Source organism: Aulonocara stuartgranti (assembly GCF_965226115.1).
Source record: "Aulonocara stuartgranti genome assembly, chromosome: 4".
Classification (NCBI taxonomy): Eukaryota; Metazoa; Chordata; class Actinopteri; order Cichliformes; family Cichlidae; genus Aulonocara; species Aulonocara stuartgranti.
This window is the reverse complement of record NC_138942.1, coordinates 28,604,410-28,737,542: the sequence shown is the minus strand read 5'-3', so window position 1 is coordinate 28,737,542 and position 133,133 is coordinate 28,604,410. Positions and strand designations below refer to the sequence as shown.

General features: G+C 40.8%; 9 protein-coding genes and 1 long non-coding RNA gene across 12 annotated transcripts in view; 3 read left to right on the top strand and 7 right to left on the bottom strand.

The window, feature by feature from the left end:
- Positions 1-15,329: 15,329 nt before the first annotated feature.
- Positions 15,330-22,019, top strand: LOC309704852. The gene is made up of 2 exons (XR_014276386.1): positions 15,330-17,579; positions 17,881-22,019. It is a non-coding gene; the product is annotated as an uncharacterized lncRNA (long non-coding RNA).
- Positions 22,020-33,179: 11,160 nt separating this feature from the next.
- On the bottom strand, positions 33,180-39,152 carry tspan34b (tetraspanin 34b). The gene is made up of 8 exons (XM_082531298.1): positions 38,945-39,152; positions 37,087-37,164; positions 36,460-36,675; positions 34,457-34,531; positions 34,258-34,365; positions 34,050-34,169; positions 33,862-33,954; positions 33,180-33,753 (listed from the first exon to the last, which is right to left on the bottom strand). Exons 2-8 carry the CDS (start codon positions 37,141-37,143, stop codon positions 33,694-33,696), a joined length of 729 nt encoding a protein of 242 aa, XP_082387424.1. The 5' UTR covers positions 37,144-37,164; positions 38,945-39,152; the 3' UTR covers positions 33,180-33,693.
- A 6,183-nt stretch (positions 39,153-45,335) lies between these two features.
- Positions 45,336-52,998, bottom strand: znf653 (zinc finger protein 653). 2 transcript variants are annotated; one of them, XR_014276596.1, is made up of 11 exons: positions 52,670-52,998; positions 52,199-52,239; positions 50,563-50,880; positions 49,929-50,455; positions 49,665-49,842; positions 48,572-48,656; positions 48,332-48,443; positions 48,139-48,253; positions 47,956-48,055; positions 47,358-47,742; positions 45,336-47,251 (listed from the first exon to the last, which is right to left on the bottom strand). XR_014276596.1 is itself a non-coding variant. In XM_082531691.1 (10 exons), exons 1-10 carry the CDS (start codon positions 52,972-52,974, stop codon positions 47,565-47,567), a joined length of 1,959 nt encoding a protein of 652 aa, XP_082387817.1. In that variant the 5' UTR covers positions 52,975-52,998; the 3' UTR covers positions 45,336-47,564. The 2 variants fall into 2 exon arrangements, 1 of the variants encoding a protein (XP_082387817.1); XM_082531691.1 differs by having other exon boundaries at positions 45,336-47,742.
- Positions 52,999-53,310: 312 nt separating this feature from the next.
- On the top strand, positions 53,311-55,493 carry swsap1 (SWIM-type zinc finger 7 associated protein 1). The gene is made up of 2 exons (XM_082531693.1): positions 53,311-53,586; positions 54,593-55,493. The coding sequence occupies exons 1-2, from the start codon at positions 53,317-53,319 to the stop codon at positions 55,151-55,153; spliced, it is 831 nt and encodes a 276-aa protein (XP_082387819.1). The 5' UTR covers positions 53,311-53,316; the 3' UTR covers positions 55,154-55,493.
- Positions 55,494-55,599: 106 nt separating this feature from the next.
- Positions 55,600-61,552, bottom strand: epor (erythropoietin receptor). The gene is made up of 8 exons (XM_082531692.1): positions 60,382-61,552; positions 60,133-60,268; positions 59,703-59,869; positions 59,208-59,359; positions 58,963-59,119; positions 58,722-58,809; positions 58,502-58,589; positions 55,600-58,379 (listed from the first exon to the last, which is right to left on the bottom strand). The coding sequence occupies exons 1-8, from the start codon at positions 60,485-60,487 to the stop codon at positions 57,636-57,638; spliced, it is 1,638 nt and encodes a 545-aa protein (XP_082387818.1). The 5' UTR covers positions 60,488-61,552; the 3' UTR covers positions 55,600-57,635.
- Positions 61,553-62,977: 1,425 nt separating this feature from the next.
- rab3db (RAB3D, member RAS oncogene family, b) lies at positions 62,978-75,882 on the bottom strand. 2 transcript variants are annotated; one of them, XM_082531694.1, is made up of 5 exons: positions 75,490-75,882; positions 72,903-73,165; positions 67,746-67,864; positions 64,108-64,232; positions 62,978-63,950 (listed from the first exon to the last, which is right to left on the bottom strand). In XM_082531694.1, the coding sequence occupies exons 2-5, from the start codon at positions 73,146-73,148 to the stop codon at positions 63,763-63,765; spliced, it is 678 nt and encodes a 225-aa protein (XP_082387820.1). In that variant the 5' UTR covers positions 73,149-73,165; positions 75,490-75,882; the 3' UTR covers positions 62,978-63,762. The 2 variants fall into 2 exon arrangements, with proteins under 2 accessions (XP_082387820.1, XP_082387821.1); XM_082531695.1 differs by having other exon boundaries at positions 72,903-73,139; positions 75,490-75,877.
- Positions 75,883-78,092: 2,210 nt separating this feature from the next.
- On the bottom strand, positions 78,093-81,725 carry tmem205 (transmembrane protein 205). Its single transcript, XM_082531989.1, has 4 exons — positions 81,602-81,725; positions 79,482-79,589; positions 79,230-79,393; positions 78,093-79,104 (listed from the first exon to the last, which is right to left on the bottom strand). The coding sequence occupies exons 2-4, from the start codon at positions 79,579-79,581 to the stop codon at positions 78,802-78,804; spliced, it is 567 nt and encodes a 188-aa protein (XP_082388115.1). The 5' UTR covers positions 79,582-79,589; positions 81,602-81,725; the 3' UTR covers positions 78,093-78,801.
- A 2,061-nt stretch (positions 81,726-83,786) lies between these two features.
- elof1 (elongation factor 1) lies at positions 83,787-86,378 on the top strand. Its single transcript, XM_082531964.1, has 4 exons — positions 83,787-83,892; positions 84,953-85,075; positions 85,147-85,217; positions 85,664-86,378. The coding sequence occupies exons 2-4, from the start codon at positions 84,960-84,962 to the stop codon at positions 85,726-85,728; spliced, it is 252 nt and encodes an 83-aa protein (XP_082388090.1). The 5' UTR covers positions 83,787-83,892; positions 84,953-84,959; the 3' UTR covers positions 85,729-86,378.
- cnn1b (calponin 1, basic, smooth muscle, b) lies at positions 86,376-99,940 on the bottom strand. The gene is made up of 7 exons (XM_082531963.1): positions 99,599-99,940; positions 91,722-91,843; positions 91,571-91,637; positions 90,519-90,656; positions 90,188-90,304; positions 89,730-89,873; positions 86,376-89,033 (listed from the first exon to the last, which is right to left on the bottom strand). Exons 1-7 carry the CDS (start codon positions 99,656-99,658, stop codon positions 88,788-88,790), a joined length of 894 nt encoding a protein of 297 aa, XP_082388089.1. The 5' UTR covers positions 99,659-99,940; the 3' UTR covers positions 86,376-88,787.
- Positions 99,941-111,792: 11,852 nt separating this feature from the next.
- tlcd4b (TLC domain containing 4b) overlaps positions 111,793-133,133 on the bottom strand; it is a 22,974-nt gene continuing 1,633 nt past the window's right edge. Inside the window, exons 2-7 of the mRNA XM_082531959.1 lie at positions 129,610-129,762; positions 126,189-126,278; positions 119,786-119,844; positions 116,460-116,554; positions 116,291-116,364; positions 111,793-116,184 (exon numbers count right to left, since the gene is read on the bottom strand). Coding sequence (XP_082388085.1) covers positions 115,836-116,184; positions 116,291-116,364; positions 116,460-116,554; positions 119,786-119,844; positions 126,189-126,278; positions 129,610-129,755 — 813 coding nt within the window. The 5' untranslated portion in view covers positions 129,756-129,762 and the 3' untranslated portion in view covers positions 111,793-115,835. The remainder of the gene's footprint in view (positions 116,185-116,290; positions 116,365-116,459; positions 116,555-119,785; positions 119,845-126,188; positions 126,279-129,609; positions 129,763-133,133) is intronic.

The following is a 133,133-nucleotide window of genomic DNA, read 5'->3' as shown; positions in this document are numbered from 1 at the left end:
CAACAAGAGCCTGTGTTGCAGCAGCTGTGCTGTTGGATAAGGCCATCTCCATCACACCAGGACCTGTGCTGCTGGCTGAGGCCATCTACATTACACTAGGGCCTGTGGTGCTGGCTTAGGCCATCTAAGATAAGATAAGATAAGATAAGACTTTATTGATCCCACAACAGGGAAATGTTTGCGTCACCTCAGCTCAGGTACAGATATCAGAAGGAAATACAAAAATACAAATAAGTACAATCAATGAAAAAAGTAAGATAATACATTATATACAATGGTAGCATACACAGTATGTGATTATGGATATGGTTGGAAATATGGAAGACATAAACTATATAGCTTAGCATAACTATTGTACCACTACTATTCCTGTTTATAGACATGTACACACACATGTACACACTAAATATACATACGTATACATATACATACATATATACCTGCACATGTCCATACACATGGAAGGTCCATTATGCATGAAGTGGTGACCGTGGATGTTCACAGTGTCCAGTGACTTATGACATCGTGATTGAGGAGTTATAGAGTCTAACTGCTGTTGGGATGAATGATCTGCGAAAGCGCTCCTTCCTGCAGCGAGGGTGTTTCAGTCTCTGACTAAAGGAGCTGCTCAGCCCACTCACATACTCATGCAGTGGGTGATGTGGGTTGTTCATGATGGATGTCAGCTTTACTAACATCCTCCCCTCACCAACCACCTCCACAGACTCCAGGGGACATCCCAGCACGGAGCTAGACCTCCGCACCAGTTTGTCAATCCTGCTCCTGTCCCTGTCCATGCATCCACTCCCCCAGCAGGCCACTGCATAGAAAAGAGCAGATGCTACCACAGTGTCATAGAATAACAGAGTCCTGCAGACTCCGAAGGACCTCAGTCTCCTCAGCAGGTGGAGTCAACTCTGGCCCTTCTTATACAGGACGTCTGTATTTGTAGTCCAGTCCAGTTTATTGTTGAGGTGAACACCCAGGTACTTATAAGAGTCCACTATCCCAATGTCTTTCCCTTGGATGTTCACTGGTGTTGTAGGGGGTGACTTCCTCCTGAAGTCTATGATCATCTCCTTTGTCTTGCCGGCGTTGATTTGGAGTACGTTGGTCTCACACCAGCCAACAAAGTCACTGATGACCCCCCTGTATTCCTGATCATTCCTGTCTGATACGCATCCAATGATGGCTGTATCATCTGAGAACTTCTGTATATGGCAATCGTCCGAATTATAACAGAAGTCTGAAGTGTAAAGGGTGAACAGGAAAGGTGAGAGAACTGTGCCCTGTGGTGCCCCCGTGCTGCAGATTACCACCTCGGACACACAGTCATGGAGCCTCACATACTGTGGTCTGTTGGTAAGGTAGTCGATGGTCCATGCAGTCAGCTGTTTGCCTACTCCGGCTCCCTCCAGCTTCCCTCTCAGTAGAGCAGGTTGGATGGTGTTGAAAGCACTGGAGAAGTCAAAAAACATGATCCTCACAGTGCTCCCCGCCTGCTCTAAGTGAGAGAGGGATCGGTGTACCAGGTAGATTCAATTCAATTCAATTCAATTTTACTTATATAGCGCCAAATCACAACAAAAGTCGCCTCAAGGTGCTTCATAGATACAGAGAAAAACCCAACAATCATATGACCCCTTATGAGCAAGCACTTTGGCAACAGTGGGAAGGAAAAACTCAGTTTTAACAGGAAGAAACCTCTGGCAGAACCAGGCTCAGGGAGGGGCGGCCATCTGCTGCGACCGGTTGGGGTGAGAGAAGGAAGACAGGATAAAAGACATGCTGTGGAAGAGAGACAGAGTGTCATGGTCTCCGCTCCTCGTCAGCTGACAGCCGTCAGGTGCTTTGTTTTTGTTTCCCTTTCTCTCTCGCCCTCTTCCATTCTCTCTTTCTCCTGCCGGGGTGGAGCTCAGTATGGGCTCCTGCCCCTGGCCCACGCACCTGGAGGTGATCAGCACATCTGTCGCTGATCATGAGAGATTGGAACCCTTCTTAAGAGGGCGAGTCTGCTCTACTCGTCGCTGGATCGTTGAGCCATCAGCGTCAGTCGTCCTGTATTTTGTAAAGTGAGTTTGTGAGCCTGTCTGAACCAGGAAACTAATGGTTTTTTTCTGCCTGTGTATAGATTGCCTCTGGACCTATTCTTTCCCTGTGCATGGCGACTGAACAGAAGCAAGAGAGATAGAGGAAAGGAGAGGAGATGTGCGAGGGCTGAATGGAAACCTTCCCTTCCTGGACTCCTGCCTCTTTCACTCCTGGACCCTGGAACCCCGGCCCCTTTTCCCTTGACACCATTATGTGTATATATGAATTCCACTGTAGAGGAACACTGTAAATCAGTTGTTCTTAACCTTTTTGGTGGTACCGAACCCCACCAGCTTTATATGCGCATTCACTGAACCCCTCTTTAGTGAAAAATAAAATGTGATTTTTTTTACTGGTGCACAAAATGAGCCATGCATGTCATGGCGGAGGCTCTGCCGAACCCCTGAGACTGACTCACCGAACCCCTAGGGTTCGATCGAACCCAGGTTAAGAACCACTGCTGTAAATAAATGCACCTTTTGAAGACACTAGTGGTCTGCGCGTGAGTCCGATCTACGAAACACAGAGGTTAATAACAGATATGATTCAATGCAGAGAGGTCTATTAACACATAGTGAGTGAGAAAGGTGACTGGAAAGGAAAAACTCAATGCATCATGGGAATCCCCCGGCAGCCTACGTCTATTGCAGCATAACTAAGGGAGGATTCAGGGTCACCCGGTCCAGCCCTAACTATATGCTTTAGCAAAAAAGGAAAGTTTTAAGCCTAATCTTAAAAGTAGAGATAGTGTCTGTCTCCCGAATCCAAACTGGAAGCTCCTCTGTCCTCTCTGTCCAAAATGTGAACATTGGCATCCTCGAAAGAGTGTCCTTTGTCCTTAAGATGCAGATGGACTGCTGAGTCTTGTCCTGTGGAGGTGGCTCTTCTGTGTTGTGCCATGCGCTTGTGAAGTGGCTGTTTGGTCTCTCCAATGTAGAGGTCTGGGCATTCCTCGCTGCACTGTACAGCATACACCACATTGTTAAGTTTGTGTTTTGGAGTTTTGTCTTTCGGGTGAACCAGTTTTTGTCTGAGCGTGTTGCTGGGTCTGAAATGCACCGGGATGTCATGCTTGGAGAAAACTCTCCAGAGTTTTTCTGATACACCGGCTACATAGGGGATGACAATGTTGTTGCGTCTGTCTTTCTTATCCTCCCTCGCTGGTGTCTGGTCTTCTTTTCTGTGCCTCTTTGCTGACTTTAAGAACGCCCATTTAGGATAGCCGCACGTTTTGAGTGCTTCCTTTACATGTGTGTGTTCCTTCTTTTTTTCCTTCAGGCTTAGAGGGAACATGTTCTGCCCGGTGGTGTAGGGTCCTAATTACTCCAAGTTTGTGTTCCAGAGGGTGATGGGAGTCAAAGAGGAGGTACTGGTCTGTGTTTCTGGGCTTCCGGTAAACTTCGATGTTGAGGTTGCCATTCTCTTCAATGTGCACGGCGCAGTCTGTTGTAACTTTATGCAGCGTTGTACCAACTGCTGGTTTGACGTGGGTTGCGGTCAAAGTCAACTTTAGATCAAGCACAGAGGACTGAGACGAGGCTATGGTGGAGGTCAGGTCTTTTTCTCAGCTCCCTTTCAATCACATACAATACCACAGTACCACCTACTGGTGGGAGGTAGTAATAGCTGCTGCTTATTACAATATACCACATCCCTCTTTTCCGAGATAAAGATACTACCTCTTAACTCCAATATTTTGTAACATAAATGCACCTTTTAAATCGTAGGAACATTAACAATATTATATTCTTGAGACATTAAGTAAAGCACACCTTAGATTGCCTATCACTTGAACAATGCAAATACATATCAGTGCAGTGTTTTGAAACAGATGAACACATGACAAATTGGATGAGACATGTCAAAATGAACATATGAAACATGACATATTTTCTCTCTTTTCCAACAAGACAGTTATCTAACTTGTACAGAACAACTCAGGTACAGGATAGAGTGACTTTAAGTTTCCCAATCACTTAGTCTCTATATCTGGCAGGGGGTATTATTGCTCGGCCACTGCGTGTGTAGCATGTGGGTGTATTGTCCATACTTGCAGGAAGAGAGTGTTGTGGGGTGTCACTTTCTGGTGGCACAACTGGCTCTTGGGCGTGAACAGACAGTTCATCTGGGTCCATGGATGTGTCCTTGAACAGACTTGGGTGTATTTTCCTCAGATGTCTCCTGTTCCTCCTGAGCACCTCACCCTCTGGTGTTTGCACAGTGTAGGAGCGTGGTTCCTCTCGCCGATGAGCTACAACAGCTCGCTCCCAACCGCGCCGTGTTTGCATGTGCACAGTATCGCCTGAGGTCAAAACAGGCAGTGGTCTTGCATGCTGATCAAAGTGGTATTTCCGCTTTGACTGCAGTCCACGCACTTTATTGTGAATGTTCTGTGGGGTTGACTGTCTCAACACAGCACTGGCGCATGGCAGCGTGCTGCGGAGAACCCTTCCCATCAACATTTGTGCAGGTGACACATTCAGTCCTGTGACTGGAGTGTTCCTCAGAGATAACAGCACTAGATGTGGATCTGTTCCAGTTCGTATTGCTTTTTTAAGTGCATGCTTAACAGTCTTTATGGCTCGCTCCGCCATTCCATTTGAAGAAGGAAAACCGGGACTGGAAAAAGTTAGCTTTATCTCCCAAGATGCTGCAAACGATCTCATCTCGTAGCTGGCAAATGGAACATGATCGCTCACCATCTCTTTGGGAATCCCGTGTCTTGCAAAGACTGATTTCATCTTCTGAATCACAGAGTGTGCCGTTTTGTCAGGTAAGTTAAGAACTTCTGGGTATTTGGATAAATAGTCAACTAACAAAAGATATGGCTGACCGTTCAGTTCGAAGATGTCTGCTCCGATTTTCATCCATGGCAGCTCTGGAATCTGATGTGGAATAAGTGGCTCAGCCTGGTTCTTTGGCTGCATTTGCTGGCATTGTTCACACTTTTCAAGCATAGTCTCTATATCGTGTGACATGCCAGGCCAGTACAGTACTCTTCTTGCTCTGGCTTTTGTGCGCTGTACACCTTGGTGAGCGAAATGCAACTTCTCCAGGATCACTTGTCTGAAGCTTTGGGGTATTACAATCTTGTCCCCTATCATAATAATGTCATCGTGGATACCGATATTGTGTCTCATAGGCCAGTAGCTGTGGAGTGTTCTGTCTAAACTCTTCCTTTTAGCTGGCCATCCGTTGAAGTGTCTTCCACGCACAGCTTGTAGCACGCTGTCTGCTGCAACTGCCGTTCTCAGGTCACTCAGTGTTTTCTCACTCAATGCTGCTGTGGCCTCCAGAGCATACACAACTCTTTCATCATTTGTGTTTTCACTCACATTTTCATTGTCACTGGTGGTTGTGGCACGTGAAAGTGCATCGGCTATGAACATGTCTCTGCCGGGGGTGTATGTGACGGTGAGATCATATCTCTGTAGTTGCAGCAGCATTCCTTGTAACCTTGCTGGTGCCTTGCATAGCGGCTTACGCATTATCGCCTCCAGGGATTTATGATCAGACTGCACGGTCACTGGTCTTCCATAGACATACTGGTGGAATCGTTTAGTGGCAAACACAATGGCTAGCAACTCTTTTTCTATTTGTGCATACCTTTTTTCTGTGTCTGTGAGTGCTCGTGACGCATAGCACACAGGTTGCCCTTCTTGTAATAGGCATGCACCCAGCCCATCTTTTGAAGAATCAGCCTGCAATGTTAATGGTTTCTTGTGGTCATAAAATCTCAACACTGGTGCTTGTGTGAGCGTCGCCTTGAGCATCTGCAACGCTGCTGTGTGGTGTGGCTGCCACTGCCACGCTGTGTCCTTTTTGAGTAGCTGTCTTAAAGGTGCTGTGAGTGATGCTTCATTTTGAATGTACTGTGCCAAAAACTTCGTCATTCCCAGCAGACGCTGAAGGCTTTGTTTGTCTTCTGGAGTCGGCATGTCGACAATAGCTTTGATCTTTGAAACATCTGCTTTCTGCCCTGCTGCTGTGATAATATGGCCCATGTATTTCACTGTGTCAACTTTGAACTGAATTTTGTCCTTGTTAAACTTCACGTTAGCTGCTCTTGCTTTCTCCATGACCTTCTGCAGGATTTCATCGTGTTCGTGCTCTGATGTAGCTGCAATTATCATATCATCTGCAATGATAAATACACCAGGAATGTTGCCAAAAGTCTCACAATTCTTTTGTTGAAAAACCTCGCTGGCGGATTTGATCCCGAATGGGAGCCGGAGGAAGCGATACCGGCCCCAAGGTGTGTTAAAGGTACAAAGCTTTGATGACGGCTCGTCCAGCTTGATCTGCCAGTATCCATCTTTTTCATCCAATATGGTGAAGATGGATTTTCCTGCTAGCTTGCTGCGAACGTCCTCGTGTGTGGGGATGGAGTAGTGCTGGCGTTTAACTGCTTGGTTCAGATCACAAGGGTCCAAACACACCCTTAGTGTTCCGTTCTTCTTCTGTGTGGCGACAAGACTGTTGACCCAATCTGTAGGCTCATTGACAGGTGTTATGACATCTCTGTTTTGTAAGTCCTGTAGCGTCTTCTTCAGCGGGTCCATTATGGAGAGAGGCACGTTCCTGCATGCATGAATCACAGGTGTTGCGTTTGGGTCAGTGTGTATGTGGTGAACTCCAGGGAACTCACCTAAGCCTGTGAACACATCAGCATACATCTCCACAAGCTCTTCCTTGGTAGAAGGTGGTTTGGCTAGTTTCGTTTTAGTGGATGTTATGGCAAGGGTCTCAACTCGTTTCACCAGATGCAGCTCTTCACAAGCTTGTCCACCTAGGATCGGTTTATCAGCATGGCCTGATGCAAGAAAGTCAAACACAGCCTTGTGGTTCCGTGCTTCACACTCAAGAGACACCACACCATCTGCACGTATGCGGGCTCCACCAAAAGCTATGAGTACAGTCTTTGTGAGCTGTAACCGAGGCATCCCTGGTAACTTGTTGTAAACTGATCTGGGGAGCACATTTGCGTCCGCACCTGTGTCTAGCTTGAAGGTGACTGATACGTCTCCGATTGTTACACTTTCATGCCAACTTTCAGTTTTGTGCTTGTCACTGCACACCACGCCAATGTACAGTGAATCCCCATCAGTCTCAATGTTATTAATAGTTTTTGTTTTCTTGTAGTTTCTACTTTTCTCTGAGACTGAGGAGGTAAGTGACGGAAGTGACGGGCAAGGTAAGCGACTCATGTTGTAACTGACGTCAGACGCCGGAGATTTTGGCGGAAAATTAAAGCGAATGGTAGTTTAGATTTGAACAAATTCATTTAAGCTTCAGCATTACCAAATACACTTATCAATTGTCTTATAATCATCACTATTTGTCTAAATAATCTCCAACACCCTGGAGAACAACGAGGAGAGTTTAGAGACTCTCCAAGATTATATTGATCAGTGCTTTCAGGATCTCGTGATGAAGAAGACCCTGTGTGCAGCTTCCCCGGCCAAACCTGAGACGCCGTCGTCGAAAAGACAACGCCCGGCAGATTCCCCCGGCTCAACATCGCCAGCCGGCAAAGATATTGCCGACATATTGGAGTCAATCGACAAGCGATTGTCCAGTTTCGACGCAAGGCTGTCCTTGGTGGAGATTCTTCACCGAGAATTTAAATGCTTGCGAGAATCCCTGGAGTACAGCCAGCAGCAGGTGGAAACGCTTGCTGCTGAAAATGCCACGCTAAGGGAGTCGGTGAAATGTCTCACAGATAATGTTACCCAGCTCAATAGAGAAAATAAAAAAATAAAAGAAACAGTTATCGATCTACAAGCTCGTAGCATGCGTGATAATCTGGTATTTTCTGGTATTCCAGAAGCCGCTGGAGAGGACGCGGAGACCACGGTAAAAAGCTTCATCAAAACCCACCTGAAGCTGCCGGAGGACACTGTGAAGAACATCGTCTTCGATCGGGTACATCGCCTCGGCCCCATTCGGGCTACGGCCGGGAGACCACGTCCTATCGTGGCCAAATTCAGCCACTTCAAACAAAAGCAACATGTGAAAAGCCGCGGCAGGGAATTAAAAGGAACGGACTTCAGCGTGAACGACCAGTTCCCCAAAGAGATCTTGGAACGACGCAGGGTCCTCTTCCCAATCCGACGCGGCTTCATCCAGAAGGGCTCCCGCGCTGTCATCACTGTGGACTGGCTGTACGTGGACGGACAGCTCCACCGCGTCCCCAACATCACTCCGTGGCTGTATTAACCTCACACCAGATAAGAATCAGCTGCACCATTTCCCTATCCACTCACACTAACTTGCATTAACATCTGTTTAACTTACCAGCATCAAATCGCATCTTAAAGTGTGATTTCATAGCAGAATTAACACCGTCACTCTCCGTCAGTGATTTAATTGGAATGTTTACGTTTTGTTTTGTTTTTTTTCTTCTCGTTTTTTTTCCCCCTCTCTTTCCCCCCCTCTTGGTTTTATGCTGCTCACCCCTGTCCTTGGTTTCTTTCTTTATTCCTTTCACTGCCTCGATCACCTGCTTCGACACTCATCCACAAACATCCTTTATTTCGACACATATGCACCATGCGCTCACCGGCAGCACATTTACATCAGTCAGACAGCGCACACAGTCGTTTAGGATACACACACTTAAGCCAAGCCTACTCATATTAGTAACTATGCATACACAAAGTCAGACTCAGGGAGCATCTCGCCACACATTTTTTCTCTCTCTCCTTCTCTTTATTTATGAACAAGTGACGTATTCTCTCCACCAATATTTAGGTATTAATGTTTCTCCCAAGCTTGCAGATCTAACTAAATTAAACCATATCCCACTTTTAAAGAAGGTAGAAGATGATCTGGCTAGATGGAAATGTCTACCCATATCATTCATGGGAAGGGTTGCCGCTATAAAAATGATGGTCTTACCAAAAATAAATTATTTATTCTCAATGATCCCAAACCGCCACAAGATTGGTTCAGATCTCTAGATTCATGTATGTCCAAATTCCTTTGGAAAAATAAACCCCACGTATAAGCTTAAAAACACTACAAAAGACCAAGGATAAAGGAGGACTAGAACTGCCTAACTTTCAGCACTACTTCTTAGCCAACAGGCTTCAGTTTATCTCAGGATGGCTAAAACATACCCTCTTAGATGAACCTTGGCTAGATGTAGAACAAGCACTTTGCAATAATCTAGAGATCTCAGACCTACCATTTATCAGCTCAAACATCCAACGACATGAATGCTTTAAAAGCATCAACATCAGCGCTTCTCTGACAGCATGGTGGGAGTTTCTAAAATTGACAGCGTCTTCATTAATCCCATGCAAACGTACACCTATCTGGAACAACCCTGACATATTACAAAACAATAATATGATAAACTTTTCAGATTGGAGTGGTAAAGGAATCAAATATTTAGAACATATACTAGAAGGAACAGAATTTATTTCATTTGACAGACTAGTTACACAATATGGGATCAACAAGAAAAGATTTTTAGAATATCAACAAATTAAATCCATAGTAAAAAAGAAATTTAAACCGGGTCAAGTTGAACTACAAACACCACCAAGTGTGGTTCAATTTCTTACTCTTAAAACCCCCAAATTACTATCCAAAATATACAGAATGCTTTCTAAAACAGATGAATCAATATCACTTCCTATTGCAAAATGGGAAGCGGATTTATCAGTTAACTTAGACCTAAACTTCTGGTCTCAGATTTGCTTAAAAACCTTTCATCTAATTAGAAATCCCAGTCTTCAATTAATTCAATACAAAATATTACATAGAGTGCACTATACAGGTCATCGGATGTTCAAGATGGGCTTTACGTCTACCAAAAACTGCTCACACTGCCAAACCAATTCACCGGACAATTATATCCACGCTCTTTGGTTCTGTCCACCAGTTCAGAAGTTTTGGCGCGAGATATGTGAAGACTTATCGAAGTGTCTGAAATGTAACATTCCAACTTCCCCCTTAGTGTGTTTGTTGGGCAGCTTAGATAATGTCACTTCAGAAAAGAATATCGCCCATATGGTTTTCACTGCCCTATGCATAGCATAGTCCTCATGAACTGGAAAAATAAAAATAATCTTAATTCTAACCAATATAGAAATTATCTATTAGATTACATTAGTCTTGATACAGCCTCTGCCACCACATCAGATCAATTGCTCTGGGCTCCTTTGATCAGCTCCATCACCTGGTGGGGGGTCATAGTTTGGTCCCGCCTTCACTGTTGTGATTGGTGTGGGGGTAGGGACAGGCTTAGGGCGTCGGGGGGTTCCCCGGAGGCATTTTCCTGGGGGGGCTCAACCCGGGGTAGCGGTCATGTCCGGTTAGGGGCTCTGTTGGCTCTCAGGTGACTGTTTCCTCGCGGCTGCGTGCAGCGGGACTAGGGGAGGGTCTGTGCTGACGGACGTGGGTTACTGACCTGGTAGCCTGGCTGCCCCTGGGTGGGTCTGGGATGGGCGTGAGGTTCTGGGGGCGCTCCGTCTCTGGGCTGGGGCCAGGGCCGGGCCTCGGGGCTTGGGTCCTGGTTGGTGTGTTGCCGGGGTTGTGGGCGGGTGGGTGCATGGGGGCCCAGCCCTGGAGCAGGGTGCCGCCGGTGCATCGAGCCACCTGGGGGGCTCTTCAACTGGTGGGGAAGATTGTCACATCTTGCAGGAGCTTTCCTCTCCTCAGGGGCTCTCTCTACAGGAGGGGGAGATACAGGAGAGGTGGAGGTAGATCTCAGCCTGGGTGTTTATTGTCTTATGTAGTCTGGAAGAAGAGTGGATGGTGGGGTGGGTGCAGTTTTCTCTGTGGTGGGGTTGGGTGGACTGTCCTGGGCTCTGTGGGGCCGGGAGGCGCTGCTGCGCTGGGCCCCGGTCTGGATGGGCCTGGGCCCCCTTTCCCTGGTGGGTCGCGGAGTATGGGGTGCTACTGGGGTCAGCGGGGGAGCTGGCCCCAGGGAGGGGTCACTTGCCCCTCCCTTCCTTCCCTCCCCATCTCCAGCTGCCTCCCTCTTCCCGCTCCACCACAACCACCCACACATACAGGACCTTGGAGTAGGGGTATGTCACCAGGGTGCAGAGGAGGCCACCCCCCCCCGTCCCCTTCTGGCTGCCTCTGCCTCAATTTTATCCCACAACTTAGACATTCACATTACTCACATTCTCATTACACATACATATAGGATCTTGGGGGTGGGCACGATACACGGAATCCAAATTACCATCAGGGTGTACACCCCACCCCTGGCGTCGTTGCCCACCTCTCAATGTTAAATACACGTAGACATTGAGGGCCAGCAGGAGGGACCATGCGCTTAACCTGCTGCTCTCTGGCAGGTAGCTCCATGCCCTCCTGGGTTTTAAATGCACCTTAGAACACACATGCATCAACACTACAATGAGCGGGTGGAGGGAGGTTTGGAGTCTTCTCCCACCCCCATTCTCTGCGACCTGCTGGAGCGGGGGGGCTAGGAGGAGGAGTTGGCCGTCCGACTGCGGTCTGGAGTGTGGGGCCTCCCTGCTGCTGCGGAGTCGGGGCGGTCTGCCTCCCCCCACCGCAGGGAAAAGGGTAACACCACCTGGGTCTGGGTGCAGTTCCCCCCCTCCAGGGGCAAGGGTACCTAGACCTGGGGCTTAGAGTACGCTTGGGGAGTGTGATCGTGTGTACAGCGTCTCTTTATGTCTGTCTCCACGTTGGTTGAGTGTGGAGTAAGTGTATATGAGAGCATGAGGGTGGGAATGGATGTTTGTATATGTGTGTGCCTGTATTTCTGTGTCTATATGTCAGGTTGGGTGTCAGGCGCCACCTCTCTGGGGACATCTTAGGCCCTCCAAGGTATGGAGGCCTATCTCCCCCTACCACCACTTCCCCTGCCAGTGGCGGACTCCCTCAGACATCGGTGCGTTGGTGGTTCTTTGTGTCCAGGGGATGGTATTTACTGTCATATTCCCATATATCATTGTGATGTTGTTTATTCTATTACTCTTGTTCTCTTCTGCTTGTTTTCTTTTTTCTTTCTCAGCAGGTGACCCAGGTGATTGATATATGCATTTTTTTTCTTTTTTTCTTTTTTTTTTCTTTTTCTGCTCATTCTGTTGGTTTTTGGTTTTTGCCCTTCTCCCCCGTCCCTCTTCTCAGTTGTTTCTCTTTCTCCCTTTCTTTCCCCCAGTCAAGTCTGTCCCATATTCAGTAAGTGAAAATAAAATAAACAATAAAAGGTGAATCAAATGGACCATTATGGCAAGGCTGGGATGGTCAATTTGGTAAAGTAAATCCGTTGGGCATCTTTCTTTGCCTTTAGACAACAATTCTGATGGCAAAAGAGCCAAACGGGACAGGCGCAAGGGAAAAAAAAAAGAAAAAAAAAAGAAAAGAAAAAAAGACTGTTGACCCAATCTGTAGGCTCATTGACAGGTGTTATGACATCTCTGTTTTGTAAGTCCTGTAGCGTCTTCTTCAGCGGGTCCATTATGGAGAGAGGCACGTTCCTGCATGCATGAATCACAGGTGTTGCGTTTGGGTCAGTGTGTATGTGGTGAACTCCAGGGAACTCACCTAAGCCTGTGAACACATCAGAATACATCTCCACAAGCTCTTCCTTGGTAGAAGGTGGTTTGGCTAGTTTCGTTTTAGTGGATGTTATGGCAAGGGTCTCAACTCGTTTCACCAGATGCAGCTCTTCACAAGCTTGTCCACCTAGGATCGGTTTATCAGCATGGCCTGATACAAGAAAGTCAAACACAGCCTTGTGGTTCCGTGCTTCACACTCAAGAGACACCACACCATCTGCACGTATGCGGGCTCCACCAAAAGCTATGAGTACAGTCTTTGTGGGCTGTAACCGAGGCATCCCTGGTAACTTGTTGTAAACTGATCTGGGGAGCACATTTGCATCCGCACCTGTGTCTAGCTTGAAGGTGACTGATACGTCTCCGATTGTTACACTTTCATGCCAACTTTCAGTTTTGTGCTTGTCACTGCACACCACGCCAATGTACAGTGAATCCCCATCAGTCTCAATGTTATTAATAGTTTTTGTTTTCTTGTAGTTTCTACTTTTCTCTGCGCCTGCTCTGCATACTTTTGAGAAGTGGTAATTTTTCCCACACTTGTGGCATGTTGCCCCATAGGCTGGACACTGTCGGAGCGCGTGTTTGTTGCCGCATTTGTAACAAACCATTTGCTTGTCGTTGCTTGTTTTGTTTTTACTGTGTCCTGATTTAATGTGTCCTGTTATCTTTCTTAATGCGTCCACTGACGTATCTTGGGCTGCAGTTGTTGACTGCATAGCCTGAATCTGTGACTTGGCCACTTCTGCTGATCTGCATATTTCTATCGTTTTGCGCAGTGTGAGGTCGTTGTCACGAAGTAATCTCTCTTTTAGTCTTGTGTCATTTATGCTGAACACCAATTTGTCCCTGATCATGTCGTCCTCATTGACCCCAAACTCACAACTTTTACTTTTCTGACGGAGTTCTGTGATATATCTGTCCACTGTTACACCTGTTGACATTGGGTATGACCAGAACTTATGGCGCTCAAAAACAACGTTCTTTTGTGGACTACAGTAGTCCTTAAACGCTTTCAGAATGTCCTCCATTGCTAGCGCGTCTCCGGCCGGGGTTACAGTGAGTGTGTTGTACACTTCAAGCGCCTCCTCGCCGATAGCGTGGAGAAGAATGGCTGTTTTAACCTTTTCATCTTTCTCCAGCGCACCCGTAGCAGTCATATATAGTCTGAATCTTTGTTCCCACCTGCGCCAGGTCTCAGATAAATTGCCGGTGAGCAGTAGCGGCGATGGTGGCCTGAATTGCTCCATGCCGTTAGCAACGTCTACCGTTAGCTAATCTACGGCTAGCTTACTCACGTCGCGGTCCCCGTTCACACGGTCTCGCCAACTTCTGACACCTGTGGAGCAGGGAAATTATTTTACTGCTATTGTTAAATAATTGTCATCATTACCATTGCATTAATAATAAAATCTGGAGTTTATATTGCATTCAGGGGTTAAACAGTGTCTCTTTCAGAAAGACTGAGTTGCAGGCTGACAGGAAGTTGTATGCAGAAGTGAAAGCAGATAGTTATTTTGAGCCGCAGGCTAAGACGAGGCTTTAACAATGTAACAGATAGCTTTAAGAAGGCCTTAAGCAGCTATGACTATTTTATACACAATGCATATCTGTGCTTATTAAAGAGTTGGAGCTCGGTCAATTAATTGGGGGTCGGAAGCTTTGTTCGGCGCGATGTTCGGACAATCTATTGTGCAAGTGACTTGGAGCCATAGAAGGAATTGCAATACATGCTTACAAAACACTTATATATCAGATCATTTTATATTAAGGTTTTAGTAGAGGTTCTTGGTTAAAACATTTATTTAGTAGAAGACACACACATAGTCTCAGTGAGCTTCTGGTCTGGTAAAAGGTCAGAAGTGCAACAGGTGAATTGAGAAAGAGCATTTGAGGACGAGACACAGACAGTAGGTGAAGAGGTGACACAAAGAGCATGTGAGGTCGTGACACACACACATAGAGTTAAATTTATTTAGAGGAACCGTCCTTGTTGTCTCGGCAAGAAAGAGGAACAATTCATTTTAAGATAAGAACGGAAAGTACCAAGCCATGAAAATAGAAGATGATTTTCTGGGTGAAAAGTCATGATGATGTTGATCTGATCTATGTATAAAATGTACCGGTGACGCATGAAGGGGCGTCAGTAAATAAACCCTGATGCTATAAAATATCTGTTCATGCTTTGATTAAGTCGAAGACTACTTCCTGTCTGCGTACAGAGTTGTCTTCCCACACGTGTGTTCATTAAAATCATTGTTTGACCAAAGACCTACTGGACCATGGGTGGTGTGTACTCTCCTTCCTCAACTTTGAATCTTAACATTTGGGGGCTTCGTCCGGTGGTTGAGGAGGGAGAATTGGAGGTTTAGATGGAGAAATTTGGTGGTCTCTGAGGTGGTCTGACGGGCAGACATGAATTCCAGTGGTCGAAGTGAGTGGGCATAAGCCGGCTTATCCAAAAGGTAAGGCACTACCTGTTGAATTATTTCCAAAGTGTGCCAAATTGGACATGATAAAATTTAAGTCTACTCACTGAAGTTACTGGTGGATGTCTGTTTTGATTTTGATGAAAAATCTCATGAGTTGAAGCAGTTAGAGTTCTGCTAAGAAGAAAGAAGAAATGAAAGCAGTGAAGTCTGCTAAAGCAGTTGGAGTCTGCCAGGAAAAGTTTAAATACTGGGTTGAAGTCCCAAAGAAATTGAGTTCGAGTCTCAAGTAGTTTGGTAGGGAATTGGTTATTGTGTTGGTTAGAGTCCAAATTTGGTCATAAGAGTGGACCTGAGCGGTCATTTTGTGAGTTGGAGTCTCCATTGACCACTAGGTTGCACCTGCCTCAGTTATACACTTGTTTCGGGTGTTGATTGTTGTTTCAAAGTATTATAAATTATTCTAGAACGGCAGTTCGAGTCTGCTAGGAAGCGCAGAGCCCGGAGGTTACGCTCCCTCCTTGTCGTGGACGCGCGACATTGACCTCTCGGCGAAGAGGGATAGTTCAGTGTGGCTTAGCTGTGGGGTACAGGGCATCCTGGAATTAAGCTAGGAGTTAGAGTCTCCTTACCGTTTGGAACGGTACCTGCGCTTTTTTGGTCAGAAGAAGTTGGACTTCGGGCGTGTAACTTTACCTAAAACTTCAAAGTTTGGGTTGGTTGACGCTTTTAAATTGAGTTAGGGATTTTAGAAATGAGGCCAGAAACAGTTAAAGTCTTGATACTGGTTAATTGGTCGCAAAAAACTCAGGGAGTTTATCCGCTGGGCGGTTATTTTAAATTTGTCTAAATTGTGTAGGCGCTAAAGCTGACAGATCTGACAGTGGTTGTAAATATAAGATGTCTTTGTAATATAAAATAAGAGATCTCTGTGTGAAAGGAGTCTGAGGCAATGCTGGAGCTATTTTTAGACGGTGTGTGTGTGAGTGAAAATGCAAATTAGTAAGCAGTGAACTGTTTAAGCCACAGTTGGTTTTACAAATACTGCTGCAAACATTGTTGAGTGTGTGTTTAAAATGCCATTCATGTTTATTAGAGGACTATAAATAAAGTTTTGAGTTGCCGTAGTGGATGTATAGTAATTGACTGAAGTTGGATGTAGATATATAAATATATTGAGTGCACTGTGTATACTTAAGATTAACATATTACTTTCAGTAGTAACTTCTCTCCAGCAATAGTTGCTGGTGTGTTTTATTTTTTCAATTTCTTGTGTGAATGCGGTGACTAGAAGGTTTTGAATGATGAATAAAGGTGTGAGAGGTATTTCTTTGGTGATGTAAAGTAGGATGTTTTAAAGTTTGAAAGTGTTTTTAATTTAAGAGATGCATGAGTGATGTTATAAGAGTTTAGTTTATTTAAAAGGTGTGTGTGAGAGGATTATGAAATCATTGTGTGAATGATGCTACATTTTAGGTCAAAAGTTAGTAGAATTACAGAGGGTTTGTAGATTGTAAATACAAAATAAGTTTGATTAGCCTGGAGAAACAGCAAAGCAGCTTGAGCTGCTCTGAGCAGCTGCGTGCTGTGTGTGTGTAACAGGAAATGGTGTGGGTGACAGGAAGTTTGCATGCCCATATAAGGTGACGAGTGAGCACCCAGAGAGAGAAACAGATGAGCTAAACTCTAGGCAGATTAAGAATGGAGGTTTTGAAAAAGAAATGAAAAGGATAGTAATCGTATGCTTTAGTGTGTTAATACAGGTTCCAGATAAATGAAGGTGGACTTCTCTCAACCTGGAATTTTGAGTACGGCGCCAAAACCACTAGAGTAGCATAATTGGGAGAAAACAGGCCAGATTTTGGCTTAAAATTTTACAGCTTGACCTCGCACTTGTCCCCATCCTGAGAAGAAGCTCAAAGGACAGTTAATCTCCTGATGAAGACCGACAGAACATCGTGGACTTGAGAAGAATTAATAGCAGGCAAAAGACAGTGCAACGGAAACCACACTGACGACACCAGCAGCAGCATGAAAGGAACCACGAGGTGGAAACATGTACTGTAAATTACAGGCTGGGCAGTTGAACAGTGGGATAATGAACGGTGGTAAAGCACTGGACACTGATTGTCAGATTTGCCATGCTTGGAGTAATCTTGAAAGAGATGACTGAGAGGATCAACAGAAAAGAAGAAACCACGTGATGAAACATGCACGGTGGACAGCAGGCTGGTAAGAACAGTGTGACATGACTGTTTAAAGGCACTGAATGTGGTATTTTGCCAGGCTGGGACTTGATCCAAAAGGAAAATACTGAAGAGAAACAGAGAAGAAACAGACTGTGTTTGCTGGAATTCAAGACAACAAAAGGACACTGAGAGAAGAGGACAGTGACCAGTGAGAGGTGAAGCAGGACGAGTTCGACTGTGAGAATACAGGGTGTAATTGGACTGAAAGTGAAGCTTGAACTCATGATGGTTTAGAGATGTCCACCGTCACAAACAAAGAGGTAAACAAGAATAGAAAACACACATAGACAAAGTGTTACATGTGAAATTATTTCTGGAAAGGATCAGAAGTGAGATAGTTTTGAATTAAGAAATCAGAGAAAAGATGCATGAATTAAACCTGACTATAACATATAGAGGCAATGAAGAAAGCAGCTTACACTTACTGAACATTAACAAAATACATAGGAAAAGCAATGAAGACCTGCTTACACGTATATACATAACATAAGTTGGGACCTCTGACCAGAGAGAGGGAAAAGGGTAGTTTAAGTACATATGATAATAATGAAAATGTCTCAGTTGTGTTTCTATAGGGGCGAAACAGATCTGGATCAATTTTCCACGTGCAGCGGTCGGAAGAGACCTGTAGGTTAACTTGACTGGACATGCCAAGGCAAGTTTCTGGTTGAATTGTTTACAGCGCCATGTCTCCATAAACCTGACAAGTGGGCCCTAGCTTCTGGCTGAGGAGCAGGAATAAGGTGGGAACTTAAAATTTGGGTTAGCAAATTTGGGAAAGAAACTGACGGCTTAAGTGGAGAATTGTGCAGGAGTCTGACACACTGCAAAAGCACCATATGCAAATTCACACACACAAACAGAAAATGCATTAAACTTATAAAGACAAGACAAGCTCATGGAGTTTAATGCATAGACACTGATTAAACCTGGCTAAGAACACAAACATAGGCAATGAAGAACAGCTTGCTATTTTGTATGAATGATACAATGGTGTGAATGTTTAATAAAATATATTTGAGTTTGTAATTGAGGAATAGAAGAAGCCATATGACTGAGGAAGTGACTTTCAGGAGAGGAAGCACGGCAGACAAGAGGAGTGCAGATTTGGGTAGGAAATTTATAGTTTAGTGATATGTTGTTGTAAGGGGGTTTTATGCTGAATTGAAGTATGTTATAGAGCATAAGGGGGTGATTTTTGTTTGCAAATTGTGTGGTTTTAATGAGACTTTCGGTGTATTGAGGAGGTGAAATTAGGTGGTGGCAAAACTTTTGTGCGTTTAAGGTTGTTGAGGTTGTTGTGGTGATGGGTTGATTTTGTCAGTTAGGTTTGGGTTGGTGTTTTTGTTTTTAATAGAGGGAGTTTTAGGAAACATGGACATGTCTGGGAGGGGCCCATTATTTTGTAACAGTGCACTTAAAGAAAACCTGTCAGGTGATTTTGTTTTGTTTTTATGAGCTAACAATCAGCTCTATTTTTCATTTCTGTTTTAAGCAGGCCTGCAACAGTGAATAACGGCGCTGAAAATTCTCGGGAAGAGCAAATATAAGGCGGCTTTCCAGATTACAATTGGCTGAGGAGAGCTACCTGTGGGGACTATTCAGGTCGTAAGTCCCTGTAAAAAGGATTTTATGCGAGTCAATCCAGTCCAAAAGCATAAAGAAATATTTTCCTATGGAAAATAAAAATGACTGAGCTCATTTTGCTGAGGGTGGAGTATCTGATCGTGCGGGAAGCTCCACTATCAGCAAATACATGGTGTGACTGCATGTGAGTGAATGTGTGACTGAATGTGAGTGAGGATGAATTAATGTGGACAAACAATTTGTTTTTACCAGAGAAAATTTCTGTTTTGTTTTGTTGACTGGGGTTAGATTATGGGATTATAGTATATTGTTGGGAGAATGCCAAATGCTAAAGGGGAAATATTTTTGATGAAACTCAGTTATCATTAATTGAAGTAACACATGACTGATAACTGTTCTGTTTTAAGTTTATTTTTATGACATAGATTGGATCATGAGGGGGGAAAACTGAGCATTTTTAAGTTTTGTATAGTATCTTGACACATGAAATGTATCAAGATAAAGGGGGGTTTAGGGTTTAATAATTTAATTGTTTAATAATTTAGGATCATTTTAGGACCTTTTGGGTTTTTGATCATTTGGATATGGTAAAACTGAAACTGTTATTTTTAAGTTAAGGTTAAAGGATTAAAAGTGAACTTGTCACGGTTTGCGAGGCAAGCCGTGTGGAGTTGTAGAAAAGGACCCAAAAGGCGGCAGCTCTGGTGCAGGTGAATATTTATTTACAACGGTGGGCACAAAACAGCACTGGTGGAAAAACAAGAAACCGGAAACCTAAACTGGGTAAGCTAATAACACAAACCAGAAACGAGGATGCAGGGAGGTCCGGGGAAATACACAAGAGACGCAGGGAGACCGAGGGGAAACAACACAGACAAACCAGCAACTACCATAACAGAAGACACAACTTAAATACACCCAGAGAACACAGGGAGATTACACACAGGTGGGGAACACAGGTGACACTGATAAACATAACGAGACAGGGCAGGAGTGAACACAATATTACGCATACTGACGAGAGACTGTCAAAGTAAAACAGGAAGTACACAGAGGTTCAGACAGGAGGAGAGAGAGCACGGGGAGAACACAGACATAACAGGCTGGGGAAAACATGGAATAAACACAAAGAGAGACGAGAGCTCATAAATACACAGAGGGGCACAAGGGGGTAAGAGTCACAAAGGGAAAAAACACTTAGGGAACACCACAACAGGACACCTCAGAAAACCTGGCCTAAATAAGGAGCGAAAATACAAGGAACCAAGAATACTGGGCCAACATGGCCCAGGACCAAGACAGAACTGAATCCTGTTTAGAAGATACAATGCCGGTTTTTCAAAGCTGTGAATAAGTCTTAGAGGGAAAATTAGTGAGGGTTGAAGGAGTAGAACAGGTTTGATTTCTTTTTGATTTCTAGAAGTAGTGGTTATAATGTAGGCTTATACATACAGATATTACATAGGAGGTATTTTTAGGATAAAGGGGGAGCTTATAAATAGAAATGATTTTTATACATATTGCATTTTTTGATATGAGTTATTGAAGTTATTGAAGGATTGCACGCTTACAGACACAGAGTTAAGAAACACACATGACAGTATTGATTCCAGGCAAAAGGCCCTAAATTCATTTAGCTTTTTGACTGAACTTAAAGAAGGACTAAAGAGTAAGGAAAGCATATATTTTGGTTAAGTCTGATAAATTAGAATTAGAAGGTATTGTTACATTAAAGGGAGCAAATGAAATAAAAAAGGCTATACCAAAAACAGGTGATAACATAGGAAATGTGAGGTTTTAAAATGAAGTTAGTGTTAACACACAGGAGTTGTTTCAAGGCAGCATTTAGCTATGATGAAATGTATACAGGATGTTGATGATCAGATAGGGAAAAATAGAGCGAGCAACCGGACGTGAAACCAGCGCTTAAAGAATTTTAAAGTGGTGAGTAACGTTGAAGAATATACATAAATACAAGTCAATAAGTTAAGAACATAATTAGGATCAGGCTTTTGATTAAAGAGTCCCAGATAGGATAAGTTAGGGAGATGCAGGAAAAGGTGTTTTGTTTCCTTTGCAGAAGATCTCGGCGACCACAGGAGGGGCGAGGATCCTGGAGATCTCGAGGCCTGCTGAACCACAATGTATTGCGACCTCTGGTGTTCCAGAGGTCGTGAGAGGGAGTGTGGAGCAGGGAAATTATTTTACTGCTATTGTTAAATAATTGTCATCATTACCATTGCATTAATAATAAAATCTGGAGTTTATATTGCATTCAGGGGTTAAACAGTGTCTCTTTCAGAAAGACTGAGTTGCAGGCTGACAGGAAGTTGTATGCAGAAGTGAAAGCAGATAGTTATTTTGAGCCGCAGGCTAAGACGAGGCTTTAACAATGTAACAGATAGCTTTAAGAAGGCCTTAAGCAGCTATGACTATTTTATACACAATGCATATCTGTGCTTATTAAAGAGTTGGAGCTCGGTCAATTAATTGGGGGTCGGAAGCTTTGTTCGGCGCGATGTTCGGACAATCTATTGTGCAAGTGACTTGGAGCCATAGAAGGAATTGCAATACATGCTTACAAAACACTTATATATCAGATCATTTTATATTAAGGTTTTAGTAGAGGTTCTTGGTTAAAACATTTATTTAGTAGAAGACACACACATAGTCTCAGTGAGCTTCTGGTCTGGTAAAAGGTCAGAAGTGCAACAGGTGAATTGAGAAAGAGCATTTGAGGACGAGACACAGACAGTAGGTGAAGAGGTGACACAAAGAGCATGTGAGGTCGTGACACACACACATAGAGTTAAATTTATTTAGAGGAACCGTCCTTGTTGTCTCGGCAAGAAAGAGGAACAATTCATTTTAAGATAAGAACGGAAAGTACCAAGCCATGAAAATAGAAGATGATTTTCTGGGTGAAAAGTCATGATGATGTTGATCTGATCTATGTATAAAATGTACCGGTGACGCATGAAGGGGCGTCAGTAAATAAACCCTGATGCTATAAAATATCTGTTCATGCTTTGATTAAGTCGAAGACTACTTCCTGTCTGCGTACAGAGTTGTCTTCCCACACGTGTGTTCATTAAAATCATTGTTTGACCAAAGACCTACTGGACCATGGGTGGTGTGTACTCTCCTTCCTCAACTTTGAACCTTAACACACCATGTTGTAACTTTATGCAGCGTTGTACCAACTGCTGGTTTGACGTGGGTTGCGGTCAAAGTCAACTTTAGATCAAGCACAGAGGACTGAGACGAGGCTATGGTGGAGGTCAGGTCTTTTACTCAGCTCCCTTTCAATCACATACAATACCACAGTACCACCTACTGGTGGGAGGTAGTAATAGCTGCTGCTTATTACAATATACCACACAGTCCAGGAAAGGCAAACAGTTATCCTTTGTGTCTTCCCTGGTGAACTTGATGTTTTTATCCACAGCGTTAATGTGCGCAGTGAAGGATTCCACTTCTTGTGTCTTGATTTTGACCCAGGTGTCGTCTACATATCTGTACCAGTGGCTGGGTACTCTTCCACTGTACCAGCCAAACTAATACTAAAGTAATACTTTCCATTTACTTTCCAGTTAATCAAATGGCTGCAGACATACCTACATCAACTATACCCTTTAAAATGGCTAATTTGGGGTTTAAATATCTCAGGATTGCAATTTCACGATCTCTGAGATTAGTGCGGGAACAAAATATTACTTTACTTACAATGAAAGTTAAGTCTGATCTTCAAAGATGGAACTACCTACCGCTGTCTTTAGCTGGTAGGATTCAAGTTATTAAAATGAATGTATTACCTAGATACAGTATCTATATGTATTTCAAAGTTTGCCCATTTATCTGCCTAAACAATTTTTCAGAACTATAAATGACGCTATTTCATCATTTATTTGGGCCGGTAAACGTCCGAGGGCTAGTCGCTCACTTCTTTATAGGGATAGATCAGCTGGAGGATTAAGACTGCCTAATTTAATTGGGTATTATTGGGCATCTAATATGTATAATATATTATTGTGGTGTACGTCTCCCTATACTAATTGGTGCCAGAGTGAAGAGGCCTCCTGTTCCTCGTCAGTGCTTTAGCATGTGATACCTCACAATCATCCCTATCAATCCAGTTGTCACGGAAACATTAAAAATTTAGTCACAAATAAGACTCCACTTTGGTTGGCTCACCCTCCCTCTTGCAACCCCGATCTGCAACGATCACTTATTTGTTCCAGAAAAGACGGACTTAAGATTCTCTGTTTTAGACGATAAAGGACTTGGTACTCTAGGTGATCTATACATTAATGAGGTTTTTGCAAGTTTTAACAAACTAGTTATTCGCTTTAATTTCAATAAATCCGATTTTTTTTGGTACTTCCAGTTGCAAAGAAATGTTCAACTTTATTCCCACAAATCCCAACTTCCAGAGGAAGTGGCTCAAGAGTTGGGAGTTCGCCTTGTAATCGGAAGGTTGCCGGTTCGAGCCCCGGCTCGGACAGTCTCAGTCGTTGTGTCCTTGGGCAAGACACTTCACCCGTTGCCTACTGGTGGTGGTCAGAGGGCCCGGTGGCGCCAGTGTCCGGCAGCCTCGCCTCTGTCAGTGCGCCCCAGGGTGGCTGTAGCTACAATGTAGCTTGCCATCACCAGTGTGTGAATGTGTGGATGACTGGATATGTAAAGCGCTTTGGGGTCCTTAGAGACTAGTAAAAAGCGCTATATAAATACAGGCCATTTACCATATATTTGGTTCTCAGAGCCAAAACTTTGGTAAAGGGTCATATTTCTTACCTTTATAAACTAGCTTCTCCACCTAGTGAAGCTCTTTCATACAGGACCAAGATGAAATGGGAGTCAGAACTCCATATGAGTTTCTCTGAGTCGTTCTGGGAGGGAGCGGTAAGGGCCATTAATTCCTCTTGTAGTTGTGCCAGACTTTCATTAATACAATTTAAAGTTTTCCACAGATTACACTACAGTAAAGAAAAAATGTCAAAATTATACCCAGATAAATTTGATGATAAATGTAACAGATGCTCACAGATACCTTGCAATCTTACTCATATGTTCTGGGCGTGCCCTAGGTTGTCTGTATTTGGCATCAGTTCTTCAAAATAATTTCGGATATATTGGGTATAAAATTCACTCCGATATCGATATATTTGGCAAACCACCAAATAACCTTCATATTCAAAATAACCTTATTGCCTTTGCTTCTCTCATTGCTAGAAAAAGAATTTTGTTGTTGTGGAAATCGTCTCAGCCACCATTAATTAAAGTCTGGCTACAGGATATCTTAAGACTCTTAAAGCTGGAGAAGATAAAATTCTCCATCAGAGGCTCATCGGATAGATTTTTTACTCACTGGAAACCATTACCGGTACTTAAATACTTAGAAAAGTTACCAGCACGAGAAATCTCTCTGTAGTCCACCATATGACAGTGTACAATTTTTTCTGCTATTCCTGGCAGTGGCTGTTCTACCTTAGTAGTAATCATTAATATTAATATTAATATTGTTACTATTGTTAATATTGGTTAAGATTTATATCAATACTGATTAATGTTAAGACCTTGTTTTTTGAGGCTAGATGTTAATGTTAATATTAAATTATAAGGATACGTACTACTAACTTATTGTTGGATTTTTTTTTTTTTTGGTTTGTTTTGTCTTTTTCTTTTTTTGTTGTATGGGTTTTGTATTTTTTGTATGGCTCTATTCATTTTCTCTGTAACATATTCATTTTTACATTATTGGGAGGGAGTGGGGGGTATTCAGGTACACAGCAAATCCAGCATGTCCAAATTAACACTGTCAGATTTGATTTCAACACTATTTCACAAATATTTGTCCGTTATTTGAAAGATTGAACTGTTAAATTCAAATGTAATACTATGGAAAAATATATAATATATATTTCATATATCTGGAGAACTGGTGCCAGAGGAACAACCTAAACGTCAGTAAGACAAAGGAGCTGATAGTGGACTTCAGCACTAAGCAGGAGAGGAACTACCAGACCCCCGTCATCAACGAGTGCCCAGCGGAGAGAGTGGACAGCTTCAAATACCTCGGAGTTCACATCACGCAGGACCTGTCATGGTCCTGTCACATCAACACCGTGGTGAAAAAGGCCCGTCAGCGTCTCTACCACCTCAGACGCTTGAGAGACTTCCAACTGCCCTGCAAGGTGCTCAGGAACGTTCACTCGTGCACCATAGAGAGCATCCTGACGGGAAACATCTTAACCTGGTTCGGGAACAGCACCATGCAGGACAGACGAGCTCTACAGAGGGTTGTGCGGTCAGCTGAGCGCACCATCCGCTCCGAGCTCCCTGACCTGCACTCAATCTACAGCAGGCGGTGCTGGACCAAGGCCAGGAAGATCGTGAAGGACCTCAGCCATCCCAACAACAGACTGTTCTCTCTGTTGAGGTCAGGAAAGCGATTCCGCTCCCTGAAGACCAACACAGAGAGACTGAGGAGGAGCTTCTTCCCGCAGGCGATACGGTCTCTCAATCACACCACCACACAGTACTGACCCACACATATAGTTCTTACACACACACTGGACATTCTGGACATTGTTTTCACTTCATCACTTGTACAACTGCTGTTATTGTGTATATATATATTTATATTTCTTCATACATTCTTATATATTTCTATACTGTGTATTGTGTATTTTGTTGTACAGTTATTTTATTTTCAACTTTAATTTATATATTTTATCTTATTCTTTCCCAGTTATAATTACCCTTCATTTTAATTTGTGTTGTACAGTTATTTCATTTTTAACTTTAATTTTTATATTTTATTTTATTCCTTCCTAGTTAAATTTACCCTTTTTAATTTTAATATTTATTTCATATCTTATTCATAGCCCTTTCTTTTTTTCTTTAGGTCACGAGCAGTTGTCTAAGCGTTTCACTGCATATCGTACTGTGTATGACTGTGTATGTGACAAATAAAATTTGAATTTGAAATAAAATGATTCTTATAAACTTTTTTTTTTTTTTTACATCAAATAATGTTATTTAGGGAGATCGTGGCTCAAGAAATGGCAGTTTGTCTTGTAATCAGAAGGTTGCCGGTTCCAGCCCCAGCTCGGACAGTCTTGGTCGTTGTGTTCTTGGGCTAGACACGTCACCTATCACCTACTGGTGTTGGCCAGAGGGGCCGATGGCGCGATATGCAGCCTCGCTTCTGTCAGTCTGCCCCAGCTGTGGCTGCCTCCACCAGTGTGTGAATGTGAGAGTGAATGAATAGAGAAATTGTAAAGTGCTTTGAGTGGCTAGAAAAGCGCTATATAAATGCAATCCATTATTATTATTATTTAAACCAACTGTTAACTGCATATTTCTGTACATTTAAGCATTATTATTCATATTGCCGCATTCATTGACCTTGTTTATAGGTAATTTCATTGTTTATTCACATTAAAATGTTCCTAATGTTTATACTTGAAAAAGGCAAAATCCCATGTAAAATTAGGGCAACAAACTGTATTGTCATTACTGAAAATAACCGTATTTTTATGAGAAAGTTATTTTCCTGTTATTTTCTGCTATTATTTTGGCGCTCCAGCTGCCGGAATATTACTGTTTTTTTAGGATTCTTTTTTTTTTTTTTTTTACAGTGTAGTGTACCGTGAGAATACCCTTAACAAGAGTACATGAGACTTTTCATGGACTGCGAGGGAGCAGATGTCTCTCATGAAGTGTGTTAAGCTAAACGTTTACTAAAAGAAAAGGCAACACAAGGACTAAGGACTTCTTTTCAGGACAAGCAGTCAATGATGTATTTGTCGTTTGAGAAATGTTTTTATTTGTGTTTGGACTTAACATGCGTACTGTAAAGTTATTAATTGGTTTGTAAGTTCACTCGTGACCAGTTCTAACGGCGTCTTGGCGTACTGGCGATGGTGAAGCTAAGGAGGAGAGAAAGCCCAAATAATAAACGCCCATTTCAAAGAACCGACCTGTGTCTGTGTTGTCGTGAAGAGAGCTACACTTAACAAAGTAATTAAAAAAGAAACAATTATAAATAAACAGTTTCTGTTTCTCGCTTTCTACTTCCGAAAATTCTGTTTTTAGCTTTGTTTGTTTTTATGAGTAGAGTTTAAAACAACAACAACAACAAACAAACAAAACAAAAACTGGACAGTCTGAGCTACCAGAACTTTTACTGTAATTTTACATGTTTATTTCTTACAGTTTAAGCCCAAAGAGTTGTGCTGACAGATGTCTTTCTTTGTCACAGCAGCTTTTTCTTCGTCCTGTGGAAAAACAGTTAAACGTGTAACTTCTTTATACTGACTGACTGGTGCGGCCCACTTAAAGTCAATGTAAAAGTTTGACAAACCGCAGCTAAACTGTAGCTTTTAATTTATTGTCACATGCTACGGTGTACCTAGGAAATAACCCAACAACGGAAACTAACGGGTGTCATCTTTTTCTTTTCAATCCATTAACTTACACATTTTGTAGACTGAGCAAGAAAGAAAGTAAGCGCTTCATGGTGACCCCAGAAAATTTCTTGTATGACTTTCTAGCATACAGCTGACACTGTTGGACGTCTTACACTGCAGTATAAGAGTCCCGCCACTAAGAGGCACTACAGGCTTTCAAACCAACTGTTTGCATCACATTACAGGGGTTGAAAAAAAAAACCCTTTGCACTGACTATAGAAGTACTACAACCCGGCCTTTAAAAAAAATAAAATAAATTGCAGTCCTCTATTTTACAAATGTTGGTCGTTATCTGCTAGAATAAGGGTTCGGGTAAACACTTGTGATTGTGTGTTTTTAATCAAATATGTTTTATTATTGATATTGAAATGGGTGTTAATCAGGTTGGTACAGTTCTTGTTGTTGGATTTTCCCACACATATACCTCTGGGATTTACAGAGAATGGTCAAGATGAGGGGCCCCATTTTGTGGCCAGTCCCCTTAATATCAAAGGACAGTCTTATATCCTTTATATTGGAAGCCCTTGTTAATGTTTTGTGTGTTCGCTGTTCAGCGAGTTCTGGTTGCAATGTTTTGAGGTCTGGGTTGATTATGTTGTATTCCACATGTCCAATTGATGGTTTATAATTTCTATAAAATGCTGTCACTAAATGTAAATGGCCTGAATAGTCCCATTAAAAGAAGCAAACTAATTGCCAAATTGAAAAAGGAGACAGTAGATAAAGCATATTGGCAAGAAACCCATCTAGGCAATGCAGAACATGAGAAATTTAAAAAAAATGGGTTTCAGACACACATTTTATTCATCGTATAGGGCGAGGAAAAAACGAGGAGTGGCTATCCTTATCTCAAACAAAATAAAATTTGAACATATATCTAACATAAGCGATAAGGAAGGTAGGTTTGTCTTAGTAAAAGGCAAGATAGATCACAAGGCTGTCACACTATTAAATGTCTACGCACCCCCAGGAAGCAACACAAGTTTCTTCAAAAAGATATTTGATTTGATCTCTAAGGAAACTCTGAGAACTCTCATTCGTGCAGGAGATTTTAATTTACTGTTAAACCCCCAATTAGACTCAAATAATAGTGGCAGGAAAAGCACGTCTGGAGAGAAACAAGTTAAAGGAATGTTAACGGAATTAGGGTTTATTGATGTGTCTATTCATGGGTCAGCATCAGGGTTTACCTTTTACTCTGCTCGACACCAAGTGTACTCAAGGATAGATTACTGTTTTATGTTTAATAGGGATTAAATAGATGTTTACATCAATGCTGTAACTGCAATAAGTTAATTAACCGATTCGCACTACAACCTGCTTTGCCTCTTATCTGTAGTTATTTTTATTGAATTGAATAACTGTACAGTACTCTCTGTATATAGTAACCACTGTGCTTGATGTAAATATGTAAAAATTGTGTAAGTTCCTGTTCTGTGTCCTGTGTACTGTTTGTTTGTATATGTGTCTCTTTGGCTGCTGTTACAACCAAATTTCCCCTTGTGGGACAATTACAGGATTATTCTATTCTATTCTATTCTATTCTATTCTATTCTATTCTATTCTATTCTATTCTATTCTATTAAACAGGATAAAAGACTACAGAATAGGTCCAAGAGATTTCTCTGACCACAGTGGAATTTATATAACATTACATTTGGATGGGAAACGGAGGACAACCTTGTGGAGACTAAATACTGGTATGTTAAATGATCCCGCTTTTGTGAAACAAATGATAGCTGATCTTAACTTGTACCTGCAGGACAACGATAATGGAGAGACAAACCCCAGTATCGTGTGGGATGCAGCTAAAGCTGTCCTCAGAGGAAAAATAATTGCATGGTCAACCATGCTTAAAAAGAAAAAGTCACAAGAACTGTTACAACTGCAGGATAGATTAAAGGTCTTGGAACAGTCAGGTCTGAAGGATAAAAATACAAGAGTAACCCACCAGATCAGACAGATCAAGCAGGAAATAGATAAGATATTAGGTGAAGAAGTAGAGGAAAACACAAGATTTATGAAACAGAGATATTATGAGGCGGGACCTAAAGCTGCGAAGCGGCTAGCATGGCGGATTAGAAAACAGCAAGCTGAAAATACTATTTATAAGATTAGAGACCCAGTTGGTAATAAAGTTGTAACTGACTTGGACAAAATTCAAAGAGCATTTGAAACGTATTACAAATCGTTATATAGCCAGTCTATCCAGGGTGACATAAATAAGATAACTGACTTTTTGAACTCTTTAGACCTGCCTACAATTGGTCGGGAAGCAAATAATAGGTTAACGTCTTTAATATCTCAGGAGGAAATAATTAAAGCTATTTCTAGCCTTAATTCCAATTAGTCACCAGGTACCGACGGGTTCCCTGCCGAATGGTACAAAACCATGAGTTCCTTCTACCCTTGTTGGAAACCAGTTTTAATTATATCTTGAAAGGAAGACTGGTACCTCCCTCCTGGAAGGAGGCCTTCATATCTGTTTTGTGAAAGGGGGGACAGGATAGAATAAATTCCAAATCTCATAGGCCAATAAGTGTTCTGAACTCAGATTACAAACTATACACAACTATTCTGGTAAAAAGAATGGATGCTGTAATGCCTTCATTAATTGATGAAGACCAAACGGGTTTCTTGAAAAATAGACAAACCCATGATAATATTAGGAGAGCTTTACATATCATCGAACACATTAATAATAGGAAAAATAGCTCAATTATTCTTAGCTTAGATGCTGAAAAAGCTTATGATTCAGTGAATTGGGACTTTCTCTTTCTAGTGATGAAAAGATTTGGTTTCTGTAGTGAAATTATAAAATGTTTCCAAGCTCTTTATTCTCTCCCTACTGCCAGAATAAAAATTAACGGTAGTCTCTCCAATACCATATTTTTAGAACGCGGATGCAGGCAGGGGTGCCCAGCAAGTCCCTATCTCTTCAATTTGTTTATCGAACCCCTAGCCCAGGCTATACGTCAGGAAACATCGTTGAAAGGGATTGTAATAGGAGGGGACAAGTACAAGGTATGTCTATACGCAGACGACGTCTTGGTAACAATCACAGACCCCAGCTCAGGTGTACCAGTATTAATGAAGATGTTAGAAACATATGGCTTATATTCAGGGTATTTTCTTAATGTCAAAAAAACACAAGTTCTGACATTTAATTTCTCTCCAGATCAGACACTATTGTCAGAATTCAAGTTTAAATGGAAGGCAACCACTATCAAATATTTAGGAGTGTTCCTGCCTAAAGACCTAACACAACTGTATGATATTAATTACAGTCGTCCTAATAGAGAAATATACAGTGACCTCAACATTTGGAGCCTGCTCCCTCTCGACTTTGGCAACAGGATACAGATAATTAAAATGAGCATTCTTCCTAAATTACTCTATCTCTTCCTTGCTTTACCTATTCCAATTCCAGAGAAGCAGTTCAGGGAATGGAATAAACAGATTTCGAGATTCATTTGGCTTAACAAAAGACTAAGGGTAAAGTTTTCTACTTTGCAGTTGCCGAAGGAGAAAGGGGGCTTGGCTCTACCTTCATTAAGGGATTGCTACTTGTCTGCTCAGCTGAGGTCTTTGGTGTGTTGGTGTAACCCATCCTTTTGTGCAAGGTGGAAGGCGATTGAGATGTCTCTCTCGGACACACCGATCCAGTCTAGACTTGGTCACGCAGCTTCTGAGTTGGACAATATCTTGACAACCAGCCAATGGGTCAATTTTACATTAAAGATATGGAGGGGAGTGGTCAAGCAGGCACAACTTCAGGAAGAGATAAAACTTCTGAGGTGGCCAGTGTACGACCCTGATTTTTTACCTGCCTCCCACGACAGTAGATTTAGACAATGGGTATGGCATTGAATTACTGCTGTGTGTTCAGTTATCATAAAATCTAAAATTATGGCCTTTGATACCTATGCAAGACTTACGACCTCGAGAAACAAGACTTTTTCCGATACTTGCAATTCCGTGACTATATTGGCAAAAGAATAAACAGCTGTGTCCCTGGAGACTTCTCGATTGTTAACATCTTCATTGACGCTTATGACTCTGGGAGTAACAAAGCCCTGATAAGTAAACTGTACAAATGTATGACTAAGCTCAAAAGGGACTCAACAATTTACATAAAACAGAAATGGGAAAAAGAAATGGACATCGAGATTACAGAAGATGGGTGAACACGGATTTTGGAAACACAGTTTACCACAACTAACTCCAACATGTGGCGGGACTTTTGTTGGAAGAACATTATACGCTTTTTCATAACACCTAAACAAAAGTCTAAATTCAGTGCTACACCTGCGCTTTGTTGGAGAAACTGTGGGGAAGTCATGGCAGACCACAGACACATATTCTGGTCCTGCCCATCCATACGACCCTTCTGGATGGAAGTTGTAAAAATAATCACAAAGGTACTTGGATTCAATGTGACTTGTACATTCGCATCATTGTATCTGGGATATTTTGCAGAAGATTTAGTTACAGATGATGTTTATCTCCTGAGAATTCTCTTGGCATCTGCAAAAAGGCTATAACAAAACGCCGGCTTTGTAAAGACCCTCCCACTATAATACTTTTTAGCTCTACAATGGAAGACATCAAATTGATGGAATGTATGACTTTCACCCTGCGACTTCAGGGAGACTTGGGAAGGAGACGTTGGAGAAAATGGCTGGGCTTTACAAATTGTGGCAGCGCTCTTTAATGCACAGAACTTGCAATACCAAAGTATTGATATGTATGTGTGGATGTGCAGCTGTATACACGGGCATATATTGTCTTCCCATGATCTCATAATATTTTGTTTTTTTGGGGGGGGTTTTCTGCATAAAAATGTTCCTAAATAAATAAATAAAAAGTATCAAAAAAAAGAGAGAATGGTCAGAAAGGCAACAGCAACTCAAATAACTGCTTGTTACAACCAAAGTATGCAGAAGAGCACCTCTGAACACACAACAAAGCAAACCTTGAAGCAGTAGAGCTCGCTAGGTGCCCCTCATGTCAGCTAAGAACAGGAACCTGAGGCTATAATTTGTGCAGGCTCACCAAAATTGGACAATACGGGACTGGAAAAATATCGCCTGATCTGATGAGTCTCCATTTGTGGTATTGGGTCAGATTTTGGGGAAAACAACATAAAAGCATGGACCCCTCCTGATCAGCTCAGGCTGATGGGTGATATTTTCTTGGCACACTTTGGGATCATTGATACCAGCTGAGCATTGTTTAAACATCACAGCCTTCCCAACTATTATTGCTAACTAATGTAATGGCTGTTAAGTGTATTTACTACATGGTGGAAATCTTTGCAGGCAAATTGTCTTAGACAAGTCATTTAACCCTTGTCCTGTACTTTTATTAACCAGCAAATTCCAAAGATCAACTGTTCACTCAGCACCAGGAAGTTTCTATCCAGACTCTAAGTGTCCAATGAAGCCAGAGTCCAAATTTATACACGACTAAACTAGGATGAGAAACTTCAGCTCTGCTAACAGTTTCTATGTAGGTAATTCATGCTGCCTGAGTCAAACATAGAAGCCTTCTTATTTTAAATTAAAGCTGCCATTTGCTCCAAGTTATACAAAAACATGTAGAATTTCACATTTAGGCTCATGTTTCCTGTCTTAATGGTTTCAGATAAGTTAAACTCTCTAGTTAAAAGTAAAAGGTAACCTCTATATGTCCAATGTGTTTTCTTGTGTAATAAAGTGTAATAAATAATAAATTAGTCCCTTCTTACCTCATAGCTTCTGTAAAATGGCACAAATGCTTGCAGCCAGTTCAAAAACTCCCAGAAATGTGGACTTTATTTAAGAATCAGTCACTTTTAGACCATATAAACATATCATGTATCAACTTTGGTGCTAATTTACAAGCTGAATTGTGCAAAACGAACACAAGCAAACAAAGAAAAAAATCCCCCTTTCAGTGCCCAACATTGACAACAGGTTTTGTTTCATTATCACAATGAATACATTTATCACTGAATTCCTCATTAACGGACTACATTAAATAATCATTGGTCAAATACACAGTGTGTGTGTGTGTGTGTGTGTGTGTGTGTGTGTGTGTGTACAGTGTGCTTAGCTGATTAAGTAGATAGCATACATACATAGATGTTTACATGGATAAAATACATTTGTTAATCGCATCTATTAGCTAGATTTAAATGTAGCAAAAATAGATTTGTTACATTAAATTATTAAATCTGATTGCACAAGACTTTCATTACAGGAAGTGATAAAAAAAATAGAAAGATTCCAGTGATTTAAAGGATTTCTCTCAGGCCTTTGTCCTTTGTAGTTAGACACTTTCAGATTTTATCCTGCAGTAAAGGATCATTGAGACAGCCATGGCACATAACTGAAGGGAATAAAATTTCAAAAATAAGGTAAGAAAAGGTGCCAAAGGGAGAAAAATGAAACATCCATTTACCATATAGTTCAACCTAATGTAACAGTGGTGTCATACCTCCAGAGCTGCAATCCCGAGCGCCACTCCCACTATAGCAGCGGTGTTATCGTCAATCAGCTTCCGGATCTTTGGGAAGCAACCAGTGATTGTCTAAAGAAAATATGTAGTAGGTTTAGATTAAAGAGATATGTAATTATAAAGACATTTTGAATTATTTTTTTTCTACTACTTTGAATTGTCCTTACCCCATTAGTACATGTGCTTCCAGGGTTCAAACAGCACTGTGGTGGAAATGTATTGTTGTGGTTTTTATAGTAAGGAGACTCCTTGAATTCTGATGAGTTGTAGAATCCACAACATTTAAACTAGTGTAGACAGAAAAAGTGGGCACGTTACCAAAAGTGTTGCTGAAAACAGAAGCCACTGACTTTATTGTTTAGCAGATTTTTGTACCGTGCTCATTGTCGAATTCCACAGTCCTGTGATGTCAGTATTGTTCCCATAGCCCTGCTTGATGCTCTTCACTGCTTCCTGACCAATCTTGTTAAACAGCTCCTCAGCCTAACATACACACATGAAGCAAATTTTGCATTCAAATAGTCATGATAATGCAGCTACTAAGATTATCTCTGTAAGTTCTTTGGAGACTTACCAGCGGTCTGAATACCAAAATAACCACTGCTCCTGCCACCTCTGCTATGAAGATCAACAAGACTATGATAAAAAACTGTTGAGGAGATAAGAATATCCATTACTGGAATGGGTTTGTTTAAAGTGTAGCTTAAATAAAAAAGAATAGAAAAAAACTTGTTTGAGAGAGCATTTTAAAAGAAATTTTTTGACCTTTTATTTTCACAAAGTATCCATAAATTAATTTTCTTGCGTAAAGAATTACAAACAAACATGGAGATATAGCCAGCAACTGGCTATACCAAAAGTGTTGGTGGGGAGCTTAGTAGCCCTCTTCTAACCAAGCAGCAATCTCAGAAGGTGGAACATGAAGCCAAAGCTGAAGTGCGAAAACTAATTACGTTCCTAATAATTTTGCGTGCTTCCTGTAACAGACTTCCAAAAACATTTGTTCTTCATTTTGGTGATTAAACAATACAGCTATTCATCTTGTTACTTATGCTTTGATCCATTTGAGGTGGAAAGTCAGGAATCATGAGTTTTCTTTTGAAATGATCAGGAAGTCAGACTTCCCACTCTGATGGTCAGAGCAGCCACACCAACACCAACTTCACAGTTCAAGATAGCAGAAGTGGGCGTAAGCAGACAAACCAGTAATCTGTCCTGCCACTGTTGTGTAATTTTCTTGGTAAATTATCCATACAGAGATCACGGATCAAGCTGTATTCGTTAACCTGCTGCAGCAGTGTTTTCAGTACAAAGATTAAAGGCAATGGATTGTACTCCAGGTCAAGCTGGTGTCGGATAGATGGCTCCACATATTCTACCTTAAAGAAAAAGAAACTCCACTATTACTGCAGTGATTGCACTTATTACTTGCTATAGCTGGGGGTAACATGTGGTCTAAGTAGCAGGTAGCACACATCTGTGTTTGTCTGTTTCTCTTTTTCAGGGTAAACTATTGCTCTGTAGTGCCTCTGTGCACAGACTAGAATAAAGTTTTGCAAACTGTTGTTTACATGTTGTAGTTGTTTACTGTCTCTAGAGAACAGTGTCACAACCATCCAGCCTGTGGGCAACCCTAGCTTGAGTTGTTGGTCCTTGGAGAAGCGTGGAGAAAAGCTGATCTCAGTTTGTGTACGAGAGGAAGAAAATGATGGTCTGCATTGTTGATATAGACATTACTTTTATTCCTATTGCACAAAAGGACAAGGATGCAATGGTAAAGTGCAAACTGCATCTAGGACAGAAACAACCACATTACGCTTCAGGTCTTTGCAAGCATCTGCATGGACAACACATTAATGCAAAGCTAGCCAAGAACCCTGAGTGATGTTAAAGTGTAGCACTTGCTGACCCTAGCCCAGCAGCCATACCGTGAACTTCAGCAGGTAATAAACAGATGAGCAGTGAGGCTCCAGCCTGTTTCTACCTGTTTATGTTTCTAAAGTAGGATCACTGTGGTGTTCGCTTTGAAGTCTCTTTGGGCTGGTCTTCATCTTTGTGTTGTCGGCTTTGTGTTTATAATACTAAAAGAAAGATCCTACATGTGTCTTCATAAGGATAGGGATTTGAACTGAAGCCCAAGGCTTATATTGTTAACTGGTAATTATGTACAATTCAGGTAATTTTATAGACCATACATTTGCTAAAGGTCACAACTGCTGTACCAAAAATTCTCAGTTAGAGTTTATAGATATGTCTTGCTAATTAAGCTTGTTAGCAATAACTGACAACATAGTTCCTTAACCTTTATATCGTAACCTCTGTATTGTCACTCAAACTCAAACTCAAAACTGAAACCAGGCTGGTGAGTCCTCTCCCTTATTTGTTGGCTGTATGCATTTTACACAATGAATTATTATGTTTGTACTAGATGAATGGACTTGTGTACTGAGGGTGATTTGTTCCCATAAAATAAAAATTACTGCCCTATTGACCTTCAAGGGCTCTACAATCAAGAAAGTGTGCCAAAATGTCAAAGTATTTCTTTAAGCCTCTATAAAATAGCAGGCAACAACCTACCAGCAGTAGCATACACTTGCTCTCCCTCATGGCTCCACAGCAGCCTAGAAAGCCGATGACGACTAGCAAGATCCCAATTGCAATCAACAGGTAGCCCACATTGAGCACCTGGCTTAGCTCTGCTGGCATGTTGTCAATTTTCCCAAGAAAGGTAAGGACGGAACCGCTATCCACCTTCACCCAGATCCCAACACCCAGGATGGCAGCACCTGCCAGCTGAAGAAGAAACATGTGGAGGGTGGAGAAGTTAAAAGAGCACTTCACAGATTTTACGCATAAGAGACAGTCTTTTTTGTCACGGTGACTGCTACCATGCTTTTGTCTGTTAAGACTTAGGCAGGGAGGGTTTTGCCTTGAGACTGTCTTGTAGAAAATGCATTTTTACTCTAATAACTTTAAAATAGATAAGTCCAATACTCAATGTTCTGAAAATATTTGTAATGTGCAATTTACAGTTTACAACTCTTGTTGGTGGTGTAAAAATAACCAGTGATTTGTATTTGTATGCTTTTGTACAACATTCAGACTACACAGTACTGCTGAGTCACACTTAAAGAAAATTGTAAGTAACTGTCAGCATCCTTCAAACTTAAATAAAATTATAAAACAATGAGAGTCTTTACTTACAAAGATGATGCCGTTGAACGCAAACATCATGAATTTGAGGAATTGAAAGCATCCCATTTTTGCTGCTGATATTTCTACCTACAGTCAGAGGAAGAATGATAGAGACACATTTTTAAACTTTAGTCTGGTTTTATCTCACTAAGAGCACTTATTTAGCAACACTTTGCTTTTACCTGGATGAATGTGTTTTTCTATAAAGAGCATTAATCATCCTGCTCACCTGTTGTCTCAGGTTTCACTTCTTCCTTGAAGAAGCAAATTAGCCAATGAATTAGTAGAGCTGCTCTGTGAGCAGGGAGGCCACAGGGTGGGGTAGCTTCAAACTCTTGTCACCTTTTAGTCTTTGTGAGCTAAATAACTTATCTTAAACTCTTGAGCCTGTCATTTATACTATAAGGTCACTCACGGTGCACATGTAACTGTGAGCGCTTTTGGTTTAGCAGTAATCGGAGAAGAGAGGTGACAATAGAGGAAGTAAATCTCACTCTATACTGGAAAGTTTGTCACCGCACAAAACAAAACAAAAAAGCCCAGCGGCATGCAAAGGAGGGGAGGAACCAAATTCGGAAGATGAATACTATTGATAAGCAAATATTCCTTATTTGTGGACTTTTTTTTTTTCATCTCACCAGTGCACTTGCTATGTCCTTTCATAATATTTTTAAATGTTAAGAATAAAGAGGGTATAGATCCTAGTAAAGACACCAGTGTATGTATTTGCATAGGGAGCGAACTCTGTGGCCAGCCAGCGCACCATTCCCTGAACATGCTGTGGGGGTGAGTTGATGTTTGAGTTTAGGCTAAACTGAGGTGTAGTGTGACAACCCTTTCGCTAACTCTGTACAAGGCTCTTTACTCCAATGCATCATCCATCAAACTCAGGCACACAGATGACAGCATGCTGTCACTAAGTCTTCTCCTACCACCCTCTGTTTTGAGTCACTTAAAGATTGTCACTTACAAATGTGTGTGTGTGTGTGTGTGTGTGTGTGTGTGTGTGTGTGTGTGTGTGTGTGTGTGTGGATCTCCCAGAATGGGAACAGCACTCTTTGTGTGGTGGGAGGAAACTAGACAAGTTGTTAACAGCTATGACTGAGCAGAATCCGCCTGTGTACAGCAGCAGGCTGTCTTCTGCATTACCTTTCTTGGAAAATTTAAACCACAGCAGCCTTTATAGTTCTTCCCTATCAGCTTACACCAAACATCCATTCATCCAAACATATCACATTAACCAAAATCAGGAAGTAGTTTCTCTAATAATTTAGCTCTGCTGCTCTGTTTGAGTAAAGCTGGTTGTCATCAAGTTAATCATACATTCAGATGCCAGGATACTGCTCCAAGCATAATGACTTGTTGCCTTGACTCCCCCAAACTTTAGCTTGTTCACTCCTTCAAGCTCTTCCTGCTTCCTTAAGGTCACTGATTCACTCTGACACTGAGGAGTGGGCCTGGTGATATATTAATGAGCCCAAGTCACAGAATAATCTCAAAATGCCTCCGTGATTACTGTAAAAGGACCCAACGGCGTACTGACTGGAAGAAGCAGTCTTGTCTGGAGGTGAGATATTTTACATTTTATGCGTTAAACATGACGTGCTGTGTTTGTGTTTTTAAATGGAACCTCTAAACTGTCTCCAATTCGACAACCACCATCAAAGAAAACACAGATGGAGAAATCTCAAAGGATCCCATTGAACAGAATAATTGCAGGCAGGTCTCAGGAGACAAAGGATCATTGTTGGGTGGATCTCTCCCTGTGCGGGTACAGCTCTCATACAAAATAGCCAGACTTGCACGCTCACAAGAAGCAGCCTCATAGAACAGTTAAACAGCAACGAATCCAAGTGAAGCGGCCTACCTTTTCTCAAGTGTTATCCGAGGACGTTCTCCGGCTCCTGCCTTCACTGCTGTGATTCAGGCAGCTGCTGTGGGAGCGCACCGTGAGGTAACAGGAGCACAGGGGTTTGTTGTTTTGCTGTCCTCACAAAAATGACCCACACTGTGAAACGTACGTCTCGCTTCTGTGGCTGTGGCACTGTGTTATGTGTAAACAACTTGCAAGAGACTTTTTCAGGATTCTGCTCTTATTTTTGGGCTGTTGGCTGATTATAAGCAGAGTGAAGGGAGGGGAGGGCACAAGGTGGGTGTGACCGAAGCAGCTGAGTAATAGCACATCACCATGGATCTAGCTTTGTAGCTCCCAAGGGAGGGAGGGAGGGAGGGAGGAGGGAAATGAGGGAGGGATAAAGATCACCTGTGCATGGTCAAAGCACCATTCAACATTTGCTCTGTTTCAAGGTGTTAATTTGAGCGCAGCATGTAAATATGGCCTAATTATGTGACCAGTTGTAATAATTTGCAATAACCACAGGCTGATCTTAAAGTTACTGAAAACTGTAAATGTTTTTTTTTTCTCTACACAAAAGAAAATGTCTAATATGGTTTCAGATGTATCTATATACATAGGTCTGAGAGTTTAACTTCAACATGATGTAAGTAATACATTACAAACAAAAAAAACACACAAGCAAATAAGCTCACCCCTGAAAAGGTCATGGACCAAAGGAAGCAAGGCCCCATGGTACACTTTACACGCATGTGCTTTAAAGAAAATATGAAATCAAATGGAAAGATGCAAATCTAAAATCATCCTTTCCAAAGGTTTCTCTGGCTCATTTCCAATCACTGAACTCAGCTTATCAAATAGGGTGTCATATGTGTATTCTCGATCCAGCAATTTTACTCAACGATACGTCATCGATCCAACGATCCAGCCTAACCCTGAAATCCTTGAAAAAGCTTTTGCAAATTACCTGTACCTCCTTGCAGTCGGGGCATACAGCACATCATATCACAGAATCAGAACTGGTGAAAGTTGCTATTGATCTTCAGACAATAATATTTTTTATTTTCCTGTCAGATCTCAATGTAGGTTGGAAGACCACTGATGAAGTTTTATTCCACACAGGAATGTGTCATTGGGATTAAGGGATATGCACTACTCTGGTTTAAGTCATATTTCTCTGAAAGATCATAATTTAGTTGTGTAAAGAATATCTTTAGCTTTAAAGTTTCACACAGTTCTCTGCAAGTACCGGCGCTCATCCATTACTTAGATGGCTATGATAATGTTCTAATTTGGAATAAAGAGGCAGGTGGGATATATCACATGCTGTGAACCCAGAGACCGTGGTCTGTGTCTGAATTCACTTGCTGTTTATTACCTCCGCAGAGGAGGTCATGTAGCGTGTGTGTGTGTGTCATTCTGCCAGCTGCAAAATTTGCTTTACATTCACCAAAGTCTTTAAGGTTAACTTAATGATTCATGAGTAATAAAAAGGCCTTATCATTTAGAAAATATTATTCTGAAAAGTGTTGTGTGTACTGTCAACATATAGAAAGACTTTAGATGAGGGTCACGTGGTACGCCGGCCCAGGATGGCAGCTTAAGTCGGAGCAAAGCTCGTATTCCTCCCAAACTCTCGGAAAAAAATAAGTTAAAGTCCATTGATTTTTTTTTTTTTTTGGTCTAGGTCCTGCAATTGCAGTGGAATGAGTTAGAAAAGTCATTATTTCACACATACCCGACCCGGCCGAGTACCTCGCAAAGGGAAAGCCAACAATTCTCAGGCTACTTCGTTATCCAGAATAGCTGAGTCACTAGATGGAGCTGACGTTAGGAGTTCATCCAAAGATAATGTGGCTGCTGAGTTGACTTGCATAAGATCTATTCTGGAACTGACAGCTCATGACATGAACGCAGTGAAAGGTGGAATTGAGTCTCTTAATGAAACTGAACAGAATCTCCCGCTTGGAGGAAAAGATGGAGTAAAGATGATTGTTTCTCCAAAGCTCCAGTATAATCTGTTTAAGTTACCTATAATGTTTCCACACAACCTCTTCAAGCTTTATAATACAGTTGTGGGGGGGTATGTGTGCGCAGGCAAAAACACAGTCTTTCTTTGGTCCAAAGTACATGCTGTCAAAGATAGTGGTGGATTAGCACTATCCAAGATGGACTGGTTATGCGTTTTCTCTCTCCCAATTAGCTAAGATAAATAACTCATGCTGGGTAGTGACTGAGGAAAGCCTAGTGACTCAAACATCTTTAGAGGCCTTTTTCTCTCACAGGGGAAGACCAGTACTGGCTTTTAAACAAGAGACTTGGTTTAGAGCTCACCAGTTCATTAATACCAATCCTTATCTTACCTCTAGAGCCTCTATTTGGTATAATAAGAAATTATTAATTGGTAAGAAACCGTTCACGTAGTCTAGTGCAGGAATTAAGTTGGGGGATTTATTTGGTAACCAAACCGTCTAAATTCTGTGGGATCTTCAGAGAGGCACAATCGCCTGTCTAGAGGGGCTGAAGCTGGGCTGGGAGAGAGATTTGGGAATCCAGATTTCAGAGGACAGTTGGAAGAAGCTGGTTATATGTTGGTATGGTTGCTCATGCCACACGCAATCACAGCGTATCCAGTACAAATTACTCCACAGAAGCTATTGGACCCCTAGCAAACTATTCAGACTGAATTTAGTTGACAAAGACACCTGCTGGAAGTGTCAGAAAGAAGCTGGGACTTTAGTTCATATGCTGTATGCATGTGAAAAAAATGTCCACATGTGCGATGGGATCATTAACCTTTTGAAAGGTCCTTTTCAATTTGATCTCTCGAAATCTCCCGCTTTGTGTGTCCTGAGTCTGTTACCAGATAGCATGAATCTATCTGGAAGACAGAAGCTGTGGGTGCGTCTGGCCACCATAACAAGGTGCAGGATAATAATGGGACACTGGACGTCATCTAACTCTTGCTGCTTTAAGGAATGGACTGAAAAAAATGGCTATATATGAACAGGTAACTTAGAGGAGAGAAGATATCTTTGATCAGGTCTGGGGTCCCTTCTTGCACTACATAGAGGATAGGTCTGTTTAGACAGATATTGTGATATGTATTTTGTATTGGATGTAAACGTTTAGTATACCCAGAGGTCAAGCTCAAGCTAAGTTTATAAATACTCTGTTTTTACTTTTTTAAATGTTTGTTTGTTTGTGATTTTGTTTTCACTTTTGTGCGTTATGGTTTTTTAAGTACTATTCAAAAAACAGGACAGAGACGTGACTGTATGGGGATAACTATTCCTGTAGTCAATGTTTTTATGTTCTGCTGTCAGACAAAAACATGAACAAAAAAAAAGAAAAATAATTTATTTAGAATTTAGATTGAAAAAAAATCATGTCACATCTGGCCTTTGACCTTTTCTCAAAGGCCGGTAGATTAATCTGACGGTTAGTGACAACAATACTACATAAAGCTTTCTAAAACTATGTTTAGCACTGCCATTGCTTGTATTGACAATATATAGACAAATAGAGAGTGATATATAGGGATTATAAATATAATATTCTTTTGACCTCTTCTTCAAGGTCAAATAAGGTCAAATGTTGAGAGAATGTCTTTTTTATATTTAAAACTTTGCTTTGAATTCTGCTGCCGTTGTTTGTATTGGCAAGACTTTGGAAATGATACTACTAAATGACATGTCTAAATATCCCACTATGTAGTTGGCATCCAAAGATCATGCCACACACTTGACCTCTAATTTCAAGTCTTCCTTTCTTTCAGGTTGTCATTAGAAAAAATGTGTTAAAGAAGAGAAATAAGAGAAACAGAATGAACTGCCTAGTTAGTTAGAAATATACTGCAGTATAATATTATATAGTAAACTCAAGTTATTCATACCCGATTATTTATAAATTAGAACCTAGTATCATCCATTACCTACTCCTTTATAAACTGAACATTTGTCATGTTACCCGTATCTGATATTTACTGCATCACAAACTTCTTAAAGTACACTTAAAAAGAACAAAGAAAACAACATGAATATGTACAAAATACAAAATGATTCGCATAAAAGTAAATACAGCAACACATTACAGTGCTGTGTCGTTAGTTATTTAACAAAAGTGAGCTAAAATGCGGTAGCAGTGTGTGGAAAAACAAAGCACACCCTTACAGCTTCCATAGGAATTAAAAGGGTAAGTACCGACCAGGTGCTGATAATCAAATGCAGTTGCTTAACTGATCATCAGCGAGTGTGAGCACCTCTATAAAAGCAGGAGTTCTGGCAGTTGTTTGCTGCTCTGCAGCTTTCACATGTGTGTTAACACAATATCGTATCAATATCTTCCAAACATCAGACTGTGCAATGCTCAGAAAAACTGTCAAAAAAAGACACCCCTCCCCCCCCCAAAAAAACCCAAAACAAAACAAAACAAAACAAAACAAAACAAAACAAAAAACAAAAACAAAGGTTATCTCTCAGACTCTACAGGCCTTAGTTAGCATGTTAAATGTTAAAGCTGATGACAGTATAATTAGGAACAGAGTGAAAAGGTGTGACTTGTTTATAAAACGAACAAACACCGTTTAGGTTTGCAAAGCTGCATCTGAACAAATCCTTTGGACTGACGAGACCAAAGTGGGGATGACTGGCTATAATGCACAGCGCCATATTTGGAGAAAACCAAACACAGCATATCAGCTCAAACACCTCATTACAAACTGCTCAGTTATTGCTGCTGAAGGTTATTCTACAAGCTATTGAATCATGAAGTATACGTTCCCCACTCTGCCGCTGGATTAGGTTTTGTTAAATAGAATAACACACATGCTGTTGTTCATCTGACGTTGTATTTACCTAATTTTAAGACCTGGTAAGGTCAAGATAATTTATTATGTCTTGAATCATATACAAACTTTAGAATCAACAAAGAGTTTAACTTGCTTTAACCTCCTAAGACCCAAACTTGTTTGTTAAAACTGAAATGACCATTTGCAGAAATTCAATTAACTGTCAGCTCACTAATAATTAACAGTGATTTTTATACCAAAGTGATATGAGCTTTTTCCCAATTGGACCAACAAACAAAAGAAAAACAAAACGATCTGTGTCTCGTGCTCAATTGGGGCACCCGATTATTCCATCCGAGCAGGGCAGGCCACCTATGAAAGAGGCAGGGAAAATATGGGACAGTGCTTTTCTATTATAATGTGAAAGAAGTTGTTTACCATGATGACGTACTGAGGGAGTGCCAGTTTGCACAAGCATCAGCAGAGCGGCTATTCTCTGTGATATTTCTCAGAACAATAGGACTGCTTCTTGACATTTAAATAGAGCTTTGTTTGTACGCATACACACATCAAATATATTCCGTCCTTCATTACAAAATCTTCATCACTACATTTGGTAGTCCTACTAAGGTGTCTGTTTATGATGTGTTTGTGCTTATAGAGTGGATGGAAACTGTTCATCTGTGAGTGGGGGGTATTTTTATTTCCCTTTCCAGTTGTTGCTGTTTGCCATGTCCTGTACTTCCTTTCCAAAGGTTTTGGTCTCATGAGTTTTGATTTCTGCTGCATCAGCAGTTCACGCTGGTGGTGCCATAAGGATAGCTTCTTGGCAAATTAACACTAATTGAGAACTGTTTAAACTTCACAGCCTAACCTGAGTATTGTTGCTGACCGTGTCCACCCATTTATGGCCACAGCGCACCCAAACTTCTGATGGCTGCTAACACACAACGTAACAAAGTTTAAATCACCTCAAACTGGTTTCTGTATATGAAAGCATAATAGGTTTACTTTAAATAAATGGAAAGTTAGTACTCAGCAAGGTGACTGCTCCTGAGACTTTGGCCTCATGTTGCTTACACTGTGACTTTTGTTTTACTTGAAATCACACAAGCTAATAAAAAAAAGATCAAAGAGGGTCAAAAACCACTCACTCAAAATTGTTAAAGAAAGAAGAACAGATCAAAAACACTAGAAAAATGTTGAGTTAAGGCGCAGCAGATGTGAAGACTAAATAAATCTTGGTAGCCTATTGGATGACCTCATATTTCACTTGGAAAACCTGTAATTTCTTTCCTAAGCATCTCATCTCAATATTTTAATGTGACCAGGAGGATTCTAATGTGCCCCAAGCTAAACGTTTTACTGAAACCATTTTCTAATGTTCAATATTCTTCTGACTCACAGGGTCCAGATCCTGTGAAAAGATTTCATAACTAGGTGTCATCTGCATGGTTTTCATGATGTTGCTTATTCCTTATGCACACCCACTCAAAAACACACACATACACACACCCTGGGTTGCATTATGTAACAGGCACAAACAGCCTGCATATTAATCATGTGTCAAATAGATGTCATTAAGAAAAAAGAAAGAAATGGCACAAACATGAGTCATGGTGACATATTTTTTACTGATTCACCAGTTAGCCAAAGTGACAGAAGAGAAGAAAAAGTGCATTTTCTTAAAAAAATAAAATAAAAATACAAAAAAAATATCACAGGACAAGAAGACAAAGGTGAATTTTCCTGAGAAACTGTCACATCAATCTCACAAGCTTTCCCATTGGACTCTGTCAAATAAATACTGCTCTCCCGAGCAACGCAGCTAACAGTCGCCTTGAGTGACTAAAACAGAAAAGCCTACATTTGAATTTGTACATGCAGTGTAGACAGACACAACCTACAGACCAGGTATGTTACCTGGATCGATCAGTTCTGTGATTCTGCCCATAAAAAGCAAATCGCTCCTCTCTGCAAACGTGCCAAAACCACTCTCTTCCAATTTGAATTTAGTTTTGGCGCATAAGCAGGAAGCCAAATGAAGCAAGTAGAAGGGTTGTGAATTAACTTTGTCAGGATGGATAAAAATTTGAATTTTACTGCACTGACAGAGAGCAAACAATAGTTGCTGTGTTTGAGGAGGCCATTTCCAACTAATCAGATGGCTCAGGACTTTAAACTCTAACTTGTAAATGACAAAGAAAACTGAAAATGGTCGTTTGTTTTCCAGGTCACAGACAGAGATACAGGTCTCCTTAACAGTTATGACTCATAGGTCAGTCTAGTGAGTCCATGGTGTTGTGGCTAGCACATTCATCTTATGTGCAAAAGATCACTAAATCAACTCCAGGAGGAGACACAAACCCAGCCTCAGGTGGTCCAAAGCTACTGTAGTCCTGGTACTGCTCCCAAGGCAAGATATATGCTAGAGTTGCACCAAGCTCACATAATATCTGTGCTACATTAAAACCTGCAGATTCATCAACTTGGAAAATACCAAAGGAACTGAAAGTACTTTCTTAGTCATTTTGACACGAAAGTCGATTTTACCAGGAGCACAGATGTAAGTGGTCAGAATGAGACTTCCAGGGATCGATTCAAACGTAGCAATGGTGCTTCGGAAAAGGACTGCAAATTTGAGTTTAGCTATATTAAAATCAGCTGAGGATCTTGCTTTTTAATGGGCAAAGCCGAGAAACCAATGAAGTATTTTTGTCCAGAGCAACCCAAATTTTCCTTTTTCATAAAGCTTATAAACTAGGGCTCGTCACAATGAACCATCCCTTAGTTAAGCTGTGATAAACCTAAGCTCCAGGAGGCTTCCCGTGATGCACTACTTTGACCTTTTAGCTCTATGCCATTAGTGTCTTTTGTCCTGTTTCCCACTCACCCACAACCAGTTAAAGCTGGCTGCCCCTCCCTGAGCCTGGTTCTGCTGGAGGTTTCGTCCTGTTAAAACAGAGTTTTTCCTTCCCACTTTTGCAAAGTGCTTGCTTATATGGGGTCGTCGGATTGCTGGACTTTATATTGACTTTACTATTTAAAGCACCTTAAGGTGACAGCTTTTGGGATTTAGCATTGTATAAATGAAACTGAACTGAATTGTTTAAGGAAACAGAGATCTTCATGGTTACACATGAAAAAATACATTTTTTTTGTATGTTTTCAATATGCCCTTTATGTAACTGCAGGACACTTTCCAGAGCCTACAAAAACATTTACTATTACACGACTGTCTGCTCACGCCAGAGGGAACAAATATGGTTGCTGAAAATAATTAGCCAAATCTCAGATCTAGAAGCATTCTGAATTGGTTCCCACAGAGTGGGGAAATACTACACGGTGTGTGGGCTGGTCATGAATGTGACCGGTTCTTTTACTTAATCTGTAACCCCAAATAAAAATGAACATGTAACAAAGCACAACCAGCTCAGAAAGCAACAGTTACTAGCAAGCTAGTTAACGAGCCTTGCTAATGTTTACAGCTATGTTTAATCACTTCTTCTTTTTTAATATCGGAAATTGTCCTGAAAAACAAAACAAAAACAGAAAACATATCAAATTAATTCTGACTGATTTTGCCAAGTCTGGTATGTGAACAGTTGCTTGAAATATTTAGGAATCACTCTTTACCAAATGAGGAAATTAGCCTCTGACACAGCATGCGTCCTGCACAGCTGTTAGTCCAAATCACTCCTGCCTTCATCCTCAGCCTGTAAGAACACGGCTGATGTTCATTGCCCTGGACGTGCAAGGCAATACAGACGCGGCAAAGTCTCTCTCTTCACTGGAAGACTTCCTTTGGTCTCGGAGGTGTCCAGCCAGTAATGTTTATGCACCTCAGGTTGCCTGCTTGTCTGGGTGACTCTTTAACTTGTGGAATTTGACACTGTCCAGCTTCTCGAACCTCTTGTCACAGAACTCACAGGTGAAGTTGTAGTGGGCCTCTGGAGTGTGTTTCTTCATGTGCCAGTTCAGGGATGCGCGCTGGCGACACTGGTAGCCACAGATTTCACATCTGACAGATGATGACGATGACGTGGGTGACAAGATGTATGTGAGAATGTTAATATTTGGGGCCATGTAATAAATTTAGCTCCCAGAGAGACTAGTGACTCAACAATTGCTCCACATTTTAATTCCAATATAAAGCAACAGTGATCTGAACTTCTCAGTGTTTAATTACTAAAAAGAGTAACAATAGGATCTGTTTGAAGCATTAGTAACTTACTGGAGTGGTGTTTCTCCTGTGTGCGTCCGCCTGTGAACCTCCAGGTGATTTTTGCGTTTAAATGACTTTCCACAAGTCTCACAGATAAAATCTCTAACGCCTGTAGGAAGATTCATGTTTACATTTGGAAGTATATGCGGATAACACGCAGGCAATACACAGGGGTGTCTTTTGCGAACTCACCAGAATGGATGATCATGTGGCGATGCAGATGGTTCGACAGGTAGAATTTCTTTCCACAGCCAGGGTGGGGGCAAACCTTTGTCCTTCCTTTCCTGTGAACTAGGTTCACGTGATTCTACAGAGAGCAGACATTTAGAGCTCGCGTGTAGAAACAGAAAAAGCTCAAATGCAGAGCACGACTAATTAACTTTACCTGAAAGCTGCTAATTGCTACATAGACTTGACTGCAACCCTCGTACGGACAGTGGAACATCTTGAGCATCCCATCAGCCTCGATCACCGGGCCTCGTCTGCTTCTCTTTGACCTGACATTGCAAAAAGGGGCACAGTGGACTGAGCGGCACACTAAGGAGACCAACTTAAAACAGTGACCTGATGACAATGGCATTCTCTATTTGCTTTTAAGATGATGTTGAGTACGTGAGTCTCAAACCTGCTCAGACTCCTCTGCAGCTGTCTGTCACTGCCCAGCTCCAAAGTGTCAACACTGGGCTGCAGCAGTTGTTTGTCAGTCATACCTGCAGGGAAACGACAAGTAAATTCTTTTAGAGAAAACATAAAGACTCCCATTAGTCAAATCTGAGTGCTGGGAAGACAATTCAAATCATTTAAGTCAATATCCAAAGTGTAAAGAAAACAAAATGCAAATCAGTGCACATTACACTCTGCTACTCTTTCTTGGTATTAGGTGTTGGCTGGATTTAGTCAGAAACTATCAGACTGGTGCTGCATGTTGCAGGAGAGCAAAAGGGATTCACACAGGTAATCTAGAACTTCCTGTTTTACAAAGTTCATGCCCACTGCGAGCAGTGGCGCTAAAATGCATGTGATTTAGACATATATACACTGGCATGAATTTATATAAATTTATATAAACATAATCAAATATATGCTTATATAACTTGAATTGACACATCTCAGTAGCACGAACATATCATAACATTCAAGTTCTGTGTTTTATTCACATGGAAATCAATGGACGGGATGTTTACATGAAACAGGTATGATTCAAATCTATATAAATATACTTCTCTGGAGTTTGCTGACACTAAATAAACCCAAAACAAAAAGAGGCACTTTATTGCATGTCCAGTGATGTCAGTTATGGACATGTGACAGTCTCTCACAGAGTCAGCCAGCAGACTTAGTGAAGCCGATTACTGTAAGCATCTTTTAAAAGTGGAAATCATTCCCAGAATGGATGTGATTCCTAATAGAACCTAAACTTTCACAAAATGCTTACAGTTTTCAAGATGCGCACAGTTGAATATTTTAATATTTAAGTGCTGTGTTTTTATTAGGAACTTACAACAACTTACAACTTCAAAACTTCTTCAGAGCTTTTATGCTCATTTTTTAGCAACAAATGTTACATTTCAAACATAAAACATCAGATAATTTTAATTATGCTTTATTTATTACAATAAGACTGAACACTTTGAGTATCAAATGATCATCAAAAGACTGACAGATATAGGAACATTTCATCTCAAAGTCCAGAAATTTCGAGTTCCAAAGTAGCGCACCTGTCATGGAGTCCTCATCCTCTGCTGTTCTGATTTTCGAGTCAGCCGTGCACACCTGGTTGTAGGTGACGCCCCCAATGACGGTGCAGGTGACTTCCTCCACATTTCCGCCTCCCATGTTGAGTTGGATTCCCTCGGATGCCAGGGCTTCGTAGCTGGGGCCAGTGATGATAATTAACTAGGAACGATGGGAAATGTAGTTTATGAAAAAGAGTAACACACTCCTCCTGCAGTCTTATTTCTGTGAGATACTTGTTTACCTACCTGTGAGCCCTCCAAAGCCGTCCTCTGGTCAGGAATCTCACAGCCGGTCACCACCGTTTGCAGAGTCTGAGGCTCAAACAGTTCGCTCTGCTCTTGGACCTGCATGGTCGGTGGGACTGACAGTTCTGTCTGAGCACTCAGGCGCACTGAGCCACTCAGGCTCTGCGACAGCACCAAGTCCTCATCAGACTTGTCAAGTTCATCAGCTAAGGATGCCGTCATAACGCACTCGTAATCGTGCCTAACAGTCCTGACTTCCTCTTCTGTGAGGCGTTCTTCTTCCCCTCCATCCTTACCTTGCCTCAGATCTTCAGTCTCCTCCTCTTCCTCTGTGGGGACGGAGTGAAAAGCCGCTGTGAGGGAGCCTTGCTGTCGCACCATCTCCACTTCCCAGATAGGCTGCCCTGTCAGCGGAGCATCCTTGGAAGAGGCCAGTACGCTGGCTTCAGGGGTTGGAACTACAACCTCTTCTACCTGGCTTACAGCTTCCTGATGTTCCTCAGAAACATCCACATTTTCTCCCACGTCTACAAAAAGAAAATGATTAATAAAAGGGCAAGTTGGTCATTAAGAAATGTAGGATTTACTGAAGTCTACACAACAAAACAAACACTTACAGTACGATTCTACACACCTTTCAACTGTCTGTGAGCCTCCTTCCTTCTCTTCCGGCTTACTATGTTTTTTGCTACAGACACGTCTGTTTTGACTGCACACTCTCCATCGCTGTCCCTGTTCACTCCCTCCTCATGCTCAGAGTCACTTGCCTCCCCCAGAGGTGAGAAAAGGTATTGCACAAACGAGTGGTTGCCTTCACATTGCCAGACTGCAGTGGTGGAGAAGTTGGACTGGGTCTCTAGAGCTCTAAGCTGGGGCTCGTGTGGGCAAGAGTGCGAGTGCTGCTGGTACCAACACACCAGGCTCTGGAGGCTGGACACACATTGCTTCCTGCCTGAGTGTATATGGGGGGCATATGAGATGGATGATGAATGGCAGATTAATTTTTGTTGGATAAACAGTTTATAGAATGAGATTAACCACATATCAACTAAGACTCAACACGTGCAGTAATAGCGTACATGAAAGTTGATTCCTTAGCAAAGAAGAATAAATGTTGAGTCAGTGTAAACATCCATAAAGCAAAAAGATTTAAATTTGGTCACAGTTTACTTCAAGGTGACCTTTCTTTTTGCAGAAATGCTGCCTATTTTAGATCACTCCATGGAAGTCCTGGTCTAACATAACTCTTGCACTAGATCTCCTCCACTGAAGCAATGCTTCAAGTACAAGTTCACTTTGGTGAAGCAGGGATGCAAATGAGGCAAGTACTGCAGGTAGTGAAGAACAATATTGCCCTAAGCAGCATGATGGCACAACAAGTGCCAAAGTGCCACAGATCAGGAAATATCCTGATTTCTGATTATTGAAGGATTTCTCCATGCAGCACCACAGAAATGAGCATGCTTCTCAGGCTTTGACATGGAAGACATCTTCCAATGTTTGAAAGTGTCTTCTGAGTTGCAGACTTGGCTCTAATGACTGGTGAACGTCTGATCAGTCTGACACAGATATGACTGTTTGCTCTATGCCACAGGTTTGAAGTAGATGGATAATTTGAAGATGGAGGGTGCAAGCGTGCAGAACAAGACACCTACGGTGTGATCTAAGAATAGTAGCAGCACTAAAAGAGGTGCACAAAGAGATCAATCCCCTTGAAAAGGAGACCAGCCGAAATTTAAAGAAGTTCTAGTTGTTTGACTGCTTTGATTACATTTCACATACAATTATGTAATTAATACTATTTTTATTTTTTCATTTTTCATAACATGTTGATAATGTTGAAAACTTGATTTTTAGTTATAAAACATTAGAAAATGCAGTAACATTTGCATTCACACTTAAACATTATGAGAAACATTTCATGCATATCCGCTTTAGGATAGGGATTTGTGTTGGGATGTGGCACTGTACTCAAGTTTTATGTTGAATAAGTAAATAAATACTCACACACTGCTTAAAAAATAATGACAAATGTGTAATACAATACTCATTTTAAGTTATAACCTCAAAACTGTTCTTCTGGATCTTTGTGAAATTTTGGATCTTTATTGTCTGTGTATTTAACTTGATGCAAGCACTTTTGTCTAGAAAACATTTAGGCAAGCTCCAGTTTGATACACCAAATAACTGAGCCGCTTTAAACAGACTTCATTCCCAACCTCAAACCCTACGTGCTTAATTTGGAAATATTTCCATGTATCTCCACACACCTCTTTTCTGTTTTGCCGAGACTTCTGGGGCAATCTTCTTCCTGCAACACAGAAACACATCATTTGGAAAAAACAGATTAGTCACAACAAACAAACAGTACTTATCTAAAGTTGAACTATTGTGCTTTTGCTTGCTTTTTATCATACTGTTACAATGGTGGGTACTCGTATTAAATATGATGTTACAAATTGCAACATTTATTTCAAACCTTCCGTTTGCTATATGCAGCAAATCAGGAAAGAGTTGGCTTAAGGGGAGGGGGAGTGAGAATGAACAGTGAACTAGGACATAAACAAAGATTATTTTTGAACAGTGAATTATGAAAATATACCCTCGTGGAGTCCAGTTATAACAGTAAGTGCCCTTTAAGATTAAAACTAGCACAAATGTGAAGAGCAATGTCTGACAGAAGAAAACAGCTAGTCAATATACCACTCTGATTAGATAACGTGTCTGCAGCACATTCCTACCCGCAGTATTTCTGCTGGTATTTTTCTCCATAGGTGGAGTTGAGTAGGATGAGATATTCTGCCAGCCCGGCGTCGCTCAGACCGGTCCGCCTGCGGAGATCACTCCACAGCTTGTGCGACTCTCCGAGGTACACCCTCCTGACATCGTACTTCTTTCTGGATTCCAGCCGCCTCTGCGCTCGGTCGGAGTCTGTGAGCCTGGGTCGCCCCCTACAGCGCCTCAAAACACCCTTTCCTTGCTCCCCGGCTTGGTTTGTGTCCAGGGGAGCCTCCACTTCTGCCAGCTGATGCGCCATCTTGGCCATAACAGCTGATGCTTTGATTATCCGACATGCCGGAAGTTGTGTAAGGACTCGCAGGAAACACTGATATCAATGCATTTTGAGCTCGTCTTCCTCGCGCTATAGATTCATAAACTTTGCGTTGGCAATATCTAGTTTTTCCTTTTAAGCTAGGGGAAGACATCGGTGAAATGGTAATAGAAATATGAACCGTGTGGACCGAGCGGAACGTTACAATGGACACAATGCGTTGCATCCGGACTACAGTAGCACGAACACCATCGTGCACCATGTAAACAAACGCGGGAAGCTTGAGCCAGAGCATCATTTTTGGTTAGTAAAGCGTTGATTGTGGGATTGTGACACATGGCTGATATTTTGTCGCTCGTTTTTCGGACGTTTATGTCACAATCCGATTTAAAGAAGGACGTCAAAGTTATTACTCCGTCACCAACGACCTGCAGCACCCTGGTGGTCGGAGACCACAGCCTCAGCCGCTCCGTGCTGCTTTTGGCTTCCGTCACAGCTGCCGCGGAGATGGGCATAAAAGTGATGTTCTTTACCCAGACTCAGATCCAGAGCCTTCCACCGTCTCTGCAGAGATGTGTTCCCAACCTGAGCCCAGAAAGTCTAAAGGTAGGGGTCGTTTTATGTTTAAACTGTGCCCAAATTCGCAAAAGCTTGTTTTTTTCACTACTCGTGATAAACAACATTTTAGTAGCCCAGGTGCCTTGTGTGTTAGTGTTTTGAGGGTTGTTGTCATGGAAGTTTTTTCATCTTCCAACATAGGTGCTTGCATTTTATTTAATTATTTAGTCATTTAGTTGCAGATCATCCAATCCGTGAATGCTATTTACGTTTTATGATATGAATATATAAACGTTACAGACATTTGTAAGTGTTTAAAATGACATTTGAGCAGACGTGATACCCCTCTTTTTTTAACTCCCGTTTTTATTGTTATCTGTTAACCTTTTTTGGGTCAGGGAAACAAATAAATATTATAAGAAATAACTGAGGTCTAGTTTAGGTTGAAAGTGGTTTAGGGTTGCAACACAGCAGAAAGACACCAGCCACTGCCATGGTTACAATTACTGTACGGCTCAATCAAAGCACATAATAATTTAATACACTTTTACAACCATGGATATGGTGCATAATTTTAACTGGTCACTGACTTGTTAATATCTGTTATATCAATATCTTTGATTGCAATTAGAAAATTAGAAACTCACATGTAATCACAAGTAATTGAACAATTGAGCATTTATTACCACGTGTCACGTGGAGCTGGATAAAGCAAAAAACACTAGTATTATAATTGTGTTTTAAGCCTTTGTAGATGAAATGGAGCAGGTTATGATTATAATACAAAATAGGCAACAATGCCATAATAATTTGCTGATCAATTATTAAAATGTCAAAACAATTATTGCCTGAAAAGTTACCCAGCAATTAAAACAAAAATGTAATTGTAGCCCCAGATTTAAAAAGTATTTTAGGTGTGATAAAATTAGGTGGTTAAATCAATAATCTACCATGATTTATTTAGCTTTTCATTTTTTGTGTGTTTATGTATTTATCATTATTATTATTGTTGTTGTTATTAATAATCTATTTATTTATATATTTTTTGTCAAAGAAAATCAAGTTTTCCTATCCCAGGACAGTGGAGGAACTCCTCCAGCAGGTGGCTAGCCTTCATGAGCCTACCAACACGTCCCCTACACCTCCTTCACTCATCATAGTCGACAGACTCGAGAGCTTCCTGTCTGGTCCTGGGGGCAGCAGCCAAAGTGGATTTCACCCTGGGGAGAGGTCTTGCGCTGCGCACATTGCTGCGCTGCTGTGTGACACTGCTGCCTTTCTCACGCAAGTCCTGGAACAGCGGGGTTCAAGTTCAGCCCCCTGCCGCATTATTGCCTCTTTCTTGTCGGAGGTGAACGCTGGTGGGGATCCATCTGGAACAGATCCTATCCTTGATGTACTTGACCGCTATTTCCAGGTACGCTGTACTCTGGACCAGGACAGCGGCTATGAAGCTACAGCAGCTGCTGTACAGGAAGTGTGGCACATTTACCTTTCTGGGAGAGGAATCACAGACCCTTCTTTTACTGAAGACTATAACGACAGGCCAGGTGTAGCCCAAGAGTGGAAGCTCTTCATTTTTCCTGATGGTTTAATGGAGTTTAAGTTGGTCTGAGAGAAATTTTGTGTAGAGACAGTAGTCACAGCTACATTACAGTGTCACAGGATTATCAAAAAATGGGGGGAAAAAGCTCTTCCTTTCAGATATCAGGTAAAAGGACCATAACAGCTGTAACAGTACAATATTTAATGAGTTTGAATTTTAAATGACATGAAGGTTAATCAAAAACATTAACAGTCTTTACAAAGACGTTTAAGGAATGTGAATGTCTTAAACTAAACAGTGGTTTTCCAACATTTTTGGCTGAGAGTGCCTTAATAACAAGTCAAAATGACACAGAGCAAAAAGTCTCTAAAACACATTGTAAATTCCAATAAACACACAGTGTAATGCTTTTCTGTTTGTCTTTCTTTTATCATAATTTGTGAAACTCGAGACTTCAGTAGCTGATATCACATTCAAATAAATTACAAAATGAAAAAGTTTCTCTTATTATGTATATTTAAGCATAAAGAAATACACATTGGGGAGTTCCCCCTAGTAAAGAGCTAGATCCTGTTTGTAGGGGAAAAGACAACTTTATTATAGAAAAGCTTTCGCAAACTAACTGAAAGCTAGCGAGTTGTCAGTTTTTGCGCTATAAAATTTGTTTTCCTGCCATTTCACACTTTGCTGGACTAAAATAATTCAACAGTGTTGAGAATCGTGCTTTTAGAGTAACTACAATTTCAGTTGCTAGATGTTATTGAGCAACAAAATCAAACAAGGATGTGCAAAAGTATGGAAATCAATTTTTTGGAGTGATTGATGAAAATGGATATTGGCTTAAAATGTCCCCACGCCCTGCATTAGTAGTGGTTACTAGATTTCTTTTACTTCAAGATTCAAGGTTTTCTTGGAAATGGCAGCAATTTACAGATTTGATCATCCTCTCAAACAATTGTGATAAAAACAGAAAACAAAAACTGTATTATTATGTACAAGTACAGTGAGTTTCACACTTGGATATGATCCAAAATATCCAAAAGTTCTTAAAATTTAAAAAACCTCAAATGACCACCTACAAATAACATATTAAAAATATATATTACTTATCAAAAGCAAAGCCAAAATGCAGGAGCAGTATAGAAAGACTGAGTACACCTGTCACTTAAAGCTCGAGAACTCAGATCAATTCAATTATATTTTTATAGCGTCAAATCACAGCAAGATTGCCTCATGGCCCTTTATATTGTGGGGTAAAGACCCTACAATAATACAATGGAGGTTCCATTAACTGAAAGAGGGCATGCTTTTTCATAACTGCAGATGGCTGCCAGATTTGCCATAATTATTTTTAAAAAGACAGAGAGCGTTATAGATTTTAGCAAATGTTAGCCAAGCTAAGTTTATTTGTCGTTTTGGAATAATATACACTTGATGCTGAGTAATCTGAGTTTGAAAAAAAACAACACAACTTTCTTTTTCACAGCAGTGATGATGAAAAATTAAGTAGCAACAGCTGTGATGACGAGCTTGTTCTTGCACAATGATGATGTTTGTACAAAGTTTCTTCTGGTAATTGGATGATTGAGTACGTAGGTGCTATTTCACAGTTTAATGTCGGTAATGATACAATTTATCAAAGATTGCCGAAACTTGAAGTTTGACTTTATAACAATTCAAAAAATGTGAAAGTCGCATTACTTCTAACAAGAAGACATAACTCCTACTGCTTTGTTCACCTAAAATTCTGTTATGCTGCACGGAAAGCATTATATAGAGAATGCTGCTCTAACCAAGCAGCATGAACTGCTTTAAGCAAGTTCATTTTTGTCTGTGTAGCTTTTGTGATGTGTGAATTAGGGTGCTAAACAGTGCCACATGCTGAGAAATATAAAAGCTCTATCAGCTGAAAATTATAAAATTTAGTTAAAGCAGTACATTTATTCTATACCTTAAACATGATATGAAAACAAAAGTATGCTATCAATTAATAAGGAGAATGGTGTTAGCTGTGCCAAGTTTGTACTTCTTGCTCCTTTGCACCTCTGTGAACCTACAGGTTTTTTAACACTATTAACACTTACTTTTGTGCAGTCTTTCACAAGAATACCCCGTATTCATTAAATGCTATAAAAGGAAAACTGCTATTATATTGGCAATAGGTTATGAATAACTACTTCCTTATTTACCATCAATGAACAGTAATTAGATAGCAAATTAATTATATTTGTAGAATATGGTGCAGACTGCAGCATCAGAAAGTGCTTTATAGTGACTAATAAAGAACCAGTCTGCTACCAGTATGCATGCTAATAAGAAACCTGTTAATGGTCAATATGTATGCCTTAACATGAAGCTTTACAAAATTCTTCATGGTGGAGAAACTCAAGAAGTTCAATCCCTCAGTGTCCTGTACAGAGTTCTTTAGCTTACACTGTGGTGTCAGTCACCTCCCCAGTTACTTTTGTAACAGTTGATGGGAAGCCATGTTGCCTTGGGTGAATATCCAAATTCCCTTACAGAGTCTGTTTTAAAACAGTTTAGCTTCCTCTCAGCCATCACCATGGACAGGGTACTGCCTCACCAAGAAGGGTTTCCTGTGAGCAGGGATCATGTTCTTGTACTCGTTAGTGTAGACGGGCACTTTTCCATTTTCATCAACTCTGCTCATGGGGCTATAGTCCATTGAGACCCCAGAGTCTGCCACTGCCATGTAGGTGTACCCGGGGCCCTTGGCCATCCAGGCATGGTTTGGGTACTCAAAACTGGACTGGGAAGAAATGCAACCTGATCCAGAGCTTTGAGGCGCTGATCCCAGGTCAGAGTGAGATTCACACAATGCTGTATTTCCAGAGGGAAAAAGAGCCTCAAGGGGCAAGGCTTCCTCAAGGTTGCTATCCACGCGCTCATCGTTACTGTTGTTGTTGGCACTGAGGGTGACGTAGGTGTCTTGAGACTCCAGCAGAGAAGACTGCGAGCAGGGAACCTGGTGCTGGTGGAGTGCCCGCAAGCGGTCCAGTAACCAGTGGTGGTGCGGTGCGGCTCTTTCCCCATCTGTCTCGCCATCTAAATTGTCTTTTACCAACAGTGCTCTCTCTTCAACCCCATTCCTCAATTCCCTGCCCTCATTCCTGACTGCACTCAAAGCTCTAGAGGCCTTGGGTGGCAGAGGTGGAGAGGGCAGTGAGGGGCATAGGCTCAGTTCTGAGAGTACTTCCAGAGGAGAGGGGCATTCTTCTGAGTAGATGAAAGCTGGCGTCAACCACAAACCTCCATTGGTTTGCCCTAACCACTCCTATAGAAAAACAAAAAGAATATGATGGTGTTGATGTGAGCATGTTACATTAAGCTCAAAGTGTCATTGTGCCAGGCTAAGGCTCAGTCTGCATGGCTGTAGACTCTTAATATTTTTCTTACCTGAAAGTTCCCACCATAAATGGTAAAAAGACCCTGAAATTTGCTGTCAGGAGTTGGAATAGCTGGCCAAATCTTCTTTATAAGGAACCTAGAAAAGGAACAGACTCTTAAGATATATTTCACAACTTGTGTTTTCTGTTATTGCCACTTAAAATTCTTGAAGGACATTTTTTGAGACCAGACAGTAAGCAATCTGTTTGTGTGGGCCAGGCTGACTGACCTATGATGGGACAGGAGCATAGCAAGACACAGGACAATGAAGATGAAAGAGATGATGAGCGTCAGGGAGATGATGAGTGGATCAAATTCTAGGGGAGGAACAGAATGATCAATGTGTGTTAGATCACTGAATACGGTAAAAAAAAAAAAACCCATGGCATCATTTAGTCCCTTTCATGAGTTGCAAGTGCTTTTGGGGTACATAATACATTTTTGTTATGCATTTTGATGTGAATAACCACCTGTAGGAAGAGTTTCCATGAACACTGGGTCACTCCAAGCACTCCAGTAGCCATTGTAGCTAACTCCATCCAGTTTTACACGGACTTGAACCTTGTACTTTCTACTGAACTGCAGGCCTCTCAAGATATATTCTGAGCATGCCCGGGCCACTTCAACCTGCAAAAAAGCCCCAAAAAGTCCATGTGCGGCCATCATTAAACCTGCTGCTCAGAGTTTAATGTTCAAATGGGTGAGGCTGCTTTACCTGCCCAATGTGGCTGTCAGCCAGAGAATAGAAGACCTCATACATCATGCTGTCATCCATGTACTTCAGAGGAGGTGGCACCCAGCTGACATTCAGCTGGCCTTGCTGACCTGTGCTGCTCACTGTTACATTAGCAGGAGGATCCAGAAGAACTGCACACAGACATAGAGTTGCATAGCAGTTAAGGGAAGACTGTTCCCTGCAAAGTCTCACTTTGAAACACTTCCCCTCAATCTATAGGTACCTTGATGCAATGCTGCATGCATACTTAGTAGAAATGGGCAGATGATGGCAGTTATTTCAACCTACAGTACACAATTTTGTTTTTAGGCACTCAGCAGGTGCATAGCCCCTTTAACCATCACTTTGAACCATGTTAGTGCAGAATGTAAGGCACAAATACTTAAAAACGTATTTAAAAAGCATTAATCTAGTGCTAAGCTTTGCAGAAGTTGTTGGCAGGAGCACCGTTTGCAGAAAAAAAACATCACTTACAGACGAGTTCGATGAGGAGGCTGCGATTGTGTATCAGTATTCCCTCCCGATGAACTTGGATGTCCATTTGGACAAACATCTGAATTCGGTTCAGATGGCATACAATCAGCATTTTCCCACCTGCTGCAGGGACGGCACTGAGGGGGCACCTGCTGCTGTTTTCATTTCTGCTCAGGATAGAGGAAAATGGGAACATTGTGATAATAATATTGTATTTTAGTTTTTGTTTTGTAAACAAATCAAGCATTTGGATTATTTTTTAATAATAGGCTCTGGAACTGAAGCGGTAAAAAAAACCCCTAAAAAAGTATAAGGGGTATCTCCTGAAACCACCCTGAAATACTTTCATTGTAGGTTGTGTAATATGAAAAGAGATAAAAGGAAAAATCACCACATAGACTCATTTTATCTAATAATAAGTGTGACTTACTGGTAGGTGTATGTAAAGGAGTACTGATGCACAGAGCCAGCTCTCTCCTCATCTTCCTCCCAGAAGCACGTGAAGTCCTTCCTCCCTTCAGCAAAGCATTTGGGGGTTTCTGGTTCTTCTTTCAGGAGAATGGACACTGAGGGTGGCAAATTGGAAATGTGAGAGCACTATGTGAAATGGCATGATAGGAGCACACTAACGCCTTCCTGAAAAGTTCCAGAAAAAAAACAAAACCAAAAGATGCCTTACCTTTCTCCTCGAAATCTCGAGCGTCTTGGAGGGTGGAACCCGCTCGCGCGATGCAGGCTATCGCGCAAAGTGCCAACAGTCTTCTCAGAATCTCACATGTCATCATGTCTTCTCGGGGAACAGAACGACCTCGGCCCTCTATTGTCCACCTGCATCACCGGAAAACAACCTGCCACAAACACATCTGCCGCAGCTCTCTCCTCGCTTGTTTTGTGTTTCGATACCATGCATAGCGCTGCGCGGTTATTACGCGCCTGCTCGTGAGCGATAAGGTGCTTATACGCCGAGCTGTTTACTTTCTCCTTGAGTGAGAACAGAAGAGGTGGGGCAAATAAAGTCTTTCAGAACTTTTTGGCATGGTGGGCGGGAATCACGCGCTCATTGATGTTTACAACATGTTTGCGACGTCTGAGATCTGTATTGCGTAAAGGCGCGCAGATAGAGAGTTCGATCGATAGATAGATGGTTATTTAGATGGATAGATAGATAACAGCCCTTTTTGAGGAAATGGTGCGCAAACACTGACTGGCCCGAGGAGGTGGTCTGTAGTCCCCTGCTGTCTCCTGGGACAGTTTCATTCCTGCATGTGCTCATGTAACAGAAACCGCTGAGTACCCACTCACACTCTGTACGAAGCAGGCCTAAACGGTTCCTTATCTACTCACTGCACCCCCGTGTTTTCTTGGTTTGGCTAGTATTATCAGAGGTGCAGACAGCCCTGTTTCTTCACCCAAGATAAGTAGTCTCAGCCCATCCCCGTCAGTTTAAATGCAATTCAGCACGTGTTTACATCACTTACAAAGGGCAGTATGATGACTGTGAGATGGGCACCGACGTAAAGAGCTACGTTTTGTTTAAATAATGACACATTTGCATACATTTGCTCACTTCAGTTTCACATCCCTTCCAGTCAGCTAAGTGAGAATTCTATTTAGAAGCAGAGGCCTCCCTTGCATAGGGAAGGGAAGTTGTGTCTTATGGCAGGAAGAAGACATCTGTATTGTTGCGGAGGACAAGGACAGAATGTGGTTTCTCTGTTTCTTCAGATAAAACAGATGTTTGGGGTTAGGATGTGTGATTCCTGGTCATAAATTAAACCTTAGATGTAGCCATGACCGCAAAGACACGTGTGCAGGTTTCAGAACTCATTTATGAGCTGAAGAGACTATTGTGCTCCCCCCGTCTTTTTTGTAGTGAATATATTCTTTATTTTCATAAACAGATTTCTACATTTGTCCTTGTTTACAAGATGCACTTTTTTCTTTCCAAACAATGGGTTCACCCTGCACATTCAGAATATATAGTAAACAGCACAAAGGGTCTAATCTCCCATCTTTTAGAAAGCTATCAATCAGGAATGTAAGACATTAAAATATATATGCCATAAGCATAAGAAAGAAAGAACATCTCTAGGACTAAAAGCTGAGGTTCAAACCTGTTTGCACAAGAGCGTCTGAGCACAATGGCAGATACCTGCTGAACTAAAATGTGATATCAGTGGACAGAGCAGAACAGCATGTTTCAAGCAGCAGTCCCCATCAGAAGCTCAGTAAGAGAAACATGGTTTTTGCATGCCATTTTAATACACTGCAAAACTGCATGATATAATACAAATAGTGTTATGAATTACTGATCTTGCACACAACTTCCCTATTTTAGACCCCTGCATCAAAGCGCAGCATGCCACAGACACGTGATATGATAACATCTAATACCTGTCAAACTATATCACTATTCAGCAGCACATGCTGACACGAGCGATAAGTGGCCGCAGGCTCGTACAGTAGCAGGGAGTGGGCTGACCAGCAGTTAGCAGTGTGAGGCTGCTATCGCTGTACAGAGGCTATGGTTAATACTAACTGACAGTCAACAGTCTGCAAAACAACAACACACAATTCTTGTATTCCCATCCCTGATTTGTGGTGAAATCCAAAAGACGCTCCAAATTTCAATCTTTCCCATCAGGATGACGTTTTCAGGAGGGTCAAACTGACCTTTCAACACTGAAATCTTGTCCAAACAGCAGGAACAAAACAAGATGTATAAAATACAATTATGTGGAGTCATTCTAAAACTGCATTTTATTCACATTGATTTATAACAGTAATGGGGAATAAAGTGATGCTCTGCACCGGCTCACTGTTCCTCCTGATAGTTGCAACAGCACGGTTGGTGTCCGGACTTATCGTCCTCACAGATCAGTGGTTGTCCCCCTTTCTGGGCACAAACACACATAATGTGCTGCACTTCTTGAAAACAGTCGTGTCAGTAACAAACAAAGGGAAAAAAAGATAATTCACCACATTGTAACTGCTCACCTACTAAACACAGTACCATGCTACAGTTAAGGGAGCAGTATGTGTGTGTTTGTGTGTGTGAGACAGAAGGCGGACAGAGGACATGTCACATGAGGGGCTTGCTGACACTAGTACATCACACTGTGTGGCAGACCTGACATTTAGTAAACAGCAAGAAGAAGAGGTGAAGGGAAGCTCTAGACTGGAGTAGACTGGTCACACGTGTTTGTACAGTAGTTATTACGCTTCTACTGACTTACTATATTCTAAGTGAGTCTAAGTATGTTTTGAATATGAAGTTTAGTATATCGATGTCTTTATGCTTGGCTAAGTTAACCAGCTCTAGGCAGTAGTTTTACTTACCATATGCAGCAGTGGTACTTTTTTTTTTTTTTTTACTCCTGACAAGAAAGCAAAGTTCTTGTCAAACTTGCCCTTGAGGGTTGGCAATGCTGAAAACTTTCAGCACGCTGTGCAAGACTCCTTCATGTTTCCTTCCTTTAATCAGTCCCTAGAGGGGAGCATCCTGGACAAGACTCATTAAGCACAAAACGTCTCGGAGCTGCTAAAATCCATCAGAAATCAATACCTTAATAAATATTAGACCGAAGACAAGTCCTATTGGAACTTGACATTACTGGTTTCTACAGTATAACACATTTAAACAGTTCATCGATCAAATCAAAAATTTCAAGATAAACTGATAGCTAGCTTGTTGCTGTCTATAAAAATATTTGTCTAAGAAAACTGAATGCACTGAATAAATGTTTCACTAGATTTCACGTGGTAGTTAATGGGGCTACAGCAGTCAAAGAGGTGTATGTGGCGGCTTAAAGTCTGCAGGCTTAAAGTCTCCCTTAAGAGAAAGAAAGTGACAGAGTGGGTCTCTTCGAAGGAAAGACAGGTCTGAGGAGGAGGAGGATGTGCTGAAGATTATCTGTGCTGTGTGGATGGGGCAGAGCTCGGTATGGCTCAAGTGAAAGGGGAGGTGCGGCACTTTTCATGGTTGAGGCACAGACAAGTTATTCTTCAGTGTGTGTGTGTGTGTGTGTGTGTGTGTTGGGAGACTAAGAAGGCAGATGGTTTAGCAAGCACAGCCCCCGTGGCTCTCTGAAGGTGAGTCTTTAAGGCCCTGGTTGCTGTGGTTGGCTATGAGGTTGGCGTCTCCTTCCATGCTCTCGTTCATCTTCTCACAGATAACATCCACTAGACGTTCAAACACCTGCTTGACGTTGATGTTGTCCTTGGCACTGGCCTCAAAGAACTGAAAACCTGACATGAAGCAAAGTCAAAAAGCTAAATGGTATTTCAATTCATCTGCTATGAAAAATAGATGTACTAATGTCAGAATCTACAAAAAAGACAAGTCAAACGTGTCTGCAGACTCTAAGCTAAAAAGAAATAACACTGTGACACTAACGGCTTTTACCTAGCTCCTCAGCCAGTCGCTGGCCATCCTCTGTGGGTATAAGCCTGTCATCCTCCAGGTCACACTTGTTACCAACCAGGATCACCTGAGCATTGTCCCACGAGTATGTCTTGATTTGTGTTGCCCTGAAAGACAAAACCAGAGTTGCAAAGTCTACATGATTAACAGCAGAAAAAAAATGCATATATATATAGGACACTCTGATTAAACTATTCTTACTATAATGATCAAAGCATATGTATATACATATGTGTGCATGAACTGTATCTCTTAACGGGTAAGCCAATCAGAATAACATACAGTGGTCCCTCGTTTATCGCGGGAGTTACGTTCTAAAAATAACCCGTGATAGGTGAAATCCACGAAGTAGCCAACTTTATTTTTTACAATTATTATGGTAAATGGCCTGTATTATAGATGTTTTAAGGCTGTAAAACCCCTCACTACACACTTTAGACAGTTTTCTCAGACAGGCATGAACATTTTCACTTTTCTTTCTTGTTTAAACACTCGAAGTTCAAACCTTGCAGACAAATAAGTCCAGTATTATAGAATGAAACCAAAGGCACCCGCAGGTGATGACGTCTCGTCGACATTGTTGTGTTTGTTGGGGAGAAAACTTACAAACACACAGTACAGCACTTCAGAGTCATGTTGCTAGCGATCGAAGATTTATGTAAATTTGACAAGCTGAACGCATTCTGTACTGTGCAGGAGACACGGCACGAGATCAACTGAAAATAGTCAACAGCCAATCAGGATGCAGAACACAATGCGCTGTAAAAAGGTATGCAAAATTGCACACGCACACAAAAATAAAATCTGCGAAACAGCGAGGTGAACCGCGTTTTACCGAGGGACCATTGTATATGCAAAACATTGTTACATATACAACAACTATTAATATCTATATGTTAAAAAAACCGATTTATTATAAACCCCACTGTTTTACATCTTCATATACATCCTTTTCATTCTGTTATCTCCTTGCCAATGCAGTGTTGGGTCGCCAGCGCCCAAAGCCAAAGACATTTTAGCAACCATCACGACTGAATGAACCCTTCAGCAAGTAATACTACATTTTATCTAAAATTTTTCATTTTAAATATTTTGTGCTTTTTGCTAATCATTCTTGTTTTGAATAAAGAAGAAAAAAGATATATAGGGCGAGTTTTTCCTAGTGTCAATAAAACTGTTGTTTTGAAAGCTAAATGTTTTCTCTTCTTTCTTGGTAAAGGATTCCAACTGCACAAAAGTTTTCATTTTATAATGCACCAAATGTATTGATTATGTGACATGTCCCTGATACCAACCCACACAGTCCCAACCCTCTTTAGTCTGAGGACGTGGCATCCATGATTCCCACATTTTGAATCATCAGTCACAGAACAGTTTTCCACTTGACCTCAGACTGCCCTGAAGAGGTTTAGGCCAATCACCTGCCAGCCGCATGACAGAGATTAAACTGCATATAAGGACGCAGTGAAGAATTGTGTTCACAGAGAATAGTATTCAGAATTGTTCCTGAGATCATAGAGTTAAACTCCTAGTTATGTCTGTTGTTAATGACGTTTTTTAAAATGCATTTGAAATGTATTTGAAATGCATTTCAAATACATTACTGGTCTCTCATCTCATCTCATCTCCAATGAGCATTTTTTTTCTAAAAGCTATATGATTTCTCAGTTTCAACAGTTTATATGTTGTCTTTGTACTTTTTGTATTGTCTACTGTACTTTGTACTACTTTCAGTTAAATATAGACTTTATTGTACATTATTTACAAATTCTTGCATTAATATAGCACGGCAATGCATTTCTCATCTAATTTGGGCTGCAACTCCAAACCACAAGAATCTAAACCCCCTGCAGGGGGTTCACCCCTCAGGCTCCTACTAGATACATTTATGGAATCAATTTCTAAATCCTGGGTGACGTCCTTCTCAAATTATCGCATTCACAACATTTTCAGAAAACTTGTCCTCTGCCCACTGATCTTGACGCTGGGATCACTGATTTTGAACTGTTTTGAGATTTTTAGTAGATATACCTACGGTATCAATTTGAAACTCCTACATCCCTTTGTTCTAAAGTTCACAAACTTCAGTGTCTACGTCAGGGTGACGACATTACGGCTGAGGGGTAAAAACCAGCTATCCAGTGCTGTTGAGTGTTTTTAAATAAACATTTTTATTTAGAATCATCCAAATATGATAAGTAGCATATTTGCTGTAGATTCACTAAACTCTTTGGGAAATCTGGCAAAAAAAATACATTGAGGTCCATACCTTGTTAGACAGTGACACAAATTTGAAGTTTGCCCACATACACCATTGCAGTGGGTGTTAAATGATCAAGATATGATTGAACTGCAGACTTCCACCTATAACTCAGCTATTTTTATACACAATACATTGTTTTCAGATGTTCAAAATGAATGGGACAAACTAACATGAATTTAAATATAAAGACTTTTTTAAACTTTGTTGAAAATCCTTTTCAGACAGTGACACCTGAAGTCTAGAACCCATGGATGTCACCAGATGCTGCCTTTACTGCGGCCACCTTCAGCTGCTCTTTGTGGATCATTCTGCATTCAAATTTTAAGTTAATAACTGGGAAGCGCTCTGCTAGGTTGAGATCATGTGACTGACTTGGCATTTGAAGTATCTCCAATTTCTTTGTGGTATGCTTCAGATCATGAGCAGTTTTCTCCTTCTCCACACTTTTCTCTTTCCATTATTCTGGTACGTTCATCTTGGTTTCATCTGTTCAGAGAATTATTTTCAGAACTGCACAGACTTTTTTTAGATTTTTTAGATGTTCTTTTGAACTTCCTCTTTTTGAGACGAACAGGAAGTTCTATATTCACATTCACCCTTCGTGAATGTAAATATAAAAGGACTTGTTAGATACCTTCTATATGTACATTCACAAAGGATTGATTGTAGACCTTGACAATGATACCTTCTCAAGAGTGTTTTTAACTTGGTTAGATGTTGAGAGGCTGTTTTTCTTAATTGTGAAAAGAACTCTCCAATCATGTATTTTGTCTTCTGTTGTCTTTCAGGCTTTTTGGTATTGCTGAGGCGGCCACTGCATTCATTATTTTGAAGAATGGCTCCTCCTAAAATAGTGCTGTCTCAGCGATAGGTTTACTTTTATTTTTCTGCCTTTTGATGGCCTCCCTCACTTGCACTGACATCAATGGCACCATCTTTGGGCCTCATTATAAGTCACGTTACTATTAAACCATTAAAGATTTTGTTTGTTCATTTCTTTCAATTAAAGCTGAAAATCTGCACTTCAGTCATATCTTGATTGTTTCCACTGTGGCTGTGTACAGAGATAAAACTACTTAACTTTGTACAATATATTATTGCTCTAACTGTATATAAAAAGGACAAAGAAGAACAGGGATGTCACATTTACGTCTCAGTTCACAACTGACCACATGATGGCACTAACATACCAAAAACCCCTTCATGTTCCATCAACTGGCATCAACTTCACACTTTAGATAAAATACTCGAGAATGTATTTTTTTAATTGGTTTTTTTTAGATAAAACAAAATTACAAATACATAATCTAATGTAGACAGTATTAATAGTAAAGCTTTTCACTCATTCCACACTTACCAGTCCTGAACTGCGTTGAAGGAGTCCTGGTTAGTGATATCATACATGAGCAGGAAGCCCATGGCTCCTCTGTAGTAGGCTGTGGTGATGGTGCGATAGCGTTCTTGCCCTGCCGTGTCCTGCAATTATACAAAAATACACAGTCCATGAAATACTTCATTCTATCTGCTTCATTCACTTTACATTTTTAAGGTTAAAAATCTCCAGTATATGATTTTAAACCACAAGGGGGCAGTATTGCCAACACTAACCCTGGACTCTTTCCAAGTAACAGTTATCTAAGGTGTCAGCTTTGACTTGACACTACACAGTCCAAGTAGAGCAAGTTTGACAGTCATCCATTACAGCATTAATGCCCTATAATTGCATTTACATCCTATAATTTAGAAATATCTTGCAGGGATGGCTATTTTAAGCAGAAGGTGGGGATAGGGTTATTTTTCATGTAATGATGCTACTAGTACTCCTAGTTTCACCAGCTTTGATGATTCTTGTTAGTACTGGTTAGGTAAGTTCTTTTCAATTGTTTTTAAGTTAAATTCAAGTCAGATTTGTATTTGGTTTTATTAGACATGTACTGGTAAATATCAGGGTAGGTCAAGGCTCTGCTGCACTCTGTGAGACCTTCATGTAGTTTTTTTCTTCCAAACCAACTGGCTGCATTGCTTCAAAATGCCATTTCTCTGCACCACACAGTCCAGGGGAAGATGGCATTTAGATACGAGCTCCTGCCACAATCATTTCTCATCACACCGGGACTTGTGGCTTGGATTACTAACCACCTGGAGGCTGTGTAATATCACAGCCAACGGCTCAGTTTATTTATCGGACAATTAAAGCATAAAATATCAAAAAGGTAGAGTGAGTTGGTTGATTATCTCGCCGCCACTCTCGTGGTTACCTGGTAACCTTTCTAAAGTCCTTAATTTGCATCAGGGGCCTGTGTGTGTCTGATGTTTTCCTCATTTTGATGAGGAGGAAGAGTGGGTTGTCCAGGTAACCAGAGGGCATTGAAGGTTATGAATGTTCCATTACAGCTAGGACTGCTCTAGGTGGACAACCAGAGCGATCCTTCTCACTTTACGAAAACAACCAACACAGAGGGCAGTCTGCTGGTAAAATCCCTCGAGCAGAGTGCTCAAGCTTTATTCTTTAATCTTTCCAGAGCCTGCTCTGTCAGAGTTTATTTTTGTTTCAGTAACGTGTGATATATCCCAGGTCCATCTTTATCTCATCCACGAAGGGATGATCAAATATTTGGCAGCATAATAGCATTACTAACCAAACAGTCAGTCTCCAAGGTTGCTACAATAAACCCCAAACAAAAGCTGCTCCCTCGTGTGCATATATGCGATGACAGATAGGGAGGAGTTTAAATTAGGCTTGTGCACAATCAGAAGCTCTGACGTCTCTGGGACCCTGATCTTTAAACATGCGTCACCTGCGTTTATATAAGCGACCGGCATGAAGCAGTGGCACACACAGGACATCATCCCCAGGGATAGCACGCCCGGGCATATGTGCGGCTGTGTAGTGCTAAATGTGCAAAAGGTGTGTGTGTTTGCTTAAAGAAAGGAAATTTATTTCCATGACATGAGAGCAGGGATGTACACAGTGTGTGTGCACAGTGTGTTCATATTGTACATGAGTTCCTGTATGTTCATGCACTGTGCAAGGGCCACGTGGTGCGTTATCAGACTACTTTCCATGATACACACAGTGAGGCTGGCAGCTGGCACAATGGCTTAATCTGCAACTCTCTTTGTCAAAGGCTCTGGTGAATTCTCTTATGTTAGGTAGCCAACTTTAATTTAGCATTCCTGAATTATTACAGAGTTAAATATTAACACGATGTAAGAGAGTGCTTGTTTTAAGACATGCCTGCTGCTCCCACACCCTTTAAATACACTACTGAGTTCGCAGTCGATCTTCGCTATGGCTCAGTGAGACGCTGATAAGGAACTTCCTCTGCTTCCTGAGTTTAGGAAATACCAGGTTTCTTTGTCATCCAACAGCACCATCAGTACTGCTGCTTCTGTAGAACCCCATAACAATGTCCTCTAATTATTGAATACAAAGTGCACAGTCAAGTTAGTTACTGCTGTTTTTTTTCTCCCTCCTGATCAGCTGTTAGACTAACACCACTAACACTGCATGTCATTTATAAGAGACACAGTTTTAGTAAATGGTAAAAATGGCCTGTATTTGTATAGCGCTTTACTAGTCCCTAAGGACCCCAAAGCGCTTTACACAACCAGTCATCCACCCATTCACACACACACATTCACACACTAGGTGACTGTGTGTTTTGGTGTGGGCTCCTCTCGGCTGCTGATTCATTCGGGTCACTGTTTGTGGATCATACAGTGGCTCACAGATTGCTGGTTTGAATGAATCATCTGTTTGATCAGCCTAAACAATGTATATAGACAGGATTTGTAGCATAGTGTGAGGGAAGGTGAGCTGCCAGGATACACCTTATAGTACAATATGAAAGCCCATTCCAAAGTTAACTTTGTTAGTAAAGCTGTCAGTGGGGCTGATCAATCATAGAAGCTGATTCCTGCTGTTTCTCAACTGCTAACTGTAAAAAGGTGGAAAAGTATCATCTCAAAAACTGGCACAGGCATTTAAAGGTACCCATTATAGTTCTCTGAAGGTGGAAGTTTAAAAGAAGAACAAAAAGAAACTGGGGTGAAACAACAGAGTTTGACTTTTTTTTTTGCCCCAGCCCTGGTCCAACACTGAATCCTAGATTTCCCATAATGCAACTACCCATCGATTTTTTAAAAACTAGTAATCCACCCATGCCATCCTGTCACCATGTTGCAGATAAATTTGAGTGACTTAACCAGATGTTACCATATAGTTTAAAAAGTGGGGTCAGCCACTGAAGTTCCTTTTGAAGCCCCAACTCTATTTTGGCTGTTGTTACAGTGTGGGGTGGATCCTCATATAATAGTGACCTGTCAAAATGCTCTTTCATGTAATTTACTCTAAATAAACTAAAATTTAAAAAACAAGCATAATGTTGTGTTGACGTTAATAACTGAGGCGGAAAACTCATTGGGAAAGTGTTTACTGAGGTCATAAATCAAGCGAGAAGCAGGGTTATTCTTTCAGAGACTTCAACTCAGTTTGACTTCTTTTTGCAACTACGGCAGTAGTTCCTGAAAGCCAGGGTTGTGCAACTACATTTAAATTAAATTACAATTAGAACTTCTAATGATTATGGCCAAGATGACAGAAAGAGAGACTTTAGTTGACAAAAAGTTTTCAAATGTAGAGTTACTGTGTTAAAGATTCGAGACCTTAATGCTGAACAAAATAATTATGATTTTTTTCCCCACAATCGAGCAGCTCTATTCAGAAGACCATCTCACCAACTTCACTTTTCAGACCTTCCCGGAGTTTGCATCCGCTCTACAGTACATCATCTTTTAGTTATAGTCTACAGTGCTGACCCACAGTAGACATTATACAATTAATGTAAGGCTTAACAGTTTTATTCATAATAATCAAACTGTTCACAATCTAATTATGTGTGTTTTGATATTTTTATCTTAACTGTATGACTATTAGGGGAAGTAATGTCTGCTTGCCCGTCAAAGAAATGACAAATTCATGAAAAGCATCGATAGCAAATTCTCCAAAATCATGATCTTGTGTGATAAACATGCATGACAAAATGAGTTAGCAAAGAGGAATAGTGGTGTGAATTACAGCAACAACATCAACTGTCGAACGCAACACGCAACAATACTACAAACTGTAGCTCAGAAAAACAGCTGAATCAACACCTGAAGACTTCAACAACAAGGAAGCATTATGTGCTAATGTGACTGTGGAGCTACTGTACTGTTTCAGATGGTGTTTAACTTACAAACAACACCATCACAACACCTTGCCTGCTATAAATGCTGCACACAACGTATTGCATCAGTGTCTACATGAAATGTACAGCAACTAAACAATGAATACATCTTACTTTCTCAACCTTGGAAGCAAAAGAGGAAGGAATTTGTGCCCAATTTGTCAAAACACATTTTATATTTAAATGAAGAGGACATCATAACCCACGATAGAGAACACTTTTCCACCTTGGCATCCAGGTGACACTGTAATCAGCAGATAAAGTTAGTTAAAGCTAGTGAACAGTCATGTGAACAGTAGCTAAGTATCCAGAAATTTATCTTAAGATTTAGTAGAAATTGTATCTGCTTGGACAGTGATGTCAAACATAAGGCCTGGGCCAGAATTGACCCGGGAAAGATAATCCGGCCCACTAAACGGCTTTGGAAAAAATTTTCTATTAATTGACAGAAACCTTCTGTTTTATAAATACAGCACAGTCTGGAGATTGAGCTACCAGAACTTTTTCTGTAATTTTACACATTTACCTCTTACAGCTTAAGTCCAAATCGTATGGACAGATTTCTTTCATTTACCACAGGAGCATTTCTTTAGCATGTAGAAAACTTAAGAAATACTGTTGAAACTGCATGTATGTAAATGTGTAGTTAAACTGACAGAAAAGGCAGATCCACTTGTCCAGCCCACGTAAGATCAAAATATGGCCCACGATGTAAAATGAATCTGATGTAAAATGAGTCCGATGTCCCTGTTCTAGGCTAACACGTTCACCATACCGATACAAAAGGTGGTCAAAAAAGTGTCAAAAAACATTCATACCATAACTTTTCTTAAAGGCACGGTACCACTAGATCTAAGGTAAAACAGGCAAACCCTGGCTTACAACTACAACTAAAACTGTAGTAAGCACCACCATCCATCTCCTTTAAACAAATGTTGACACTTAGCAGATGCGTGATAATGGGTAGGAAGTATAAATGCGTATAAAACATGAGGAAGTCATGCTTTTTACATTTACACAATTCACAGGGTACACTTGCACAACTGCCAAACCACAGTTTGAGAAAAATGTATTTTTAAGACTTTTGTTCAGTAAGAGGTGAAAGACTTAACATGTTCTAAACCAATAACACCTTTAGAAGTATGGAGCATCCACTCTGATTTACAACAGCTTATCACAGAGTACACATGAAGCTCCTCTTCATTCTGGCAAACAAAACGGCAGAATGAACTGATGCTGTAGCTTGGCAGAGAGAACTTCTCATTTATCTCAAATCTACCCACCCAGATCTGCAACTTGATCCTCTTGTCATTGCGGAAGACAGTCTTGACCTTGAAGTCAATGCCCACGGTGCTGACGAAAGCGGAGGTGAAGGAGTCGTCGGCATAGCGGAACAAGAAGGAAGTTTTCCCCACGCTGCTGTTGCCAATGATCAGCAGCTTGAACATGTAGTCAAAGTTCTGGTCGGCTGCATCCTTCTGCGAGGGCTGCTGCTGGAGCCGCGACTCAGTTGATGCCATCTGGAGCATTTACGAGAGGGCAAAGTCTATGTGAAAAATCAGGATAAACTAAAGCACTTGCTTGAAACATCCTACCAAAATCAACTAACGGCATCACAACTGCATTATCACATCCCTCACACTGGTTAGTGGTTACAACTAGCAAAGAAGCAGCTGCATGGACAGACAATCAACGCACAAACATAACACCTCTGTTCACAGCTCTCACACACATAGAAAAATGTTTCGTTTGCAGATTTCTACTGAGGAAAAGCAGAAATCATCATTAATTTAAAGAAGCAGAGAGGAGGAAGTGATTGGCATGTACGCACGCTGAATGACTACTTCAACTAGAAGTTGGCTTGATGATGTTGTGACTTAACTAAACAAAATTGCTGATTGTATATATTTTCATTCGATGTGCCATTTATACACACACTAAAAACCTGAAAATTTCCTTTAAATGAAAGTACAGGACGTCCTGCCATCTGTCCAATCGTTTCATTACAGCCATTAATCTCAGTGTAATCTCTTCTGGGGCAAGTGTGAGATTACCTGCCATCAAACCTTTTATTGTCAGTCAACCAAACACAGGGAGGAGGAGGGCAGAGAGCTGGCCATGTGCGTCCATTCAAACAGACACACACACACGCACGCACGCACACACAGCAGATCAATCGTTGCAGCTCAGCTGTGCCTCTCTCTGGTCAGACCCGTCTCCGTGGAGACCAGACTTTGACTCAGCTGCCCGCAAGACCCATTAGCGGTCAAGGCAGTCAGTACGCTCAGCTTTTAACTGGCCAGATGGAGGTCTCCAGAGCTCAACACAGATATCTATCTCACTACCATGAGAGCTAAAGAAAACAAAATAAGGAGGAAAGAGTGTCTTCACTCTGTACTGTCAGAATAATTGCCATACAGGGCATAAGAGGACAAGTCTGTGTGTTTCACTTGTTAAGAACTCTGTCTGTATATAAGTGTAAGACCACCTTTTTAAAAGTAGCTGCAGTTTAGCTGGAGGGTTAATCCAGACTTTAAGCCTCACTTCAGTTGAGCATTTTAAATTGCCTCTGTGGGTTTTGTATTGTAAAACTGTGTGAAAGTAAAACAAGTTTTCTTTCCTGCTGAATGTGAGCCCTAGGCACACCTGCTATACCCTCTCACGATCCTTTTAAATGGAAAAATGTGTTTCTGGGTATTAAAGGTCCTGGGCCCCACACCACGTCTCCCAATTCTTTCTAATCTCTCAGGATACTGGCTCTGAAACCCTGAATCACATGATGCCTGTGCAACTTGAGGTACATTTTTCTGCTCAGAAATCACATAACATTGATTCACTCATTTTAAAGTGATGTTTCTTAACTGTCTTAACTTCCACTCTACTGAGCTCGGCTTAAGGCTGCAGTACACCGTGTCACTTGTCCTTTGTGTTTACTGTGCAGTGTAGAACGCCTGCAGGCAGAAGCAGACTCCCATAAGCTTGCTGACGTTTCATAAATTTTTAAGAAACTAAAACTTTAAAACTTGTTCATTACATGTTGTAGAGATTACAAGAATTTAAAGTGCTTTTCCTGTTGTGGTGTTGCTCAGTTCTGCAGAGTCAAGTTACTTCTGGGTATGCAAATGATATTTTAAAAAAAAAAGACAATTGCAAAGCAGGACAGTTATAAAGATTTCTTTCTATGGTCAAAGTACCCAATGGTGTCTCTGAAATAAGTAGAACAATATGAGGAAATAAAAGCAGCTTATTCAAACATCACCACAGGACCAGGTCTCAGTGAGCAGCTGGGAAGACTAAGACAAGCACCTGCTCTCATACCACAGACCAGCCATCCTCCATGAAGTGAAACTGGCCATTCAGGGAGCTGCTGAGTGGATGAGAATGGGAGCTCCTTTATTGCACAAAGGAGCGTCATTATCCCCAGTAAAACAAATAGAGGCCATTATGGTATATAGAGCCTGATGGCAGTGCGGCCAGATCCCTCAGCTGGCATTGTTTGCTGAGCCAGAGGCAGCAGTCTGCCTGAACCAACAGGAAATGACCATTATCGATTAGTTGGCAGCAGCACATCTGTTCTCTCATTAGGAGCAGGACCGAGACACAAACACAGATGGAAAATTCAGGCTTAGGCTTCAGTACTATCTCGATACTGGGTGAAAACAAAACAAATAACAGCTTAGTTTATGTCAACATATTTCCTGCAAAACGAGAGTGTGTATTATTACTCTGTAGGGATAAGCCTACACAGATAAAGGATAAAGCCTAGGGATAAAGCAGGAAACATTGAAGTTTTAGTAAAGGTTCCCAGTTAGTAGTCGGACATGAAGGAAGCACTGTGCAGGAAAACAGCTGGGAAAGGGAGAAACGTACCTCTTTTTTTGCGGAAGAAAGGAAACGTCCAACTCGTTTTCCTTTCTACTTCTGGTATCTCCCGTCCGGTAATACGCGGAGCAAACGACCTATCAAAGTCTGCTAATAAAGTGCACCTGAAATATCCCTCCGACCTGTTTCCCTTCCTCAACAACTACTTTTCTTTTCCTTCGCTTCGCTGTTCGCGTACTACAACCTGCTCTCGGTTTGTGGACAGCTGGGGCTGAAGCCGCGGCTCTCGCTGTGACAGAGTTGGTCCGGACACTCAAGCACCCTAAACGCCACGACACTGTGTAGGTCTGCCACCAGCGCGAGGAGGAGAGGGCTGTCCAGCGTGCGTGCGCAAGTGCACGCGCGAGAGCCACACACCCTGAATAAACAACACAAGCAATTTCTAATATCCTTACGCAGACGTGAACGACTCAGTAGTTAGTTCAGAATATTATATTATATTATATTATATTTACTCCTATGTTTTCACTATGTTTTTCACTATGCAGTGAAAACTCCTATGTTTTCACTATGCTAATGCAGCCCTGCATTAGCATGGCGACACCCCCCAGTTCGCTGTGTAACCCTGTGATATTTACATTAATTGTTTCCTTTTTTGTGAAAGATGTGATACTTAGGTTATTTTTCTTTCCCCCAGAGAGTTTGATGATAATATCACTCTGCCCCAGCAGCTGTTGCACGTATGGAGATTAGAACTGGGGGTGGAAACAGCTAACTCCTCTTTGTTTAATGAATAATAAATCCCTGTACAAGCACCTTTAAAGGAGTACAGCAAGAGCCTACTATGAATGGATAACAAGCAAATCTTTATTTGCTTTATTTGTGGTCAGGCTTAAAGCTTACTGTTGTATTTTGTTCAGTTGGTGCCAGTAAAATGATACTTTGTGGTTCTATGCTGAGTGCCAGACTGACTTGTCAAGGTATAGTGGGGGTGGGGGAGCCAAAGGTTCACCATGTAGTATTCACTGTAACCAAGATTCATCCTTCCAAACAATCACAGCCTTTCTGTGTCATTTTAAAATAAACTACCAGTAATGGGCTCCACAGCTAAGTGCATTTGGATTGCAAGCTCGGTGGTGTGAAGTACAGCTGAGTGTAAGAGAAGTGACCAGCTCTCTGCTTTCAGAAGGAACTACATCTGGGGGGGAAGACAGACAGATATACACATTAAATATACAGGGATCTAACCTGTGCTTGCAGATTTTTGTAACCCCCCCCCCCCCCCCATCCCCTTTTTTGTCTCTCAGTTAAGACGTGGAGCTTTGCTCATTTTTTTTCTCTGGTGCACACTGCAGAAAACTTGATCATGTCTAAGGTGAAGCTGTGTGAGACCTGGCCCTTAATGCTTGTATCAAAGTGAGCAGCAGAATCCTTTGACAGATGGTTCTATTAGGAGCTCGGTGTTTTATGATGCATAGGTGCATTATCCATCACTGAAATCAGACAATTGCAAATTGGACCAATTTCTCCACAAGACATGATGGAATAAAGCAGCTTGAGACTTCTAGACTCATAATTAATTTAACACACTATATTACTGCAGGGCTGCACTGCAATACCATCACGACTCCACAAACTAGCAGGCGTTTTCAGAATACCGACTGCAGTAGTATTACGTTCTCGGAAACAAATACAGACTCATTTCCTTGTGTGACTCAGGAATGAGGGAGGAATGGTTGGACCTGTCTGCGAGGAGGCCCCAACAATTCCTTTTGTTCTTAGCTTTCTTTTGTTTTATTTTGCACACCCAGAGTTGAGGAATTTTAGCTGTTTTTAACATCGTGTGTTCATCCATATTCTGTGTCCAGCTTTTTTCCTCATACAAAGAATTCTTGTACCATTATTCACTTTTTGAGATAATCACTAACAGCTCTGTAAATGCATGAGAAATATTGAAGAGATCAGTGAATAAACCTCTTCCCTGGTTGAAAAAGGTTTATTTCCTGATTCCACTGCAGCAGATAACCTGATAGGCAGGTAAAGCTCTTACACTCCTCAAAAGGTTGGCATGTGTAGCTGTGCTGTTTCCTCAAGACTCTTTGACTAACTTCCTTGTTTATTTTGTGACATGACTGCATGGCACATCAGTGTTTTAGTAAGATAAAACTGTATGCTCAACAGCAATTCTGCCAGTTTATACAATGCTGTTTTCATTGGGTTGGAAGAAAACATTAAAAACCTGATCACAGCCTTTAAAGGACCAACATTAATTGCATTGGGGACAAGGTAATTCATTTACTTTCAGCCTCTAGCCTATGCTTTTTATATTGAAATGATTTCACTACAGTCCATTAGTGCTCATATTCTAATAGCAATGGTGCCTCGCTTATCCTGTAGTTGGCCGGCAAAGCTCTGTTCCCCGCATCCAAGGCTGCTCTCCTCACAACCTGACGTGCATCACCGAGAATTTAATTAAAACCTGCTTATTCTGAAAGCAGGCACTGTCTGTTTGGCCTGGCTTTATTCATCCACAAGAATCACAGGACCACTTCTTCCTAAACCAATTCTTTGAAATAAGTGTTTGCTTTTAAAGCTCGTGTCACTAGGCCAAACACCAGAAAGACTTTGACATCACTCGGTTGATCCAAATGGAAGAATCAAAACAACACTTTAATCATCCAGTCATAGTTTTCATTAAACAGTGGTGACAAGTTTAAAATGCACTACAAAATCAAGAAAGTCATGGTGCACATGAAATAGCATTATGTTGTGTGCTACGATGGATCTGAAAGCTTTGTCCAAATATCGCCCCCTACTGGGGAGGGACGTGCATTGCTTCCATGTCGCTTGGTACTTTTCTTTGCTTTCTGAGAAATAAAACCAACTACATTAAAAAAAAAATACAAAAAATAAAATAAAATTATACAAGATAAAAAAAAAACCATTTTGTAATCAAAAAGGTTAAGAGTGCTTAACTGACAGCAGTGAACAGCACATGATGAGTTCTGCATGCTCACTGGAGATAGTTCTTGCACATAAGGACACTTGGGGCAGATAAAGTGATGTAGAATTCTCTGTAATTACATTTGCAAAATGTCACATATACTGCTATTTATGATTCACACTTCATATTCAACACTGATATGATAGAGAAAGAGTTGGCGAAATGATTTTTGTAAACTAAAGTACTTCCAATCCAAGTCGTATGAGTGTGTGTCCTAATCCTACTGTATCATAAAGTGATAAAAGAACCAACAAATCCTGCACATTTATCAGTGTTCTGAACCAGAAACACTGTTAGATAACAAAGTACAAAAGTGTGCACGGCATTTTGGTTCTTTAATAACTAAAACATTGTCTTTAAATGGTGGCTAAATTCAAAGCTGTGTAGACCAAATTAGTTGTGGTGCAGAGGAATCCTATCAGGTTGCAGAGGCTGGACAACCCATGGTAACTGCCAAACTTGCTCCTGTAGGCTTTGTACTTGGGATCCTGTTCTTTGAGCTTGGTGTAAGCCTCTTTCTGGCTGCCCAGGCCGATCTCTTCCCCGAGGTTGTGCTCCTTCTCTACCTCCCTCATCAAGAACATCAACTCAGTGGTCTCTGGGCCAAACCACTGGGCGTTCAGACCTGCAGTGATCAGCGCCACGAAGAACAGAAGCATCTGGAAGATGAAAAGGGAAAGCTTGCAACTCGATGACGATTCACTCACAAAATGTTTAATTTTTTCTTTTTTCCCCAATCAAAAGTGCTCAGTTTTTTCATTCCTAGCAGCGTGTGATATTTCACCTGTACACTTTCATGCCAGTCCAGCAACTCTCTGGGATGGTACACAGCATACACAGCCAGGCTGACAAAGTTACTTCCAAGCACGCAGTAGAAGTACACTGGGAAAAGCTTACTCTGCACCAGGCCGAAGGTGTGCCGAGTTACCTGCCGAATCAACACAAAGCCTGCAGGCACAGACGTTTAACACGGTGTCAAAACAGGAATGCATGCATTTTGTTGAAGCCATGCCTTGTTGCTCTGTGGCCCACTTACCTGCAATGAAGGAAACCCAAAGCTGCATGCCCCAGGTGAAAGAGAGAACCATGAGGTGCAACACTTTAACAAAATCTGTTGGCTCCCCCTCTGTCACCATGGTGTCACCTTTCAAAAGAGACAAGACATGCTTTGTGGGACAGTCCAGCCAAGGTGTTTGTTTTTCAGGTTTTATGAGTGAAATTCTAGTATTTTAACCATCTGCTACTCCATGCTAAAGATAACATAACACTCCACCCTTGTTCAAATGAGGTCCTGGCTACAAAAAAACTAATAGAGAGTTGGGCAAATTGCAAAGACTTAATTTTTTTCCCCCTTCTGATTTTGTTAAAATTTATATTTAAAAAATGTATTCGAGCCCATGACAGCTGGGATAGGCTCCAGCGCCCCCCGCGACCCTGAAAAGGATAAGCGGAAGTGGATGGATGGATGGATGGTATTCGAGCCCTTCGCTGTGCTACAAACCAAGTTTGCATTTGACTGAGATAATAAAACAGAAAAGACAACAATTCCAATAACAAAAATCTAAACAGTCTTATTTAGGATTTCTGCTGTATAAAAGCAGTCACAGACGCATGCTCATATGATCATACATGCTTCCCAGGAAGCAGCATGTGAGGCTGGGAAAGAATGTCTCGGACTCCCCTCAGGGCTGTGTTCTTTCTCCTCTGCTCTTCTCCCTGTACACCAACTGCTGCACCTCCACCCACCAGTCTGTCAAGCTAATCAAGTTTGCAGATGACACCACCGTTATTGGACTCATCTTGGACGGGGACGAGTCTGCCTACAGGAGGGAGGTTGAACGTCTGGTGTCCTGGTGCAGCCACAACAACCTGGTGCTGAATGCCCAGAAGACAGTGGAGATTATTGTGGACTTCAGGAAGCACACAGCCCCACTCCCCTGCTGTGTCACTGCATCATTCTATGTTTGGCACTGATCACCACCTGCACTCATGCACATATCTTTCCACGTAGCACTTTTAATTCTTATCCCTACTTTTATTTTTTTCCATGTCTATTTAAGTGCTATTTATGACAGCATGTTTGCACTGAAGCACCGCAGCAATTTCCTAATGTTGTAAACCTGCTCAACATTTGGCAATAAACCCCATTCTGATTCTGATTCTGATATATGATCACAAATGTAGATGCAGCTTCTGGAAATCAATATACAGTGTTCTACAGTCAGAGTGTTTTACAGGCAAATCTCTTGCAGTACTGTGCAAAAATGTTGCATCACCCCTCCTTTCTTTACAGTGTTGCTTGGAAAATGGGAAATGTGTTTAAAGGTTACCTTCTAGGTTGTTTTGGGGAAATTATAGAAATAACGCAAAAACAGATCTGTACAACTCTAACAAGCTTGAAAGTCAATATTTTATTCTTCAAAACAGTCTGAATTCTCTTATCATTTCTTTAAGTAGTCTTCCAAAATAGTTCTCCAGACTTCTCCAAGGACATTCACAGCTCCTCTGTGGATATTGGCTGTCTTTTGTACTGTTATTTGTCAAGATGATCCCTTACTGCTTTAATAATGCTGAGCAACAGTTTCTGGAGAACTATTGCTCAAGACCACTTAAAATAAATAAATAAATAAATAAATATTCTAAGAAAGTATGACTCATTGAAAGCAAATGTATAAACATACAACTGGGCATCGCATTCATTTTATAATATATTGTTAGGTTTTCTTTTTTTGAGCTATAAAGTCCAAGGCTCTGGAGGAGTCCAAACATTCATCCGTGATAATGAAATTGCGCCAGAGAGATAAACGTGTCATTTGAGGGTGGTTCTCCACATACGCAGCAGACCTGATAAAGTCCACAGATTACGATATGGCAGGAGAGGCAGAGCAGGAACAATACATATCAGAGTATACTGACAAACGAGCAGCCCGAATGCAAAAGTTCCTTAAAAGACATCGATAAAGAACACAACACGGCAGAGAAGCAGGCAGCATGTCCTCTGATAACAGCAGGCAAAAGTCTAACGTTATGTCAAGCTAGCCAGGTTTAGCCTCAGAGCTGACAAACAGTTGCTTAAGTTTTATATTAGCGGCGGTGCTGGCTTTGTTTTGGACCTCATTGTGACAGGTACAAGCGCTTACTACTTGTTACACAAACCTGCACTTAGCTGTTTTCCTTTCCTCTGCGTTATTCCGAATGAAAAGGACCAACTAATAATGTCAATGGACTCCAAGTTTCAGCGGGTCATCAGGCGCTTCCTCTGTCTACTTATCTTGCCTGCAGGTCCCGCCCCTCCACCGAAGACGAGCCAATGGTAGTCTATGAAAATGAACATTTTATGATATGCGTGTTAATCATTGGTTCCCCTGTGATGTTTACATTCAGGGCCCCTCCCCTGTACTTATCCGCTACACAAGTGTGCCCTGCAGATGTTGGGAGGATGATTAGACCAGCGTAATCTGCAGGTTTTTAAACGTCAGTTTAAAAATAAATTTAGCAGTTACTGAACTTGCACTACAATATAGATGTATCAGTTGTTTTTTTTATATATTTTTAATCAACTGATTTATTTATTTATTCATAGAATAATTATTAAAGGCCACAGTGGATTGAAGATTTACTATCTAATCTGTGCACAGTGCGTGTATAATCATTCTTTTGCAACTTTGGAAGCAAGAAATAACAGAATCTTCCTTTTACAGTTCACATATTAAAATTATAGTGGACGTAATATACTTTAGCCACTGATGTATGGATCAGTATGATACGTAGCTTATGATAACAGAGAAGATGTTGACTTTCTGTTTTGTTTTTTCTGTAAAATTGAATAGCAATTTATGCAGCTTGATTGAGTGGGTGTTCCCCAGTTTTCTGTGTAACACTATTAGGGATATTATGTTGGACAATTTGTGAAGCAGTTTGATCTGAGAGTTTGTCCTTGCAACCCAATGCAGGTGCAACATTTTTGAAAAAGTATATTACGTCCACATTTTTGAAAATGTTGCACCTTAAATAATTTTTAAACGAATTTGAGACAGGAAGTCAAATATTTAATAATCATAATCAGTTATTTCCACAGAAGAAAAGTGATTTCATACAGGGAAATTATTTACTGTCAGTTTGGACACAAGCCTTGCTGTGGCTCATACAGAATTTGATGATTATGCACTCTTTAGTAACCACTTACCTCTAATTTATTAGTCATATGGTCAGGCATTATTAAACCTTCTTACATACTTTCACATTTTCTTTGCAGTAGTGTTCAACACCCTTTGGAGGATGTAATGTGTAATGTTTTCTCAGAGTACATTTTGATTGGAGTGCTTTCACGAGTACTGGAGTGCTTTTTAAATAAAAAAAACCCCTACTTTTATTTAAGGACACTTTTCAGCACCAGGAGAGCACTGCAAAGTAATCTGTAGAAGGTGCTGTGTCATAGGGGGTTAAAATGCAAAGAGGAGATGCTGGGTGCAAATCCCAGCAGCGCCACACAGTTAATATCATGTTCTACGTAAGTGAAAAGTTACTTTACTGATTCATATACAGAACTATATGATCTACAGTAGTCTACATATGTGATGTCAAAGTCATTTTACCACATGATTTTACCATCATCTCGACCAATGAAACACCTCTTTCTATTACAAAAGCTTTAATCACGGGGATATCCTAATATCAGAAAAAGAAGTGCAATTTAGACATTTTTCTACATGACGGAGAAATTGCTGTGGTTGATTCTGCTCATCTGTACGTAGCGCTTTAAGTGGGAAAAACGTTTCGTAACTCATCCAAGTGACTTCTTCAGCCTCAGCTGACTGAAGGTTTCCCTCAACCCTATAAACAGCAGTGATTGAAAGTGATTGAAAGAAATCTGCGAGCATGATTGCAGTTGGGATTAAACTGCAACAAATAAATATGTAAAACTACAGAAAATCTGCTGATTTCTTATAACCTAGGTGGTCCTTTGTAAAACTGAAAGTAGTTCTAATTCATGTAAAATGTCATTTTTATACTGTGGATCCCACATTTCTAGAGTAGATTAAAAAAAAACCCAAAAAACTTTTCTGCCATTTAAGTATTTATCTATTATTTAATTACGGTGGTGTGGTTTTAATGGTCACGGTGGGGTGTGTTTATCAGGAGGGAAAGCTGTAAAATTTACGAAAATACAGGTACAAGTCCAAAATTTCAGCCCTCCTTCACATTTTACAAAGCAGTCCAGTCCTTTGTTGGCCCGGTTGTTGAGTCCGGGGCGGTTTGATGTCCCTAATCTACAGTATCAGCTTGTTTATCAATCTGGAGGCAGATCCACTATTGGACCCCCAGAAGACAGCCAATCAAAAGCCTGACCAAACTCCCACCTAACCAATCAGAAGCGTCCTCAGTGAGACGCTGCATCTGTACCAAGTTGAAGAGCGGAGCATCCTCTGCCGAAAGACATCTCGTTGGTAAGACAACCGTCTCGTCGTCGCTCAAATGTCAAAAGCTGTAGTGCAGAGAAGCGCACTTTGTGTTTACCGGTTACCTTCTAGGTTGTTTCGGAAAGCAACTTTTTGCGTCAGTCAGAATCCTCCTACATGACAGCAGCATGTTAGCGCGTTAGCTGCTAACATATAGCGGTAGCTTTTTGGCGTTTATAGAGCGAGCATCTCCGCATCCCCTCTGTTATTATTTTAGCTCTTTGGAGGAGTGTCCACACCTCGAAGCTATGACTATAATAAAACACATTTCAGGTTTTGTTTACACATTGGCAACAGCGTTGGTTATCTTTTCTAAGATATTTTAAGTAACCCACATCTCGCGGCAGTCATTGTTTTGGAAAATAAACCTTTACTGATAAGCAGCTGCGTGCTGGGATTGCACTGTCTGCTTTGTTAACAGTAAGCTATGTAAGTGATGGGTTAGAGCCGTCTCTGTTTAGTACAATATGTGAAAGATTCATGTGGTGTTGAAATAATCGGAAAAACGAGTTTCCTGTGGGGACATTTTAAACGAATGTACACTCAGGCCTAACTTGGAAATTCGGAGAAATTTTAGTCCAAGACTTTCTCTAAAAAAAATAATCTATAGCAGATGAAAGTAAATAATTGATTGCAATTTTAATCAACATTTCAAGTTCGTGTTTTGTATTATGGTTTTTGCTAATCTTAGCTGCTCATATAGGATAGTAACTAATAGTTGCTGTCTACTTATACTAGTCAGAAAAGTTGTTTTATAACAGCCATACTTGCAACAATGCAGATAAAGTGTTTATATACTGTGTGACTATGTTGAATATAAAAACACACCAAGCAATAAAATCGTATGAGATCAATGTAAAGGCGCATAAACACAACTTCAAAGTCCATGTGAGTGCAAGACACCACTGCAGTGACTAGTCAGATAACATGGATCACATAAGTTAGGCAGGACACACAGATACATGTCTAAGAAAATCTTCTAAACGAAATGGAATGTGAAAGCGTAATGGAAACACCTGTGTTTTTTTTTTGTTTTTTTTGTCTACAGAGATATAATGGGCCGCAGAAAGTCAAAAAGAAAGCCACCTCCCAAGAAGAAAATGACAGGTAACCTGGACACCCAGTTCACTTGCCCTTTTTGCAATCACGAGAAATCCTGCGATGTCAAAATGTAAGTATCGCTCCAAATTCTTGAAACATTCATGCATCGGGGACATCCTGCCTAAAGTAACTGTCTCCTAGGGAACGAACCCGCAACACTGGAATTATATCCTGCAGCGTTTGCTTGGAGGAGTTTCAGACTCCCATAACATGTATCCTTTTAATCAACAAAAGATGCTGCTTGCTGCCAGGGATGTTTGATTTTGCTTTTTATTTAGAAGTATATTTCAAAAAGTATTAACTCTCCGAGGTCTAAGTTATCAGAGGTGGTTACTCGACCCCAACTTTATATTTTGGGAAAAGGGAAAACATACTTTTTTTTTTTAAACTAATCACTTGAACGATTACTTTCCTTGTTCTCTGGCTGCCATGACTTGTGACACAGACATGTGATTGCATAGAGTTAGGGTTGGGTTTGTCTGTGATGATGACTTAGACCTCGGAAGGTTAAATACACTCTGCACTTGAATACAGTTCTGGATGCACATGCACATAAAGTACTTTCATTTAAAGTAATACATTTAAGTTGATCTTTGATGCAGCATGTGTATGTTGAATTTTTGAGCACTTGGTTTGGTCCTTAACCTTTTCTCAATAGATCTGTCCGAGCCGGTGGACGTCTACAGTGACTGGATCGATGCCTGTGAAGCAGCCAACCAGTAGCATTCCTAACTGACCTTCTAACCTCAATTTCTGCTTCTTGAAGTAATTTCTGTTGAGCTAGCACAATGTAGCAAACATTTTGTTTTTCTCTTGAGTCACCTGGTGTTCTTAGTTCCTTTTAGGTTTGTTTTTTTTCTTGCTGATTATGACACATTACTCTGGCTGGGCCAGAGTGTGGCCATGTTCTTCTGACAGTAACATGTAGCTATAAAAAGATCAATGTAAATGTTTTCATATCTTATGTTAGTGAACTATTGTAGGACTTAACCTTCCCTTCTTTCGGACCAAATTGTTATATAATAGTTTAAAATATAACCTATGAAATATTTCTTTATATCTTCTCTTAGATCGTTTCAAAGATTTATTTAGCATCTAGATGTTGACATATTTAGATTCTGGTGACACAATCAGAATAACTTGTCACATGTAGATTTTCTTTATTTTTCCCCAACTGTGTCACTATTGCACTGAAAACATTTTTTTCCTTTTGGACCAATTTATATTTTTACTGCTAGATTTTCCTTAAAAAACAAACAAACAAACAAACAGACAAAAACAAAATCACTTTATGTATCTCTCGTACACTACTTTGATGTATTTGTGTACTTCAAGTTGCTGACAGTAGTAAGAAAATAAAGTCACGAAAATGCTTTGTGTGTTTTTATTGCACAAATGTTTATGAATGTTTCATGTTTAGTGAAAAGCATATTGATAAAGAAACCAGGAGCCAGCATGTCAGGGTGAAATGTTAATGAATCTGTACTTGTCAGTGCCAGTATCAGCGCGTTAGTGATGATGAAAAATTTATATGCCATTTAAAAAAATAAAACAAAAAACACTACATTCTTAGCTAGATTGTAAAGCTTGTACAACACTAGATGGCACACCTCTACAACTTATAAATCATGGAAGCTTTTGAATGATGGGGAGCTGAGAGGAGAAAAAGCATGCACCACTTTCTGTAATCCAAAGCCAGTCTGAAAGCCAGACAGCTGAAAGTAGCGAACAGTTTGAAATTGAGCTCAAACGGGATTTAAATGTTCTCGGGTTATTCCGCCCCAACAATCTCCAGCACGTAATGCTGCCAGATTTGCCCCCTCAGATCGAACAATTCGACTGAACCTGAAGGTCACTTCCTCTTTCATGCTGTTTTTGAGTGCATTAATGGTTAATGGGAAGAGTACATACAATAGCTAACTTAACTTATTAAAGGCACGCCCATCTTTGATGGGTAGGTTCTTCGTGTGATGAAGAGGTGATAGCTGTGTTATCCACCTGCTAAACTATTTATTTAAAATAACAGTCTTGGTGCTTATACAAACTGTGCTGTGCGCGTGTGTGTGTGTGTGTGTGTGTGTGTGTGTGTGTGTGTATGTATATAGACTGTTTCGTTTTGGACAGCAGTCCTAGTTTGCAGCAGTCGTTTTGACATAAAAATAGTAGGGTAGCAGGCCTGGCCAACAGTTCTGTCCAAACTGACGTCAGTGAGGTTATCTAGAGAGCATATTCTCACTTTTCCGTCACATGTATGATTTTATTTAAACTGGGATTTAAAAAAAAAAAATCTTTAAGTTTAAAATGTAAGCAAGAAATTTAACTTGCTTATACAAGCAGACACCCTGTGCACATATCATGAACCCTGTGATAGGCAGTGGGACCTCTAGCTTTACAAATAACGTTACATTCAAGACATTCGGTGGGTTAGACAGTATGTTGCAGAAGCTTTAAAAATTCTGCATATTTGTCATGACTCACATAAGGATATATCTGCAAGCGCATGGGTCTGCTTTGCTGTTGCTTTTCACAGCCAGTGGTGGACAAAAAAAATAAATAATACTTCATTATAGGTCCTGCTTATGAAAAATATCCGCCTGTGTGTGGTAAACTGTATCTGTGTTTTATTCTTTAAGTATAGCTAATAAATATATGAAGTAAAAAGGAAAACACTATCTGGACTGTACAGCAGGAGTGTCATCAAATGGAAAATATTTAAGTTTAGGTGCTCGAATGTGTAACTAATTGTTCGGGCATCATTCCAACACTGGTGGCGTGTGGCCAGGTAGAAGTGCAACAGTAAAGCTAAAGTTCCCAAAAGTCGAAATATTACAGGACTATCTTTTGCAGTGCAAAAACAACTGGTGACCACGTACCAAACTTCAATCTGGATACCACCACACCTGCACGTACTCCTTTATAAAAACCAGTGCACCGTGTCTCTCAGAACCTTTTTAAAAAAAAGACTTTCTCAGTAAACAAACTCTGAAATGCTCCACAACAAGCCATGTAAATGAGCCCTGCAAAAATGGCACAATGGGTAATTTAGCAAACTTAACATGACTATTGGTTAGCGCAGGTGCTCGCGGTGAAAAAAGAAAAAAAAAGAAAAGCAATGTCCGCACAAAAGCTGCGCATCGCGATCAGTCTGTGGACCCAGAGCTTGTGTGTCATCCAAAGGAGTGGTATCCTGGAGCCTGCAGAGCTCTTAATGTGGACGTGTTCCAACTGGGTCGAAGTTCAATAGCACCAACTTGTTTGCCCTCCAGGAACTTTGCATATTTTGCTTCATTATGTTCAAACTGGACTGGTTACACGGGGGTAAAAAAAAAATATTTTTTCTAAATTACGATGCAAGTATAAAAAGCTTTAGGGAAAAAAAACAAAAAAAAACAAAAAACTATAAATTGCAAAAGATCAAAGATCAAAAAGTCTCCACTTCAGAGCGTGGTTATTTTTAGCTGTAACAATAACATCATTAACTAGAGTGACTGAACTTGGCCACCACATTTTTTTTGTGACAGAAGGTCAGTGTAAACACATTTCTTCTCTTTTACTCACGGAAAGCCAAACAATAAGCTGAAGAGTCAAAAACTTGTTTATAAAAGACGGGAAATGAAGCAGACAATGACGTCAATCGATCTGAAAGGTCTGATCGTCGCAAGGACAGTCGCGGCTGGCTGTCTAAAGTAAAAGCGAAAAAAAAAAAAAAGGTGGGGGGGTGGGGGCTGGGGTTAGGGAGAGGGAGGTGGGATGGAGGATGCTGCTGTCCATGGTTTTTCCCCTTAGTCAGAGTACTGGTTGTAGCCATCAAACTCCACCTCGCTCCCGTTGTTGCAGTTGGCCTCAGTGGGGTTGATGCAGTACTTGTTGTCGTAGACTTGGCGGGGCAGGCCATAAGTGGTCATGCCCTGTTGAGAGGCCCCTTTGTTGGTGCCCATCTGCAGAGAGATTGTGGTGGTGTCACAGTCCTCCAGCTTCAGGTTCTTGTCAAAAATATGCCTCCTGGTTCCTGGAGCCGTCATGCCGGACTGTAGCAGAGAAAAGCAAGATGGAGGGCGCAGCGGTGTAAATACACTATACCGTTGCATTCATGACAGATGTGTTAACAAATCCAAAGAATCCACCAAAACTAATGAAGTGATCTGAGCAATCAATTTCTCTATATCTCAGCCTGACGTGTCTTAGTCCTCCAAATGCTATTAAAAAACAGTCAACAAGCACGAGGATGTGATTCACTAAGTGTCCTTATAATAAGATAGTCCAGTCAGAACCACATTAGTCAAAGAAAGAACAGTCATCAAATCTGTGATATGACTGTTTGGAGTTCCATGTATATGCACAAAAAGGCAAATGAGGGAGGGCAGTACTGGCAACAGATGTGCAATCACTTAGATTGGACACAGTATGAAATGTAGGAACTGAGGATGGAGGTGGGTTGCAAAGTGGCTTGCAGGAGTGCAGCAACTATTGGTTAGACTAAACCCTGTCAGATCAACTCAAGTTGCAGTTTCACCTAACATGTTTCTAATGTGTCTTTTTAATAAGTGTATATATTTTGTGTAATAACATTTTATCTCTTTGATGCAACAATAAAAGGGATTTTGTTCATTTCAAGATACATTTTAAAAACGATAATACATACTAACCATGCTAGAGCTATATCGCCAAGAAACTGTGTAGTGAACAAGTGTTACTTTAGTCTAAAATTATACATCTCTTCCCACCTGGCTGGCTCCCTTGTTGGTGCCCATCTGTAGGCTGATAGTAGATTGGTCAGGGGTGTCCATGCCTATTTTGGCATCATACAAATGGCGTCGTGTCCCGTAAGAGGTCATGCCCTTTTGACTGGCAAACTGGTTAGTGCCCATCTAAATACAGAGGAAAAAGACAGGATTTACATGACATGCAATGTAGTTGCCACAGTTATTCTTTGGAGTGTCTCCAAAAACATCACACTTTAGGATCACGTATGAGGTGTGGTTATTGACCGGTCCATTCCGGTTCCTTGTTTGTTGTTAAAAAGTTGAGAAGACTGTTTGGGGAATATTCATTCAGCAAGAATCCAGCAGGGGGCACAATAACAACACACTGAGAACAGGCTTGGCCAGCAGAACAACACTGCACCATGACAGCTTGGCCATAACACAGTACATTACACGTTTAGCCCTTTTGCCACTCTGACCTGCAGGCCTATGATGTTACGTCCCTCCCTGAGCTTCTCGGGAGCGAAGCGCCGCTGCTGTTTCTCTGCGTACTTCACGCCTATATCGTACCTCGAGTGGAAACCTTTGGACTTGGCCTGTGAGACAGAAGTGGTGGTGACAGAAAGGAAAAATGGTGGTAATAAGAATGCACTTTTCATACCCACATTGCTTTTATTAGATCCATGCTGTTGCCATGGAAATCTAAGCAAAAAAAAAAAAAAAGTATCAAGATCAAATAATAATGTGCAGCCAGTGGTGATTTCAGCGAGATGCCGACGTATGTGAATGTGTGTGCACCGCCGCCCTCACCATTCCAGCCAGAGCGATGAGTGTGCACTGGACCTGAGTGTGGTTGACATTCTCAAACAGATCGTTGGCCTCAAAGATGTCGTGTGGCTTCAGGCCGTACTCCGTGATGGCACGGACGAAATTCCCTATGTTTTCCAGCTGAGAGAAAGAGCAAGAATACAGGCTGGAATAAGATCTTTTGGGCATTTATACATGCCTGGATATATTGGCAGAACAATGGTACTGGCCAGTCTGGCCCTGCTGACAGCTGTCAGCCCATTTGCTATCGGCAAATAGTGACATTCAGCAAAATTCAGAATGTCCAAAAATAATGTAATAAAAGATCTGAAAGGTCCTTGAATTTTTTTTAAAACTAGATTTCTTTGTTTCCCCTGGTACAAATGATGGGATGCAAACAATACAAACAAAATCAACAATGAAAATATCTATCAGCATATCAACCAAATTATTATTATTTTAAACTCTTATGTTACCGGCCCAGAATTTCATAAGCAATGCATGCCTTTTACAAATGTCTGAGTAGATCCTGTGTTTTTTTTCCTAGAATAAAACCTTGCATAACAACAGAAAAAATCTGTGACGGTTGCCATCTTGTAACACAAGAAGCTCTGCAATTTCAGAAATGATCTTATTCGCCTTTTTTTGTGATCTCATGTCAGAACTGAGGCTACAGCTCGTGGGCAGTCAGCTTACCTTGGCACCAGGGCCAAGTATTAAGATTCAAGCTCAATAACTTTTGCTAAATATTGACTCTCGATTTGCGCCCATGCCCTTGGAGAGTGCGACTGTGTGACGGTCTGTGTGCATGTGCGGCAGTGTCAATATCACAGCGAGAACTTTCTGAAAGGCGTTTTAATCAACGCTTAAGAGCTCTGTTTGCTTTTTCCTGGTCCAATACTAGGCTAATAAAAGCTGTGCTAAGATGAGCCTCATTTGATATGGAAGCTACTTTATGGAAGGTAAATAAAAGTCTTTGTTGTCAGTGCCAGTGCGGGAGACGAGTTCCACTCGGTGTGGAAAACAGGCCTGAGTTTTGAGAGCTGGAGCATTACCTGGTGCCAGTTTTGACTGGAGTGGTTGATCTTTTTCACAGAGCCCGGCTGGAGAGCATTTATGAGCCTACAAAAAGACAGAGCGAGAGAGAGATTTGAAGAAAGTTCCTGCTTTAAAAAAACAAAAACAAGGTGGCGTCCATCCACTCACTCGCACAATAGTACTCCATCTTTCAGGCTATCCATGAAGCTGTCCCCAGTCCTTTTGCCAGTCACATCTTCAATCCACAGTCTCAGCTCCTCTTCCTTATGTGGGTCATATTTTCCTGCAAGCTGAGAAGCAGAACAGAGCAGAGATGATCGCTCAAACATGATATGAATTTAGATTTTTTCTGGTTTTATTGATTCAAAACAGTAAGACATTAAATAATTAAATAAATAAAAATAAGACAGCTTGCCCTTTTATGGGCCCTGTAGAAGAACAAAGAGGCATTAATGTGTGTCTACAGTGAAATAATATCCAGTGGATCATATATACATTAAACATTTATATTGTATTTAGTGCGTATTAGACTGTGCCTGCTCTGACCAGAACAATGTAACTGTGTACAAGCTGTAAATATTCATCTAAGACAATGTTCTCCAGGCACGCTGAGATAGTGCAAGGACATGGGTATTAGAAGCCTCCGTTTAGTCTTGGGACCTAGTTAAAACAAGGTCCAGTTTCAATCTCACCCAGGAGCAAAACTGTAAAACATCCAAACAAAATACACAAAAAAAGCAGAGCAAAATAAAGAAAGGCCACTTTGCAAGTGATACCATTTCAAATTATGCAGTGCTAGAAGGGCTTAATTATATTTCCTCATTCAGGGGGTCACGTTGGGGTTACTGCATAGGGTCATAGTTTTATTCCCCCCCCCATCAGGTTTCTACTTCATCTGCTGGGAAACTTCTCTCCTCAAGAGACTGCCAACTGTTGCATAGTGTTCAGAAAAATGTTATACAATTCACAACAAACTTTTACGTTTTGTAAACTGATTCAACTTAAGATTATTGTAGACTACATCTAATGATATTTAGTCAACCAAAACTAAAAGAATTTAAAAGCCTAAATTATGACTCAAAGAATTTAACAGTTCAGTCAAAAGACTAAAACTAAATCAAAACAGACACTGGTCGAGTCCTCCATTAACACAAAGAAGCCTTGATGTCTACAAATCTATGGGAAAACGGTGGCTGGGTTTCCTTGACTTATGACCTCCATAAACACTTTTTCAATGAGAATATGGTTCCAATTGCTTGTTTCCAAGTCTTATGGAACATATAGTGAAGTCCAAATATTGTCAGAAAGAGTGATAAAACAGGCCACACTTAAAGGCAGACCTGCTTTGTGACTGACAAGTTGCTGTGATGTGTGTTTGAGAAGCTAAAAGTTACTGCACAATCAGAACCAAAATACTCAGACTTTAAGATGAGACTTCAACCAGTGCTGACGTCACAGCGGCACAAGTTTGTCTTTTATGTACACTCAACTCTAGATGTTCTTCTAATACATTTTATTTGATATTTTCTAGTCTTTAAATTTGAGAAATCTTCAGCAGACTGCATGTGCCACTCAACTATTCATATATTTGTGTCTCCATGTAGACGTGTGGAGAGACAGAAATATGTGTAAAAATCTCAAGTCACCTCTCATGTCTTTATATTTTTCTGGGAAAATGGCTGCTGCAATTTATTGAAGCATGCAAACATAAAGAAAAATGTTTGCATGTTAGAATTGTATGGTAACGTTTGTACAATTCTAACAAGCTTGAAAGTCAACTTTTGGTATGACCACCATTCTTCAATATAGCCTGATCTCTCTTAGGCAGCTTTCTATAATTTCTTTAAGTAGGCTTCAGGAATAGTTCTCTAGGCTTCTTGAAGGACATTTAAAGCTCTTTTTTGATGTTAGCTGCCTTTTGTTCCATTCTCTGTCAAATTGATCCCACATTGCTTCAATAATGTTGACATCCCGGCTCTTGGGAGGCGAGTGCATAAGTGATAAAGTTCTCTAGTGTGTGTGTGTGTGTGTGTGTGTGTGTGTGTATGCTTTTACTGCATTCACAGTGTCTTTGGGAGCATTGTCATGCTGAAAAATGAAGCTGTTGCCAATCAGATACTTGCCCTATGGTACTAAAAGGATCAAACTTGACAGTATTTTTTCAGTATTCATAATTCCATCATTTTTGACAAGATCACACCACTAGCTGAAATGTAGCCCTAACCTCCACCATGTTTTGCAGATGGCTTACCCCGCCCACTGTTATACCCCTCTCCTGACCTTCTCCATACATATTGAGATGATCTGAACCAAAAGTTTCAAATGCAGATTTATCGCTTCATCAGACCCCATATGGAAAAGAAATAGTAAAAACTTATGTGATTACTCATGAAAGTGGCCACTTTCTCATTACTTTCATACATTGTTTTAGTAAGTATCCAAAACATACAAGTTTCATTATATAATTTTTTGATAGATAGATAGCTATCTATCTATCTCTCTTTTCCATATGGGACTGGCTTCCACTGATTTTCATGTATAATGTGACATAGCCCAGCCTTTTCTTCCCGTTTTGGTTCTTTAAGAATGGCTACTTCCTTCCTTCATCCTTCCACTGACACCTTTTCTGATGAGATGGAGCAAAAGGACCAGATACATCTCTCAGGTTCTGAGTTAGATCTTTGCTGGATTTCTTCCCCAGTTTCTTGATGTTCCTAATGACTTTTAGATAATAATATCTTCAGCAGATAAACTTTATTTTTTTTTTCTTTTTAAGACCCAGCACTTTCTTTTGTTTACTTGTCCCTCCTTTTAAGGACACACAGGCTGAGCTTGCTACATTTTCAGCTAATAGCTTTTTGTGAATCACCTTGTTAGTGCAAAAATACAATTTTATTCCCCTCAAACTCTTATATTTGGCAAATTTTATTTTATTATTTATCAAAAGAAACATGAACAAATTATATGTTTCTTTGACAGGCTGCTAGTAACAAAACGCCAAAAGATACAATTTAAAATAGGTTCTTTTGGAAGTTGTCTGTTATGTGTCGACACAAGACTTTTTAATGCTTGATGATTCAGAGGTCAGCGTTAAGTGACTTAAACAAAAACATTCCTCTGAAAATAGTCAGGTACAAGAATGGGACTGAAAATAAGTATAAAAAACAAAACAAAGAAAAACTCTGAAGAACTTAAAAATTATTCCTCAGGACCTCTTTTTTAAAATAAAAATAAATAAATAAATAAATAAATAAATAAATAAATGGCAACAAAGTCAGCCTCCTGGGAGGTAAAATATAAAGAAATGATGAGTGGCTAAAGAGTTTTGCACATTACTGTATGAGATGGATTATTTAAGTGCACTAATTGAAAACTGGCCTCTCCGTTTTATTTCAAGGTGGAGTGCCTTCCTAAAGATTTATCAGGAAACTATGTATAATTTACACATATGTATAATAAAGTGTTATCATTCTTACTGATAGTTGAAAGTATAAGGATACTGTATGTGAGAAATTGGTATGAGAATAGTAGACTCTGTAATCTAAAATACAACATTCAAATCCTTAAATACATGAATAGCAGCTTCTTTCATGCCTCAGAGTCTCACAGAGGATGACGGTCCATATCTGAAAGTCTTACTATATACTGAAAAATACTCTAAGCTGAGGTGTAAAGAGAACAGGAAGGAAAATGAAATGTGGACATTTCTGCATGCAGAAACACACAGGCCTCTCCCTCTCTCTCCATGCATTTCCTTATTGGCATAAACACACTGCCCTAATACTTTGAATTCTGGCATGGGGGTTTAAGGCTGCCCCCCCCTCACCCCTTCACCACACACACACACACACACACACACACACACACACACACACACACACACACACACACACACACACACACACACACACACACACACACAGAATGTTCTGCAGATAAGTCTTCACAGTCTGGGATCAGCAGCCAACACAAACAAGTATTTCAAAGCAGCAGGGGATAGCGTGGACTCCAGTCCATCACACCAAACTTGGGAGAAACAGCTTTTCCTAAACACTCCTCCCTCTCCCTCTGCCTGTCTCGCTCTGTGTATTCGATTGGCTGCGCTCATATTTCTCCCTCACAATCTCTCTCCTTCTTCTCTCCCTTTGGGTTTTCCAGAATCTGCCCTTTTACAGCGAGTTGACTATTCAGGCACCCAATGTCCGATAAAGGCACACCAAGTCAACAGGTCCCCCTGCCAGTCGGGGGGGGGGGGGGGGGGGGGGGGGGGGTTGATTTAATTGTGCTTTGTCTTTTGATTGCCGAACTCCACTGCCACAATAAAAACTATTTTAGGCATGAAACACACAGAGAGAAAAGGCAAACAGAACAAAAAATGATCTGACTGTATACTGACGGATGTTATCGAGAGCATGTAACACTTGTAATTCCACCATGAGTGGTAATTACAATAAATAAATAAATAAATAAATAAATAAAAAGAATCAGTAACTGTAAGATCATAGCAAAAGCTATCAGAACATTATGCTAGCTGTCTTAGCTTAGCCAGCATTAGCTAAAAGTAGCTCCACGTGTGGCTGATCATACCAGACCAAGTAAGGCTGTGGCAGTAAATCTTCTGACTGCACTGAACTCCAGTTTGGTGCATTTCATTTCTTATGAATAGAACTTTTTATTTGATTAATGGTGGTCGGCTCTTTTTAAAGGGTTAAATAGTGGCATGTGAAGCTAAAAAAAACCAGTACAACCAGTACAAGATTGTCAGCAAAGTGTTGACAATCTTGGATGTCACGTGAAAAGTCAAATGAATTACTCTGAAAAAAAACTCTTAATAATAAATCATCATCCCTGAGGGGACACCCAGAATCAATATATAAAGTCAGTTTTGCAGATAACTGAGGTGGAGCCCATGTTTGTCTGCTTTATATACAGTTAGGCAAATACTACAGTATATTGATTCTAAAACCATGGGTTGGCCCTTTCCTGAAAATCGAAATAAAGGATTAACAAGACATAGTAGGATGATTAATAAATGAGAAGAAATAAAGCAATAGCTCTAATTCTTTTATAGTTATAATAATTTAGATTTTTGAACAATAAACTTAAAAGGGAAAATAAGAAAAAGCCCCCAGTAACCCCAACATTTTCACAGGGATCAATAAGACCAAGAGGTTTAGCAATTGCTGGCTTCATCTCCATTGATGTATTGCATGTTTGAGATTTATCACTTCGTTTTATGAGTGAATTTTCTGCTAATTTGGTGTTTTCTTCAGATGTTTTGTACTTCAAATAAATATATATTCAATAATCTTAGAGCTTATAGCCAATTTTATTTAAGGAGTCATACTGTGCGGCTACAGCATGGATTTATTAAGAAAACACATATAAAAAAAAAAAAGAAAAAAAAGAAAAAAAGAAAAATGTGGACTGCCCTGCACTGTATAGTGGTGAGTTCAAAAACCAGTGTAACAATAGGAAAGAGCTACAAAGTGCCAGTAAGCTGAAGCAGCCATGCCACACACGTCACCTACACAGGAGTTTGCAGGAGGAAAAACTGCCAGCATTTGTCACCATAAGCTAACGGTCAGTTCGAACCAAGTAGGGCTGCTGCAGCTAAACTCTGGGTGTACTGACCCGAGCAGTGGACTGTGACAGAGAAAATTAAACAGGCTCACAAGAATGGCTCCAGAGCTTTGCTACACTATCACAGACTATTTGCTGTAACCGCTGGTGTAAATACGCGAGTTGAGCTGTTAGTGCCTGATATGTGGATTTCCGCCCCTCCCTCATTTATTTGTTTGCATCGAGTCTCCTTGGATTCACTGTGTGAACTACTGGCATGGCCTTGTCTTTGCTATCTATCGCCTATCTGTCTCCTGTCCACCTGTGTTCTATCAGGACAGTGTTTTGTCATTCTTGACTTGGATGTAAACTGTTTAGAGTGAGCACACTTTCTCACGTTCCAAGTCAGAGCCCAGTCACTCCATAAAAGGCCATTAGATGATGATCATGTACCTGTCAGTCTTTCTGCTGCATCTCTGCCCCTCTCTGATGTCACGCTGCTGGAACGCAGCATCCCGCCATTACTCTCATTTAAGCCCTTAGGCTTAAATAAAAATTTTATATCCCCCCCAACACACACACACACACACACACGACCCTACTTCTCAATTTCCACTCACTGCGTGTACGTGATCGGCTTGGAAATGGCACTGTGGTGTCGGTAAAATAGCAGCCTGACTGCTGAAAGGAATGCGGGCTTCATAGAGTGTGCTGCACCTCTGCATGAGACTAAAGCACAGCTGAGAGATGGCACCATTCAGGGAAGAGGCCAGGGCAATGATGATTATAATGATGATGATCTGGGTATTGGAACAGTCACAGGCTGACCTTTGTCATTCTGGCTGTTAGCAGCTGTGACTCATCCAAACATACAGAGTCACTGCTGTCACCGCACAGGCAGAAAATCCCAGTAATTTTATTCACACTCACAAAGTGAACACGGCCTAGCTTCCCCACAACGGTGACAACACACAAAAAAAAAAAAAAAAAAAAAACTTGAAAATCAGGATTGTGCATGTTTATCCTTACCCAGGTACAAACTGATTTAAAGGTGGAATGTGAGTCAACACTTGTCAGGTGATCCGGCCAGTTTAAAAAAAAAAAAAAAAAAATCAGTAATATAATGTGCAATGGCACAACACAGATACGTTCCACCCTGCCAAAATAGTGAGAAATTAATTTTTCAAAGTGATATATATATTATATTGTATTTGGTATATTAGCAACAATATTCCACATCCCAAAATAAATACTCTCACTGACCTAATCATTACAATCTTTCAAAGCTTACTGAATGTAATACTTCCTGTTAAACTTGTGTCATATGTAATTATATGGAACTGCTTTCCAGTTTGCTCTCTCACATGCACATCCATTTACGTCTAGGAAAAGGTTAATAAAAGGTGGAGGATGTGAATTTTAATGTAGTATAATTAGTGAGGGGTGCACACTCACTAATGATACACTAAGTTTTTAATGTTGGCGTGTGTGTAGTTTTCATTCAGTCTCGGTCGTTGTGTCCTTGGGCAAGACACTTCACCCGTTGCCTACTGGTGGTGGTCAGAGGGCCCGGTGGCGCCAGTGTCCGGCAGCCTCGCCTCTGTCAGTGCGCCCCAGGGTGGCTGTGGCTACAATGTAGCTTGCCATCACCAGTGTGTGAATGGGTGTATGAATGGGTGGATGACTGGATATGTAAAGCGCTTTGGGGTCCTTAGGGACTAGTAAAGCGCTATAAATTCATTCATCTAATTTCTCTGTTCAATCCCCTTTCTCACTGCACAGTGCAGCTTCAAGCTCAGCCTTTGTAAGATCACCTTCTTCCATGTTTCAGTTACTTTTTGATTTCTCTGAGGGGAGATCAGCCAAACAACAATAACAGAGCACTCCCTCCACCACGTGCTTCACTCCAGCACACTATAAAGCCCTGACCCTGCATAATCGCACGAATCATTTGGCCACTAAAGCCTGTTTTCTGCTCGAAAAACAATCACCTCCTTCACGGTGTGATCTCTTACCAAAAGACAGAAGTGTGTCACCGCAGCGGTTTTCCCAAGCACACAACCTGAAATTAAACTGGAATGAGATCACATCACCGATGATATCTTCCCCCCCCACCCTCTCGGTGTAACGTTAAGATACATGTAGGAGTTCCTTTCCAACTGTTTGATGCAGAGCCACAGGCCAACAGCAGGTGTATTTATCTCTACGTCTTTTGCTGCGAGTTGTTTCAACATGCTTAACTATAAAAGCAGCCACCACAAACCCTCTCTTCTGTTTCTTTGTATCACAGTTTCGTTGGAAAAACTGCGTATTTACAGCAATCACAGAGAGCTTGTTGTTTACTTTGCTATTATACTGGGTAGATCAACCTGTTACTGACCCTTTGTGGACCTCTGACCCCCACCAGAGGAGCCCATGCTTCACCTACAGCATCCAAACACACTCTGGATAACTAATATTAAAAAAAAAGAAAGAAAACATACCTTACTCTTGACCTCGGCGGAGAGTCCGAAGGCTGGGCCGCTCCTGAAATGTGTTGTCATTCTGTCGGGTTTTCTTTTCTTTTCTTTTCTTTTTTGGCTATTTACAGTGGAGCTAGGGGGGAGCTTTAAAAATGGAGAAGCAGGTTAGAGCTCTCTGTCCAAACAAGGCAGGGAAAGCACGCAGAGAAAGTCCCCAACAAATCCGCGGGTATCTTTTACCCCCCTTTTCTTTTCTTTTTATTAATAATATTATTATTCGCCCCAGTCGTGCTCGGACCTGCTGGCGGAGGTTTTTGGACAACTTTCCAACACTTTTCCGAATCTTTTTAAAACTCTTCCCATGTGTGTGCTCTCTGATTGGCCGCGAACTCCGTCCAATCCGGACGCAGCCCCATCACGGAGGGGAGTGATGTCACCGCTCGGGTATTGGATTTAATCAGTGTCACTTTTTCCACCTTCATACCGGTCCGGGATAATTCACACGTGTGTTAATATGCAGTTTGAAGGAGTTATGTCATTGCCATGTTCAGATCAATTTCTGTTTTTACTCAAGGTCTTAAAAGGAAATTCACGTAGCAGTAACATTTAATTCAGTAATATGAATAATTAAATATTAAGGAGATCTATAGCCTAGATAACTGCAATAAAGTCATACAGTAACATATTAGAAAAGGAAGTCTTAAAACATCTTAAAAATACACGCTTAGATATATAAAAATACTAATATGTGTCTAAAACTGGTCTACTATGTTAATAGAACTACTAAAACACATTATTACCAAAATTGAGTAATCACCCATCATTGAATTCAGGTGTTCCAATCACTTTCATGGCCACAAATGTATTAAATCAAGCACCTAGGCAAGCAGAGTGCTTTTTCAAACATGGGTCGCTCTCAGGAGCTAACTAAATTCCAGTGTGGAACTGTGATAGGATACCACCCGTGTTATATATCCAGTTGTGAAATTTCTTCTGTATTAAATATTCCATGGACCTCCAAATTTCATCAGAAAATCAGATTGGCCATCAGATTAACTCAAGAACAGTGCATACAGAGCTTCATGGAATTGGTTTCCATGGCCGAGCAGCTGCATCCAAGCCGCATATTGCAAAGCACAACATTAAGTGTTGTTTGCAGTGGTGTAAAGCATGAGTGCGTGTGCTTCTCAGTCTGGTATTCCGATAGATGAGTTTGGGTTTGGCAGTTGTCAGGAGAACAGCACTTGTCTAACATTGTCATTGTACCAAGTGTAAAGTTTGGTGGAGGGGGATTGTGGTGTGAGGCTGTTTTTCAGGATTCCGGCTTGGCCCCTTTGTTCCAACGAAAGGAACTCTTAATGCGTCAGCATACCAAAACATTTTGGACAATTTCATACCCCCAACTTAGTTGGAACAGTTTGGGGATGGGCCCTAATATAAGTGTGCACATTCTAATATAAGTGTGCACTAGTGCACAAAGCAAGACCCATAAAGACATGGATGAGTGAGTTTGGTGTAGAAGAACTTATTTGGCCTGCAAAGAGTCCTGACCCCAACCTGACAGAACACCTTTGGGATGAATTAGAGTGGAGGCGGTGAGCCAGGCCTTCTTATCAGTTAGTGTCTGACTTCACAAAAGTGGTTCTTGAAGAAACTACGACTACGACTACTTTTGGCCATATTGTGTATGTAATATACCAAGCAATGATAAGCGACAATGCTAGTAGCGGTTTTCTACTGAAAAGGATCAGGTCCCTAATCATTTCTTTACTGCATCTCAGTCATGAAATGACCGGTGCTAGTGTCAAAAAGTAGTCACAGCTGCCATAGTTGGTGATAAAGAGCTGTACGAGCCTACAGCTAAGCAAACCTTTGAGATTAATGCTAACAATCGGCACACTAACATACTCACAATGAAAATACTAACATGTTTTGCAGGCACTGTTTGCTCTGTACTGTATCTTAAATTAGCATGTTAGCATTTGCTAATTAGTACCCAACACAATGCAAAATGGAGGTTGGTGAGTGTGGGAGGGAAGGGATTTTACCACTACCCTCCAGTGACCCCATCAGATCCTCAGATGAACAGTAAAACATTATATATTACACTGATTTTTTTATTCAACAAATGCTAAGCTAAAATTCAGACACAGTATGTGAAAAAGTGCTCCCAAGTAGCTTCCCCTACAGCAGTCAGGCACTGATCAAGCACTTAATAAATTTATCATGTGTGTGTCAGTTTGCTTACTGGTCTGGAGTGTTCAGGTGTGTGTTTACACGATGTCTAGGAGGAAAGACATCGACAATTATCTTAGAAAAGCAACTGCTGATGTCTGTCAGTCTAGGAAGGGTTTTAAGACCAAATCCAAACAATTTGAAGTCCATCTACTCTGAAGAAGATTATTCAAAACATGCAACACCATTGCCAATCTTTCTAGGAGTGGAAATCCCAGCAAATTCAGCCCGAAGTCAGATTGTGCAATACAGAAAATAAACGAGCTACGTCTCAGACTCTACTGGCTTCTGTTAGCATGTTAAATGTGAAAGTTCAGTTAGAAAAAGACTTAACAAAAACGGCTTGTTTCGAAGAGTTGGCAAGAGAAAGCCTATTCAGTCTAAAAAGAAAATGGCAGCACGTTTTTGGTTTGCAAAGTTTCATCTGAACAAATCTTGTGGAACAACGTCCTTTGGACAAAAACACCTAAGTGGAGATATTTGGCCAAAATGTGGAGCTCTATGTTTGAAGAAAACTAAACATAGCATATTAATACAAACCCCTCATACCAACTGTTTGTTGTTGAGTTGGCCATCAGCTCCTCTGTATACCGAAGTATTTCACAGTAAAATGTAAGGCCATTTGTCTGACAGCTAAAGCTTGGATGAAATTAGGTCATGCAACAGGACAATGATCCCAAGCACAAGAGCAAATGTACAACAGAATAACTGAAAAAAAGAAAAGAATCAGGTGTCTCTACAAGGTGATGAATCGTGGGTTGTGTGTAGTTTTCACACATGGCTTATGCATTTTGTCTCAGTTTTTGTAACCGTGTGTAATGCATGGTGATGTTGTTCGTGTCAGGTTGTTTTTAAATCACTTTAGAACCTGTTAAAGATCAGATAATGTTTATTATATTTATTACAGTTAAAAAGGTGTATTTTCTCTTTCACATGGCGATACATAATAATAATAATGGATTGGATTTATATAGCGCTTTTCAAGGCCCCCAAAGCGCTTTACAATACCACTATTCATTCACTCTCACATTCATACACTGGTGGAGGCAAGCTACAGTTGTAGCCACAGCTGCCCTGGGGCAGACTGACAGAGGCGAGGCTGCCATATCGCGCCATCGGCCCCTCTGGCCATCACCAGTAGGCAAGTAGGGTAAAGTGCCTTGCCCAAGGACACAACGACCAGGACAGAGAGCCCAGGGACCGAACCGGCGACTTTCCGGTTACAGATGCGATTCCCAACCCCCTGAGCCATGGTCGCCCCCCATAGACCAAAATCAGTATGAACCTAGTGCTATCATAGGTTTGATTGAATTAGCTCCATTAACGTAAAGAGTATATAGAAGTCCTTGATGCGTGTCTTACCCTCTCTCTCTCTCAGCTTTCCTGTCTATCATCACTGTTGCTATCCAAGAAATGCCAAGAAAATAATATATTTTTTAAAAAGCCAGTAACTTATTAGGCTGTAGATGACATTGGCCTTGGCTCAGGCGATAGAGCGGGATATCTACCAATCTGATGGCTGGTGGTTTGATTCCTGACTCCTCCAGTCTGCATGTTTAAGTGTCCTTAACCCTGGAGAACCCATGGGGTCAAATTTGACCCCATGGTTTCCCTAGAAAACCAATGGGGTCGACTCTGACCCCATGGGTTCTCCAGGGTTGAAGAGTGTGGATGTTAAACAAGTCACAGAACCGGTGAATGAGTCTTATGGCAGAAAGTACTAATGAGTGTTCAGGTAGAGTAGAACAGCACCAGTCAATCTACCATCTGTAGAATTAAGTATTTTGTTCAATGTAGTTTACAATCCCGCCAAGTTGTGTGAATTTAAATGTGGCAAAGTGACCTAACCATGAGGTTTGTAGTTTCTTAATCGACTCAATCGTCCTCAGCTGACTGAAGTAATCAGAACACTTAAAGGACTGATTCTGGCTGAAATTTAAAGTTTTGCTATTGATTTTGAAGACAACATTCCAGAACAGATCTGGAATATTTGACAGGATCCAATGAGTGTTTCCATGTTAGTTTTCAAGCCAACATAATAATAATGGATTGCATTTATATAGCGCTTTCTAGACACTCAAAGCGCTTTACAATTCCTCTATTCATTCACTCTCACATTCACACACTGGTGGAGGCAGCTACAGTTGTAGCCACAGCTGCCCTGGGGCAGACTGACAGAAGCGAGGCTGCCATATCGGGCCATCGGCCCCTCTGGCCAACACCAGTAGGCGGTAGGGTGAAGTGTCTTGCCCAAGGATCCAATGACCAGGACAGACAGAGCTGGGGATTGAACCGGCAACCTTCGGGTTACAAGATGAGCTTCCCAACCCCCTGAATCACGGTCGCCCCAAACCCCAAACATGGATGAGAAGTTATCAAAATACTTTGTTATGTCAAAGAATAGAGTGCTCATCCCTGTACACTGCTGTGGGACTTTTTTTTTTCCGTGTGTTTGACGTGTGTTTGACTGTGCGTAAAAGCTACTGTAGTGTGCCTGACGTCACCCTGGGAACAATGAGGTGGTTTTCCTGTTTTACTCCAGAGCGTTAACTCTTCTTTCCCCCATAGGCGGGCAGACGACAAGGAAAGGAATGCAGCAGATTCAGGGGGGTCCATGTAACAGGGAGCTAGGGAGGACAGGGAAAGCGACTCCCAAGTAGCATGATTCATTCCCTCTTCTCTCTTTTGAGTGCATTTGAACGTTAAGATTATTGCTGGCATGCCAGACTCAGAGAGGAACATTCTGGAAAAGCCAGAGATGGATGAAAAAGAGAGGAACAGAGAGCAGGATGTGTGGCTGTGGTGGTTGGGATACCCAAAGAAAGAGTGCAAATAACTATTGGATATACACTGTTACACCGTAGCAATGCAAGGGCTTCAAGTCAGACAGTGGCAGATTTATACAGACCCAGCTGAAATTAATTAGTGCAGAGCACTGGTCTGCATGAGAGACTTTTGGAGACCACAATGGGATTGGCATGTTCACAGTCTAGCATGCCATAGCTACAATCTGTCATGGTAATCCAAAGACAGAAAGCAAACATTGCAGGACCTAAAAGTTCCTTCTCAGTTTCAGGAGTTTAGAACCCAATTGATATCCACCCAGATGGTCCAGTGTTGATCAAGGGAAAATAGTGGGTCTAATGGCAAAATTTTCCCTCCATATAATGATGATTATATACAGGAAGGCATAACTGTTTCTGTTATTCTTGGACAAGGTTTGAATTCCATTAGCTTAAAGGAATCATTAAGAATGTGGTAAAGGAGCCATGTGGTTGTTTTTCATAATTCAGCTGATGGAGGAGTCCAAACAGTCGGTGCTCAGTGGAGCCTGATTGGCTTGCTGTAGAATACCAGAATTGGCAGGTCAACCTCTGACGCCCTTTGGTTTTCACAGATGTGAGCAGGTTCACCCTGAGCACATGTGACAGATGTGAAAAGGTCTCGAGAAGTTGAGGAGAACCTTGTACTACCTGTAAAATCGGTTCGTGTGACCAGTTTGGTGATGGGTCAGCGATGGTCTAGGCAGGCATATCCATGGAGGGACACACATAGGGTGCCGTAGCCTGACCTCTACAGGTTAGGCTACTGCACCCTAACTGTGTCAAGATGAAATTCTTTGGATCCAGTGTCAAACACTACACAGGTACAGTGGTTCCTGGGTTCCTACTAGTGCATGACAATCCTCAGCTTCCTGTGGGAAGAGCATAGAGGCAGTTGCTGTAAGATGAAGGAATTGATACCATGGACTAGTCCCCACACCTGCCTGACTTAAATCCAACAGAAAACCTCTGGGACATTATGTTTTGAGTTCCATGAACTCAAAGTTGCTCCAATGACATCTCAGTAGCTTGGAAGCATTTAGCTTCATGTGCAGAAGGTGGTCATTGTCCATAGCATTAACCATGGACAATGACCATGGTTAGCCATGCTCATTTGGATGACCTCTGGGTCAGCTGATGGAGGAATCTTAACGGTATATTGACTGAAATTGAATTCAAATAGCACTTGTTTTATACACTATAAGGACGGAAGGAGAACCTACACAGTACACCTACAGGAACTTTTATGACATTCATTGTGAATTGGTTCCTCTTTGTGGCTATAACAGCTTCCACTCTTTTGGGAAGTTTTCCTACTGGATTTTGGAGTGTTCCTGTGGGAATCTTCTGCATATTCATCCTGAAGAGCATTTGTAAGGTCAGACTTTGATGTTAGACGAGAGAGCCTGACTCACAGTCTTCATTCTAGTTTGTCCCAAAGGTACTTTATAAGGTTGATGTCAGAGATCAGTGTAGTCCTATAAAGTTCTTACAAATAAAACTTATCCAATAATACATTGCCATTAACAGAAAAGTGCCTTCCTTAAAAACTCACACAATATCTAAAGCATTAAGATTTCCCTTCGCTGGAACTAGGGGCTCAAACCAACTCTGGAAAAACAACCAAATACCATTAATGAATTCAGCGATGTGTGTCACCCAGTACTGCTGCTGCCCATACTTACCATATAAAGCATATTCTGTAATGAATTGTGTAACAGTTGCATTTTGGCCATGTTCTATTGAAAAAGAAAGTTTGGAATTTTGTGGCAAAATCAATGCAAACTGAGAGAGTAAAGGGAAATTTAATAAGGATGTAGCTCGCAGTGAGGCTGCAAACATTTCAGTACCTGTAGGTGAGTTAAAGACTCAATTTCCACGTTGTAAGTTAAGACAGACTTTTGTTTGTTTGTTTGTTTCTTAGAATGCATGTCTTTTTGGAGCAGACTTATTTGTGGAAGAAATACAAACTTGGAGAAGGCTTTAAATTATTTGTTAAAAGTTTGTTAAGGTGTCAGCTAATTTGCTAAAATGCCAGCTAAAGCAATTAGATACTGCCAAAAGGCAAAATATAGCATCCAGTTGCAAGGATGGCTATTCAACCTCCTCTGGAAGAATTCCTCTGCAAAGCACTAAACCCCCAATTTTGTCCCAGAGGTCACAAGTAGCACTCAGTGTTGTAGCTCACTGCCATCTGTTTTAAGCGTATGTGTGTGTGTGAGAGATGGAGAGAACAGGTGAAAAAGAGGCAAATTGTAAAGCACTTTGGGTAAAAGCACTACATAAATGCAGCCATGGGGCACTGCGGATGCTGCTTGCTCTCTCAGAGTGTCCTAACCTGACAGTTTGGTTGCTTACAGCACTTATGAGTAAGAGATAAAAGCACTTGAATTATAAGATGAATCGAGGTGAAACCTTGAATGAATGTGTGAATTGCAATCAGCTGATGTAGTTGGTAGGGTAACAGTGACGGGAAGTGAAGCATCAGCTCCAAAGCTGTGATTAAAGAAACACTTTAGATTAAATATTAGATTAATGTCTTTAGCTCTACACTTTTAATGCAAGTTGTTATCCACCAGAATTATGCTGTAGAAGTGTAAAAATGTAAAATGCTAAATGTAATAAAGTACAGGGACAATGAGAAGAACATATAACAATAATATTGTAGTTTATGAAAATGCTACCTGTTGAGTTCAGCGCATCAGTAACAGGCTTAATGCTGAGATTACTGAAAGTCCAATAAAAAGAGTAGAGAAACATCATAATGGACCTCATGAACTGGTTAAAGCACAACCTTAAACTCTCACAACATAGTAAAAGCTGACACTCCTAACCTGAAAGCAAATCAAACATTATCAAAGCACAGTAGATTACCATAAACAGCCTGTTAGAATATAGAAATCTGGATTAATTCTGCGTGCCAGGAGATGTGCTCATTTATGCACAATCGCATTCCCTCATGTGCACACGCACACACAAACTAAGCGAGGGTCTTATAAACATTTCACAGGGAGAAGAAGAAGCACACACATGGAATTTGGACGCTTTATTTGGGCATGATGGGAGAAGGGAAGGGCCTGAGCTGACTGGGAGAGGGATAGAAATGTAATGTCTCGTGAAAGAGGAATCCCTCACACTAAAAATAACAGAATACAGTCAGACACGGTGGGCTTTACTGTTTATACTGGCTCCAGTTCATCTGACACCTAGGCTAATAGGCTACTTCTGGGCACATTTATTGTGTGTCATGTGGATGGATGACTAAAGAGTCTTGGTTTAGGGATAATGGTGTCACAATTTCATAAACTCAGCGGAGAAGTATTGCAGTAATGTGCTTTTGTATTTACAGTATTTTAGTCAGTCATATTTTGTGACTGGACATTTTTTCACTTTAAGCAATCAGTCCTCTTGACAAAGGAGCAATTTTAAGTGACCGGTGAGTTAGTTTACAATTTCCAAGGTGACTGAAACATACTGTACATGCATGGCCCAGTTCAGAGAAACTATTTCAAAGTCAGTGGATACATCATCGGACAAACTTCTTTGGGGTGGGGGTGGGGTGTCTTGGATGGTTGAAGAGATCTGGGTGGATTATAGAGATATGCTCTGAAGGCGCGAGGTTGAGAAAAAGTCCCGAGTCACAAAACTTGACGAGGTGCAGACAGAGAGTTTAAAGGGGCTTAAAACTATTAAGGAAGAAAGATGCAAAAATACAGAATGGGAGGGAAAGAGGAGATTAGTGCAGTTTCTGAAACTCAGAAGGGCATTTCTGCTGGAAGCTGTTTGTTCCTCCACCCACCGACCCCTCTCCCAACTCCTCTTGGGTCTGGCTATTTATGGTAGAAGCCTGTCTGAGGACTTCTGAAGGCTGAGTTCATGGCATCATAATTCCAACCTGTTGCTAGAGTAGGAGAGGAAGCTCTAAACATACCTGGATTTGGTCAACAAGCCCTCAGGCGTCAGCTCAGACCTATTCAATCAGTCCGGTCATATTCTTGCATATGTGTCTCTGGTACTTTTAAAAATAAAATGTTGAACAAAATGTTTTACCTGACTCAGGGACTTTCAGCACTCTATTTATGTTTGCACTAGACAGTGAAAGTTGTTGCCACTTCAACAGCGAGCCAGTATAGCAGTGATCATCACAGTACTCGATTCTTTTGCTCCTTTCATTACTTAGGCTCTGACTGACACCTAAAAAGATGAACAGTTTTTCAATGGAACTGTCTTCAATCTCCATATTTCATACACAATTCACCTCCACTGGTTTTACTTTTTCCATGCTGGTGTACCTGACACTTACAGTGCAGAACCTGGACTGTGCTCAGTTCTACTGCTGCTGCTTTTAGTGGTTACACCTTAAGAGAGCTGTGCATTAACAAATGCCCACAGACTTCAATGAACTGAAGCAATGTTGTAAAGAAGAGCGAGCGAAGATTCCTCTTATAAAGTCATCTAGAAATCCAACACTTTCAGTTTTTGCTGCTAAAACTGGTTCTACAATCTATTGACTTATAAGGTGTACTTTGGATTTTGTTAAATAAATAATGAGTCAGCCTAATATTTGTTCATCTGAAGTTGTATATAAATACTTAATAAATACTTTAAGACTTGGTATGGACTACATTAATATTGTGTGTGTGTGTGTGTGTGTGTGTGTGTGTGTGTGTGTGTATGTATGTGTGTGTGTGTGTGTGTGTGTGTGTATATATAAATATATATAGAACCTCGAAAGAGGATGTAACTTATTCTTACAATGACTGTAAGAATACCTTTCAATGTTGCCTCAAACTTTTTCAGCCTTTAGGACTTCACATTTCAACAAAAGATTAAAAAAACTCCTTCAACTCTTCCAAGGCCTTTAAAGATGCAGAGTATAAAATCTCACCCCTAGGCACTAGATGTCAGTAGATTGCAGATTGCAGTCAAGTGAACTTGACATCTTCCACAAACCAGCGCCCACTCCTATCAATATTTAATGGATTATTTCTAATTTTATGAGAATGCTTAATTCTTTGGAACATGTAATTTTACACACTAATCAATGTATGTTTTGTGAGCACATTTAACTGACTGTATGTTTAACTTTCCCTCTTCATAGAGATTTAACGCTGACATTATTGACTTTTTACATCAGCTGGCCTTTAATTTCCTTTACTTCTTAACAGCTTTCAGTTATAACTCTCACCTTTATTCAGCTTTTACTCTTACACTTACATGTGCACTGCTTTCATCTCTCTTTTCAGCTAACATGTCAACTCTTTTCAGTGTTTACACTCTGAATGGCACATTCAGATCTCCAAGCATCACCTGCACCAGATCACCTGCTGTCAGTACTTATTCTTTTCACATCAGCTGACACCTTTCCATCTATACACTTGCACTAGCACTCTAATATCTGGGTTTCTCCTTAGTTCCAGTTGTGAACATTTGCAGCCTGTCTTTATTTTCGCTTGTTTTCCTCTATGTCCAGATCTTGGCTCTCACTCACATGCTGGAACAGGCCAGTGACACCTTTGGCTAAAATTGCTGGTGTCAGTGAGGTGCTGCTTGTTAGCGTGTTTGTTATAAAACGATGCCCAGGCCAGGGGTTTTTAAGCACCTTGTAAAAGTGGACTCCGTTTATAGCTCCTCCAAAGTCTGGAATGTTTATTTGAGTTTTTCTTTTTTCTTTTTAAATGTCTGTTTTTGTTTCTCCGTGTCTGGGAAAGGTCTTCAGAATAAATTCCTCTTGAAATAGACATATCCCTATAATCTATTTATTTTTACATAACTATTACTTGCTCAATGTTGTGTCTGGCTTGTGCTGCATACTAGGAGCAAGCTCAGATATTGGACCTTGTAAAGACAGGGAGAGAGGAGACTTGGCATTTACAGACATGAATTCATTAAGTTAAAATGTCTTACAAACACACAGTCGACGTAAGGAGACGGTGATTTTCTCGGGGAAATCGGCTGTGCTGTGAAAACCAGAGAGCCCGTACAAAATGTATGCTACGTTAAAAAAAAAAAAGAAAAGCGCTGACGGATAACGTGTTTTTGTAACAGGCAGGTGTGTTTCTCTGTGTACAAAACACACAGGTGATGAGATTCAGCCCATACATGACTGAAGTTAAACAGTGAATGTGCATTGTAGTAGCAAGAGGAAATGTTCATTGAGTCTGTTATGTGACCTTTTTTGGTAAAGCTTCTCAAGCACGGACTCTGACCAAACCCCTTGACCGATTGGTACACACACACACAGGAGATGGTTTCAATCACAGACCTCTACAGTGGCTCAGACCCCTCCTCCAAATTTTTCACTTTCCGTGCTCCTTCACGGGTCTCTTTCATCCCCATTTCGAGCAATGCTCTCCTCCCTTTTATCTCATAGCGAACGTCTCAGTCCGTGCTTCACCTTTCCTTTTTTGTTGAATATCTCCATCACTTTCCTCACAAACACTTTTTAAAAGAAAACACAGAGCAGTGGTGCCAGCTACCAGTAGTTAGTTTTGGCTTGCCTAAGTAGAACTGTCATACTACTGACTGCTGACAAATGACTGGACAGGTTACACCACAAACAACAGGTCATGCTGACGTCAGTGTTTTTGATAAAAGTGTAACTAAATGGAATTTCAGTGTGTTGTATTTGAAATTACAATCTAATTATATTTACCTATAAATACTGAAAAGTCGGTGGACTAGAATAATGGGGTAACAAATGTATAAGTATGTTTTACTGTGCAATTTCATGGTAATTTTGCAGAAAAACAAACCGTATTTCTCCATCTTACATGTTAAATGCACCGTATTTGTTGGGTGCGGGTCCTATTATGGAGTGGAATAATCTTCATTATACTGATGTGCATGATGGGTGTTCTATTATTCAATTGTCCTTTTATTTTACTAATATATATGTAAGTCCAACTTACTTTTGTTTCCTGTTCAAACACAAACTAAAGTAAATTTAAGTAAAGTATAATTAAAAAAACTGATTGTTACTACTTTATTCTAGTGTACACAGGTTTAAGTATATACAGTATAATTACATTGTAATTAAATTATACTGAAGCGCCATTGAATTAGAGGGGAGTTGCACCTGTAGCCGCCCGCCATATTATAAAAGTTTGCATAATGAAAATAGAAATTTAGAGTCAAAATAAAACTCCAACATACTGGTTTTCTATGTTTTCAACTTTATTGAAGAAAAAAAACACTTCAAGTAAGTCTCAGCTTTCAGCACTACAATTATGTGATGATTAGTAGTGGTCATTGTAGACAACAACAGCCTGAGTCACAAGGTAATGCTCGGACGAGGACCCCGAAGGCTGCGTGCGTCTCCGTGTGTGTGTAGTGTAGGCTGTTTCACATTAAAATCTCCAGAAAACATAACAAGATCATTGCATTAAAACACAAAAACAGACAGAGGATGTAAAAGGAGAAGCCACACTGGCAAATCATTCACAGGAGAAAAAGGGGGGGGAAAAAAAAAAAAAGAAAAGACGTGATCATCACTGAACTTTATCATTATAGAAATCTTCCAGATTCAGCAGATTACATTTCATTGCACAACCAGAAAACAAAGAACGACAAAACTAAAGGAAAGAATGTTTCGTCTTGTACCGTGAATACCCGTGAGAGAAACTGAAGTATAGCATACAACTTCCACCAGCTCAGAAGCAACCCATTTAATATCAGCAGTGTTTTTGTCTAAATGTCTGTCTATTTTGAGACCCCAATAGAAAAGCTCAGCTGTAAGGCCAAAGCGTATTTCATTTCAACATATGCTTGTTGAGCATGTGGAAGAACAACCTAACCGCATTCCAGGCAAACTGGTGGAGGTTCAAATCCAAACTTGCAATTTTGTTCCAAATATATCAGAGTTTGATCACAGGATGATTTTTGCTAACTTTTTGATATATATACACATATAGCTAAGCAATTTCTCTTTATGAAATGCCATAACAAATAGTGGCAATCTGGCTGTTGTAAACAAATAAAAATAATTAGTACAGAATACAGATCACAGCCTTATATCATTCCACTCACTCTCTTTCCAAAAAGCCTCAAAGTGTGCGACAGAGATCTTGAAATATATTCTGTAGAAAAACCCTGACAGGTACAAAAACTCTATTTGTCCAGTTCGCAAAAGAGCTACACAACAAACATCCCAACTGTGTCCTTTTTACATTGTGCATGAGACATGTGCCAGAGAGCAGTCTCAGTCTAAACTCATCCAAAAAGAGCAATACGCTACAACAAGAAGCGTATCAGCATCACTGCTCGGCCGAGTCTCAGTAAAGTCTCCCGTGCTCGGTAGTTCAGACTGAATATTCACAGCTTTGATTTCAGGAGGCTGGAGAAATGAGACACTAGCCTTCCCGTCCACTACGTGTACAGCTTAAAGAACTTGTGTTTAAAAAAAACAAAACACAACAAAAAGAACTTCATTTTCGACATCTGCAGGATCATTTCAATGCCACTAAATAACCTCTCGCAACATTCAGATATATACCCTGCCCAGAAAACGGGCTCCCCTGCTGGGATCAGCTTTGGGATTATAATACTTGGCCGGATTAATCACTGTGCAGGCAGGTTATAAAAATATATATACACAGAGTATACATAAGGAATATAGAGGAAATAATCACTGGATATTACATTAGAAAGTTCATGCTAATTCAAATCTGACTGCATCACATCCACCGTTTGTCTAAAAAGGCACAAGATACTGTAGCCCCTCCTTAGCGGTGACAGACAGAAATACAGGAGAGTCACAGCCCCACGGGGAATGTGCTTTATATTTCCACAGTGAAAACAGCAGCAGAGATTCTCAGACTATTTTAAACATTGATCCAACGAGACAAAGACTCGAAGGAGAAATCCACCAGTTTAACACTTCAAGTGTGTGTGTGTCTGTGCAAGTAACATTTGCTGGGAGGAGGGGGGGCTGAGGCTAAAAGAGAAAGGGTTTTATTTAAATGCTATATAATTAATGTTTAGTTTAAGTTGTGCAAGGATGGAAAAATTTATTAAATTAGATTTTCTTGCAGATTTTTAGGGATATGTAGTTACTGTCATTCATTTTTGGATGTGAATGCAGCTCAAGTTTAAATAAAACCCTTTCAAGCGAAGAAAGTACAAACCTGCAACCTGTTATTTCAAGATTTGATAGCAAAAATAAAAAAAAATAAAAAATCCCAAACCTGAAACATCTGCTGTGTTTCTGTCTGTCATGAAATCAGCTGTTAAGAATTTGCTGACAGAAGAACTGATGAATCTGTAAGAACTGAAGTCTGTAAATCTGAGTAATGCCAACTGGCCTATGGAAAGTGTGGTAACATCTTAGCCATACAGTACGCACAACTTACCTACTGTATGCGTATACACTGTACAGACATGCAGGTTGAGGGGAAACAATCAAAAAATACAAGTAGTACATGCTTTGAGTATGCTCTGAGAGGACAACACATTTTGGAAGATACCCAGCCCAGCCCCACCCAACCCCTTTAGCATTAGATTAATGCATTTAATATTTAGATGTTAGTCATCTATTTACCCTATTCACTAAGGCGTCACAGAAATATGTCAATCGTACCATGCTCTATCGTAACGATACATTTTATACAGTAAAGTAAATCATGCAGATTGCCACGGTGCTTTCTGATGTCGCAGACCGGTCCATCGAAATTCATGTTCTTATCTGCCAGACAATTTTTGAAAAAACTAATGTAAATAATAAAATGGCATATTGCTACCATTCCTATTGCTCAGATTCTGCAAAAAGGACAAGCACCACCATGGTGTTTAAAAAAAGGGCACTGAATACAGTGTGTAAGATTGCACGCTATGCAGTGCATGTGCAAACAAGTGGAACAAGTACATGTGGGTGAGTCTGCTTTCCACTATTAGAGTCACTGAAAACAGGGTGGATAAGTGGGGGGGGGGGGGGGGGGGGGATCTAACTACAAAAACAAACAAACAAACAAACAAACAATAAACAACACAATTAGAAGCAGTTTAGCAAAGCTGCTCTGCTGCACTGCACTGGCTGGGATAAGCTCTGAAGACAGAGGGAGAAGTCGCTCTGAGCCATTAATGTTGACACAGATGAAGTCTTGAAAGATAAAAACATTTTTTTCCTTTTTTAACAGGGAAAAAAAAATAAACAGCTGATTAATTCATGAGGACGGGATCGACAGACTCTTTTGTAAGGCAGGGGGAGAGGTAGAACGAAAATGCTGGAGCTCAATTGTGGAGCCCTACCCAGTGAGGCAGAGGGTTGCAATGAAAATGATATTCCTTTGATTGCTAATGACAAGTGTTAAATTAAAAAAAAAAGAGCCATCATGAAGAATACTGAAAAGGCAAAACTGTCCTGTTAGGAGCGAAAGGTGTAAGAGAGTGAGTCTCTGTCTCTCCTGCATGCATATTCTGTGTTTTACATAGAAACTCCAAATGATAACGAGGCTGGAGGGGCATGGCTGGTGATACAGGTAGGTGCCACTTGTTACGAGGAGGCCACAGCAGGTGATACTGTAGAAGAGGCATTCATGGTGTTTTTTTTCCTGTCTCTTTTTTTGTGAGGTTTGATGAGTTTAAGACAAGAGCCCTATAGATTCACAAACACTGTACGGGTCTGACGGATGAATTAGTCACTCTGCAGGCCACGAGTGTGGAATGATGAAGAAGCCTCGAGTTTGTCAGGAGCAAAAGTGAGTGCGATTGTTTTTTTTGTTGTTTTTGAAGGGGGCTAAGCAGTAATGTAATGGGCGATATACTCCTCTACTGTTATTGCTTTCCTGTTTTTTTCCCTTCCCCTCACGCCCCCTCCCACAGGCACTTCAGAGGATTGGGCTTTGGCTGAAGTTGAGTGTGAGAGCAGGCTGTGGGGGAGATGACAGAGGATTGGTGGTAGTGACAGGAGTAACAGACAGAGTTAAAAGTGTTCTTTTGAGCTCTACCTTGTCGTCTGAAAGCTATCACCCAGCAGGATACTAATCTGTCAGTGAAAAAGGTTGCAAACGCTGGTGCTTGTCCTGTGCCAGGGTGAGAACCTGAGGACTCTTAGCCCAGGCCACTAGCTGACTTCAAGAAGATCAGGGGCTGAGATTGAGGGTGAGAGGGAAGCTGAGGCTTTATTAAAAGAGCAAGGTTCCTGGTTGTCCAGCCTCCCTCCATGCTTATTGTCTGTGTCTACAAATGCTGTGCTCTACACCTCCTCAGTCTGTATGGTTGTTTGTGTGCTTCTTATCTAAGGAAGATGACGCCTCTGCTTCTACCTTGACCTTTCGCCCTCCTCTCCCAGTCAGGACCTTGTAGCAGCCCCGAGTGATTTTGTACATCCAAATAATGTTCAAGACATCCAGGGCAATGCAGGAGGTGATCCATGCCACCTGGGCACCCAAGCCCAGCCGCTCAAACTCCGGAGTGCCAAAAGTGGCGAATACACTGGCCCAGTAGGATGGCATGACTGCAATGCGCACCAGGAAGAACACCACAGCCATAGCAACCCCATTTAATACCACCAACCGGTGTGAGCGTGGGTACTTTAATGACTCGAAGAACCACCTGGAGGAGAAAGAGCCATTAGGAAATGTCAGGGAACAAGATATGTCTGCCATATGGTGTGAAGGGGATCCTGACAAGTACATATTCACAAGTGAGGATGACTCACCTTTGGTTCACAAATGGTGTGGATAGCTCAGAAATGAGACGGAAATTGGCAAAGTAGGGAAGGACACCACGGGTCTGCGAAGAGCAAACAACACAGATGATGAGGAATTTAGGAAGCAGAAGGACACAAAAACAACAAGAATCGGGTTTCAGAAAAATGAGCCACTCACCAAAACATATCCGTAAGCATAGAGCGCCGCCAAGTGGTGGCAAACGAAAAAGCTGTCCCCCATAGTGCTCCAATTACATGCTAGCAGCACCAGGTCTGGAGAGCAGGTGGAGACATTGGTCATTAAGCTAGCAAAACATTACACAGCTGACTTTAGAAGAAAAGAACAGAGCCCAGGCTGAACTGAGTCTAACACGAACACAGAATACTCAGGACTTTGACTCTAAAAATGACTTTGACATAATCAATTCATCAACAGATGAATTAAAACTTGTTACAAAACTTGGAGAGCTGACAATACATTCAAAACTAGAATCAAGTCATAAAACAGCAACTGAAGATGAGGAGAGCAAGAACAAAAGAACAAAGAACACAAATTTGCAGAAGAAACTGAAGGAGACATCTATGGTCCTCCATTTTCAACAGCACTCATGCAGCATTTTCATGGACTTAAGCAAAAAGTCCATGAAATATGTTTTTATTTCTCATTCTTTTGAGAGAACAATCAAATTGGTATACTAGTGGACAATTTCCTTTCCTAGTATTTTCAAAAGTTCAGTCGCTGATAATGAGCTTGCTCTGGACATTTCCCTACCATCACGATGACCAACCCACTCATGTGGCCATTATTTGGCTGCAGATTCCACAGATTCCCCTGCTAATTACCCAATCTCATATTCGACTGATGCCACAGTTTTATCAATCCCTGTAATTATAAAGGCGCAGATGGAAACCATTTATTAGTCATCACAAATTTCTGCAACCAGGCCTAACAGTCTAATTACCGTGCCTGACAAAGCCCAGCCTCCCAAGTCAGCAGTTATTGCTCTTTTGAAACGACTGAACTTTTACTAATGAATCATTTATTATTAATGGTTTATTACCATCTTCTGTACCACTGAGACTTGGCTCAAACTAGAGGACTACTGCCCCCTTGTGGAATTTTGCTGACTAAACTACAAATTCTTGAATGCCCTGAGGCGCTCGGGCTGTGGTGGGGTAATCGCTGCAGTTTACAAGGGTAATTTGAATTGTGTTCCATTTCCTCCCACTTCTTTTCATTCATTCAAATTACTATTGTTCAAAATTGACTGTGAAAATCTAGTTTGCTATATTATTATCTACTGACCTCCTAAATCTGCTACCAACTTCCCTAAATGAGTTCCCCAATCGACCTTCATCTATTGTTAAATTTGACAAGCTCATTTTGGTATGCGACTTTAACTTGCGCATTGATTCCTCTAACTGAATTTTACACAAGGCATTTCATTTAGTGTAACATGTTAATGGTCGCACACAATGGTGGGCACATCCTGGTTGGTTGTTTTACTCTTGGCTCATCTTTAGACTCTCTCTGTATGTCATATTTACTGTTTCACCATAAGTGTAATATTTTTGCCACAGTTTTGCAGCCAGTATCGTTTTCAAAGAGGAGAATCATAAAGCCTAGGATCTTTAATGAGAACACAGTGGCTACATTTTTAACTCTCTTACCAAGTGTCAATTATATTTGTAATAAAGCTGAGATAGAAAAATACAAATCACTGCCTTTTCATGACGGAACCAGTTACTAACCAGTCTACTTCTTTGGCTTAATTAGCATGAAAAACAGTCCAAGGTTCTTGTTTAACACCACGAACAGACTCCTTAATCCTGCTCAGTCTGGTTTTCCTGCCCAGCCCTCGGCTGAATGTGAAAAACATTTTTTTTCCTCTTCTGTTGTCTGTTAAGATCAATTATATCAGGTCACAATTAAACCCTAGTTGCTATCAACCTGCTCAGTTGTGTCATGGAGTTCTGTTATCTAAGTTTTTTCCACGACAGATCTTCGTTATGGTTCCTAAAATGTGGAATTGTATGTAATAGTAGCCTTTGACACCACTGATAATCCCATTCTTATTACAGAACTGGTTTGGTATCTCAGGCCTAGCTCCTAAATGGTCTCATCATACTTATCTGACAGATACTCCAGAATTCATATTAACTGTATGTCCTTATCAGAGCCCCTCATATGAGGGGTTCCACAGAGCTCAATCCTGGGTCCAGTTCTGTTTTCTGTATATATGTTACCCCTGGGTTATCTATTAAATAGCTTCTAACAGGGATTTCCGACCGCTGTTATGCTGATGATACATTTTTCTGTTAAGTCAAACAACCTGAAGAGCCTCTCCTATCTCGGGGAATGCTTCACTGCTGTTATTTGTTGGATGTCTTTAAATTTCTGCCATCTCAATACTGGCAAAACGGAGGTTCTTGTGTTTGGCTCTTACAGCTTCTCTAAGATCAGTCATTACATTGTCCAGCTATCCAGCAATATCAAGTCACCTGTTAAGAACCGTATTTTACCAATATTTGAATTTGTAATCTCATATTCTCAAATTCATTCTTCATTTTTTATTAATGACATATAAAGCCCTACATGGCCGGGTTCTGCCTTTCTAGCAGACCTGCTAAGACCTTAATCGAGCACTCAGCCTGCAATCACTGATCAATGCCTCCTAACTGTTTCACACTTCCACATCTATTTTAAAACCAGAGGCAAAAACTCCTAAACCTTCTTTAGGAAAAGTTTTTCTTCTTCTTCAGCCCATGTTCTTTGTTCTTTGAATGTATGGAAGTATGCGCTTGTATGTTTTAGACATGCGCTTATCTTTTGTGTTATTTTATTTAAACTGAAGCATTTAAAAAAGTGCTATAAAAATAAAGTTACCATTATTATTATTATTAACTTCATAATATTTTTTGTCCTGTTCTGCAGATTCTATGCAAGTTAGAATTTTTATTTATATAGCGCTAAATCACAACAATCGCCTCGAGGCACTTTATATTGTAAAGTAAAGAACCTACAAAATGTCAATGCTGAGCTCTCCAAGGCTGCAGAGGAGAACAAAAACTAACGTTGCAAGTTCACAAATGACCTGGAGTGCACCAACCAGGGAATGAAGGACTCCTGACTATTCTTTCATTTAATGTACAGGGTTTTTGTTTTTTATTAAAAGAAAGTGTAGGTGTGTCTTCCTTTGGTTTGAATTCTGAAGGAAACATTAGAAGTGTTTTAAATTCCAATTCAAGGACACATGATAAGACAAAATAATGACTTTCTTCCAAGTCGGACATGTCAAATATTTTGTCCTTTTTCGATGCTCCTATGCATTCACGTATCACAGGTATCCTTCATAGCATGTAATATACATTTAATTAAAACTATCCGACTCTACAGTAACTTGATTACAATACAAAGCTCTACTTGCACACACACACGAAGGGTAATGGCAGCCACATATGCAAAAAAACGAAACAAAGACAGAAGAAAAAATTAAACCTCACCATATAGGAGGTAACCACAGGTTATGGCTACATTTAGTTTGACGAGACTGGGGTCACCCCTGTGGAAAAGCAAAGGATACAGTGTAAAGGCACAAAGCCATAATGCTCAATCAGTGAGAGACTGAGATTACTGAGATTACCCAAATGCACCACTGAACAACACACGAAATCATTGCTGGCTGTGGATATCTGCCTGTACAACTCCTCCACCTAATGCACAGCACACAGTGCGATAGTTGCACCGTTTTGCACATCCTGTATAGTCAAAATAACTTATAATTAAACTACTTGTATATTAGAGACATTTTAATATTTTGTAACTTTGTAATATATTGTATTATTAAAATGTAGCTCAGTCTGTTACAGTGTCTTGGAGAAACAGTAACCACATAATTTCCTTAGGGATTAATAAAGTTTCTGATCCTGATTTTAAAAAAAGAAAGTAAGAAAAAAAAAAAAAAACAGGAAGAAGAAGCTTCAGTTTATGAGTTAAATATGTTACGTTGTCTTGCTTCCCTGATCGACAGTCTGCAATACTGCACCTCTTGCATTTCTTAGCAGATTAAAACTGAAAGGTCATTTAAGTTCGACTGTCTAACCTTGATGAATTTGCTGTGATACTGTTGTGTGCGGTATAAAGGCGACTGTCTTGACAAGAGCAATGCTTGTGGTGAATCCATAACATGACAGATAGCTCTGCAGAAAAGATATCCACAATGCTGGCACTCCGTGTTCCTCTCCTCCCGTTTGACAGTGTTTCTGTTTAATCAGCAATCAGTAGTTCGGGCCATAAACCTGTGACCTGCTGCTCTTACCATTAAAGTGTCCTTGCAAATAACATCGGTTTAAAATAACAATGGAGGTATGTCTGCTTCAATAGAGATCCGATCCTTGTATCAGCCACAAGTATCGCATAGCAAATGACTGGCTGACTGCTTGTGTAACAGGAGCTCGCAGCACAGCGCACATGCTCTACTATACACTGTACCCACACCAACAACATGACCCTGGGCTCACTGCTTTCAAAATGTATTCTTTATCTCCAAGCTTCGACTGCCCCACTTTAAAATAAGTACTTTAACTAAGTGCATTGAACATCTGGAGATATAACCAAGTTACATGTAAGATTTTCTTTTTACCATACCATTTTAATATCTAATGAAATGTATGTGATAGAAACACACAGACACATTAATGTCAGTCCAAAATGAACAGTCAGGTCAAAGAAGAGTATTTGTTTGAGTTTAAGACTTAACTGCTCAAACATCCATCCATCCATCCATCCATTCGCTTCCGCTTATCCTTTTCAGGGTCGCGGGGGGCGCTGGAGCCTATCCCAGCTGTCATAGGGCGAGAGGCGGGGTACACCCTGGACAGGTCGCCAGTCTGTCGCAGGGCTAACACATAGGGACAGACAACCATTCACACTGACATTCACTCGCACATTCACACCTAGTGACAATTTAGATTAATCAATTAACCTATCCCCACAAGCTGCATGTCTTTGGACGGTGGGAGGAAGCCGGAGTACCCGGAGAGAACCCACGCAAACACGGGGAGAACATGCAAACTCCACACAGAAAGACCCCGGCCTGATGGAGGAATTGAACTCAGGACCTTCTTGCTGTGCGGCAACAGTGCTAACCACCGTGCCACCGTGCTGCCTACTGCTCAAACATTTGTATTTATTTGAAAAGACAAAAAAAAAAAAAAACATTGTCGTTTTACTAATCTAACATTTCCCCAACATTATTGTTTCCATGAGTATACGTGTATGAATGTAACAAACATGGCCTCGGCCTGTTTTGTTGGAAAGTGTTCATCACACTCTGACAGAAATGCAACGTGCAAACATCAGGTTGGCTAATGCCCATCATGCCTGATAATGTGATTGTCAGGGAGCCTGAAAATCCACATACTTCTTGGTAATCTCATCCGTGTGACTCAACTTTGATTAATCAGATCTACAGTATATTCACGTTGTCTCTTCATGAATGGTTGACTGACTGGAATTTGGCCCAGAAAGATACGTAGAATGTTAAACAGGAAGTACTACAATAGCGCCAACTCAACAGGCATTATACAAAAGACACTCAAAGCCAAATGATATGCTGTTAAGTGGCAAGTAGAAGTCATTTAAGAGCACCAGATGCACTTAGCAGTTTGCTAGGCTTTTTCCATGGGGCTACAGATACGTAGTAATCAGAATGAACCTTGAGCTTATATGTGGTTCAAAGAAAAGCGCAAAGGAAACTTAAATAAACTCTCTATATTCTTACTGAACGCAACTTCGAGAAAAAACCTAACTCTCTCAGAGTTTGTCTTTGCTCAGCAGAACATCCTCACTGGCACATCAAAGTATAGAATTACCTGTAGCGTCTGTACTGTACTCTGTATCATTTATCTCTGTGACAGCTGCATACCCTTGACTGCCGCTCTTCTAAATCATTGACTGTTCCGCTTTTTAACTCTGACAACTTTCGTCTCAGATGGCCAAAAATCACACAGACTTAAGTGGGGGAAGTGTGGTGGTGCTTGGGCTATGAGTTATGTTCACCAGCAGCTGATCTGGAGCTGTGGTGACAAATGACAGCATGGGAATAGAAGGGTCTGACTTTCAGTGGATCTTAGACTTTTTGTTAGTCTTAGTCTGCAACCCTTCATTAAGTCATTCCAGAGTTATCAACAACTTAGATCTACAGATAAATCACGAACTAGCTGGCTGTGTTTCAACAGGTTACGGTTTAGATTCAGGGAAGCAGGTTTTAAAAGCTTTGACGTTCAAGAATGGGGAAACGGATAGCAGCACATTGGTGAAACTATGATGTATGAAAGCGCTTTTCATTTCCACCTGATGAGATGGATACTGGAAGTCCCATTCAATGTCAATTTTTGATTTAAATATTAATTCCAGTAAGATCAAAAGAAAGAAATATAATTCATTGGTTGATGATTCTCAAGGACGTTTATTCAACCTGTGACAACCAGGAGGCAAACAAACTCAACTCCAGGTCTCTTATAATGAATGAATGATAATGTTGGTAACACTGACATCTTATATGAATCTGATTAGCTTTCTACTTGCTTGCTCTATCGATAGTTTGACTCTTCATTCAGATATTTGCATTTAGTGTTGTGCATGCAGACCCTTAAGGGAAATCTAAGGAATAAAGCATTTTAACTGCAACAATAAAACACATTTGAATGAAGTTTGGAGAAAGAAAAATGCACAAATTTACCAAAACCATAGAAAAGAAAGGAATGCTGGGATACAGGTGGATGACAAAAACAGTTGATGGACCTCTCTTTTCATCACCTCTATTGATTCTTAACAGCAACAGCATCCTTTAGCTGCAGGGTTGCATTTCTTTGAATAAAACTTGCAAACAAATGGGGCCGGATGCTGATGATGACATGCTGACCCTCCTCAGGAAAGACACTGGTGTTATAAATTAGGTTTTGGGGCCTTGCTAGGTAAGGTGAATTGAGGTTTACCTCTGGATTTTCAGTGTTACAAATGCAGTTCTCATCTTATCTGCTTAAATCGCTGTGGTAACTTCTGTGGCAAACCTAACCTGTTCCCAAAAAGGTTGTGCATGAGATAAGACATCAACATGCACATAACAATTACCTACTGACCAATCAGTTCACCGTTAAATGACATAATCATTCCTGCAAGGTCACATGAGGGATTTGAGTTATTAGCCAGCACCTAAACCCTCTGTCTTCTCAATACAGGGACCTTTCTTTGCTGCTTCTAAAATAAGCAAGTCAGCCTGTTTAACAGTCTAAATTCTGTTTGTTTTTTTGTTTTATTTATTTAAGGGTGTTTACTTGTGTAAACAACATTGGGACAGCAGCTGAAAGAAGGCTAAAACCTATTTGAATACCATGAGAATACATTGAAGCAAAACATTAGTTTAATGGAACACCCTTTTCTAATCCTGTATCTTAATAATGGAGCAGTGATACAAATAAGATTGCATTTACAGCCACTAATGCCTTTCCAGACTTCCCGATGGCCTAAAGTGCTTTAAACTGTATGTATGAAAGAATGAATGAATATAGCAGTTTTTTATAGCAGAAGATACACACTCACACTCTGATGCTTTGGCTGCAAAAACTGTGTTGCTGCGGAGCATGTATTATGTGATTAACCTCTTTGCAGTTTTCTAATATTATAGCTTGGTTGTTGTTTGTACAATATGCCAGTCTGCTGCCTGCCAGTAGACCTGCCCATATGCTGCCAACACCACCTCTTTTACAGCGCTGTGAATAAACTGTTTGATAAACGGTTTGATTTATCAAGCCAATAACTATTAGTGCCTGAGTTTTCTAAATCTCACCAGAAAGACTTGCTGAACTAAACATCCTGGAAAAGCAACACGAGAACAAAGAGTCATGGTAAAAAGAAAGCACACCCTTCAACCACAATGTGAGAGACTGATACAATCCTAATGCTTTAAGTTATTGGTGCTAAGGGTGGTTCTACAAGTTGGTGACTCATAGGGAGTACTTATTTTCTTACACACTGCATCTGCATTTTAGCTTAGTTTTGTTAAACAAACAATGAGACAATCTGTCTGTCTGACTTTATACTCTCCTAATCTGAAGACTTATAGGACTAGATATTATTTTTTATTTATTAAATGAGATTTGACAAAATGCACTTTCACCTTATCTTGTTTTTTTTTGTTGCTTATTTTCCTTTAGTGTCAAAAATATATCTCAGGTTGTCCTAAATTTTAAACAAACTGAAATGCGGTCCTCCATTCTCCTCAGACTGTCATGCACATGTTAAGTTCAAGTCCAGATAAGCCAATCAAGAAATGCAGCAGGGGCGAGGCCGGCAGACACGGCGCTTGTTAACCGAAAGGATTATGATAACAGCCGAAGCTGTGCTGACAGTCGGAGTGACAACCTGAAAGAGCCTGAGCAGCAGCTGCAAACAAAGCAGGCTTCTAACAGTTTGGCTCTGACCGCTGCGCCACCATTTAGCACAGCGCCGAGAGAACAATGCTGCTGTGTGACAGGCCTTAATGATGCTGTAGCGCAATCAGATTGACTGGAGAATTAAGGCTTGCTCCACTCCGGTGTTGAAATGAGATGAGCTTTAAAAAGGCATTAGGATACTTCTGGGAATTGGCTAGGTGCCGGTGGGTGACGGGAATAAGCTTAAGAAATTCAACAATAGCAGTGAAGAAATAAAGTTGGAACAAAGAAACCATTTCAGCAGAGAAATGACTGTCACCTTTTGCTCAAGGGGGGTGTCTCAGAGAAGTGATAGAAGAAAAATCCTGCCTGCAACCCCCCAAAAATGCTGGTAAGGTATTAAGCACTTGAACACTGAGCAGATGAAGACTAGCAGCAGGAGGAGGGAGGGAGAGCTCATCCCTCCTGCCCGTGCCCCTACCCACCGCTGTTTTCTCCCCTTTTTCTTTGCTCCATCAGCGATGCTAGCCAGAGAAACAGAATAAAAGAGCATTGCATTGATATGGCAGCTAGACATGTGTAATCGGCAACCCAAGGCAGGGGGAGGATCGTGAGGGCTGGTGGTGCGAGGGAAAGGGAGAGTGGGTTTTGTTTTGTTGTTTTTTTTGTTTTTTCTTTTGGGGGGGGGGGGGTTAGCTGCTGCTGTTTGCTATAAAAAGGCATCTTGTTGGTGGGATTTCTAGTCTGCTGGACAGACAGAGAGGAAGTGAAACAGAAGGTAAGGAAAAAGAGGAGAGAGGGGAAGGAAGTGGTGTTGTAAGTGAGAGAAATGAGAGAGCAAAAGCTGAGGAGAGATGTGTTCAAAAGACTGATTGAGATATTAGAAAGGAGAAAGAAATGGGGGGAGAGAGAGCGGGAGAGTGAGCGAGAGATTGCCATTTCTCTTTTTCAGGACTCACTGATCCAAATAACAGAGTCAGCACTGGTGGGGAGAGTGAAGGCAGAGAAGACAGCGAAGACAAAAATCAAAGTCTAAATCCTCCAAATCAACAACTCTCTGGAGACTCCACTGACACGTTAGATCCATCCTCTCGCCTTCCCTCTTTCGTTCTCATGAAGGCAATGCCATCTCTGTCGCGCCAAAAGGTGTTAACTACCAATCCCGACGATTTTTCACCACCCCCCAACCTCCCTCTTCATCCCTTCATCAGTTTCCACCCTTCCCTGTGTGAGAAAGTTCCGGCTGCCAGTCTGAAAAGGCAGATGTGGGAACACAGGTTTCTCCCAAAAGCACCCACGGCTTTAACAGTACTTCAGTATTTTTTGTTTATATGGTTGCACAGTATGTGGACAGCATATGGCTGCATGCTGCAAATCTTGTCTTACTTCGTGCACGTGACATGATATTCATGGATGCTTTTGTTTTTTGTTTTTTTTTAATGCATGAGTGTCTCCTTTCTGTTCCTCTTACCAGACAGGGTTGGCGTTGACTGCGTCATCGTACCACAGGATGTACAAACAGAACAAGCCCACAATCAACGCGTGCACTGTGGACACTAACCTGGGAGACACACACACGCACACATATTACAAGAGCAAATTAGTGAACATGACAACAGATTAATAGGTTTACAGTCAGGAACAATCATCAGTCTTTTTTACACATCTGTTCATACATGCATAGTGTACAGGTTTACCAAGCTATGGGCTGAAAGAGCTAAAAAAGTGGAGCTAGCTCCAAAAGTGAGTCAATCCCGATTACAGGTGGCAATCACCAGACACTCCATGATATGGTATAAACACATGACATTTTGAACTCCGTTGAGAATTACAATAACTTATATTGTGATTTATCCCCTTTTTTTAAACTGCAAATTATGTTCTCAAAGTTTAACTTTGTCAGTATCTGTTACATTAATAAGATAAAGTTCTCTCACTTCAGTTATTTTTTGCTGAAAGATGAGATTATCAAACATATCAACACTATCACTAAAATCAGCCATCAGTCTGATAGTGAATGGGGTCAAGTTGGCAATTACATGCAATCTGTTTCTGATAATACAGCTAATCATCAAATTCACGTATCTGTTTCTGTCTACATAGGCAGAAATTCATATTTCACCATTACATTTGCACTCGGCAACCTTCCTGTTTTATAGGAATACAACCAGCTGGCAGCCAGTTGAGCAGAGTCACCTAATTCAATTCAGTTTTATTACATTACACAACAACAGTCGCTGTTGTTGTGTAACAGTTATATTATATATAACACGTTATATATATATATATATATATATTTAACACTGACATTGTTGGATTATCGTCTGCTGTGCATACAGCTCAAAAAAACAAATAAAACAAATAAAAGTAAAATCTGCTTTTTCATTGGTCTGTTACTTAGGACCAATCAGGAGATATCTGTGGGTAGCATTGCATATAGTTTACGGACTCTTGGATTTCCAATATCTGGTCCCAATATGATCATTTTTGAAAAACAAAACAAAAAACAAAACAGCATTTTAGTTTCCCAAATTTAACACTTGGCTTCAAAATGCAGAGACTAGAACCTACTGGGTGAGTTCATGATGACTAAGCCCAAGTTTTATGTTTAGTCTATGATAGCTGCATTTATTTTATGCACTGTGTTCAAGTAAGTTACTTTCTTTGACCTTTGGAGTTATGTGGGCCACTGAAGAGATACTCCAGAGGTCCAGTGGGTCTTATCTCTTCTCTACCACAATCACAATTCCTCCAGTGTCACCATGCAGCCTCTATCCACAGACTGCAGCTGCCAGCCTGAGCCTTGGCCAAAACTGGCTCGATGGCAGGCTGCTGTACAAGCCCAGTCTTAAAAGTATGACTAGCCACTGAGTTATTTTCTGTTACAGAAAGTTCTGGATGCAGTTACTCTATTTGAGGACGTGCAATAATAAATAAGAGGATGAGGAAAAACAGAAAAGACATGAAATAAAAGTACAGGACACACTTTTTTGCTCACAACCATACTGCTTTTCCTTAGAAGTGCTTCCTCCCTTCTCTCCCTGCACTTAAGTTGTGGTTACATAAACAGCACACTGACACACTGAGAGCTGGCTGTTACACAACAGCAGACCACTCTAGAGTGGGCCATCAGCGCTTTGCCTTTGACTTGTCTTGGATTCCTTGGTCAGTGCACTCCATTCTTTCAATTAGGTAGAAGCAGGCTAATGTAAACCACAGCTGCATGAAGAAAGTGTAATCTCTGAGCAGTACATTACAGAAAACAGATGGAGGAAGAAAATAAAAACAGTGAACGATGTTACGCAACTACAAAACATTGCCCCCTGAACCTCACCCCTGAGGTTTAAGTTTGAAACTTTAAACCACTCTGTGCTCCACCAGCCGTTCATATCACAGCTGTAGTTGTGCAGAACAATGAGCTGGCCTGAGGCACATCGAGGTTCATCTCAACAGAACCGCACAGAGGTTAGCTCGGTCAAGGCTTTATAACATTTTGCAGCTACAGATTTTTTTTTTTTTTTTGAGGAAGTGCATCTCACTTGTACAATTTTATGACAAAAAAATAAAAATAATATCATTACTTTATATTTTGCTATGAATAAGGGGAGTGTGTGTTACAATTTATTGAAATATGCACAAACATGCATGGAAATACAATATACAAGCTAAAAAAATGGTAGAAAAAGACTAACAAGCTTAAAAGTCAATATTTGGTTTGACCACCTTTATTTTTCAGCACAGCCTGAAGTCCTTGGAAAGCAGTCATGTAATTTCTTTAAATAGTCTTCAGGAATGGTTCTCCAGGCTTCTTAAAAGACATTCAAAGCTCTTCTTTGGATGTTGGCTGCCTTTTCTTCAGTTTTCTTTCAAGATGATCCCACCATGCTTCAATAATGTTAAAAACCGGGTTCTGGGGGGCCAATCCATGCCTGACTGATGTGTGTTTTTTCAGGCCCGATATGCATTTTCTGTATTGGCACTGTGTTTGGGATCATTTTCATGTTGAAAAATGAAGCTGTTCCCAATCAGAAGCTTTTCAGATGATACTGCATGGTGGATCAAAATCTGATACTGTGTTTCTTCAGTTATAAATCAGTTTTCACTGGCTGATTGCAGCCACAACCATGACAGCGCCTCCACCGTGTTTTACAGATAGCTGTGGACTCTTAAGCCCCTTTTCCATTAGTACCTACTCGGGTCGATTCGCCATGGAACAACATGACCTTTTTTGATGCTTGAATGATTCACAGGTCAGTGTTAAGCAGCTCAAAAAACCCCCAAAAACCATTCCTCTGAAAATGGTGAAAAAGCAACAAATGTCCTAAAAAACATTTGTGAGACCTCCAGAAAGCCTGGAGAGGTATTTCTCAAGACTACTTTTAAAAATTAGGAGATCTGGCTTCTTCAAAATATTAAGAAATGGGAGAGGAGGGACTGTTGTACAGTATATTTCAACATTTATTATCCTAATCGATCATTCTTAATGTTTTATCACCTCCTAAAAGGGGGGAAAAAAATGAAAGAAATCCCCGGCTATACCCCATTTTCCACCAACCAAGTACTGATGCTCAGTCCAGAATCAATTCCATGCTTTTCTACCAAAAAAAATAAATAAATAATTAACTCACATTCACTGAAAATTACAGTCCCAAATGATGAAATTACTGTCTTCACTGCAAAAAATTCACCAATGATCGTCCACCATAATTTTCTTCCCACAGGCATTACATCCAATTCTGCTGGTAATGCAACATAATCGGTTCCCTTTCCTCTTAAAATGTGCCGGCATTACTACCAGCAATGGCACTATAGCACAGCGCTGCTGTAAAAAAACAAGGTAGCTCAGGTGGAAAGAAAAGGCCTGTTGACGAGCAGCGTTTCCTGTGACGTACCTGGAGTTCCATTCAGTGAGCTTGGTGGGAGGCAGCCGTCCATAACCTGGGGTAATGGCGGAGGAGAGCGGCGGGCTGGCCACTGAGAAGAGAAGCTGGAAACCCACAAAGCTACCAGCTACCACGGTCAACTCTCTCGTCTCCATCACTCACCTAAACACAATGGGGAGGGGGGGAGGGGGGGAGGGGGGGGGGATGCACAGAGAGTGATACACATGGACAGGTTCAATCGATGTCTGTCAGTCATTCTGGGCAGTGCCAGAAGAGAAACTGAGGTGGCATTGAGAGCGGAGGGAAACTGTGGTTCAGCCGGCGCACAAAGAAGAGGAGGAAAGGGAAAGAGACAGAGGGAAGAAATATAAGCTGAAGACATGAGCCGTCTAATGCAAGTGACATGAGCGCTTTAGCCAAGAAGGGCACGGTGGGAAAAGGTGGGGTAAAAAGCTTTTATGGATAACAGAGTGGCAGAAACAGAAAAGAAGTTACTGGGTGTGAATATGTGATGCTAAGCATTTAGAACTGAAAAAAGGCTCTGTGTTATTATGCACATTTTGCAAGGGGATTACAGAGAGTTGTTTAGGACACACCAAAAAAAATCCCTGAGAAGAAAACAAAGCCTGAGCGAAAGAGGATTTTCAAGATGAAGCAACAAGTTCAGCTCATGGGATTGCATAAAGAATTTCAGGCGGTATTTTACTTAAAACAATGCTTGTTGTTACAGCTTTGTTTAGGCTTAAACCCCTTTTTTTTTTAAACTCAATCTTTGCCATTCTGCCTCGCTTCCATGTTGCTGACACTTTATCTTAAAATGATAAGGCCAATATGCACTAAAAGGAAACCGTTCCAGGGAATGCTAAGCAAACTACCGATTGTAAACATACACTGTGAACAGTCTATATTTGAGTAGCTTATGAGATTTATTTACTTTGACTCACGTCATCGCACCAGAAACCAGTCTTTTCAAACCGCAGGTAATCAGCGAGGGAACGGTGCCACGCTCACTAAAACCACTGAATCAGAGACTTTTTTTTAATGAGTCCTTGAGTAGTTATAGATTTTCATCAGTTCATACAAGCTCAGACAGTAGTCCTATTGGTTGTTACGTTAAACAAGAACAAGAAGTTCAGACATTTTTCTGAGAACTTCCCTAAGTTGAAAAAACAGATAGCATTTAAAGAAGTTCCACTTCTCTAAGAGGACTTTGCACTACAAGTCTCGACACTTATCAGCTTGTGAGTGTTGCCGTTCCTGTTATTTGTTTCCTGCAAGCAAAAATTACTTGCATTTCTCAGCTTCCCCCCTTCAACAGATCACAACCACAATTACAGCCAAATTGTCCATGTTTAAAACAAACAATTTTAAAAAAGGAGGTCAAAAAAGACCCAAAGTTCACAGGGAACAGAGGGTACTGAAGTGCATTCACATAATGACCTGTTATCAGTTATCACCACATCCTGTGTCAGCACTGATCTGGACTCTGTCCTGATAAAACCCCGTTTCCCAAAAAACTGTGACGCTGAGTAAAAAGTAGAGAAGTTTAAATTCTTAGAGTTAACATTGTTTATATTTGGAATTATTTAATGTTATATTTGACTTTAAAATTGCAACAAACACGTAATATCTAATGTTAAAACTGATCAAATGTACTTAAAAAAATAAAAATATGAGATAGCGGTTCTTTCATGAACATTGGGATATTTGCCAGCAAAAAAAATGTAAAGAAGACTTGGTGAAAAATCTCACTGCTAATTAGTCTAACTAGTAAGATAGCTGAGCTTAAAAAGAGCATCCCAAATGGACTGAGTTTTTCAGAAGACCGGAAAAGCGTCACTACTCTGGGAAGGCCTTTGCGGTTAATCAGTTCAAGGATTTAAGGCCCTGCCCACATGTACACAAGTAAGTCTTTTGGTAAACATAGCCCTTTCTATGTATTTTTGCCATTTCTTTACACATAAACAGTGTTTTATGTGACTGATCTTTAAAACAAAAATCCTTCCAATGTAAGGATTTTAAGAAACTCGGTTTCTCCATATACACCTGGACAAGGCAAACAGATTTGGTCTTGTAAATCCAAAGGTGTATATCATGTGCATGTGGACACAGCCCAACCCCAACTGGAGGATTTGATCATTTACTGCGCAATATTACTAAAAGATTAACATAAGCCTGTGAAGTCAAGGGACAAGCCTGAAAAGCAGCACTAAATGGCTGTAATGCAGGACTGAATGGCTCACTATGTGGGCTCAGAAACAGTCTGAAAACCTGTGTCAGTGGACACAGCTCAGCACCACATCCACACACGTAAGTTAAAACTCAAACGAGATCCAGAAGCGTTGCTGCCTCCTCTGGGCCAAGCCTCATTGAGGATCGAGTGAAGCAAAGTGGAAACTCTTGAATTCATTAGGAAATTCTGGACACAGAATCCTCATGGCTACAGAGGAGAGGAACTGTGCAGCTTGTTATTAGCACAAAGTTTAAAACCCACTAAGTGTGGATTAGTGGAAATACTTATTTATTTGTAGCATCATACACTGCTATTAAGTCTCTGTCAGGGAAAGCCTTGCTTGTTTCAGCAAGGATACGCACACACTCCTACAGGTGCTTAACTGCCTGCAGTCAATTCATTCAGATTATTCTGCAACAATAAAATAAAAATAAGGAAGCCCATAGAGTGGCTAAAATCCTATATCAAACTACGAAGCGGAAACCTTTCACTTTTCAAACTACAGCAACTGGCCTCCTCAACAAGAGAAGCGGGGCTGCAACACAGTGGGAAACATGGCATGCATTTACTGTCTTTTTACCATTCTCAATTAGAAATATATAAATGGATGAACGAATGTTATGCAAGCCACGTGATTCCACTTTTGACTGGCAGACACAGCAGTTGCTGTACAGTTTGTGAAATCATGCTGTTTACAAAGCAACCTAAGCAGTTTGACCCATATTACTAAGTGTGTATCCAACATTTTTCATCTACATTAAAATGTCCAGTGCTGTGCATATACACCGCTGTGTGAAAGCCAAGGAAGAACAACCTGCTGAAAAAACCCAAAGCACCTCAAGCCAAAGTGCCACGAGCAACACTGCATCAATTCAGTGTCGACCATGATTACAGCGCTGGAGTAATCTTCTGCACAAACTCCCATCGGTAGGACAAACTTCACTCTGCAGTAAATAAACACATTTACCAAGAATCAAAGCCGCTGCAAGAAGTGCAACTCCACTCCAGCTTTCCAAAGCCCCATTCTCTCAAATCTGGCATGTTCAACAGGGAAGCTGAGGCAGGCCATTCTTCTTTCTTTTTTGGGGGGGTGGGCTCTTATTGTCCCCAGAAGCAGCTACGCACATTCCCGGGCAACCCTGATCATATGCTGCATGTGCCTGAATAATTCATTGGCATTCTTCACCTGGCAGGCTGGTTCATAGCGCCCCATGGGAAGGAGCAGCTCACGGAGCCTCCTCACTGCGGCTGACAGGTCGGACGGGAGAAGTGCTCTGCCATCCTCGTCCGACCTTGGTCC

Excerpts from the sequence above, each read along its gene's own strand:
- tspan34b (XM_082531298.1), bottom strand. The coding sequence starts at position 37,143 with ATGGGATGCTTTCAATTCCTCAAATTCATGATGTTTGCGTTCAACGGC. Across the intron at positions 34,532-36,459 it reads GCAAGTGTATGCTACTGCTG|TTTTTTATCATAGTCTTGTT; the intron begins GTAGGTTGTTGC and ends TCTCCTCAACAG. Across the intron at positions 33,955-34,049 it reads GAAGCACATGTACTAATGGG|ACAATCACTGGTTGCTTCCC; the intron begins GTAAGGACAATT and ends TATTTTCTTTAG.
- znf653 (XM_082531691.1), bottom strand. The coding sequence starts at position 52,974 with ATGGCCAAGATGGCGCATCAGCTGGCAGAAGTGGAGGCTCCCCTGGAC. Across the intron at positions 52,240-52,669 it reads TACCAGCAGAAATACTGCGG|GAAGAAGATTGCCCCAGAAG; the intron begins GTAGGAATGTGC and ends TCTGTGTTGCAG. Across the intron at positions 48,444-48,571 it reads CTGCAGAGGAGTCTGAGCAG|GTCAAAGAGAAGCAGACGAG; the intron begins GTTTGAGACTCA and ends TTGCAATGTCAG.
- swsap1 (XM_082531693.1), top strand. The coding sequence starts at position 53,317 with ATGGCTGATATTTTGTCGCTCGTTTTTCGGACGTTTATGTCACAATCC. Across the intron at positions 53,587-54,592 it reads TGAGCCCAGAAAGTCTAAAG|AAAATCAAGTTTTCCTATCC; the intron begins GTAGGGGTCGTT and ends TTTTTGTCAAAG.
- epor (XM_082531692.1), bottom strand. The coding sequence starts at position 60,487 with ATGATGACATGTGAGATTCTGAGAAGACTGTTGGCACTTTGCGCGATA. Across the intron at positions 60,269-60,381 it reads TCGAGATTTCGAGGAGAAAG|TGTCCATTCTCCTGAAAGAA; the intron begins GTAAGGCATCTT and ends TGCCACCCTCAG. Across the intron at positions 59,120-59,207 it reads CTGACAGCCACATTGGGCAG|GTTGAAGTGGCCCGGGCATG; the intron begins GTAAAGCAGCCT and ends GCTTTTTTGCAG.
- rab3db (XM_082531694.1), bottom strand. The coding sequence starts at position 73,148 with ATGCTCCAGATGGCATCAACTGAGTCGCGGCTCCAGCAGCAGCCCTCG. Across the intron at positions 64,233-67,745 it reads TTCAACGCAGTTCAGGACTG|GGCAACACAAATCAAGACAT; the intron begins GTAAGTGTGGAA and ends TTTGTCTTTCAG. Across the intron at positions 63,951-64,107 it reads GCGACTGGCTGAGGAGCTAG|GTTTTCAGTTCTTTGAGGCC; the intron begins GTAAAAGCCGTT and ends GCTTCATGTCAG.
- tmem205 (XM_082531989.1), bottom strand. The coding sequence starts at position 79,581 with ATGGTGACAGAGGGGGAGCCAACAGATTTTGTTAAAGTGTTGCACCTC. Across the intron at positions 79,394-79,481 it reads TTGGGTTTCCTTCATTGCAG|GCTTTGTGTTGATTCGGCAG; the intron begins GTAAGTGGGCCA and ends CTGTGCCTGCAG. Across the intron at positions 79,105-79,229 it reads ACTGGCATGAAAGTGTACAG|ATGCTTCTGTTCTTCGTGGC; the intron begins GTGAAATATCAC and ends TTCATCTTCCAG.
- elof1 (XM_082531964.1), top strand. The coding sequence starts at position 84,960 with ATGGGCCGCAGAAAGTCAAAAAGAAAGCCACCTCCCAAGAAGAAAATG. Across the intron at positions 85,076-85,146 it reads AAATCCTGCGATGTCAAAAT|GGAACGAACCCGCAACACTG; the intron begins GTAAGTATCGCT and ends ACTGTCTCCTAG. Across the intron at positions 85,218-85,663 it reads GTTTCAGACTCCCATAACAT|ATCTGTCCGAGCCGGTGGAC; the intron begins GTATCCTTTTAA and ends TTTTCTCAATAG.
- cnn1b (XM_082531963.1), bottom strand. The coding sequence starts at position 99,658 with ATGACAACACATTTCAGGAGCGGCCCAGCCTTCGGACTCTCCGCCGAG. Across the intron at positions 91,844-99,598 it reads CCGCCGAGGTCAAGAGTAAG|CTTGCAGGAAAATATGACCC; the intron begins GTATGTTTTCTT and ends TCTGCTTCTCAG. Across the intron at positions 90,657-91,570 it reads CCAGTCAAAACTGGCACCAG|CTGGAAAACATAGGGAATTT; the intron begins GTAATGCTCCAG and ends TCTTTCTCTCAG.